Source organism: Rhinolophus hipposideros (genome assembly GCF_964194185.1).
Source record: "Rhinolophus hipposideros genome assembly, chromosome: 2".
Taxonomy (NCBI): domain Eukaryota; kingdom Metazoa; phylum Chordata; class Mammalia; order Chiroptera; family Rhinolophidae; genus Rhinolophus; species Rhinolophus hipposideros.
Genome location: NC_138048.1, coordinates 47,097,375 through 47,234,673, shown reverse-complemented (window position 1 = coordinate 47,234,673; position 137,299 = coordinate 47,097,375). Strand labels below are relative to the sequence as shown.

The 137,299-nt window shown below is 38.2% G+C and overlaps 2 protein-coding genes across 8 annotated transcripts; one reads left to right on the top strand and one right to left on the bottom strand.

Annotated features, from left to right (window-relative positions):
• Positions 1–61,735: 61,735 nt before the first annotated feature.
• On the bottom strand, positions 61,736–98,679 carry GTF2E1 (general transcription factor IIE subunit 1). 7 transcript variants are annotated; one of them, XM_081029192.1, is made up of 7 exons: positions 98,503–98,679; positions 96,823–96,861; positions 95,790–96,288; positions 93,431–93,908; positions 77,188–77,389; positions 71,444–71,685; positions 61,738–63,542 (listed from the first exon to the last, which is right to left on the bottom strand). In XM_081029192.1, the coding sequence occupies exons 4-7, from the start codon at positions 93,876–93,878 to the stop codon at positions 63,130–63,132; spliced, it is 1,305 nt and encodes a 434-aa protein (XP_080885318.1). In that variant the 5' UTR covers positions 93,879–93,908; positions 95,790–96,288; positions 96,823–96,861; positions 98,503–98,679; the 3' UTR covers positions 61,738–63,129. The 7 variants fall into 7 exon arrangements, with proteins under 7 accessions (XP_080885319.1, XP_080885318.1, XP_080885316.1 ...); XM_081029190.1 differs by having other exon boundaries at positions 96,796–96,861; positions 97,700–98,647; XM_081029188.1 differs by having other exon boundaries at positions 96,796–96,861; positions 98,503–98,586.
• On the top strand, positions 98,400–127,402 carry RABL3 (RAB, member of RAS oncogene family like 3). Its single transcript, XM_081029252.1, has 8 exons — positions 98,400–98,834; positions 104,650–104,741; positions 112,635–112,764; positions 116,364–116,478; positions 119,341–119,491; positions 123,384–123,455; positions 126,316–126,354; positions 126,942–127,402. Exons 1-8 carry the CDS (start codon positions 98,789–98,791, stop codon positions 127,005–127,007), a joined length of 711 nt encoding a protein of 236 aa, XP_080885378.1. The 5' UTR covers positions 98,400–98,788; the 3' UTR covers positions 127,008–127,402.
• The last annotated feature ends 9,897 nt before the right edge of the window (positions 127,403–137,299 follow it).

Below are 137,299 nucleotides of genomic sequence, written 5' to 3'. Positions count from 1 at the left end.
AACGGTCTCTGTCCTCACTTCCTGGCACAGAGCTCCTAAAACCTCTGTACTTTCCTAAGTGATAAGAATACTAGGAGCATTTCTTGTTTAAATATTTGATCTTTGACCCTGTCCTTTACACAGGGCTCCTAAAACCTTGGAAATTTTTAACTGATAAGAATACTAGGAGCATCTTTTATTCTAAAGAGGTGGCTCCCAGATGATCTCCTGGATGAGGGCTAGTCAACAGAAAGACCAAACCATGATTAGAAGCTTAGAATTTTCACCCTGGTTCACTCACTCCCCTATGCGTGCGCGCGCGCGCACACACACACACACACACACACACACACACACACACACACACACACACTTCTCCAGAGACAAGAGAGGGGCTGGAAATGGTGTTAATAATTGATCATGCCTACGTGAGGAAGCCTCCATAAAAATCCCAACAACATGGCTTTTGGGAGAGTTTCCAAGTTGGCAAACACACCCACCTATCTGGAGGGTGACACACCCAAACCACGAGGACAGAAGCTCCTTCACTTGGGACCCTCCCAGACGCCATCCTGCATATCTCATCATCTGGCTGTCCCTCTCTATCCTTTATCACATCCTTTAACAAACTGTTAAACGTGTTTCCTCAAGTGCTGTGAGCAGCTGTAGCAAATTAATCAAACCTGAGGAGGTTGTTGTGGGAACTTCTAATTTGTAGCCAAATTGGACAAAAGTTTGTGGGTAACCTGGGGACCTACTGTTTGCGATTGGCATCTAAAGTGGGGTAGGAGCAGTCTCGTTGGACTGAACCCTTAACCTGTGGGAGCTGACACTATCAACTGTTACACAGATAGTAGATAGTGTCAGAATTGAGTTCAATTGTAGGATACCTAGCTGGTGCTGCAGAGAATTGCTTGGTATACAGAAAAATCCCCATACACTTGGTGACTAGAAGTGTCAGAAGTCAAGTGTTCTGTGTGAGTAGTAAAGCAGACACACAACAGAAAAGCACAGGTGGAAACCTGAGTTTTTCCTTTGCATTCAAGGTCAAACCCTCCTCAGGGCTGCTCACACGCTAGTGAGGTAGGGCTATAAAGGCCCAGCCATTTCAGCTGAATGAAGGACAATTCTGACTAGCACGGCTCACTACAGAGCCCCTTTCTGGGTTAGCTGAGGCTTTGTCAGACCTGTATTGTGGTTTATCTTCTCCCTCTGCTCAACCCTGCTTCCTCCTCTTTCCTTTCACAAGTATTGATCTCTAACCTTGAACCCCAAACTATTTCAGTATCTGTTTCCAGGAAACCCAACCTGTGACAATACTAAACATGGCAGATTAGACATAACTTATCTTCCATATCTTAGTAACCCCACTAAAATGAAGGTAAAGTAATTTTGCTTATGTTTTTTAACTTGTTAGGTCAAAGAGAACAAGAAAAACTAACTTGGTGGATGAAGAAATAATAGTTGTCTTAGAAAAAACAAGGCAGCAGCAATAATCCTTGTAGTGTGAGATGCCAGTAAGAAGTTGGGTGATTTCTTCCATAGACCCTCTGAAAGCTCAGGATTTGGAAGGACGGGAGGCCCTGGAGACAGATGAAGGATAACGGGAAACTGAAAGCGATATGCCAAATGCTTACAGCTCCTAGGTCTCTTCCTTTATCCTTGCATGAGATTAGAGATTTATTTCCTGGAAAAATGGTGTAGGGAGACTCTGAATTTGGGGATACTAAGATAACCAGAAAAAGAGTGAGGGTTGGAGCTGAAAATAGGGGAAATAAATGAAAATCTGAATGTTGAATAGGAAGACTGCTCCCCTCCCCTCTGCTTCCTCCTATGAGCTCTCTTTACAAAAGTTGGAGTGTTGGCCCCAAACAAAAGATTGGGGATTTTTTTCTGTAGAAACTGAATGACTTCAGACAAAACATAACTACCCAATATTAGCATTTGGAGGTCTTCATTGAAAAAGCTATGTGATTGTTCTGTCACCCTAGATTGCTCCCCCACACAAAGCTTCCAGTTTCATAATTCCTCATTCTTTCATATGAATGGTCAGGCAAGATGACCAGACGTGAAGATAGCCTTCAATATGAACAATAGACCAAAATAAATAGAAAAAGAAGCATAAAAGAAACAGTGAAGATGCAGGGAAAAGAAAAAAATTTCTAAAAAAAGATTATTCATAACCTAACATCTTTGGGGGGAAAAAAAAGAAGTTATTGCACCTATGAAGCAAAAATGGGGAGGGAAGAACAAGTAGAGACTAAGAGGGAAATTTTGATAAATAAAAAATATAATAAAAATTAAAATGCAATAGAAAGCCTGGAAGACAAAGAAGTGGAAAGCTCTCAAATATAGAATAAATGACAAGATGGATAATAAAAGGGAAAGGATAAAAAAAAAGCCCTGGGAACCAAGATTTATAGAAAATAACAGCATAAAAGATAAGAGAAAATTCTGGGGGGAAAAATCATGACCAACGGATTGGACTTTTCAATATCAACACTGGAAGCACTAAGATACAGGAGAAATACCTTCAAAAGTTAAGATACAGGAGAAATGTCTTTAAAAGTCTAAGGGAAATTTTAACTTTGAATTCTATAGTAAGTCAAATTATCAGTCAATTACAAGAATAGACTAACAATACTTTTAGGTATTCAAGGACTCAAAATTGGGTCTTCCATGTATTCTTTTTTGGGACACTTCTGGGAGACATGTTCTACTAAAAACAACAGACTAAACTGAGAAATAAAATGATACAGAATTCAGAAAACACAAACTCCAACACAGGAGAACAATGAAAGACGACAGTAGAGCAACTGGTCCAGATTGGAGCAGGAGACAAGAGCAGAGAGAGGGTCTCAAGGATAAAAAAAGAACTGATAGGTTATCTGATGCATTTGACCATAAGGAAATAGTATTGTGAGATGTTTTCAAAAATCTATGGAGCATTTAGGAAGAATGAGCAATAGGTGTATAGAAAGCAAAGTCATTAAAAAATCAAAACAATTTCTTACTCAAAAAAAAAGCAAAAAGCTATATAAGAAAAAAACATAACCAGGGTGAATTACCTAGCTAGGTAGTAAATGGTATTTATATCATCGTCATAATCTAAACATTGAATATTAATTTATCTCCCAAAATTATGTAATTGTTGGGAGGATGGCGTGGAGAAAAGAGGTGGAGGAATATAAAAGATACATTTTCCCCTATAAAAATAAGATATCAATAGATAATGTTTAAAAATGATAAAACAATAAGTAATTAGGCATATCATTTTGAAGTACAAAAAAATGGAATAGATAGAAAAAAACTAAAAGAAATGGACCTGGTTACCTCTGAGGAGCAGTATCTGGAAATGAGGAAGGAGGCGTGGACAGCGAACTGCTAAATTTTGTTGTGTCTTATATTTGACCTTTAAAATTATCTGTACATGCTACTCTGACAAAAATAAAATTCAATTGACAAATAAAATCTATAAAGATTCCTAACTTCCTAGAATCGTCGAAGTAAAGTACTTGTTATTCAAGTTATGAAAAGGGAAAGAGCATGAGCTGCAAATTCAAACAGATATGTCACTTATTAGCTTTCTGACTTTGGTCAACTTTTTTAACCCTTTTATTATATCATCTAAAGCAGAATTAATAACACTTCATTGTAAGATTGTTGTGAAATTGAAATAAGATAGTGCATTATGACATCTAACACAGAGCCCAGCAAATAACCGAGGCTTGATAAATGTTAACCATTGTTATTATTACTCCGGTATTCAGGAACCTCCATTAATGCACCCTTCTTTTCCAATCTCCATTTTCTTTTCTCTCTATAACCTGATAGGGCTTTTCTTTTGCTTTAGCCACATCTCCTTTTTTCATACTTGTTATTGGCTTTGTACAAATCTCTATCTCCTACTAGAAAAATTCTCTCAAACCTTTTCTCTAAAATGCTATACGCATCATTTTCTTTGAAACTCGCTTCTTCTCAGTGCTACTTCAGGACTTCTAAATATGAAGAACCTATGTGTTTATGTGGCAACCTTATCTGAGGAGATTAGCTAGGGGTCCTAGGGGTCTTATTTTGAAGCTGCGATTGGATAGAAACCTAATTTTTCTTAACCTGGACTGTATGTTTATTTGGGGTACTTTGGGAATGAGTGTTGATGCAGATTATTGGTTCTAAGCCCACCAAATCACCACTTGACACTGTTTTCTCTTCTTCCAAAAGCTACCCCTATGTAACCCCACCTGTTTCCTTTATTCAGGGGTTCCTTGACTCCCTTCTACATGCCATCACATATACCATTGGGCATCTATGTAAAGGTTGCTTTTCTTAGGTGACCATCTTTTACCTTCCAAACCAATTGCAATGATAATTGAGGGCAGGTACAGCTTTCTAGTTGTTTTATAAACTATTATGACATCTGATGTGTAGCCTCCTCAAGAAATCCTGATGACTATGTTTTTTGCTTCTTACTGATGCATGGAGTGAGCTAGTCCATCCTATAGAGGAGAAAAAAAATAGGAATTTAGCTATCTCCTTGGAAGAAATCAATTTTCAAGAATCCAAGGAAAAACAATATGCCCTTCAAATAAGAAAATATGGCTAGGAATAGGAAGGAATGAAGCAATACAGGTATGGGGACAGCAGGGATTTGGCTGGAGACACTGCATGAATGACAGAAAGAATGTGTAATCAGCAAAATGGCCACAGCTCTCCTGCAAGAGAAGCTCAGGTACTGCAATAGTACTAGGGCTGGCAGCATCACCATCACTATTATTATTTAGATCCTTAAAATGTGCCCATCACTGAGCCCTGAGGCACATGTACAGAAACAAACACATGTTTCAATATTTACTCACGAGGGCCTAAATCCATGGTAGTACAGTTGTCGATCCTCCCACAGCCATCAGGCACATACTTGATTAAACAGATGGCCTTGTCAGAATTTTTTACTTGGGTAGGAGGGTGGAGGCATGTACAGCCAGAATTCTTGATTCAATATGTCTTCCTGAGTACATTCTCTTAACAGTCTACCTTAGAGTGCTATGTGGATGGGGGAGGGAAGATGATGGGGTGGGGCAGTGAGGGAAAATAAAAGCAGCAGCTATGGTGTAGCATTAAAAAAAATACAGAACGTAGAGACCAAAAATCGTTTCAAGAAGGTTTTTGCCACTAAATTGTTATGTGACTGTGCAAAAATATTTTTACCTCTCTTAGTCTCAGTTTCCTCATCTGTGAAATGGGGGTAATAATTTTTTCCTGCTTACTTTTCATACTTTTATAAGGATTAAGCAAGTTTTACTTGGGTTAAAATACTTTCTAAACTGTAAAACTTTATATCCTCATCTCATGATACCCTAGTATCTAAGATAACTCTAAAACCTTGTTTTATCCAAAGAAGAAAAATAAGTGCTTTCTTCTATTAAGACTTTGTATTAGGTTTAGGGTGGTGCAAAAGTAACTGCGGTTTTTGCAATTATTTTTAACCTTTTAAACCACAATAACTTTTGCACCAACCTATAAAACATATTTATTTACATAAAAAATATTTATTTTCTACGAAAAATTATTTAAATTTCCACAATTACTCAAGATTAAGGAGGGGAAAATAATTTATTTTGAAAAATTCAGAATGATATTTTAGATCAGTATATTTTTCAAAAGGAAATGGACACTGGGATTTATAGATGATGTAATACAGAATTGTACACCTGAAATCTATGTAATTTCACTAACAATTGTCACCCCAATAAATTAAAAAAAAAGGAAATGGGATATGGATAAAATTTTATGTAAGACAAAATTTTATTCCCATTTCAAAATTTTTATAACTAGGCCCTTTAAACTAGTAAAAGGTCTATATGTGAACATTTTCATCTATGTATTTATTTTTAAATCATCTCCCAGTTGAACTCAGAAATGAGAAGAACGAATAAAAACAGATAACGAGAGACTGAGTCATATTAGGAACGGCAGGAAACAGATTATGGAAGAAAAACTGAGGGGCAGAAAATATCCTTGTAGGCACACATTATTTAAAGAAGCTTTTGAGGGGGGTATTTATTCTACAATCTGTATTCCCGGTTGAATGATAATTACATCTAAAATTTCAAAACTGAAAAGAGTGTAATCCTCTTCTGTACCCTAAAACTGAAATGAAACCAGATTCTTAAAAATATGGTATCGTATACTAATGAGGGATGGCATTACTGGATTGCCTGGGCTCCCATTACCAACTCCTTGTGTAATGTTGAATGAGCTATTTCACCTCTGCCTCCTCACCTATAAACATAAGGAATTGCACATGATGATAATTAGAATTTCTTCTACCTAAAACTACAGATCATGCAGCTTCTTTTGATTTGTGAGAGTTTTCCAAAGTATTAGAAAAGAGTAACAATGTTACGTTAATGCTTCATTTCTGGATGAAAAATGGATTGTCCAGATGTTCCTGGGTTGGTATTCTGTAGACAAAGAGCCAATTGGGCTTTGTCATTTAGAAGTTATTATGTAGACACCCCAAGGACAGAAAAGGGCCATCAACAGGTCATCCTATATACACCAGTTATACTTGGGATCAAACTGTTTGGCTCTTGTCTTTTTACTCCGTGCATTAACTCACTCGCCCCAGCCAGGTCAGGTTTCAACCAGTCAAAAGAGTCTTGTTAGAAAGCAATTTTTAGTTTTATCTTCTGTAGACCACTGAAACTTTTGAGAATGGAAGCAATTCACTTACATAAATACTGTTTGAAATAGTATAAGATAAATTTTGGTCACGGTATTGAAAGAACAACAAAGTTTAGTGGTTTTTCTTGTATTAAGGAATAAATGGAGAACTTGAATCTAGTTTAAATATGTTTGATTTGAAAACTATAATCTTCTATTCTTTATTGAGTGTATTTCCCAATATTGAATAGTTATGACAAGAAAATAAGTAAAATTTTCAAAACAGTGTGCAAGTGGTGATTTATAAAATGCCTCACTGAAGATGGTGACTTCCTTTTCTTCTTTTTTATCCTTTCCTCCTCCTTTTTTCTTTTTTCTATCTACTTTCAGCCATGTATTCCTGACAAAGTCCCCAGACTGTGTAAAACTTGGGTACTCTGTGATGGACAGGCTGAGGAAAGATGGTAGCTATTAAAGAGAGAAAGTCTAGTAGCTCTGTCACCAGAAGAAAGGGATAAGGGCTGACAATATATGATGGGATTTCTTTTTGGTACAGCCACTTAGAAGCCAGTATGGAGATTCCTCAAGAACATTAAGAGTATAATTACCATATGACCCAGCAATCACTCTTCTGGGTATCTACCCCATAAATCTGAAAACATTTATCCATCAAGATACATGTACCCCTATGTTCATTGCAGCCTTATTCACAGTGGACAAGACATGGAAACATGATATATATATCACATCTTCTTTATCTAATCATCTATTGAAACAACTTTGGTTGTTTCCATGTATATATATGGTTGTTTCCATGTATATATGTATATATACATATATATACATAAAACACACACACACACACACACACACACACACACACACACATATATATAAAATGGTATATTACTTGGCCACGAGAAAAGGTGAAATACTGCCATTTGTGACAACGTGGATGGATCTTGAGATTATCACGCTAAGCAAAATAATCCAGACAGAAAAAGGCAAGAACCATATGACTTCACACATGTGAGTAAAATAAAACTGAAAACAACAAACAAACAAGACTAACAAAAACTCATAGATAGACACAGTCAACAGTTTAGTTGTTACCAGAGGGTAAGGGGGGAGGGGAGGAGTTAGAAGAGGGTACAGGGGGTCAAATATACGATGATGGAAGGAGAACTGACTCTGGGTGGTGAACACACAATGCAATATATAGATGATGTATTATATAATTGTACATTTGAAACCTATATAATTTTACTAACCAATGTCACCCCAATAAATTTAATAAAAATAAATAAATAAAAGTAAAAAGTTAAAAACAAAGGCTCTTACTACACAAAAAAAGATTTCTTTTTTTTTTTAATATCTTGTTTTCCTTGCTTTAAAAAAAAATGCTTTCTTTCATTCTCACTCTTTTCATTTGGGTCTAGCCATTCAAATTACTGCTCCTTGTTCCTCTGTTAAATTTTCAAGATACCAACCAAAAAAGATTGAAGCAGGGAGAAAAAAGAGTAACAGTTTGATAGTTGGGAAAATAGAGAATACTTAGTGTTAAGAATTATCTTTTTTAAAATTAATATATAACATATACTTATGGAAAAGTACAAATGTCATAAGTACACAGCTTGATGGATTTTCACCAACTGAACACAGCCACTTAACTAATATTCAGATCAAAAAACAGAAAGTTAGCACCTTCCAGAAACCCTAAATCCCAATGCCTCCTTTTAGTCCCTACTTTCCTCTTCCAGGGTAACTACTACTATTCTAATTGCTAACAGCATACATTTTCCTGTATTCATATTTTATATCATTTGATTCATATCATACATAATTTTTGTGTCTGTTTTTCTTTTGCTCAATATTACATTTGTGAAGTTTTTTCATATTGTTGTATAGTTTTAGACCTGAATTCTCCATGGCAAGATAGTATTGCATTTGTGTGAATATATCATGATTTATTTTTCTTTCTATTTTTATTGTATATTTGGGTAGTTTCCAGTGTGAGCCTCTAATAAATAATGCTTCCCTATGTATTCAAGTACATACTTTCTGGTGAGTATGTGTATGCCTTTCTATTGGGTATATCCTGGGAGTGGAATTGCTGAGTCATATGGGAGGCACATATTTAGCTTTAGTTCTATGAAACACTTTTGGAGTTCTACTGGTTTCACACTCCAGGGAAAGAACTTTGGTTTTTGCTGTGCACACAAAGAATTACTTTCCTCTTCCTCCCTTCTTTTAGTTACACTTACCCACATTCATATATGTGGTATTCTTTTACATGAAATTTATATGCTTTTCCCAGGTTTAAAAAAGTTGAATAGTCTAAGCCTAATAAAGCCTTCTTCTAAGAACAGAGCCTGAAAATGTTGTATAAAAACCTTTACTAGGCTCTTGTTTTCCCTTCTCACAACAATGACAGAAAATTGTTTTAATTTTCTTCAGTACTCTATTCAATGAGTTCTAACCATATATTTACCATTTCTAAAATCACGCAGAGTTCCATTCCCTAATCATACCAGGCTATATTTCTCTCCATTCACCTTTTAATTCACCTAAAGAGCTCCTTGCACCTGTTTTGTTTTGTTTTTTAACTGTACTGAAAGAAAAATAAGTGATCATCTTTCCGGTCATATACAGGAGCTACAGCAAATAATTTAAGGACTGAGAAAAAACAATAATCTTTAAAGGGACAATCTAAGAGACTATGAATGCCTTACATTGGCTTTTTAAACCATTTGAGCAATGAGGCATCATTAATCCTTTGTATGTTAATCCAGTAATTGATTATGTTTGACGGACTTAGGAGGGATTTCAGCAAAAACTAGGTCAAGGGAGTAACTGTGCTTGATTGCTAATTAGCCTTGAAGTCTATTTGGGTATTCTGGAATTATAGAACTCCACGGGAGTCTATTTCAACTCAATGTTCAGTCTATTTCAACTCAAAGTTTTGGGCCCCCACTGTCACTGTCACTGTCACTTTTGGTCGAGTTAATGCTGGCATATTTGTCTCCTACCAAAGTTAGATCCAATTCAAGCCTCTAGTCACCAGGTATTTATTGAATGCCTACAACATAGCATGCTGATATATATTTATTTAAATCAGCATGCTGCTGATTCAATTTTGGACTATCCAGACCCAGTTTCTATGTCCTTGTAGCCTAGTGAATAGATAAAAGTAAACAAACAAACAAACAAACAAACAAATAAATAAGAGATGAATAAATATATACTGATAAGCACAACTTGTAATTAGGCTAAGAAAAAAATAAACAGAATAAACTATTTAAGCATAATGGCAGAAGAAGGTGGAAATTTCTTAGGTAGGACCTCAGGGTCTCTGGAAGGTGATGTTTAAGCTAAGACATAAATGATGAGAAGGAACCAGCCATGTAAAGAACAGTGTGGGGAAGTGCACGTGCAAAGTAGAGGGAACAACATATGAAAAGAGGCCAGTCCAGTTGGGGAATAGTATATTCCCTCTAAATTTATTCTGAATCTATAATACAAAATTTAGAATTTTCAACTCTTTTAAACATTAGTAAGGACAGTCAGTTTGTTATAAGTAAATACTGTACGAAGATGAGAGGTGGCACCGATTGCTTAATGCTAAATACTTGTTTGGTAGCAGGTCCGTAGATTGGAACTGGAAAATGCGGATAGGGACAAGGAGTCCAAAAGAAGTGGCAGAGAATAATCATTTCCATGGCATACTCAAGCAGTTGACTAAGGCATAGTGTAAACACAGCCAAGGTCCAAAGTACTTGTCAGGAGCCAGAGCTGCAGGCAAGGGGAGCAAAGTCAAGTAATATTGGCAAGGTCAGCATTCTAAAACATCTGAAAGATTGCTGTCAAGCCAACAGAGTTTTCTGGCTCCTTGCCTCCTGGGAGGAAGCAAAATGATTTGTTGGATAGGTTGGAGGAGCCAAAGGACCAGAAGTAGGAAGTCAGTCAGAATACACAGGAAATGAGAGAGTCATAAGAAGGGGTATCGCATATTGGAAAGCAACCAAGGAGGAAGGTCTCCACACCAGAGAAACAGGGAGAAAAAAACAGATAGCAGGTGTGGGGAACCTAGAAGAAAGTAGGATTTTGATAACAGAGGAAAGAGATTTTAGACATCCATTGTATCATCTCTGAAGAAGGTAGCGGCAGTTGCAAAACACAGATCAGGATTTTAAGAACTTCAGTCTCTAGAACTTCCTTATGTTTATAATTTTTATTATAAACCACAGTAAAAACAGTGTTTTGCCAAAACGATTAGAAGGAGCACCCTTAAAACTAATACGGCCTGTGGGCCTCAAGAGGCTATGATACTGGGACACTAAGGAGTCTGTATCACACCCTGCAGCCAAGCAGGGAGGAAAACAGATCTCCACAGGTGGCAATAGCTGCATAAAACAGCAGGAGAACACAGAAAGGTGCTTTGGAAACCTTGGGGCAGGAAAAGGGTCCTTGTGAGTTTCCCTGTAATTTGGTGACCAGACATGAGGATGATTCCACTTGGACTCGTGTTGAGTCCCCTGAGCAGCCCAATTGGAAGTTCAGGGATGCAGGAATGTGGGTGAAAGGAGGCCTAGTTGGGCCAGGCAGATGCAGTGGTGACTGCCATCTTGTCTTTCGATGAGGTTGCTTACCTAGACCTGAGCTAGCGTAGACCCCCAAGAAGAAAGTCTTCAGAACCTTGCTACTTTAAGGTGTGATCCATGGACCAGTAGCACTGGCTTCACCTGGGATACCATCAGAAATTCAGAATCTCAGGCCCCAGTCCTGACCTACCAAATTAGAATCTGCATGACCTCCAGGTGATTCCAATGTACGAGTAATTTAAGGTTTGAAAAGCACTAGTTGAGTACATACCTGGAGTACCCAAAAGAGCATTACAGATTATATAAAGAGAAAATAGGAGGAAGGGGCTAATCTGTGGAATTGGAGGTAGACGATGTGCTACAGTTTGAACCAAAGCTAGACTTGGGAAAAATCTAACCAGCATTACTACAGGTGGCAGGATGGCACCTCTTGGTGAGAGAACAGAATTCTTTGTGGCCAGCAAAGCAAATAAGGGGGGGAGGGGAAGGAAAATCAGGCAGTTCTAAAGACCCTCTGAGAATTACGTCCCAAAGGCAATGTTCAGGCCTAGAGATAGGTGATTGGGAGATTAGCTAACCATGAAGAGCTAGAGATTATATTGATGAGAGGCTGTTACCAAACAAAAAGGAAGAGAGAGATGGAGAGTCCAAAGAAGGCAAATGGCAGCATTCCATCAAAGGAAGCTAGCCCAACTCATACCAAAAGATTTCCAAGTATACAGAACAAAGAGATCTGTTTGCTTGTCTTTGTTCCTCTGAACAGCAGTCCTGTGGAATATTCCCATGAAGCTAGGCACCATTTCATAAAAACAAGTTATGATGAAATCTTCCAGAAGTCAGAATGGTCCAGTATGGACAGCTGACTTCTCCCTGCTCGACCAGTCTCATGTCCTACTAGGCATCACTCCATACTTTATATAATAGCAATACTGAAATAGATTTAGATCCAGAATTTTCCATGTATCCTAGTGTGTAAAAGAGATGCCATATGGTAGCTGAGAGAAGACATGTGACACTTCTAAGGAGTCCTAAATTATTTCGGAGGCTTTTGAAAGGGCTGGATTTTTGCTGAGCTGGTTGGAGACAGAACTAGAGACAGTTTAGTTTCATGATGAATTTTGTATCCTGAATTTTACCCTTAAGCAAGGATAACTATGTAATCTGGATTTCACTGGTAATTATTGTATTTTTGTAACTGTTTAAATGACTACTAAAAGGTCACCTTTTCATCTTTGTGTCTACAGCACTCACTCAGCATTGCTCGTGACGCAGAGAAGTTACTCAGTTCATATCACTTGGAAAAATGAGTAAATGAAAGAATTGCCTTATCTCAGAAACTTGTACAACTTCCCTATAATAGGCAGGGGTCAGTCTTAAATTTGGTCCAAGACAGCAAATAAAACAAATAGTAAATCATTCCTGAAGTAGAGAATCTATCAGGCTGAGAGGAAGGAAGATTAAAAAAATCAGCCTTGACCTCACCTCATTAGTCCAAAATTTCCAGTTACTGCCAGACGTAGCTATTTTAATGACACCAAAACTTAAAAGGTCCAAAACTGTCCCCTTCAAAATATTGTATCTTCTTGATGTATGACATATTATCCTTAATGACATATGTATCCTCAATTTCCCCTTACTCACAATCTCAAATTTACTTTTCTTTGTTCCATGTATACATTCTGCTACAAAGTTCTGTGGTTTATTTTACTGAATGTCTTTCATATTCCTGTACAGGCCCTAATCACCTCACCTTCATATCATCACAGTACCTCCTGGCTGGAAGTTCTGCTCTCCAGTTCTTCCTGGCACAGCTTTCAAAATTTTTTTTGATCTTGTCATTCTCTTGCTTAAGAACAACAAATTTCTTCCAATTGCCTATTGACTTAAATATAAATAGGTAGACAGATGTGTATATATTATTTCCTCATCTGTTAGTATTCTTTATATGGCATAAGTCAAATTGATATCCTTACTATCTCCCCCTAAACTCTTGATCATTCTCATTTTTATTGATTTTTTTGTGATTTTTCTCTTTGTGTGTGTAGCTCTCAGCAACTCCCAAAAAATTCATGGCTAATTATTCAGTTAAAATCAGATTCAAGTTTCACTTCTATCCTCCTTGGTTAACCTAGGCCCCACCTTTGGTTAAGATGATCACCTTGATTTTCATTCCCATGTATAATACTATCATATAAATACATAAACATTATGTATATATAATTATTTTTACATATTAATATTATTTATTTTATCTTCTAAACTAATGTATGTAAAATTAAGGGACTTTATTACTTTAATGTTTCATCAGTGTAGAGTAGAACTAGATTAGTATTAATGATTTTAGAATAAATGAATAATTTTGCTTTGAAATATTAATACTGCCACTTATTTGTCTTCATGAATACATTACCTAATTAACTCATTTATAGACTCACTCATTTACTGACCAGCTACTTGTTGAATACCTTTTGTTCTGAGCCTTGGTGATCCCAAGATGAATAAGACAGAGTCACTACTCTCAAGGAGCTTACAGACCAGCAAGGGAGACCGAGAATAAATGAGATAATTGCAGTTATATCAGACACCTGGAATTGTGATCTGCTTTTTTTAGGACTTTCCCTTTCACAAAAGGCAGTTTTACCCTCCCCTTTCTTAACCAAGATGATTGATCCATCAGTAAGCAACTGACTCAGAAATATTTTACAATTTAATTGAAGCAATGATTCATCAAACAAGTGGGAAAAGGTTCTATTCACTTCAGTTAGTGTTTTATTTGGTGCCCAGCAAGACAACAGCAATTAGACTGACAAACTCACCAATAATGGTATTGGTCTTAAAGAAAAAAAAGAGTAGAAGAGCCTCTGGGACCTGAACAAGATTTACTCTCCATTGTTCTCAAAGACAAGTCCTCAGAATAAAAGAGCCCAAACTGAACTATTCTACACTGGACAGGCAGGGGACTTCTCAATAGCCTACTTATTGAGATGACCTAGATATATAATTTAACTTGGGATACCTAGGAATCATTTTTATTTTCAATAAATTCTGTCTTTTCCTCTTCCCTGGGGTCCTGTGGTAAGTGGCTCCGATCTTATTTTCAGTTATTGACTTCCTCATAATCTCACAGTCTTTGTTACTTCTCTTTTATGTTCTTCAGTGGAACCTGGTTTCTCTTAGTTCCCTACTGGAACATTTATTTTAGTAGCATCATGGTTGATGGCATTCTGATCCTGCAGGTTCAGAAACACATCTATTTGGTAAGATGAAGTGAAACAAAAAACATTGATAGTGACCTTGATAAATGAGAAATAGAACAACAAAACTGAATTCAATAAATAAAATTCAAGGTAGTTGATTTATAGAGAGAAGAACAAAAATGTAAATATAAGGTAGGGAGCAATACTGTGCAACTGTGTAGAGCTTTGCAGCTAATACAATGGTTTGGTGAAGGGAATAAGAAGAGATGAATTGCATTCAAACTTCTTAGAGTATACTTGAAAAATTTTAAGAGACCAGTGCTCATCAGTTGTTCTCCATGGAAAAGGCATTGCAATGCAAAGAAAAGAAAAGAAAATTAGCTTAGAATAACGCATACTTTGGGTTGTATATCATAAGGCTTTCTTTACTATCAAAGGGATGGAATACTGAAATGGGCTCCTAAGGGTGATTGCAGAATTTCTAGTACCTATATAAATATTTATTGCTACATATACATAACTGCCACAAATAAATAAGTATTTATTGCAATCTTTGGGGAATCATCATACAGAGAACAGAAATCTCCATGAAGATTTAGTTCTTTGCCTGCTTTAAGAAAGGTAGTTGAGCAATGTTTCAGCATTCTCCCTGGCTCCCGAATACTTTCAAAAAACATGATTCAGGGGAAATCAGGATTCTCGAAAGTGAATTGTTTAGAGTTATATTTATATGTTGAATTGGTCCCATGCTATACCATTATTTTCGGAAACAAAACAAAACAAGAAAACCCAAGTGGTTCTTGTATTTTACATAGGCCTTTCTCCTAATTTTAAGTTTGACTCTCCAAAGTTTGTTGACTCTGAGAATAGCTGTGGTTTGGAGAAATGTTCCTGTTTTATACTAGCATTACCCCCATTTACCATTTGTGGCAGCTAATAATTTCTGTCATCAAGTTCAGAATGAAGACTAAAGATAGAATTTACTCTAATTAGCATAATAATTAAATCAAAATGGACTGTCTTAAATTTCATTTCCTCCCTGCCCCTCCAAATTGTATCTTAATTATAGGCCTAAAGTATCCTGAGTTCTAGAAGTGTGAAGCCTATGATTGCATTCCTCCACCCAGAGACCACAGGGAGAAGACTTTTGAAGAACACGGTCAAAAGACATTCAGCAAAATGAGAGATGATTTACCTAGCAAGGCAAGACTGACAATTAGTCTAATAACAAAACCCCCATTTCAAGTTCTGGATATCAGCTGCCCAATAGAAATATAATGTGAACTACATGTATACTTTTGAATTTTCTGGTAGCTACATTTAAAAAGTAAAAACAAGCAAGTTAAATGTATTTTGGAAATTTCAGGTATACAAAACAATGTAATAGTTAGACATTTATACCCCTCACAAAGTGATAACCCCCCTCATCTACTACCCTTCTGACATTTTATGTAGCTGTTACAATTCCATTGACTCTATTACCTATGCTGTACTCCATATCCCGTGAGTGTATATATATATACATATATATATACATATATATATATATATATATATATATATATACACATTTAATTATACTTGACATTCAATACTATTTTACTTCAGCTTCAGATATGTAGTGCAGTGGTCAGGCATCTACACAGTCTGTGAAGTGATTTCCCTAGTAAGTCCAGTGCCCATCTGGCACCCTACATAATCTTTACAACATTATTGATTAGAAAGCACAAATTAATAGTCACAATATTGTTATGGGGATATGAAATACAGTTTGAGGAATATAATCAATAATGTAAAGTCAAATATATTTTTAAAATATATTTTATTTAACTCAACATACACGTATTATCATTTCAACATGCAATCAATGTAAAAACATTAATGGGATATTTTATATTCTTTGAAATCTGGTTTGTATTCTGTATATTACAGAATATCTCAATTTGGACTAGCCACATTTCAAGAGCTCATTAGCCATATATGTCTAGTGGTTTACTATGTTGGACAGAAAAGCTCTATGTATCTAACTTCAACTACAAGAAAAGGAAAGAACAAAGCAAGGAAAGGTTGTGCTATCTCTGTGGTATTTCCTCTAGGACTTCTCTAATTCTTCTCCCTTTACCACACAGGAAAAAATACACAAGAGAGTATTGGACAGGGTATTGACAAGTCTTTGCTTAAACACTATCTCAGTCCCACCTGACCACTCTATAAAATGTGTAACTCTTCCCCATTCCATACTTCCGATTCCGCCTTACATTATGCTCTTTATACCATAGGTCTACAACCTTTTAATATACTAGATTACTTATTATTGTGTTGTTTATTGTCCCCTATAGCATGTAAGAGAAGTGGGCAGGAATATGTGTCTGTTTAGGTCACTAAGGTAACCCAAGTAACTGGACCAGTCCCTCACGCGTAGTAGGTCCCCTAACAATAGCTGATGAATGTCGGAGGAACAAGCCAAACTTTAAAGCTTGGAAATTTACATTGGAGAACATTGGAGCCCAGAGAAGTAAACTGACTTCTTAGGTCAAACAAGCTGGTCAAGGGTGGAGCCAGGCCTAACACCTAATTTCTGAACAACTCATCTGAACCTTTTGATACTACTCCACGTGTAAAAAGAAAGGCAAAAACATAATTCAGTTATTATGTAATAAATAGAAATTATGGTATTGATAGTGCAATAAATACAGAAACTGCCAAAAAATGTGTACACATTTTAAGAAAGGAAAAAACTATACTAAAATTGTAATACTCAATATGTAGCGATAACAAAAGATGAATACAAATCATGCATATACATTTTTTCAAACCCCTGGTATGTGTTGGATTATGAGTTCCTAGGGGACAGAGACTGTTAATTTAGCTTTGAAACTTCCTCTCTATCCCCCATAATAGAAAAGAATATTTTACACACTGTAAGTGCTTAATTAATAAAAGAATGAGTGGTCAATGGTATCTGGTTTGTGGTATAATATGTGGTTTTCTTTTATTGGGAAGGCAGTGGAAAGAAGTTGCTGTGTTCACCACAGATTGAGCCATATTTTACAGATTAATTTGATTAGACATGTTAAAATGTCATTTGCCATAGCTGGGTTACAGGTTTCATCATGGCTTGGAGAGTTTGGAATGACATATCTTCTGCTGCTATTAAGTTACTAGCCTCTGGAACAAAAACACTAAAATCTAAGAAAATAGAAGATTTTTCCAGAGGCAGATTTTGACAACTATCTAGTTTCTAATTTTCCTTAAAGATCTGTCAGGGCCATGAGTGTTGCTAGTTTGAATCGAATTTGATGTTTATTCTGAGAATCTGGCTTTTCAGACTGAAATCATTGCAGTAATGACTAATTAATGAGGCTGACTAACTGAGCAACAAAAACTGCCCATTCGATTTACCTGCAATAAAACTTGGCTGTCACCATGATTATATTATATTAATGAGTTTTTATGTAATAAAATATAAACTCTCTTTTAATAATGTTCACAACGTCATTAATCCTTTGATATCCCTGGGAGAATGGAAAAAGAAATTGTTATTATACCTCCCTTCACTGGAGAAGGAAATGGAGATAGAGAAATAACAGCTGTTGGTCATTCAGCAAGCTAACAGCCAGATCACAATCCAGACCTCTGCATCCTGAGGACCCCTAAGAAAGACTTTGAATAAGATTGTAGTAATCTTTGATATCATTTGAACTAAAGATCATGTCCTCATTTAAAATCTACACTAGCCAGAACCCTGAGAAGTGCTATTTGCACAGGAAATCTAAAATCAAAGTTTACAGAAACATACTATTGGCATCCTAGTAGCTTGCTCAGCTTGAACGTATGCTATCTTATTCTTTTTTAGAATCAAAAAAAAAAAACAAAACACAAACAAACAAACAAAAGAAAACAGTGCTGGAACTTTGGGTGCAGCTTAAAGTACAAACCTAGAACAATTAGGAGCAATGCCCCTATGATTGAATTTGAATTTGAGAGTTTCAGTAACTTCAGGATAAACTGCGGTCATCCTACTATCATTAAGCATTTTAAGTTTCTTTTAAGGAACTACAGATACGAGGTAGAAAAGCTATTAAAATTGAGCCATATTTTACAGATTAATTTGACTATACATGTTAGAATGACATGTGCCAAAGCTGGGTTACAGGTTAAGGGAGATAGTCTTCAGGGATGAGTGCTATCCTGGGCTTTTATTGTCAGGCAGGTGCTACACAAATGTAATTTGAGTTTCCATCTATGAATTCCATTCTATCTGATTTCGAAACAAGCAGTTGTGGCTAAAGAAAGAAAGCACTGTCTTGAGGATCAGAAGAATAGGTATAAATCTAGCTCAATCACCTACAGTACAACCTCAGGAAAATCACTCAACGTCTTCTGAGCGTTGGATTTTTTCATTCAATAAAAAAACAGAAGGGAGAAAATTCTAGATGAAGGGAAACCTTCTGAACAGAGACCTGTAGGCAAAGGTGACACAAGACTCTGGGCTTGACTAGGGCAGAAACTACATACTGGGGGTGGGGGGGTAAGAGGTGGCATGGATAGAGTTAGATAAATAGGGCCAGAATAAGGATATGGGCTTAATTCAGTGGGACACTGGCAACCGAAGTAACATGACACAAGGATGTGTAAATGCTTGGCCAAGGGTGGAGGCAAAAGCAAAGTGCCTGGAATTGGGAAGCCCCGCCCCCCACTTTCAAGAAATGAGCTGCTGTAATTTGTATGTGAGGTGAGGAGATCTGAAGTAGCAATGGAATAGAGTGAATAGAGGGAAGAAAAACATAAGGCAGACAAGGAGCTCTCAAAGGAGAGAGGCATGCATGGTGAACTTCAGCAGTTCCCTTCTCTGATTAGAGTGTAGTTTTCATGGCTGGAGAGTCAGGCCTCAAGTGACAGTGCCCCAGGGCTCCCAATGATCACCTTCCACAAAACTCCTTACCAACTATAGAACAGAACCAAATATTAACAACTTTGTAGTTGGGTTGAATTTCTCAGAGGTAGATTAATTGATCATTCAGGCATTAGCTGGAAGTGATATAAAATGCCACCCAGAGATCTGGCTCCGTTTTTTTAAGCCAGAGTTTGTAAGAGTCTACCATTACTCTTCTCCTAGCCAGTTAAAATCAACCTTGGGACCAAAAAGTGTGGGTCAAAGTGTTCTTGCTTGGGTTGAGTCCATGGGCAGTTAGCATCAACTGGAACAAAGACGTCCACTTTGGAGTATCCCCCACCTTCGTGGCCACTTGACCTCAGCTCTGTATACCCGGACAGCTCTCTAATCAAGCAGCCCTGACATGAGGCCCCTTAAATTCAATGGTACCCGTGGTACCCATCGAGGCAGACACTACTAGAAAATCATCTGTTTGTTAGTATATGTTGATCCAGGTACAATGTCATCCACACTCAAAAAAAAAAAAAAGAAGATTCAAAAAAAAAAATGTAAGTCAAGGAATAGATAGGAATGTGTACAGAAAATAATTTGTAAGGGCTGAAAAGTGATACAAACTGTTAATAAGATGCCACAAAGCATTTAAATCTTCATCCGTCTTTATAAAGTCTTTCCACTTTATAGCAGAAAAGACAATTAGATGTGTAGTCTACTCAATCCTAATTTCTGTATTCAAGAAATTACTGGTTCCAAAAAAGGAGAGTTTTTCTACTTTCCTACAGCAATCAGCATGAGCACAAATGTATCTCTGTTAAAGCTAGGGGGAGAAAAAGGGAGGGAGAATATGATTACTGCCAGAACAAGCTCAACAGACAGGAACAGAAAAGAATTTTACTGGCAGAAATTAGAAATTGTTCTTTCTCACTCCACCAACACATAAGTAATAAACGCAGACCTACCTTCTGCTGCTTTTATACGCTTTGTTACAAAAATGATGCCTCAAGGGAAACAAGAAGAATCTGCCATTCAGTAAGACTGTACTGCCCCACCTAGCACACCTGAAACTGTGTTAAAATGTTTAATTTTTGCTCACGATATTCTTAATATAGACCCAATAGTCTAAGTTAGTTCATACATGAGGCTAAAACTTTCTGGCCAGATGCCTTTGCAAATCTTCCAGAAAAGATTGAAAAGTAGATGACGCAATCTTTAGAATTAATAAAAACTGTCACACACACGTTTCATGCATGAGACATCTAATGTTTCAAAGTGTATTAGACATGTGTAATGAGATGTTAAAATTAGACTGTCTGCCTTTGGACAAAGCCCCTAGGATAATGAACACCAACCACTCCCATATTTCAAAGTGAGTTGCTAGAGCCCCCAAGCAGGACTTGCTGTTTTATAACCAATAGTTGATCACCCATTTCCTGCCTAGACAAATAAGGTTGGCGATGCTTAAAGAGTTTTTCGTGTGCTTGCTTCAGCAGCACATATACTAAAAAACTGGAATGATATGGAGAAGATTAGCATGGCCCCTGAGCAAGGATGACACACAAATTCGTGAAGCATTCCATTAAAGAAAGAAAGAGAGAGAGAGAGAGAGAGAGAGAGAGAGAGAGAGAGAGAGAGAGAGAGAGAGAGAAAGAAAGAAAGAAAGAAAGAAAGAAAGAAAGAAAGAAAGAAAGAAAGAAAGAAAGAAAGAAAGAAAGAAAGAAAGAAAGAAAGAAAGAAAGAAAGAAAGAAAGAAAGATATAATAAAATTAAAAAAGAAAGAAGAAAGGGCCAGCCCCATGGCTCAGGTGGTTGGAGCACCACTCTTCTAACCCCAAGATCGCCAGTTCAATTCCCACATGGGCCAGTGAGCTGCGCCCTCTACAGCTAAGATTGTGAACAACAGCTCTCCCTGGAGCTGGGCTGCGGTGGGCTGCTGTGTGCTGCTGTGTGCTGCCGCGAGGGCCCAGCAGCCAGCGTGAGTGGCCAATCATTGAGAGCGGCTGACTGGCAACCGACTGCCTCAGCTGGGGAAGCGCAAGGCTCATAATACCAGCCTGGGCCAGGGAGCTGTGTCCTACACAACTAGACTGAGAACAACGGCTAGAACCAGAGTTGGGGGAGGAGGCAAAAGAAAGGGGGGAAAAGTTTTTGGAGGTTGAGAAAAGGATTTCTCCCAGAGGGAGTTGTGGAAGTAGGATGGCATCCTCCTCCCCCCTCTCCTCGTGTTCCCCTCCTCCTCGGGCCTACCTTGCACCAACCTGGAGCTCTGTATTGCTTCAAGCCCAATGAGAGGGGTGTCAAGAAAAACATTGGGGTTCAGTATGTTTCCAGGTTAACCATAAGGAATCTAAAGGGCTAGAGACTGCCTAAAGTAACCTGAGGCAGCAGAATAAAGCACTGCAGCTCATAGGTAACTACAGCTCCGCTGACAATAGAGCCGAGGTGCTTGTTGCATTAAGTCAGTTGTAGACAACACAGGTGAGAGGCTACTGACTTGGAACTGGTTGGAATAGTGTCCAGGAGGGCTTTCTGTGAGGGACAAGACAACCTTCAGCAGAAAGAGGCCCAGGAGTATCACTGGGTAGAAAAGGTACAGAGAGGTGCAGTGAGGGGTTGTCAGGAGCCAAGGCATGGGGCTACAGTTGAGTACCCATCAGGGAGATCTCTAAGGAGGCCACAAAAGCACCATTAGACAGTTTGCTTGCAACTACGCCTCAGCCAGAGGAAATTAAGACCACTACAGTGGTGCTGGCCTACACCTCTCCTGCCTCCTCGCATTTAAGTATTAAAGGAGCAGGAGTGAGCTTAGTGAGTGCTACGGAAGAAAACTCACCCTCACCTGCACAGTGAACTTCCAGTTGAAGCAGCTCCAAGTTACGGGGAAAAAGATTAACTTTGAATGAAGTTCAAAATATTTACTGTTACACTGGACTAGACATATTAATCACTGAACTAAGACTGTTTTAGGAAATCAAATGACCAAAGGAGACAAGATTTCATTATCTAATCATGACCATGTAAACTCTGTGGTCTACCCAAGACTTCATCTGGGAGCAGAGGAAGATGTAACTGCACAGAGGGCAGGAAGTGAAGGGAAAGTACCAAGTTGTTTTCTGATTGCACCCTACTCTTTCCTAGATGTCCACAGCTCCTGCTGAAAGGACAGACTCTAGAGAGCCATGTTTTGCCCTTTGTGACTCTATTTCACTCCCAATTCTTGTCCATAGTCGATTAGACAAGGGAAGGGTATCTGGCTGACCAAAGTCAGCCAAATAATGGCTCAGACAGATCCTGTGACATGCCCTTGAGCAAAAATATAAGGGCAGTTTCCTTTACAGTGGAATATAGGGGGGGGGGGAAAGAATGAATATACTTGATCATGGGAGTTGAAGTTAAATATCATTTGTTCATTCAACAAATATTTAGTGAGAGCACTACCATTGTTATAATAAAGAAAAAGAAATGTAAAGTCTCTGTTATCAAGTTGCTAACATTCTAGTGGGAAAGCAGGCAGAAAACCGTTCAAGAACTAAATGAATTAGATAATGACAGATTATTATCATTGCCATGAAGGAAGTAAATAGAATATTTGAGTAAGGAACGGCCAGGGGAAGGGGCCTACTCTAGATAAGGTGGTCTAGGAAGGGCTTGCTAAGGTCTGATATACAAACTCAGACCTGAAAAATTACATAGATTCAGATTTGTGAAGTCTGGGAAAGAGTGTTCCAAACATAGAGAAAAACAAATTCAAAGACCCTGAGGAAGGAAATTGCTCGGCATGCTCCCAGAACTGACAGACGGCCAGGGTAACTAGATCAGAGCGAGCAAGAGGGAAAGATGAGCTCAGAGAGGGAGACAGGAGCCAGACCATGCTGAGATTGGGAGGCCACGGTGAGCACAATGTGACCTAATGAGACAGAGTTTAGGCCAGTGTGGACTATGTGAAATATACCTTTAAAAAAGAACAGAGACTGCGCAGTAACTCTGAGCTATTTAGTAAAAATTATAGCTAACAAATATTCAGTTCTTTAACATCTGTTAATGTACTTACTACATTAGCGGTCAGAAAACATTTCCTAAAAATGGCTAGATAATAAATATTTGAAACTTTTGTAGACCATACAGTTTTGTCACAACTATTCAACTCTGCTGTTTTAGTGCAAAACCAGCCATAGACAATATGTAAATTAATTAGCATGGCTCTATATCAATAAAACTTTATTTAGGGACACTGAAATTTGAAAATCATATAATTTTCATATGTCAGGAAATATTCGTTTGATTTAAAAAATGTAAAAACCATTCTTAGCTCATGGGCCCTAAAAAACAAAATAATGGGCATGATTGTTCCACAAGTCATAGTTTGCTAAACACTATTCGACATGCTTTACTTGTGATTAACTCATATAATACTCTCAATAAACCCTATAAGATAGGTACTATTAATATACTTACCTCAGGGACCCGTTCAGTGGCTCAGGTGGTTGGAATACCATGCTCCTAACACTGAAGTCTCTGGTTCAATTCCCACATGGGGCAGTGAGCTGCGCCCTCTATAGCTAAGATTGTGAACAACAGCTCTTTCTGGAGCTGGGCTGCCGTGAGCAGCCGGCAGCCAGCAAGAGCCGCCATGAGTTGCTGTGAGCGGCTGACCAAGGACCAGAACCAGGCTCATAATACCAGCATGGGCCAGGGTGCTGTGTCCTACACAACTAGACTGAGAAACAACGGCTTGAACTGCAGTGGGGTGGGGGGAGGTGGAAGAAGAAGGCAAAAAATAAAAATAAAAAAATACTTCATTGAAGAGGAAAATGAGACAAAAGTTCTCACAACTAGAAATTGGCAGAATCAATATATAAACCAAGCAAATCTGGTTCTAGATTTCATGCTGTTAATTTTTCAGTCCTGCCTTATGCCAATAAGTGTTAATAGATGAAAGACTTAAATGTAAGACCTGAGATTTTAAAACTCCATAAAGAAAACATAAGTTGTAAGCTTTCTGACATTGGTCTTAACAATAATTTTTTGGATTTGACACCAAAAGTAAAGGGAATAAAAGCAAAAATAAACAAGTGGGACGACATCAAACTAAAAAGCTCCCGCACAGCACAGGAAACCATCAACAAAATGAAAGGATAATCTACAGAATGGGTTAAAATATTTGCAAACCACATATCCTATAAGAGTTTAATTTCCAAAATACATAAGAAACTCATACAACTCAATAGCAAAAAACAAGTAAACCAATTAAAAAATGGGCAAAGGACATAAATAGACAAATTTTGAAAGAAGACACACAGATGGAAAACAGGTACATGAAAAAGATGCTCAACAACATAAAACATCAGGGAAATGCAAAATAAAACCACAATGAGATATCACCTCATACATGTTAGGATGTCTATTACCAACGGAACAAGAGATATGAAATGCTGGTAAGAATTCAGAGAAAAGGGAACCCTTGTATATTGTCCGTGGAAATGTAAAATGGTACAGCCACTATGGAAAACAGTATGGAAGTTCCCCAAGAAATTAAAAATAGAACTACCATATGATCCAGCAATCCCACTTCTGGGTGTATATACAAAGAAAATGAAAACAGGATATCTGCATTTCCATGTTCATTGCAACATTATTCTCAGTTGTCATGATATGGAAACAACCTTCTAAGTGTCCATCAGTGAATGAATGGATAAAGAAAATGTGATACACACAAACACAAACACACACACAAACACACACACACACAATGGAACATTATTCAGACTTAAAAAAAAAAAAAACCCAAAAACCTCTTACCTGGAACAACATAGATGAAGCTGGAGGGCATTTTGCTAAGTGAAATAAGTCAGAGAAAGACAAATATCACAATATGTGAAATGTTTAAAAAGAAAAAGTCAAACTCATAGAAACAGGCAGTAGAGTGGAGGTTGCCAGAGGCTGGGGAATAGAGAAAATAGGGAGAGGTTGGCAAAAGATACAAACATTCAGGTATAAGATGAATAAGGTCTGAGGATCTAATATAGAACATGGTGAGTGTAGTTCATAATACTGTATTGTATAATTGAAATTTCCTCAGAGTGTTCTCATACACACACAAAATTAAATATGTGAGGTGATAGATGTGTTATTTAACTTGATTGTGGGAATCCTTTCATAATGTATACGTATATCAAATCATATGTACTTCAAATATAATACAATTCTATTTGTCAATTATTCTTCAATAGAACTGAAAGGGGATTAAAAATCACAAATCAGTAATCTAAACTTCCACCTTAAGAAACTAGAAAAACTCAATCTAAAGCAAGCAGACTGAGGAAATAATAAATATTAGAGAAGAAATAGTAACAGATGTTAACTAGACTTATTGTAGTGGTCATGTCATAATATACACAAATATCAAATCATTATGTCATACGCCTGAAACTAATATAATGTTATTTATCAATTATACCTCAATAAAAATAAATCAAATCAAAACAAAATCTAACTCAAAATGGATTAAAGACTTGAATGTAAGACCTGAAACCAAAATAGAACTAGAAGAAACATAGGGGGTCAGCTCCTTGACATTGGTCTTGGTGATGATTTTTCGGATTTCACACCAAAAGCAAAGGCAACAAAAGTAAAAGCAAACAAGTGGGATGACATCAAACTAAAGTGCTTTTGCCCAGCAAAGGAAACTATCAAGAAAATGAAAAGACTGCCTACTGAATGGGAGAAGATATTCGCCAATGAGACATCTGATAAGTGGTTAATTTCCAAAGTATATAAAGAACTCATACAACTCATTAGCAAAAAAAAAAAAAAAAAAAAAAAAAAAAAAAAAAAAGATTAAAAAGTGGGCAGAGGATCTGAATAGTTTTTTTTAATGTAAAAGAACAAATAAGTGAAATAGAGAATAGAAAATCAATAAAATTGCAAGTTGATTCTTTGAAGAAAATTCAACAAATTGATAAATCTTTTGTTAGACTAACCAAGAAAAAAAGAACATACAAATTACTAAAATCAGGAATAAAAGAGGAGACATTACTGATGACCTTACAAAAATAAAAAGGATTATAAAGGAATACTATAAACAATTCTATGCCAGTAAAATACATGATGTAGATGAAAATGGACAAATTCCTAGTAAGACACAAACTACTGAAATTGATTCAAGAAGAAATAGAAAATCTATATAACGAGTAAAGCAATTTAATTAGTAATCAATAAAATTCCCCCAAAAGAAAAGTCCAGTACCAATCCTTCAAAAATTCTTCCGAAAAATAGAAGAGGAAATACTTCCCAATTGCTTCTATGACACTTGGAGTAGTATCCTAATACCAAAATGAGACAAAGAAATGCCTCCAAAAAGAAAGCTACAGACTAATATTCCTTATGAATACAGACACAAAACTCAGCAAAACACCACGAAACAGAATCATACATCACAACCAAGGGGGATTCATCCCAGGAATGCATGAGAAGTTTTATATGAAAACTGATCGATGTAATAAACTATATTAATAGACTGAAGGACAAAAGCACATGAGGTAGCAGAGCATCATGGTTCAGAGCATGAGCCCTGGAACCACGATGTAGGTTTCTATACTAGCTTTACCACTAGCTGTATGTTCTAGGGCAAGTCAGAAACTTTTCTATGCCTCTTTTCCCCTAAGTTGTTTTGAGGATTAATAGAACATATAGGACTTAGGATAGTGCCTAATACATAGTAAGTGCTAGTCAAGTATTATCTGTTGTTAATTTACGATTTTCTAATTACTAAACTTGCTAAAGATCATGAAAATTATGGCTTACCTAACTCCAAGTTGGATTTGCTGCTATGCCACACGTATCTCAATTGACATTATCAATTTACCATTTTTAAATGCTGCAGAAATGCCATTGAGAATTAACAGATGCTTTCAGAGATTAAAATTAACTCATCAAAATGAGACGAAACTCTACCATAATCAAAATCTTGATATCCCTTACTTCAATCTACATGTCCCCCAATGTTTTCTTTCTCAGAAAATGACACCATTCAGTTTCTCGGGCCAAAAACAAATTTCGTCATCTTTGACTTCGTTTCCCCACACCTTGTATTCAATATTCAATGCACAGCAAACTCTTCAAAATTTACCCCGATCCTTTTATTTCCTCTCTCCCCAGCAGTACCGTGCTAGTCCAAGCTGTCATCATCTCTCTTCTAAATTAGTATATTAGCCTCCTGACTGGCTTCTCTTTCACTCCTGCTCCCATTCCCTAGTCTCCACACAACAGCCAGAGTGACACACATTGTAAATCCGATCTTGACTGTTTTCACCATGCCCTCCAGGGCCCTACCTAATCTGGTTCTGGGTAGCTCTCTGACCTACTGTCTATGAAGTTCCTCCTTGCTCTCAGCATTTCAGCCAATTTCTGTGTTGATCCTCTAACAAGACACGCACGTTCTTGCCATAGGGTCGTTGCACTTGCTGTTTCCTCTGTAGGAACATCCTTCCCTCGCATCTCCCTCTCTGAATTTATGCAGGTCAGTGCGCAAATTTTACCTCCTCCAAGCCTCCTCTGGCCATTCTATCTCAGAGGGCACTCTGCTACTCTCTGTCTTCTTATCCTGATTTATTTGTCTTCATAACATTTATTGCTACTTGACATTACGCATTTATCCTCAATTTATTGCCTGTCTCTTCCCACTGAATTTTGAACTCCATGGTTTTGTCTGTTTTGTTCACTGATGCTTTCTTGGTGCTGAGCGCAATACTGGACACATGATAAGTGATCAATAAACATTTGGTGAATAAATGAAGAGAAAGCCAATCAGGAGAACAAAAAGAGTAGTAGACAACATTATTTTGACAGCCATGTGTCTGTGAGAAAATTAGAGAAAGCAGCCAGTACCTAGAACTGCTTTGGCTCCCACCAGATTTTCAGGCTCAGTTACAGTCCAAATATATCCTTAGCAGAATCACCTCTAGTCCTCTTTTGTCTCTGTTACTTGCAATGGAAAGAACTTAACTAAACCTGAAACTGGTACCAGAAATGGGGTGTCGAGTAATAGACCCAAAGAAAGTGTGGCACTCCCTGTCTCTGGTGTGTCATCAAGCCGAGGAGCAATGGCATCTCCCCATCTTCGTAGGAGAAGGAGGAAGTGTATAGTTTGAAGAGGAAGGGCTAGAAAGATAAGCAGTGGGTTGGGATACCTTGGACCCGTAAAAGACAAATCTTTAAGGAATTTTGTGGCAACTTCTTAGGGCCTTTCTGAGGAATGGAAGTGAAGGATAGTGGTTTATTACTTTTCATCTTCTTAAGCAAAGCACAGCAGGATAGGAGCAATCTTTGTTTCCAGGTTGCCCAGCTAATGGCACATTGTAAAAACAGGGCCAGTGTCTAACTCTTTGCCTCTGTCCTGTGCATTACAAATCAATATGGGAGGGAACACCACACTGAGTGCAAAGAAGGAACAAACCAATTCTGGTGCTCAGTATTAGAGCACCAGGCAGAGGATTGTGCTGCAGGGTCTCCTCTCGCGGGGAGCTCCTAAGCATTGTGAGAAGCAGGCACTGTGATTGGTGACCAAAGGACACGCTCTTCTCCAAAGAATTGAGAGTGTAAGCTGATACCTATGGGATTCCCTGGTCCTGTCATATATCCTACCATCCTCAGGAAGCTGGCCTTCAAGTGCAAGCTTGGGGTGGGAGTGGGAGAGGAAGAGGCATTGCTGCAGATGGCAGATTGCTGGAGTGCGGTAAGCAATGGGTGAACTGTGGAGGATGTACACTTCAGCTCTCCTTAGAGGTACTGCCCTGTCAAGAACCCTGTTGCTATCAATTACCTGCTTACACAGGATAACCTTTGCCCTGTTGCTTTAACAGTGGTTGCTGAGAGAACAAAGCAGGCTCCAGATCCCAGGACTACGTAATGTACTAGTAAGTGTGTTTCAGTTGTCTCTTTTTGTTTGAATTCATAAGAAGCAATGAACGTTTACCAGCTATAGTACAAACTGCCAATAAATTCAAATAGACACCTGTGCTCTCTTCTGTTACATTTGATAATCATAAATATTCAGTGATTTAAATGTTAAAATGATTATTGCTTTTTGAAAAAAATAGTCATTTTGAAAACTACAATGAAGCTTATCTCAGTCTGTTTCAAAAAAATTCCTTATTTAAAATGTAAGGCATTTGAATGTATTCATAGGATTAGGTATGGCTGCAATAACAGTGACTGAAACAAATAGAAGTTTATTTCTTTATGAGGGAGAAGTAAGTTGGTCCAAGGCTAGTATGAGTATACATAATCCTCAGGCAGTGAGGCTCCTTCCAGCTCACTGTTTTCATATCCTCATGACAAAGTCCTTGCCGTCTGAAGTTTAGTCGTCGCTTCATTTTTCCATGTAGCATCATCTAGAAAAAAATGAAGAAGATGGGAAGAAGGAGAAGACACTCACTACTGCCTCTTGATATGGTTTCCTGGACGGTGTTGTGCAATATGTCTGTTTATGTCACATTAGCTAAAACTTAATCACCTGGTCATACTCAGCTACAAGGAGACGGAGAAATGTCTATGTTCTGGGGTGACTATATGCCTAGATAAATATTGGAGGTTATATTATTAAGGAAGGAGAGGAATTAATATTAAGTTTAACAACTAGCCATCTATGCCACGTTCAGGAAAGTGCTCTAGAAATTCTGTTTCCAGAGCAGCTTAGCCACAGTTGTTGCTAAGGATGAGAAGATTAATCCATGTAACTACAAAGATATGCCTGGCTAGAGGAAGAAAAAATAATGGAGGTGGAAATTTAGGTTAGGAAGTAGGGATAGAATGCATTTATTTTAAAATATAAAAAGAAAATTATTGATTAGAAAATGTGAATGAGGGGTTTGAAAGAAAGGCTGTGCTCTTAATGGATACAGCTCTTCAGGTTACATAAGTGAGATGGTAGCAGAGTTGAGAGTCATGTTAAACTGACGATTGAAACAGGGGTCAACAAAGGTCCCTAGGACCAAATCCAGGTCGCTGTTTTTGTAAATAAAGTTTTATTAGAACACCGCCACACTCATTATTTACATATTGCCTATGGCGGCTTTTCATGCTGCCATGGCAGAGTTAGGGAGTTGCAACAGAGCTAAAAATATTTGCTAACTAATAAAAACCACAATGAGATATCACCTCACCCCAGTCAGAATGGCTATCATCAACAAGACAAATAGCAACATGTCTTGGAGAGGCTGTGGAGAAAAAGGAACCCTCATACACTGTTGGTGGGAATGCAGACTGGTGCAGCCGCTATGGAAAGCAGTGTGGCGGTTCCTCAAAAAATTACAAATAGAATTACCATATGACCCAGCAATCCCTCTCCTGGGTATCTACCCAAAGAATCTGAAATCATTTATACATAAAGACACGTGTGCTCCAATGTTCATTGCAGCTTTGTTTACGGTGGCCAAGACATGGAAACAACCAAAATGTCCTTCAATAGATGAATGGATAAAGAAGTTGTGGTATATATACACAATGGAATACTATTCAGCATTAAGGAAAGATGATATAGGAACATTTGTGACAACATGGATGGATCTTGAGAATATAATGCTAAGCAAAGTAAGTCAGACAGAAAAAGCAGAGAACCCTATGATTTCACTGATATGTGGTATATAAACCAAAAACAAGATAAACAAATGAGAAACAAGAACTCATAGACACAGACAATAGTTTAGTGGTTACCAGAGGGTAAGGGGGGTGGGGGGAGGGAGATGAGGGTAAGGGGGTCAAATATATGGTGATGGAAGGAGAACTGACTCTGGGTGGTGAACACACAATGGGATTTATTGATGATGTAATACGGAATTGTACACCTGAAATTATGTAATTTCATTAACAATTGTCACCCCAATAAATAAATTTAAAAAAATAAAAAAATAAAATAAAAAATTAAAAAAAAAATATTTGCTAACTAAGCCTTTACAGATTAAGTTTGCCGACCTCTGGTTAAAACACCTGAGTAAGGTGGTCCAATCTCTGACTTTAATACTTGCTATGTTCTTAAAGCAATTTCACATTAAAAATAACAGTGGATTATAATAGATATGATCTAAGCTGTGATCACAAGGATGTAATAGCTGCAATATTATTGGGAAAGGGACAATATTGCTTTTCTTAAGTAATGCATTGTCAGTTGCCCTGGAGAAGTTCCTGTTTCTTGCTGTAGTTTGTTGGATTCTCCCTGTGTTCTGCACTCTCTTGTTTCCATAAGACCCTTTGCACGGCTATTCGAGCAATTGAATGTGGATGCTTTGATAGACGATGATAATATCCCCAACTGTCATCACACATATTCTTGCTGCTGTTGTTTTAATGCAAAAATGGAGATTTAATTTTCTTAAGCTAATAAGTTTATCTATTCAAATAAGCCAAATATCAATGCATAGAGCAAAGGAAAAGAAAATCATCGTTTGAATTCCACGTCACCTCCTCCATGAGGGTTTCTATGATCTGCTCGATGGAATTAATCTCAGCCTCCTCTGTCTTCTGGAGCATGCAGCTTGTAACTGTATTGAATCTGTCAAATGCCTTGTTTTGAGGTTGTCTGTGAACAAATCTATCACTTCCTCTTCTAGAATGTGAACTCCTTAGTGGTATAACTTTCTCATCTTGTTAGCTTGCGAATCCCCAGTGCCCAGAATAATACCTGACAACTAACACGCGCTCAGTAAATGTTGGTTGAGTTGAAATGTGAAAAGGGTGGACTATTAGCCTTCACCACATCTTTTCTCTCTCTTCTCCACTACAGAGGATGTCAGATGTGCCTCCAGTCCACATTGTTCTGGCCACTGTTTCTCTCTCTCCCTCTCTCTCTCCCTCTCTCTCTCTCTCTCTCTCTCTCTCTCTCTCTCTCTGTCTCTCTCTCTGTCTCTCTCTCTGTCTCTGTCTCTCTCTCTCTTCCTCTGTCTCCTTTCTCAGTTTATTTGCTCATTTATGGATCTACATAAATTATATATGTGTGAAAATATGTCTTTCACATTGAAATTCTCAAAATATGGATCTTCTTCTATCTGTAGAAATTCTCAGTCTGTGATACTTTTCTTCTCTGGACATCTTTTTCCCTCGCCCCCTTCTCCGTCCCTAAATTACATTCACCTTTATGTACTCTACCAAGCAGTGAAGCAGAAAAGAGACAAAGGGGTTTTCTTTTCCTGTATTCCCCACCTCTTGCTCCATTGATCCAAAACACTTGAATCTGTCTTGGCAAGAACTGACTCTGGTAAGAAATACAGCAGATTCCCTGCCCTGAGTTTTAAGCTTTATAATAGAGAAAGCATTCCCTCTTATGCCGCACTGTCATCAAAATATGGCCGTAGCCATCATATAGGACATATGATTCCTCCTTTTAAAAAATAAGCTTATGAAAAACTAATCATGATGAAAATGAATACTCCCATGAAGCCCTTTATGCCGTGGAATGGCTCTGTCTTTTTTCACAAGGGGTCCAAGACAAGAGTCAAAGAATGAGTTCCTTTGGCTCCAGCCCTGTGCTGTGGGCCCTTCTGCCTTTTACTAGTGCCGCTGCCAGGACTGTCTCTTAGTGTTCTAGCTTCCTAGGCATCCACCAGATGCAGCTGCCAAGCTGAAAGGAAAGAAGAATTGATTTCAGTTTCCAACTTGAGAATGTCCTCACAGCTCTGACCTTGAACAGGGCTGTTTCACTTTCTTGCCAATCATCTGTGTATAGCCAAAAGTTTTCTCTCAGCACTGTTTTGATGCATTTCCCCAGGATTGTTTTTTTCTTCACCTCTTCTCTGTGGCCTCTCATTTTGGCTGGCCCTGTGCCCTTACCCTCTCCAAACCCAGCAGGGCCTCCTTGCCAACCAGGATAATGATGGGCACTAAGAGAATTGCGGCACCAACTCCTGGAAGGCTGACAGGCACCAGGGAGGACCAGTGGCTGGGAGAGAACCAGGGCTACCTAATCCATCTATCCTCTGACCCTTATAAATAAGGAGAGATTGGTCTTAATATTGAGGTGGTGTGACCTATGGCAAGACCTATTTTTGCCTTGTTTTATTTATAAGATGAAAATAACACCAGGAAGGCACAAATATTCACACAGAGACAATGTCAGAGCAGTGGCAAGAACTCCTTGGAAGAAAGCAGTGAAGGCTTTAGGCTAGAACTATTAAAGATTTGAGGAAGTAGTGCAGAAGAACTCAAATTTGGTCGGGCTTTCCAACAATAAGATCCAAACTAGATTAGGTAACTGTCGTCAAGCAATTATACTGCTCTTTCCAGTGAGTGTATCTTATTTTCAGAGGTCAGAATTGTCTAGGGAATACTGATTTTTTCACGGTACTGCTATTCTAGGACCTCCTATTCACCTTCATGGCTCAATCCTCTCTACCTGGGCCACATCCCAGCAAAAAGCAGTTGTGCAGCTCTGTTTAGCCTTACTGCTAGGAAGCAAAATGAAGATCTTCAGTTTATTCTGCAGGGTGGAAGTCAGGGATGGAGAGACTCATGATCTGGTTCCAGTTTTACCTCTGTTACTTGGGTAAGATGCTTTATCTCTCTTGGCCTCAATTTCTTCCCCCTACAAAATAAATAGGCTACATCTTTCTCTAGGTTCCTTCCAGGCTCTGCTGCGATAATTCATTCTTAGCTGCATCAAAGGCATCACAATTCTGAAGGCAAAAGGGAAAAAATGCTTGGCTCTCAGATGCACTGCTTTCTTTTCGCAGCACAAATGAACTTTACAGAGGACATTGCCATAGGGCCTCAGACATGGTGGGAGGAGAATTGCGATCCAAGAAAGCTGTGCTCCGGTGTCCTGGGCATTGATTCATCTCAAGAACCCACAGAGTTGACTCATATTCTTCTACTGGCATCTATCTACAGAGGCAGCAAGAATCATCTACTTCAAGTATTATCTCTGCCCTCCACTGCCCATCAAGTTTACTACACATAGAGTGAGCACTTTTATGAGCCAGGCACTATTAGAAATACAAAATTAATTAGGTAAGACCCCTTTACAGATCAAGCTCACAATATTTGGTAGGAGCAAGGACCCAGGAAGGTAAAAACCCAAGGGGCCTAGTTGAAAAGTCATGTGATCCCTTTTTCACCTGCTCAAGAGGGAATTAAGTAGAGATTCAGAAGATCCTTAATATCAGACACACCTTGATTCAAATTTGGCAAGTGAATCTCACTCATTCAGTTTCCTCATCTTCAAAATGGCACAATAATAGTCTCTCTCTTCAAGGATTAATGAGATAATGCATGTAAAAGTTAACTTTCTTGCCACAAATAGTTTTTGAGGGCTTTTGTGTATTTTGGAAGGAAAATAAGGACATACTTTCAAGTGTAGAAGTAGCCCTTTTCCTCATGAATTTTTCAGTGTGCTGCAAACATTAGTTAGGTATTCCACAAATAACTATATAAGTACATAGCAATAAGTGCTATGTGTCACTTAGGTCCCCCAGGGAGCAGCTGTAACGACAGAATTAGAAGTCTAAGAGATTGATGGGGGTTAATGCCTGAGAAACTTTAAGGGCGAGGAAGCAGACTTTGGCAGGAAGAGCCTCGGTTTCAATGCAGATCCATCAAAGGCTCAGCCTGTTTAAGAGGGACTTAGGAACAGTGAGTGCCCGTTAGAGGGGTCCCGCAGTGCAGAGATGAGCACGCATAGGACTACCCACTGGGCAGTCGTTAGATTGGGGCTGCCTTGGCTAGAAAGCTAAGGTAGGTCCCGAAGGCACTGAAAGAAGGTATTCTGTCAACTGCCCCCTTCGCAGCTGGATAGCAAATTCCTGAAAAAAGATTCACTTGGTGCACCTCCATGGCTGTTCATGGCTGGCTATGAGAGGTTAATGCTGAACCTAAGCGAGGCTTCCCGGACAAAGTGTCATTTAAATGGAGATGTGAGAGACAGGGCAGTGTCAACCAGACCAAGAGGTAATTACCAGAATTAGTGAAGTATCACATTGTAAGGTATAAAAATGTCGAATCACTCTATTGTACATCTGAAACGAATATAACCAATATAAGGTTACATACCAACTATTCTTAATTAATTAATTAATTAAAAATTAATTAGAAAAACAAAAAGGGGCAAGCAGGAGCTATCCAGAATAAGAAAGAACATCTGTGAAGCACGGAGCCAGGAGAGGGCAGGACTTGGGTTAAGGGACGAAAAGAGAACACGACTTGAAGCTGAAGAGGCTGGAGCCAGATCAGGCAGGACTGAGTAGGTCATGTAAAGGATTTTGCTCTTTCGTCAGAGCAAAGAGAAGCTGGTGAAAGATTTTAAGAAGTGTGGAGGAGTCAGGAACGTGATCAGATTTGGATTTTTAAAAAGTTATTGTGGCTGCTATGTTGAGGATAGAATTAGCAGAACAAAACGAAATGCAAGGAGACCATGTAGGAAGTTCTTACACAATACCTCGTACATAGTAAGCCCTCCAAAAATTAGACCAATCACCATTATTATTAATAATTATGAGCCCTAATTACATAATCCGACTCTTGCTCTGAATTAAATCGAGACATTTTTGCATTTGCTTTAAGCTCTCTACCAATTACCTCCAGCTTATTCTTCATTCATCACAAATTATACTGTTTAATAACCTCATATTTCATTGCTCTGTCGGACATTCTGCTTCATTATATAAAAATCTTACTATTCCCGGAACACAACTTACACATTTCTGCTCCAAACCACCATTCAGGCCCATCTGAATGCCCTTTCCCACTCTCTGCCAAAAATTATCTTCCTCTTTTTCCAAACTCTGCTAAGACTTCCCAGCCCACTCCACCTAGCCCGATATTCTCTCCATCGTATTATCCTTCTGGCACTGACAGCTATGTAAGAATTGCAATGTGTTCTTTCGTGTTATTTTCCCCTCTTTTATACTCCTAGATACCAAGAACTTGAGGAGGTAATAGGCAGTTACAAAATAAAAATGTGGAAGGATAGCTTATCTTTCCAAGAAGCTTATCATTAAAAAAGAAAGAAAAGAACAGTTGGAAATAGTCAATGTAGTTTGCTTAAGCTAGAGAACAGAAGAAAATAGGAAATAAAAACTGCTAGAAAAGAAAAGAACAAATATAACATACCAGGAAAAAAATAGCTGATAATAAACAATAGAAACTAAAATGTATTTAGCACTTACCTTGTACTAGTTACTATTCAGAACTTCACATATATTATCTCCTTTAATTCTTATGTCACCTCTATGAGGTATGATTCTTGTCCCTATTTTCTAATGTTGAATGATGAATATCACCAAGTCCCCTGGTTCTAAAGAGAAAGAAAATTTTCTCTGGCAGCTAATTATTGAGCCTTATTGACGACATGGTGAAGAGGGGACAGGGTCACTGGAAAAAGCTGATAAAAGACAAATGGCTTCAGAAGGTGAAGTTGATTCCCAGAGGGAAAGACCAAGGTGTGAGAAGTAGAGGGAGGAGAGGCAGGTAAGAAGGAAATGAGATTTGGAAAGGAGAGAAGTTTACAAAATATTTTAAGGAAGCCTGGCATAACTCTTTTCCACCGTCTTAAGGAGATGGATACTTTAAGTGAAGAGCTTCATTGTCTTTTAGAATTTTCTGCCCCAGGTTTTCTTTCGTCTCCAATAATGTGCCGAGTCTGGCTGCTATGAGAGCTAGATAGTCTAGAGGGAGAGGTAAGGTCTCCAAGAACTTTAGAGGGATGCGAATTACAGAAATTAGCTTTAGACAGAGAACCACCTCTTTCTCTGGATCTAGAGGGTAAGATGAAGGCACGAGGATGGGAAGGGTTTTCTCTACATCACAGTGAAGGGACATCTTGGATGAGCAGTTTTGTGGGATGATGTCGGGGCTGTGTGCTGAGTATGAAAGCAGAGACTTGAGACAGAAGGCCTGGAATCCCCAAGTTCATCCAAGCGATCCTGAAGGCTCAGGTTGAGGGAGACTAAGGAGTAGAGGCTGCCGTGAGGCCACAGCTAAGGTGAAGAGCCTGAATTCCCCCAAACTGGGGCTAAATCCACACTCTTCTGCTTCCTCTTCTTTATCATTCTGCTCATTGACTTCCCCACCAACCCAGGAAACAGACTTATTTTCAAGTTTCTGGTGGCAGGACGAACCAGCAAAACTTTGCTTCAGGAAGAACTATTATAACAAAATAATTGTAATTAGTGTGATAGTGTAGGGAGAGAAGCTCCATTTCTTCTGCAGAAGTCAGGAACTTAGTTGCATTTGAAAAACAATCTCATGAGAGCAGTATATTAGATTATAAGATATTTTCCAGGAAAGTATTTCAGAAGAACCATGGCAGTCTCTTGCAGGTGTGCACACAGACACAGACACACACTTAATTTTCCAATTAAAAGTACATACGTACTTTTTCAATTAAAAAGCATTCAGAAAGTAAGATAAACTGATCATTAAATATTACTAAATTTAAAGAGGAAAAAGACTTGTGGAAGTTTAAAGAGAAAAGGACTGGGAGTTTGGAGGAACAGACATAAGGGAAAACTACGGCAAGGTTAATTGTGGAAATGATGCTATTTAAAAATAATTGCGTTAAAATCTTTCTAAGGGAATTAGCCCATTTCATTAACCTGGGTGATTGTAAAAGTAATTTTTTTCTTCAGGAATTTCAATTGGGTGGCTGCAACCAGTACACATGGGAATCCCCTTCTGGTGCTAGAATTGCAATAAGCATGTTCAATTCATCAACCCAGTCCAAACGGGTTCCATACAGCTACCATGCACCTAAAATCCTCCCCAAATGTCTTCCTCGTTTCCCTGTTCCTCTACCAAGTCTTTTTGCTCTTAGCTAAACCTCTTCACATGTTAGGCTACTTACTTTCATTCCCCCTTCCCTTACCTCCCAAAATACTTCCTAGTTTTCTCTCTTGGTTCAACAATCACAGAAAATAAAACTGTTTAGGATTGCAAACAATTTTCATGATCATCTTGTCCTATTCTGTCATCTTATTGGTAAGAAAACCAGGACAAAATAGGTGAATTTTCCCAAAGTTTGTGCAGCCAGTTAGAGGCAGGAGTGATGAAAGACCTAGAACACGGGCCGATCCCACAGGCCTCCTACTTTGCTACATGCTCTTTAGTAAATTCCCCGGCGCAGCTCTCTCCTCTTCTAATTTTCCCTCCTAGGGCCTTTGCCAGCTCATTATGGCTTACCCCATGACATGGAACTCAGTATGACAAACACACAGTATGTCTATACAAGGGCAATCACTAATGTTCTGGTTGGTTTCCTACACACATTTTGTGACCTTTTGGCCTATTTGGCACATTGGGCATATGTCTTACTTTAACTATGCTGGCCCAAATACCTTCCCTTGACAATGAGTCTTAAAATAGGAAAAATGAACTTAATAGAAAATCCTCTATTTTCTTTTTAAAAGAAAATTCAGAATAAAACAAATGCATAACAGGAAACTAGAAAAGTCATGATCTCATCACTTTAGCCACCACTGTAATCATATGATATACTTCCTCCAGGCTGTTCTCCTAGGCATTCCTTTTTAATATCATTGTTATCTGTCCTTAACCTGACTTAGCTCAAACCAAGTTTGGAAAACGCTGGCTATAAACTGTCTGTTTTGTTCTTCCTCAGAATCAGCGAAAACACATCCAGAGAACAATATATCTAGAGTCTCACCCATCACATCACTGGGAATTGGAAATCATTTTTATGTCATTTGGTGTGTGTGGGGGGGATTGTGACAGAGACTGCTGCTTGCCTATTTAAAACCCATAATTCCCTTTTACCTTACTAAGAGAACTCCAATTTTACTTAAGGCAACTCAGTGCCAAGCTTAAAAATGATATTTCTGTAGCCTCTCTTTTAATTAGGGTTGGTCATAGGAAACAGATTTGGTAAAAAAAAAAAAAAATGTAAGCAGAAAGCACAGGGTGGCATATGACAGGGAATGCCCTTTCAAGGGGACTGGCTGACTCAGTTGATGAGTGTATGTTTGCTCTCTCCCCTTCCTCCTACCTGTATGGCAGCTGTGATGGCTGGAGCTGCAGAAACCAACTGGGACCAGCAGGTAATCCTGAAGATGGAAATTACAGGTTACGTATGTTAGCATCAGAAAGAATAAGGCCAGGACACCAGCTCTGGACTAGCAACTTCCCAACTTCATGTTATTTAAGAGAAAAGTATATGTCCATCTTGTTTAAACCACACTTTTATTTGATATGTATGTATGTATGTATGTATGTATGTATGCATGTATGTATCTAACTTGAAGCTAAAAATTGCTGATACAGGAGCCAAACAACCCGGAATGTTTTCAGAGAGAGCTTCCTTAAATGCCCTCTTTGAATTCGCTAATGGTTCATTTAAGTCTTAATCTCTTGATGACCTGGGATCTCCCAGTCCTCTCTATACACCCCTACCTCCCACATTGGTGCCTTGGCAAGGCCAGAACCTCAGCCCTCGGACTCTTTGGACTTGACTCTCTGGACTCCCAGGGCTGGCCCCTTTTCCACTTACCTTTGCTGTATTTCCGGTTGAGTTCCCTGAAAAGGCCTGGCTTTGCCTGGGAAAATGCTATTCCTTTTAAACCCCACCCCCTCACTCCCATCCCCTCCTCAATTTAGTTTGTGTACCTGCTAGTGGTCATCCTGGCCAACTTTACACTAAATGCTAAGCAGAAGATTTACATGTAATATCTCTTTGTAGAACATCCTTTAAGATATGCTCAAATTTTATCGAAAATTTCCAGATTTAGTTTTTTCTCTTCTTAACAGACTTTATCAAACTGAGTAACTAGTTTCCCATAGTTCCAGCAAGGGGTAATCACGGCTGATTGGACCCAGCTGAAAATCTAACCATAGGTGGCTAATGAAAAAGTTTCTGGCTGTATGAAACATTTTCCCCAAAGGTTAGCCATAGAAATAAAGAGGCCCTTATTCCATTTCATTATTTTTACCCCTTAATCTTTCGCATTGAGTTATGATTCTGGCAACACACAGGACTTGCAATCTCTAGAGTCCAGATGTACTTAATGGATAAATGGTAACTTTCAAACCCATCTAAAATATCCAACTTGTGGATATAAATAAGCAAAAAAAGAGTAACTTATTAAATATCAATATTGGTGCATGGATATTAGTGGTAAGTAAAATTCTTCCTTAGGCTATCACTCAGCAACATTAGCTTGTGATTATAAATGAGTTTGGTCAAGATTTTCTTCTTGGATTTTGGTGCTATCCTTAACCCACACCCTCAGGGAAGCGATCTTCCTGGTCCAGATTCCCTACTAATAAAGCATTCACAGGACTACTGACTAATGTGATTTAAATTGGCTCATGTATCCTCCCACTTCAATAAGAGCCCGACTTGAGATAGGAAAATATGGAAGAGACCACCTTGGCTGTCCCTGAGAAGAATGGGTCAGAAGAGAATGACTTGGAAGGGGTAGAGGGCTAGATAAATGGCCCGAGTGCCACAGGCTCAGCTCTCAGAGCTTCATCATTGCTGTCAACAAATTCGGAGTTGGTATAAGAGACAGCATAAAGGTTGTCCATTGTGACAGGGGCAGTTCTAAAATTTGGGGCCGTCCCTCAATGGCTTCCCTCTCAGTCTTTAATAGGGACTGCTCAGAAAATCGAATCCAGAGATTAAGTCATTTTTCCCTTAGGGAATCTCATTCACCTTTCTATATCATGTAGAGCAATTCTGCACACACATACAAGAACATCCCAATTTCTATCTCCAAATTTTATCCCCACCACCTATCATGACTCTGCAAAACAGAGGGCATTCTGGCTACCAGGACCACCTCTGAGAATTATATACAACAGCAAAACATTACTTTCTCTTACACATAGATAAAGGACAAAATGAAAATAATTCAAAATCAGTTCAGGTGGTAGAACTATTGGTGAGTTTTTTCTTCTTTCTACTTTCAGTCTTCCCATGTTTTCTTGGATTATAATACATATTAATGAATGCTAACATTTCCTGAGCACTGACTCTGGGCCAGGCACCCTGCTTAAGCACATTACATATTTTATCTCACTTAATCCTCTTTACAAATCTATGGAATTACATAATAAGGAAACGAAAATAATTAAGTAACTTATCAGTGGGTAGCCTGCATCTGATTCCAGATCTATGTGACATTAAAGTCAGAACTCTTAGCTACTAAACTGTTACTTTTATAATGAAAAAAATATACATTTTTTAAAAAGATTATAAGAGATTGAAACTAGAAACATTAGTCATGGATTTATCTTAAGGAATTATACCGTTCTAAAAATGAGAGGGTACATAGTACGATGGTAATATATAGCATGGCGGTTAAGAGCCTGGATTCTGGAGCCAGAACTCAAGAGCTCCACTCCTCAGCCTCCTATCTCGCTAGCTCTGTGACCCAGAGCAATTTACGTAACTTTTCCATGCCATATTTTCTCCATTTATAAAATGAAGATAATAATAGCACTTACCACAGGGTTATTATGAAGATTAAATGAATTATATTATGAAATGCTTAAATAGTGCCTGGCACATAGTAAGCACCATGAAAGTATTTGTTGTTGTTATTTTATTCCAAGAGATTTTGAAGCCAGGCTTGTATTCTCCTGAAAAGAAATTTGGGCTATAATTCTCCTAAACTCCTGGATCAAGGATTTTAATAACGAGAAGGCCTGCCTTTCCTAGTGGGATAACTGTAAGGTAAGGGATAATAAGGTCATGGTGATCAATTGCTTTCAAGGCTGAATGGATGAAACTTGCAGGGAGAAGTTTCCTGGTATCATTTAACTGCCTTAGAGCAGAAACTTCCTATTCACTTTTTTTTCCCGTTGTGTAATAAATTTAATTATTATCAAAATCTGTTCATCATTTTTAAAAGTAGGGAAAAAGTGTCTAGTATTTACGAAATGAAACTCAAAAAAAGTACAATATATGGAATAATAAAAATGTTTCCACAGCATAAACAATAATTGCTTAATATATACTCAAAAAGCAAAGTGAGTCTTTCTGTTAATAAGCAAATGGATGAGTACAAGAACTTGAGTTTCACTGTGGGGAAAATTCCTAAGGTGCTCAGGTATTCCAAAGTGGTTGTCCATGCTCAGAAAGTCACAGGCCTTGAACCCTTATGTCTGGTCCTCCAGCTGATGTCAGTGGCTCTTTGATATGAAATCACAGGTGAAATCCAAGAAATGAATCCACTTGGGGAAAGACAGAAACAATGGTGGCTCTTTTGGTCTAGGAAGTATAAATCCAACAATGCTTCCTCATTTCTGACCTGACCCCCTGCCCAGTATAAAGGTTCTCCTCCGAGGTAGACTGGGCCATCGTACTTCTAGAATCCAGGAGCTCCCTCTTTCTAGCACACTGGCTCAGCTACTGAACTGAAACCTGCCTTCTTAACGTCTGCTCATTGGTCTAGCTCTATTTCTTGACAGGGAAGGACAAATTTATTCCACCTGTCACACAAGAGCCTTTGAAATATTTATAGACAATGATATGGTGTTCCTTTGGTTGACTATTTTCCTGCTTCAAGCTAAATGTAACCATTTCTATCAATTATCCTTTATTTACTGACTGTCACCATCCTATCTGCTTTGCTTTCGTTGGTCAATATCCCCCAAGAATTGTGGTAGGTACCATGGAACCCAGTATTGCAGTGTGGTCTGACCACAACCTACTGCAGACCCTGGCTGCCTGTGATCTCCACCTCACCTCCCTTCATGTAGTCAAAGATTGGGTAGGTGTTTTTTTTTCAGCAGATACATAATAGTGTTGGCAGTCCCCAGGTCTTTCATGTGAACAAATACTGTCCAGGTAGTCTCCTCCATCCTGAATAGCCGTTTTTCTTTTTTACCCTAAATATAGAATTCTGCAATCATTTCTGATATTTCATCTTATTGAGTTAGATAAGACACTGCAGACTGTCTAGACAATGTTGAATTTTGGGTTAGTTCTATAGCTATATTTTCCAGCTTTGTGTCACCTGTAGGTTAATTTAAAATGCCGTTCAACCTAGCAACACATTGCAAAAGTAAAGCAAACTTTTCTGACATTGTTGAAAGTACAGGCTTGGGTACACAATGCAGAATGACGTCTAAATTAGCTTGAGCATTTATAGACAGCCTTTTTCAATTCTCCCCAACCCACCTGCACTACACATAATACAAGAAAAACGAAGAAGACATTGAGGCTTCTTTAATGTGGGTAGTGAGCAAGGAAGAAAGGAGAAAGAAACAGTGACACCATCTGCATCTTCTTCCCTGTTCTGCTATCCGTGGTTCCAGGACTGGACATCTTGTGGTCTGATCCAGGTATCACCCCTTGGGACTGGAATAAGCTGCTGATGCGATTACAGCTCCTCACAGAACATGGATCAGCCTGGCTACCCAACTGCCCCGTCCAGGACGATCAGAGGCAGCAGCTTCGTATCAGGCATCATTTGAACAGGATGGAAGTGAAATGCAGCAGTCCCAATCTGTGCAAGACTCAGCCCTTCCATAGTTTTCTGTCTTCTTCCTGCTCCCTCTTCCCTTCACATCCAGGGGATCAGTACCAGACAGAAAAGTTTTCCCTCGTTGATTTATTTCCTCTTATTTAGACCCAGTAAGAGGAATTGGGGCCTAACTTGTATGAGCTTAATGTTAGGAAAACAAAGCTTATTAATAAAACTAAGGAAAAGAAACAATTTTATGGCCAGGACCTGCTGACCAGTGCAATGTTTTCTCAGACACAGTTGAAATGAAAACATACTCTCTGAACCTGAACATATTCGGTCTGACTTTGATAGCTCCCCTCTCAAAGGGAGTAATCGTGACAGACTGTAGGAAATTCCCTTACATGGGCTCCTTTTTCCTTATGTTCCAAGGTCAGATCACCTTAAATGGAATAGCCGTCAGAGTGAGACAGTAGAAGATAGGCCCATACGCAGCTGCTGGCCCTAGAATCAGGCCTGGATTTCACCAGTGGCTTCTCTATCCAACAGCCACGTGATTCTGGACAAGTGGCTTATCTCTTTGTTCCTCAGAGGTGGATAAATAAAAATATAGCTTATATGATTAGAATGAATCAAAAGTTTGTAAATTCGTTAGTGAGTGCAGTCCCTGGCATCTATAAAGTGTTCAATAAATATTAGTTATTTTAAAAGTCTTCTAAATGGGTATTTTAACACACACACTCATGCTGCCAAAAAAATTCTATACGCATTTTAAGAAAGAAAAAGAAACTGTATTAAAATTGTAATACTCAATATATACCGATAACAAAAGATGAGTACAAGTCATGTTTTTGGCACCCCTGGTATACGATCGCCTTTCTTTTTTCTAGTATTCATTTGCTATGCTTTGATCTGAAACAATGAAGAGACATGGTAACAGTTGTTACTCGGTTTTCAGAATCTTAGCATGTTAGACAACAAGTCTCTAGATTATTTTTGCAGGTGAAGAAATTGAGGCCCAGGGAGGAAAAGGGGCTTTCCAAGGTACACATTGAGTGAATGGCAGAGCCAGAACTGTAAACCAGGTATCCTGACTCCAAATTCTGTCTAGAATTAAGCTTTTTTTTCCAAAAAGGAATCAAAATTAGCTGTATATCCAAATGCATATTTAGATGATAGTATATTTTATATGTAGGAAAGTGATAGTCGTCATTGTGGAATACATGAAAAAGATATATATATATATATATATATATATATATATATGTACATATATATATAAACACATATATATAATCTTCTGTATAGAGAAATTTTAAGTATTATCTGTAAATACATATGCATAGAACAATTAATCTCATGCTCAAAATACCTGCTCCAAAACCCCTTGCTTACTAAGCAACAAGGGGAAAATGCAAAGAACCTAGAACCCGGAACTGAGTGGGTTTGGATTCAAATCCCACTTCTACCACTTTTAGCAAGTTAACACCTTTAAGCCTCAATTTCTTCATCCGGAAAATGGGGTTATTCCCCTAAGAGTAGGTTTTGGGATGCATAAGGCGTATCAAGCACGGGAGCAGAATGCCTAGTATACTGAGATGCCCATCACACATTGGCACCTCTCCTTAGATGATTCTCGATTCCCCTGATTTTGGTGCTCTGCTGGAAGCAAGCTGCTGCCAGATGCTAGTGAGATGGGAACCATGTTTGACAGGAAGGACAGCTGTTTTCTTTGCCATGAGTGAAATGGGGACATGTAATTTCCCTCAGAACCACTGGTGAGCGTAAGATTATTTCCTAGAGGACATCAGCTCAGGAAGTATGCCAAGACCCAGGGTTACTTACCACAGGGAAATTGTCTCTAGGTTGTTCAATGTCAGGTCTGGGTTTTATTGGCTGGCCTTAAAGCCCTCAGTGCATCAGGATTATATATCCTAATCCTCAAAGTCTATTATCGCCTAAAAGCAGCTTTTGCTTTTGGCACTTGGAGAGTTGATTGCCAGTATTCTCTTGGTAAGCTTCCTTATGCATTAGGTATTTATAAATATGAAAGGAAGGAAGGAAGGGAGAGAGGGAGGGAGGGAGGGAGGGAGGGGAGGAAAGTTGGTTCGAGGAAGCAAGTGATCAGCCCTTAAGAACTAGGAAATAATGTTTTGTGCTGAGAGTTAATCTCTACAATCAATCCATAATGGAGCAGATCAGAATATGCAAAGTCATCTTAAAGCAACACTATAAATTCAATACAGATTCAGCCAAATAAAACTTTTATATCAGTGGTTCCCAAACTTGGCTAATGATCAGTCACTTGGGATCCCTGTAAACATTCAAATTCCTAAACTCTTCCACAGACCCAATAGATTACAATTTCTAGTGGAGTCAAAAAGGTCTGTACGTAGAAACCTCGGTACGTCTGTGGCAATCAGCCCCACTCTGGCCATCAGATTGGCTTTGACACCCACAGTTCTACTGCAAGAGGTCTGAAAGGGCTTACCATGTATAAAGAACAACGAGTAGGTTAGAAGAGGGTTGGTCAGCAAAGGGAATGTGGGGAAAAGGGCACATTTGGCACGCTGGCTCATGCAGGCAGGATTCTGGAATTGGGTTCCCGGCCAGGGTGCCAGAACCATCTAGACCATGTGGAGGGCACCTTCTTGTTGAGAAGATAGCAGAGCTGCTAAGCAAACTGATGTCATTAAACACTTGAATTGTCCAACTCCCCTTGTCCAAGTTCCTTGCTCACTAAGTAAAGCTGATGATGTCTCTTCCCTCGCAACGGGCGGCCTCTACACAGAAAAGGGGGCAGATCAGGCCAAATGTTTTCCTCTGTAAATTAATCAACTGGCTTTCTGGATAGAGATCAGTCTCTTCTGAGTTAGTATGAGTCAGCAGCCCTGGGTCTGATCACCTTAGAGGCTCTGCCAAGATTGAGCTTCTGAGGCTGCAAAGCTGCGGGCCTGACCCTGGACCCCAGTGAATTCATCAGAGTAAAAGTGTCCCTCCCATCCAGGCCCAGAAAGCCAGCCAGTTAGCCTGTCTTGGGGAAGGGAGATGAGAAGGAGCCCATTTCCCAGGGAAACACACTACGGAAGACTTTCTTGATAATATTCGGTGCATGGACTCTGAAAAAGGGGTTTGGAACTTTCTAAGAACGTTTAAAATGCTTTTGCTATGGAATGGTAACAGTTACATTCGATTCAGAGGGGTAGTAGGTTGGGGGTGGGGGTTATCACTTTGTGAGGAGTGTAAACGCCTATTACATCGTGTTGTACACCTAAACCCAATAAAATAAAATAAAATAAAATGCTTTTTCTGTTCCCAAAGGACTTTCGTATATATTAGCTCATTTGATACTTGCACCAGCCTGGGAGGGAATGCAGGCATACATTACTGTTATTCTTGTTTCAGAGATGAGGAATCCGAGCATCAATGGCTCAGCTAGGACCAGAATCCACATCCTTTGACTCTTATACGTTATTCTTCTCAGTTTCCCTCTCCTTTAATAAAGAAAATACCCCCCAAACAAAACCCTAAAGGAGCAACAGAAATACCTGAATGGGCGAGAGTGGGACTGGGTTTTCCGCGTGTGTATGGAGGGGCAAGTTGACAGCAGCACAGAAAATAAATCAGACTAGTGATGATAAGAAAGCACGTCAAACTTTTTTCTTAACCAGGAGAAGTGAGAATTTATTCAATTCCATTTAATGGATTGCTTATTTATCGAGCACCTATTGGGTGCAAGGCCTGTGTGCTAAATGTCACTAAGGGGAGTAGAGCTTAGGCAAGAACACCTTTTTAACGTGCGTTTCGGTGTGGTGACGTGACCCGCAAATCTTTTTCCTTCTTTAATGGCAGCATCAAAGAGTGCAATCCACATCCGGCGTATTTAAAGAGAAAGGGCGATTACAGTAGTTGAGAAGTTGACTATGATTTAGGACTCTGGCAGCCAAGACCATCTGGAAATCAGGGCTCAATGACATCTCATCAGAGATGGATGTTTGTGCAAAATCCTTCTTGGGAAAATTAAAAAAGGATGCAGCTTCCTCGACACTGTTCCTTCTCTGTGTTTTATCTTAGGTCTTTAAGTCCTTGGTGACTTCACCAGGGACAGCTCCCAAAATAAATCCTGTTTTTCTTTTTTTAAATGCTTTTTACAATTGCATGAAAAAAAATCTATATTCCAGAGGTGCAAGAATTATGAAAGGGGCAAGTCCCTGGGCTCCTCTTTCTCCTGTTCTGACACACACTTCAGCGTGACCCACAGCTGGGACAAGGGACTCCAGGCAGATCTGTTAATTACCCCACAGACACTGCCCTTTGGCTTGCTTCAGCCCTCATGTTTTGCTAACTGGTTGATCCCGTTTTCTCTTTATAAATCTGTATGTTCTCCTGCGAGCACTCGGGAGTGGCAAAGGGAGAGAGCTGCCTGTTCCCCATCGAATCAGTTCATGTCTGGCTGGATCAGCCTCCCACCTCTCCGGCTGATTCATCAGGCTCAGTCTATTCAAACAGATGGGACTTCTATTTAGGTATTTTAATAACATGTATTTAAGATACCCTATTGAGAATCTGATCTGACAGAGATTTGATGAAGTGTTGATGTGCTGAGAAACCAGGCTCACCAGGAAAATAACTTCTTCCCAAACCAGGTAATTTGAATCAAATCAAACAAGTATAAACTGAGGGCTTAGTGTGTGCCAAGCCTTGAGTTAAGAAAGCAAGAAAAATACAATGCTTGGCAGGTGAGCCCTTGGAAGCTTCTTTCTCTGGGGAGAAATTATGCATGGATGGATTTTTGCAAATTTGAAAACATCTTTGACTGCCTGCTTTGTGCAAGGGTAGCAGCCACACCTCTTTCATAGCAAACTTACATCAAACAATTCAAGAGAAAATGGCTCTTCATTGTCTCATGATGAGAAAAACAAAAGATCTAACATTTACTGAGCACCTACATTGAATGCTCTTCAATGCACCAGGCTCATTCATTGTTTGTTATTGCCCAAGTCTGAGTGATTCCACTCTCCCGCTTTGCAGTGCTTTCCAAAATTGATCTCTCTTTTTTTAATGACCAAATCTGACCTTCTCCAAAAACCTTTTGCTCCCAACTCTTAGCCAATAATATATTTCCTTCATAGCCTTTACTGTTAATTACATATCTTTTGGAACTTCAATTTAGTATCAAACAGCTTATACTTTCTTGTATTGGTCTCTAATATTTCAGGTTGGTGAGACTTGGAATCATTATTAGTGTAAAGTCTGTAAGGGTAAAGCTCCATTTATATTTGTTCAGTTAATCAAGATTTGTTGAGCACCTACTTTGCACCAAATCACCATTTAAGTGGAACAAATGTAAATTTAAAAAGATTGCTGCTCTCAAGGAGCCCACACATATATTTGCTACTCTGAAATGGAATTAGAACCTCTTTCTGGAAAGCACTTAGCATAGTACCAGACACATATTTAAGTCTTCTATAAATGGACACTGTTATTAGTTATTATTTCTCTGAAACTGGATGGAAGAGTGGGAAATAGAGATAAGAACTGACAAAGGTAGTTACAACTGTTAGGTTACTTTTGGAGGTATATATCAGAAAACCCAACTCAAATGGCTTAAACAATCAAGGGGATTTATTGGCTTTTCCAACTGAAAAACTCCAAAGGTAGGATAATGATTGGTCATGATTCAATGAGAGCTTTGGCATTTCTTTGTCATTCTTTTGGTACTACTCTCCTCAGTGTTGGCTTTACCCTCAGGCTGGTAGCAGGATAACGGTAGTAAGTCCAGGCTTCACATTTACACATAACACCAGAGGAAGAAAGAAGCCATCTCTTCTGGTGGCTCTCTTAAAAGTGAGGAAACGTCTTTCCTCAAAGCCCAGCAAACCTCTCTTCTCATCTTAGGGTACCAACAGTCACAGGCCTTTATCTCAACCAGTTTTTTGACCACGGAATGCCATGGATTGTTTGGTTTAGGCTAGGTTCCTGACCTGGCACTGGTAACAGGTTGAGATTATAGCAGTAAGGATGGTCCGCTCACACTGCAGTAACAGCCAACTCCCATATCCCAGTGGCTTAACACAGCAAAATCTTCTTTCTTGCTCTCACTACATGACAGTGTCAGTCGGCAGGGGGAGCTCCATCATTATAGTCCTTCTGGGACCCAGGCTGAGGCAGGCTTTATATAGACACATGCTTTAGCAATCCCTGCAGCAGGGTGAAGGGGACCTGGTGAACCAGACTCTGGCTCTTAGAGGCTTCTGCTGGGAAATGACATTTTCACATTTCATTGGCCAAAGCAAGTCACATGGCCACACCTAACCTCAGCAAGCTAGGAAAGGCAATCCTTTCATGTATCTAGGAGGACCAGAATATTTATGAATGGCCCCAATTACTACTACCATTACCCTTGGCTCCATCAGGACCAACTGCACAGAGGACGAGAGCGTTAGCTCCTCCAGAAGCTCATGCACTTCCTTGGGAAGAGCATCCTTCAGCAATACTCAGGCACTATTAGAAGAGAGAAACAGATGCACAACAGGCAACTTTAATGTTTAGTACAGAAGTTGTATGAAGGCCAACTGATCTCACACATGAAAGAAAGGTCATGAACAGATTGGTAAAGGTTAAAGAGGAGAGAAGCAACCACTGTAGCCATCTAGCAGGAAGGGCCCAGAGGAGAATAAGCAGCAGGCCTAGCAGTGCATGAGTCAATACCTTTGGTGCTGCACACCCCCGCCCAGGCCATGGGAGCATGAAAAGCAGATTAGGAAGCTATGTGGGGACAATGAATGACTTGAGGGACTTTGTGGGAGGTCTTGGGACGTTAAAGTTGGAGAATTGAAAAAGTCAAGGGGTTCTCAAATAGGCCGTGGGGCCAAAGTCATAATATAACCCAGAACCAGTCATATTCTCAAACTAGGTAAGTCTTTGAGAAATATCCTATCACAGTAACAGAGAATTGTGGCAGGTGGTACAGACAGATGAAATGGCTTCCAAATGATGGGAAACGGAGGACAGCCAATCTAAAACAGATACCAAAACAAAAATAAGGCCTTCTGTCCCACTGGGCCTACAGGTGTTAGAGAGAGGAGGTCTCCATGGGAGACGGCAGAGTGGGTTTGCACTGGAGCCATGTTTCTACTCAGGGGAGGCAACACCGTATGAAAGAAATAAGTCTTCTAGGTGAGCAGTCAGGAAGCGTGGGCTTGTGTCCCAGCAGTGACTATAAATATGACACGGGCAAGTTATCATAAATCCCTTTTGGCTTGTTTCCTCAGCTGAAGAAAGTGGGTGATAATGCCTCCTCTACTGTCCTCAGAGCTTTTTGTGCCGATCAAGTGAGACAGGAAAACTCTAGGTAACTATGGAGCCCTACATAAGTGTATGTATGGGATCCAGCCAGCGATTTGGGTCAATGGGAAAAGTTGAGGAAGTTTCTGTTGTAGGTGAGACACTATCTTCAGCGAACTAGGGCCAAGAGGGAAAGACAGAGCAGAGATGAAGTGGGGGTATCAGCGGGCTGTAGGCTGATAGGCATGGCCTAAGTCAAGACTTTTCATTGCAGGGCATGGAAACCCAACTCAAATTGGCCTCAGAATGAAATGTATTCACTTTCATAACAGAAATAATTGCCACGGTAAAAACGGCTTCAAATGTGGCAGGATTCGGGTACTTAAGTGTTGTAGTTGGAAATCATTCTCTCTCCATGTCCAGGGTCTGCTCTCCTCTGTGTTGGTTTCACTTTCAAGCAGGCCATCCTCAAACAATGACAAAGCTTGTCCCCAGCGGCTCCCAGTTACACTGGTTAGTTTAGTTACTTAGTAAGTAAGAGTGTGTTGAGTAGAACTCTCTACTCCTTTTCTCATTCCAACCAAAATCCTGAATAAACTCTCAGGGTCCCGGCTGGATTATCTGGACCAGATAATCGCCATGACTGGCAACAACCTCAGCTGAACCACATGGATGGAGAGTCAGGGAGAACCGCAAACTATTGCGGAGCCAATGAAAACTACCCACGTCCTCCTTTCTAGGAAGTAGGCTTAAGGGGCTTGTTTCAGAAGTGATGATTGTGGAGAAGAGGATACAGAACGGAGAAGGGAAGAAAACCAAGGGAGAACTCAAAGGAGAGGTAGAGTAGCACTTAGTGGCGATGAGGCAAGTTTAAAAAGGGACTTACCAGGCACACTGGGGGATGGGGCGGTGGTATAACAAGACCAGTGCTGAAACAGACATCTGTCAGTCAAAACACAGTGCGGACATACTGAAAAATTCCCCAAGTGGCCCAATGCAATCCCTGAGAAATAGTGCAGTCGTTCAGGAGGCAAAAGCCACTGCCACAGGCTTTCAGTTAGTTTTTGGATTGGTACCTACGTGTTTCTGTCCCTAACTGTTGGGGGTGAGGGAGGGAGGGAAAAGACTGGGTCCGTTTTGAAGGCGCTACACTAATGCAGGAGAGAGGGACATTAACGTCCATACCACTGCCATAATTTCATAGTTTAATGAGTCTCAGTGGGAAAAATAACAAAGGAATTATCACTAAATTTACTGGAAGGTACAACCTGTCAAAGGGCTGTGACATGTGACAGACGCAGCAGGTAGAGCTCCTCCACCCACCCACTAAATATAAAGACCCACCCTTTCTTGCCTTTTCCCACCCTCCTACACACACATTATACCTGCACACAGGCACATAACAGCAGGAAAGGATTCTCTGGGAACATTGTCAGAATCATTCTTTAGGCCTCCCAGGTACGTCAGTTCCCTGAAATGAAAAGCTGCCAGTCTCTTGTTTTTGAAGCTGGTGGAATAGGGTTGATTATAGCCAATTTCATACTGAGCAAATATTTGTGAGAGGCAATTTAGTTCTGGAACCATCCTCTGGATCTTAACAACTGCCATCACCAGCACCCTTGATATTGGTACACTTCCAAGCATGTCCAAACAGAAGGGCCTCACCTCATGTTTAAGCAAAGGAAAACAGCCCACTCTGACCCTGGACTTACATGCTTGACTGTGTGACAGAAAATTGGAAAAAGATCACAGGCTCCTGGTTAGCTCTCTGGAAGGCCAGGAGCAATCCATGTTGTTGTGACTTAGAGTCTGAATCCCAGGAATGAATATAAAGGGCAATTCAGAGAAGCTAATGCCTTCAGGAAAAGAAATCCAGGACCACTGAGCTCTTCCCTCATATGCATGCCTCCTGTTACTCTGTCCTCTGACCAGGAAAAGCTCTCTGGTCACAAATGCTAGAGTTCTGGTATTCTCTGTTGATGCTCACAGACATCTTGGTAAAACGGCCCTGTCTACTCCCAAGAGAATGACAGTAATTACTGCACACAGTGCTGAGAGGTATTACTTTCAAAAGAAATAGCACAGAAACATATTTATCACATGATAAATTATCATTTCACTCCTAGGCATGTACTCCCAAAATTAAAGGCAGGTGCTCAAATACTTGTACAGGCAAGTTCATAGCAGCATTATTCACAGTAGCCAAAATGTGGAAACAATGTGTCCATCAAAAGCCAAATGGATAACAAATTGTGGTATAGACACACAACAGAATACTATTCTGCCATAAAAAGGAATGGAGTACTGGTACATGTTACAATGTGTATGAATCCCGAAAACATTATGCTAAGTTAAAGAAGCCAGACACAAATGGCCACATATTGTATGATTCCATTTATACAAAATATCTAGACTAGGTAAATCCATAGAAATCAGATTGGTGGTTGCCAAGGGTTGGGGAAAGGAGAGAATGGGGAGCAACTGCTTAATCGGTACTGTTTTCTTTGGGACCATGAAAATGTTTTGGAACTGGATGGAGATAGTGATTGCACAATTTTGTGAATGCACTGAATGCCACTGAACTGTTCACCTCAAAATGGTAATTTTATGTCACATGATTTCACAATTAAAAAACCTCCCCCTCCCAAAACAAGGAGGATACTGACTCAGCGGCCATATACCTTTGAGACAGGACAGGTAGCCTACAAAACTGACAGGGTACAACCAGAGATGCCTCACTGGTTACATAAGTAACAAATGACTGTATCCAGCACCTGCAACTAGAGAAAAACGAGAACCAGTTTCATCCAGCAAAGCTAACCTCTAAGAACAGGGACCTGACCGTTAGCTAATTTTAATGTCATCTGCATTGCATGACTCCCATCATGCATCTGACGCCATGACAGTTCCAGAAGAACCAAATAAGGAAGAAAAAGTGAGATATGGAGGATCCCGCTGCCCAGAGGGAGCGGATGAATGAACCACATCAGTGGATGTCACCAATTCCCTGCCCTGGGAGAGATAAACACCTCTGATCATGACTTCCTCCATGCGACTCGTACTCTGGGTTCACCTGTACTTTCCTCTCACGTGTGTACGTTTTTCTTCACTAAATCACTTTCCCTTTCCTGCATTTGTCTCACTCTTGAATTCCTTCTTGTGTGGGACAAGAACCCAGTCACCGCTGCTCTGGGTTGAGTCCTGTCTTGGATGTCCCCACAAGCTTCCGGGGAGACCTTTATGCCCTTACTCCCTCCCTTCTTTGTGTCTGAAGATATAGGTGAATCAGCCATTATATGACCATGAAGCAACAAATGTTTGACAAGAATAGCTGAGCATTAAAGACAAAAGGAATCTGGGTCTTTGATGTCATGAAATAAACTACCGTATAATCAATTTTGAGGAACTCCTAGTTGAGGAAATAGCACCATCTTTGTTCTTTACAAATTTCCTCTTTTAAAGAATGACCTTAACACAGCCTAAGTGAAGAAATTCACTTAGTAAGTGCTGGGTTAACTGTATTTGCTACATGTACTTCTGGTGAGGTAGTTCCACCAGTTGCTGGGAAAATGCCCTTCCGACACAGACCAGCACTCACCATCTGCAAACAGCCCAAACAGGAAGGTAATGAACACAAAATGGCATCACAAACATTAGGTACACAGTAATGACGGAAGCTGAAAGTAAGTCCTTTATGTAAAGGCCATAGTTTAGTCCTGGTCTGAATAAACACCACTGGTTATTCGTTCACTATGTATTGATGACTACCTACTGCTACATGCTAGGCACTGAGACAGAGATCTGAGCCCGGAAGACGACAACGAGCACGAAAGAGAAAGTCTCTGCTTTCATGGAGCTTATGGAGACACCGGCGATAAACACGGAAGCAGTTTCACATACACTATGTGAACATAATGCATACAGAGCAACACAGAGCGTCCAGCTCTCCTCTGATTTAGGGCGGGCTCTTAGCACGTCCATCTCTGGCCTGGCTTCGCAGGGGGCTCAGGAGTGACTGGCTCTGTCGCCATCACAACATCCTCTGGGGTTAAAAACTTCTCAGTCCCTTACCACTACTACTGACGTTCTCCCTCCGTTCCATCCTATTTCAAGAAACAAACGCAAAAACCCACCATAGCCCAACCGTTCCTACCCCGGAAAGGGGAAAAATTAAACCAGAAGCAAAATCCATTCTTGTCACAAGAACAAAGAGCCAACAAACAGAACAGTCTACCTTTCCCGTAGAGGCTGGGGGAGGCGGGTGGGCACAGCATTCAGATCAAAACCTTGTCCATGAGGAAAAATGCAAATCATCACTAAGTACAATACATGTAACTCTGGCACCTGAAGAAAATACCCTCGATTAGTGCTGTCCAATAGAAATATGATGCAAGCTGCAAATGTGAGCCATATATGCAATTTTAAATGTTCTAATAGCCACATAAAAAGAAATAAAAAGAAGCAGGTGAAATTACTTTCAGTAGTATATTTCCTCTAACCCAACATTTCTACAGAATTATCTTTTCAACACATAATCAATATAAAAGCTATTAAGATGTTTTACATTCTTTATGCTCATACCGAGTCTTCAAAAATTGGTATTTTACATTTATAGCACATCTCAGTTCGGACTAGATACATCTCAAGTACCCAAATACCACATGTGATTAGTGGCTACCTTACTGGGCAGCGCAACCCTACAGTTCATGACTCTTTCCCCTTCTTAATTCCCTTTTCCACGAGCATTCAAGCTAATGGCTCTCCAAAATTGAAGTTTCCTGCATTCTCATTGGCTGTGCCCAAGAAGCTATATTCTGGCAACCTCTACTGTTAGTCCTGGAGACACAGCCCTACGTACCATGAACCACAAGTGAAGATAATTAAATGATTAAGAGAATATACATATATTTGCAATTCAGGCAGAACAAAATGATCAGCCTTGATGGAGAAAGGGCTGTATTCACCTAGTGTCAATTCGTCCGTCCTTTCATCCACTCAACATAGACTGAGAGTCTACGATGTACCAGAATTAATTTGAGATGCTGGTATCCTGTCCTGAGGGAGCTTACAGTCTTTGGGGGGAAAGATGGATAGATAAAAACAAGAAATAAACAAGTTCATTTCAGATAGCAATTTTGCTGTAAAGGAAATAGGAAAATATCATAAATGGGAGAGATTTACTTTAGACAGGGCAGACAGAGAAGGCCTCTCTGTGGTGGCGTTTAAGCTGAGAATGAAATTAGAGACACAAGTGGAGAAGAATGTTTTATGCAGAGAATACGGTTAGGGCAGAGACCTAAGGCAGGACAAAGCTTGGCATATTTGCAAAACAGACAATGTCAAAGTGGTTAGAGAGTAGTTAACAAGGAAAAGAACAGTAGGAGATCTGGTCAAGTGGTAACCAGGGGCCAGACCACTTAGGGTTGGAAAAAAAGGGTAAGGAATTTAGATGTTATTCTAAGGGGGAGGGGGGGAACCCAATGAAGGGTTCTCAGGGGGTGGAGGATGTCATTGGGAGATGATCATCTGATTTACTTTTTTTTTAAAAAATCCTTCTTTGTGTGGGGAATGGTCAAAATCCCTGGGGGTGGGGGTTGTCTAGAAGCAGGCAGGCTAGTTGAAAGGCTGCCATAGCCGAGGTGAGCGTTGATGTGGCTTGGAGCAGGCTAGGCATAGTGAAAGCAATAAGAAATCAGATTTGGAATATATTTTAAATTTATCAGCAAGTCCTGTTAGCTCTACCTTCAAAATTAGATTATATAAATTAGATTGTATTTTGAGTCTGACAGGACTTGCTGATGAATTGGATGTGGGATGAAAAAAAGAAATCATAGCTTTTGGCTTGAAATGGTGGTGCCATTTACTGAGATGGGGAACTGAAACAGGAACAAAATCTGCCCCTCCTCCTGTGTTTCCAATCTTGATAAATGGAACCCGCCATTCAGTCAGAAACCTGAGCTTTATCCAAGGCACTTCCCTATCCAGTCACCAAATCCATGAATTCTACCTCTCCAAAGTTTCTCAAATCTGTCAGCTCCTCTCCATCCCCACCGACATGGACAATTTTTTAGACCAAATTATTCACCGTTAAATGGCCTTACTAATCTCCAGGTTTAAACTCCAACCCACTAACAATGCTGCAAATTGTCCCCCTGCTTAAAACTCTCCAACAGTTTTTGAAGGGCAATTTGGCAATATGTATCAAAGTTTAAAATGGACATGCCCTTTGACTGGCTCTCTTTATGATTTTATAGAATCATAAAAACTACTCAGAGAATGAAAATGTGAGGGTAATTCATGATAGCATTTTCACAGTGAAAAACCGGGCACTTACCTAAATGCCATTCAATAAGGAAATTATGACACAAACCATCACACAACTATACTGTAATATTCTACCTAGCCCTTACTTTAAAAATTGAAGCAGATCTAAATATATTAATATGGAAAGATCTTCACCTTTTTAAAGATACTTTAAAAGCAAATGGCAACATGCAGGTGACTGCATTTATTTAGAAAGCATCGCAATATACCTGTGGATGTGTGTGCGCGTCCTTTCTGAAGGCCTGGGCAAAGTCTGGGATTACACCCATTAAACGATTAACAACAGTTACCTCGGGATAGTGAGATGGGGATGGGCCAGGTGGGGAGTCTTCATTTTTTACTATATACACTTCATTGGATATATTTTTCAAAAATTAACACATTCATATAACAACCAAAAAACCTGTATGACCATTTTGTATGCCTTAACATGATTCAAGGCACTTTAGGACGGGGCACCAGCCTCTTTCCAGACTGCTTTCTCAGACTCATTTACACTCATTAGGCAATAATGTCCTTTTGTGTGATGGGAAACGTGGGTTGATTGTTGAAACAGGGTCGTGTGCTAGGCCTATCTGCTTTGCAACTGGACCAGGACAGGCAGGCTCTGGTACTCAGGACGGGAAGCTTTTTCTCAAGAGAACCTAAGATACTTGTTCCTTCCTCTGAGGACTCACCAGAATCAGTTCATGCCTTCAGCTCTTCAAAGAAGTAGTGAAAGTTCATGACTCTTTCCCCTTCTTAACCCTTTGGCCTTCCATGTTTTAAGGGCACCTGTACTTATTTTGTTCACAGTTTATTTTGCTTCTTTCATCATATAAAAAGCCAACAGAATAGACAGCAACTTTACCATAGTGACAGCTTCTTTCTGAAAATCTTCTTCCTTTTCCCAAGAGATTTTTAGATACTGTTAAAAAACAAAGTAATAGTAGCCCAGCTTGGCGAGAGATAACACATGTGAAATAGCTTCGGTGTAAACAAAATGCTAAACAAATACAAGGAGGAATTATACCAATTTCTAAATGCTAAAGATTTTTGTATTTGTTTTTGATTGTCATGTCTTAGTTACTTTTTTAAAACTCAGGAATAAAGAGCAAAAGGAAGTACATATGTTAAGTCTTTCTATTGTGGTCCTGGCTGGGAATCTTGCCATAAAGCCAACTGGTAGGGAAAAAAATGAACTGCTCTTTCCAATCTTATTCCCATTCAGTGTACCAAAAAAGAGTTATGAGAAATTCAATTATTTCCTCCTAAGTCATTCAGATGATTAGAAATGAAGTACCTTGGCAAGATAGGAAAAGAGAAACTTAATTAGCAATTGTTTATTCTATGGTTTGCTACATTCTAAATCCTAAACATGCCACCTACACTAGTCCCTCAACTAAAATATCCTTCACTTGATTTGAACTGCGTAGCACATCAGAGGACTTCTTTTTTTTGTTTGTTTTTTTCAGTTATTATTATCTGGCCTTTTTAGTTATTATTATCTGGCCTCATTTTAAAATGTATTACTTCCATAAATATCAGAGCAGAAGGGAATCATTGGCGATCCTACATAATCCTCTCATTATCGGCAGTGGAGAAACCGGCCCAGAAAGATCCCATTAGCTAACAGTGTCACAGCACAAGGGTCTAGCTAACTGGAGCTGGGGCTAGGATCTAGTCTCCTGACTTCTAGGCCATGGCAAATTGGATATTTTCTTTTAATCATTTAAACTTAATAGTCCTAAAGGTATTTTAGGAAAAAAGAGCATCTAAATAAAAAGGCTTCAACTTCAAGGACAGACAGAATGAAAGCAGTTTCTATCAGACACAAGGTTATGGATCACCCGGGGCCAGAGCTGTGCATATATCACCTTACTTATAACAAAGGAGGATGAACAAGACTTTTTCAGTGCCGTGGGCAGAGAAAAAAAGTTCTTTTAAAGCCACAGTTAACCTCCTACGTCGACTCCGAGAGGTGGGGAGATGGCTCCTTGGTGAGGGAACCATCGTGATAGGCCTCTCTGGATACGATAGGAGCTTTCAAGGCACTGTTGGGAATAGGAATCAAATAAAGAACGAAGTTATTTTCTCTAATACATTTGTAACTTTTCAAGGTCTTTAGAAAGGGTTGATGAAAAGAAGGAAAAAGGGGAGCTGAAATTTTAGTAAGACTTCAAGCCAGGATTCTACTCGAGATGTAACTTGTGAGAAAAGGTGAAGAGACTCCTGAAGAACAAGGACATATATGACCAACACTTAGGTACCTTGATTATGCAATCCTGCATAATATAGTACCCTGCCCGGTACTATAAAAACTTTGCTGAAGACCTGTTACACAGCCTTACATCAGGGGCTCTGTGGGAGCCAGTATAGGTGGTTCAGAAGAGCGGTGGAGAAGCAAGGAGGCAAGCAGGAGGGTATAAACCGCCAACACCTTCCGCACCCCACCCCACACAAAAAAAGAAATGATACTGAAGAAGTATTCCATGATGTCAGGATAAAAATGGTCTATTTAAATCTTGGAGGATAGTGGAAAGGTTGCGACACCTGGGTAGCAGAGACTTGAGCTATACTTAAATATAGCCAACCTCAGAGACGAGTTACTGACCATCCCTTATTATAGGCTGTGGGTGGTAACAACTCCAGCCATCCTGAGGCCAACGCACACTGTGACTACATATAGTGACCAACCTTGGATGTGAGTTTGACTTTCCTAGAGCTTCAAAGGCTGCTAATTGGCAGGGCTTCCAATTTGGGTCATTATATCACTGACTGGCTTTTCTCACCAAAATATTGAGCCAATCGACAGACATAAACCTGTCAAAGTAATTTCAAACTCTATTGAGTCATTAGATATGTTAGCAAAATATGTGGGCAATGTACAAAATTTTACCCATTAAGTTATACTTTCCTACCGTGTTTCCCCGAAAATAAGACCGGGCCTTTTATTAATTTTTGCTCCAAAAGATGCATTAGAGGGTATTTTCAAGGGATGTCTTATTTTTTCATGTACAACAATCTACATTTATTCAAATACAGCCATGTCATCTTCTTCTGGAACATTGTCATAATGTACTAAATGCGTTCGTCTGGTTGACGATCTAAACTGGGGCTTATTTTCGGGGTAGGTCTTATTTTTGGGGAAACAGGTATTAATTTTGAGTATGAATTCAGAGATGTTTATCTAAGGAAATGATAAATCCAGGATTTAAAAAAGGCGCACCTAAAAATCCTAGCTTTAACATGAAAAGCTTGCTTTTGTCTATTTCTTTAATTCTACCAGGTATTTTCTACATGAACTTCTTTAAACATTCATTTGATTGTGTTTCCAAAATGGGAATATCTTTTCTATTATAACACATAAGGCCACTGTAATTCTCAACTCTAATTATATATATCTTTGTATACATAAATCTACCTTACAGGTTATAAAGATCAAATGGGTCAATATATATAAAGCAGTTAGTGTCTAGACACATATATTAGCTACTTTTTTCTTTATACATACACACACGTAGAAAACTTAACATATTACAAATATATTTGCCTATCAATACATTCTTTGTAATGACTACATGGCTTCTTGGAAAAATAATTTAATTTCCAATTAATGCATATTTAATTTATCCATGCTTCTGTCTATCCTATTTCAAACACTGCTGCAATAAATACATCTATTCATGCTTCTGTCTTCACTTTTGATGTTTTTCCATAACATAAATTACACACACACACACACACACACACACAAACCCATGATAAAAGAACTAGGACTTTGAAGTATGCTCATACATATAGCAGAGGAAAAAATAAAGTCTGGAGACTGAGAAGGAATAGCCAATGAGGTAAGGAAAACCAGGACAGTGTAATGCCTAGGGTACTAAATGGAAATGTTTCAAGGAGAAAGAGGAAGTTGACAGCATTAAATACTGAAGAGCAGCCAAAGAAATTGAGGAATAAAACGCTGTTAGGTTGGACAATTAAGACTGGAGAAAGCTGTTTCAGTGTAGAAATAGGGCAAAACCCAGACTGCAAGAGGGAGATAAGAGAAATATGTAAAAAGTCTATGTGCTTCTTTAAGCGGTTGGTAGATAACGGGAAAGAAAAATACAACACTAGCTTTAGGAACTACAACATCAAGTTAGATTCAAGAAAAAAATAGCAAGAAGCATTTATTCATTGAAATAAAGAGCTGACAGTTTACCTACAACTATGTTTTAAAACTTAACATCTGACTACTATTTTATCTAAATGAACTTTGTTCTAGAACTATGAAAGTGTGAAAAACAATGTTTAAAAGTTGAATAGTCCACGTATACATTCTTCAAGCAACTCATTGCCAGAAAAAGTCTAGACCACATATAATTGCATCTATTATTTAAAATATGACTAATAAGAGAAAAAAGTCTGAAACTTTTTTAATGGGAAGAGTATTCATTTTAATTATGCTCCAAGATGTTACAGAGCTGGGAATTAACAATTTTCAGTCAGTATAAAACAGAGTTGTCAATATTCAGTCATTAATACAATCCCAGTAAATGAAACATCACTTCATACAAGGCTCAGATACTCTAAAAGCTATCTTAACTTCACACATGTACTGTAAAATGATAAATACTTAAACATTACAATGCAAGGGAAAATATTACAAAAAATACAACTGTTATAGATCCTTGTATGAAAGTTCCTTACTTTTAAAGTTCTGCCTTAGGGCATAATACCATGCTACATATCAGAACCAACAATAAACTATGTTCCTTGAGGTTACAATGATCAACAACATACTGGATAGCCTCTAAAATACCATGTCTGACAACAATCGAAAGAGACACAAAGGAGGCCTTCGGTGACATTGAGAGAAAAAGAGAGGAGTGACCAATTGTTATGTGCTGATTTCTGCTGGAATGGCCTCATTCAACAACGTAAAGCACTGTGCAGGGGAAAAAGAAGGGGACCAGTTTCACCTTTCTATAAAGGATTTCCAAATCAGCACAAACTCAGGCAATTCTAAAAGGCACTGTTTCCAACGCCTACCACTCTTCAATCTTTTACATGGACTCCTTGTCCTATGTTCGTTCGTGTTTTTTTCTAATTTCTTCATAAGGGTTTACCAAGGACCCTTTCTGTTTCCATCATCCAACACACAAACCAAAAGGCAGCAAGCAAAACAATAGGATCTACCTGTTAGATCAGTTCTAAAGACACAAGTTTGGGTTAGATGTTACGCAGGAGAGTAGGCATAGGCACGCCGCTTCCGCACACACTGCCAGCTCCCCTAACTCATTGACTCCATTCTCAATTGCGAGGCAATATGAAGTTTTAAGATTGTTTTTTCCCCTCATCAATCATGTGCTGTTGGCAAACTGCTTTGGTTGGCAGTAATACGAGGAATTGTTTGGAATGCTTGGTCAGAATAGATAAAATAATGTGATCGGTGAATTACTGTAACCCATCACACTGGGCTTCTGCAGGCAGACGTGAAGAATTTACCTTACAGACGTCCCTTGCTTATTTCAGAAGGGAAAAAAAATGCCTTAAGAAGGAAAGGAAAAAGATTCAACAAGAAAATGTTAATACTGTAGTAATAGCAAGAAAGGGAAGGCTTGCAGCCAACCTACCTTGCTGGGAAGTTTCTGGAATAAAAATCAAACTTTCTCTCCCATTATTTTTTGCACAAAATTAACAGTCACTTTACGTCAAAGAGGGGCAGAAAGCCACTTAAATACTTTTCTTCAAAGATCGGAAATTTCTTTTGGGAATGAGCATTAGAAAAAGGAGGAAAGAGTAGGGAAAGCTCACTCAAAGAGGTCCTCAAACATGCGTTGTCCCATTGCTATGTAAGCTTCCTTCTCCTCTGGTGTCATCTGTGCCACCAGCTCTGGTCGCTGGCTCACTTCGCTGTAGGAGAACGGACGACCAGCCACCATAACAATGGGGTCATCTGCTACTTCCTCAAACTCGTCATCCTCCTCATCCTCTTCCCGATGGTGCAGAGCCACAGCTGCTGGACGGGGCGGGGAGTCATCATCTGATTCACTGGTCTCACTCTCGGAGTCAGTGGTCACAGGCGCCGCCGCCCCCACCGAGCCTGCCATGGCAGAGGGGGTCTTCTTCTCGTGAATGAGCAGGGCTCGCATAACCTCCTCGTTATCATCCGGCCCTGTGCGGCCTTCCTCACGGTCTTGGAACGCATCTATATCTATACCACCTGGGATGAAAAACCCAGAAAGTCAACATCTTTAAATATAAAAGACATTCCCTTAGAACTAACAAAACATTTTAATATGTTATGTTTAAATATACGATAATAGTATAAAATAACACTGACTTCACTGACTCCAGTTTTGAGCTGCTGTGCAGAATATATTCAAAATGTTTCTCACAACGTAAGTAGCATCATGGTTAAGTATGTGGGTTTTAAGAGTACGATAGCCTGGGTTGAATCCTAATGTAAGCTGTACCATCTCGCTCAAGTTATTTAGCTCTCAACTTCAGTACCTTTTTCTGTAAAAGGGGATGATAAAGGCATCTACCTTCTAGGGCTCTGGGTGAGAGCATGTGAAATAATGTCTATAAAGCACAAAGTATAGCAGCTGGCATAATAGGAAATCAAAACATGGCTCCTCATTTTGCTCAGCGTAAAAGTGAGAGGCTTTACAATGGCCTATCAGGTCTTACATTACCTGGAACTCCTCCCACCCACCTGCTCTCTTTTCCTTTCCCTTGTTCATTCTGTTCCAGCCACAGTAGCTTCCATGGTATTTCTTGTCCACACCACACACAGTCCTACCTCAGGGCCTTTACTGCCTCTTCCCTCTGCCTGAGATATTTTTCTTCTAGCTATCTATACATCTAACTCCCTTATGTCTTTCATGTCTTTACTCAAATGTCACCTCCTAATTTACCTCCACCCCTATATTCCCAAAGCTCTATTTTTCCCCATCGCACTGATTTTCTAACATAATAACTTATATCTATTGTCTCTGTCACCCCCTTTCCCACCATGTAAGTTCTCCACAATAGATATTTATCTTTTTTATTCTGTGATAGAATAGAATAGAGCCTATCACCTACTAGACACTGAATAAATATTTGATGAATGAGTGAATAAAAGGCAGTTTTATCTTCCTGAAGCAAACTAAGCATACTTTGAACTCTTTATAAAAAGGAATCTAGGATCACGAATGAGCCATCTCTCATCACACATCATTCTGTGTACACATCTTGCCTGATATATTGAAGATGAAAAATTTAAGACAAACACTTGTATTCTGTATTCAGAAAATAATACCAAACATACTGCCATTTAAAATACATAACAGGATTAAAAATGTTATCTGGAACTGACTCCTTGATTCAAATTTGACTCGTAACACTTTTTAGCTGTGTGTTTTTAGCCAAGTTACTTAATTTCTCTCTGCTTCAACTTTCTCAAGTACAAAAAGGGGAAAAACACAATAGCATCTACCTCACTGGATTGCTGTGGGAATTAAGTGCATATCTGTGAAGAGCTTAGAGAAGGCCTGACCCTTCAAACAGTGCTGTTTATCATCATCATCATCAGAAGGCTCAGAAGTGGTCAATTCTGACTATGGATGAAATGAAAGCATCTTATCATTAACATATTACAATGGATTAGCTGAAACTCTGGACATTTTTAAATGTATAGAACTCCTAAGATGAGATATTGGGCAAATAAGAGAATGGGAACAGGAATTAAGAAGTTAAAATTTTAGGTCAAACAAAACAGGCTTTTGACAACCTGGAGGTAAAAATGAGAATTAAAATTAAATTTAAGTACTTTAAAACACTGCCAAAGGCTGAAGCTCCTCCCGAGGGCCCTTATTGCCAAAGCAGTAATTCAACAGAAAAAGACAAGAAATACAACCAAATCTCTAAGGCAATCATTGCTTCTTGAAAAAATTTCCAAATAGCTTAATATTACCAACATAGGATTCTGCTTTATGTTTAAAGTAAATATAAAATTACCGGGAAAGCAGTTTAGTTTTGTAAACTAAATGAAAAGATTTAGTATCTAAAAGATTTCTGATAAGCATCTTGAGAGATATGGGGAAAAAAGGAATTATTCTGTTATAAAGACAAAAAAATATATGGAGAAATGAGCAAATCTCTGGACGGTAAAGTTGAAACACTAGTTCTAGGAACAGTCTTATTTAATAGAGTTATAAATTACAAAGAAGATATATACTGGGAAATTGTCAAGTTCATTGATACTACTAATATTTTAGCAATATTTAGGAATATTCCTAAATGCCTAAAGCAATTCTGGGTGCTTAAAGGCCAAGCTGATAGCAAAAAATACATACGAAGAGGGTTGTATAAGTGAGCAGAAAAGTGATAGGTTACCTGGCAAGTGTAAGAAAATCTGCCTATGAAAAATAATCTAAAATATACTGAAAGAAGTGGCCCAAGCTATCAGATACAGGGCAGGACAGGGTAGTTCAAAAACTCCTGCATGTTTCTAAAGTTGTTGTTCTTAATATGCTTCCAGAACCAAGACAATAAACAGAGTGTCAGGTAAAAACCAGAAAGATATTGGAAATAAAACTCAAATCATTAATGATGAATCCATGCATGAACAGCATGTATTGTTCCAGTCAGTAGGTCTCAAGCAAAAAGTGTTATGATTGGTGATTGTGCAGAAAAAAGAGATTAAAATAAAACAAAAACTATAGGTGCAGGAGGCTTGGGGGAAGAAGACTATTTGTAAGGAGAGTAGAATCAAAAGAAATTAGAATCTGATACAGTAATGAGGACATGACTAAGTTCTATAAAACTCTGAAAGATATTAAAATGACTTGAAATCTGAAGAAAATTTAGGACAAATAAGACTCAATCCACACATTCACTGGATAGAGCCTATTCTACTATCATAAAACTTAACAAAGACAAATTTAGACATGACAGCATACTATCCTATTTTATATAAAAAGAAATATTAACAAAACTTAATTGGGTAGACTAGATGATTTATTTAAGGCCCTTGTGCTTCAAATTCTATCATTCTAGGAATTGTAAACATCGAATGTTAGGCTTATAAGCCTAATTGTTTATAATACTGGCTAACAATAGTTTTATTCAATTTTGTTTCTAAGTTCAAAGAAAAGAAGGTTTGGTTGCTTCAAGAACAGGCAAGAAGCCAAGTTGGGGAAATAAACCTATTAAATAGCTGACAGCTTAATTACTATATAATCTAGAACAATTTGAATCAAAATAACTAAACATCTTAGCCAAGCTGATCGGTGGGAAGAAGGGAGAGTGAAGTATGTTTGCCAAAAAAAACAAACTTTCTTTCTGATAGGAATTAAAACACCAAAGAGAATCACACTAGAGGTATCACCTGCTTTTATCATCATTACCCAGCTCCACACTACTTCTACGATTCTTAGCATACACAGTAAAGAAATGATAATTATAAGGGAAAAGAGGTCAGTAAAAAGGCTAAAAAACAAGTGGTTTTCAGTTACTAATTCTTCACCATCAAAAAACCAAACCCAGGTGACATGCTAATAATGATACTCAAAGGTATGTAGATTCGAATGCTGATGAAATCCAACCAGAGGTTCACACCCCCTTTCATCCCTGCTTCCTAGTTTCTGAGAAACCTTTGTCCAGTCTTAACCTCCCATTTTCTATGTACTCCTAAATCATCATCCCCCAAATCTGTAAGTCCAGTAACTTAAGACTAAAATTTAAAAAGCAAAATCTTGCAGTTCTGAAACTTATGATTATTAATCAATTCTTAACCCTTTAGTGCTCAAAGAGATTGCTAAAATCTTCTAGTATAAAGTCTCACCAATCTTCTTGAATGGTGACTATCCTTGATCTTTCACTCAGGTGGTATCTTTCTATAAATTTCGAGTAGCATAAATTCTTGGTATTTATGAGACAACATTAAAAAGTTTGGACTAGTGTATAGTTATAGCTCCCTATTCAAAGAAATAAAAATGCACATAAATTAGGGCAAAAAAAAAAAAAAAGAAGAGATGAATTTGGCCTTGAACACATAGCAGTTTTCCAAGAAATTGAGAAAAAGACATGGCAATTTCTTAAATCTACAAATGGAGATTTAGGAGGAGTTCAAGATGGCAGCATAGGAAGATCCTGACCATAGCTCCTCCCAGACACAACAAATCTACAACTACATATGGAATAATTTCCTCTGAAAAAAGACGTGAAAACTGGATGAACAAACCCTCTGCAAAAAGGATAAGAGAGCAGCATAAAGATGGGCAGGAGGCAGAGACATTGTCTGCTAAAAAAAAAAAAAAAAAAGACAAACCCAAGGTACAGAGATCAACACTTGGGAAGAATCCCCAAAATATACAACTTTTTCTCTGAGGAGTGAGGGGTTTGTGCTCCATATGAGGCACCTCAATCGTTAGATCCTGCGGAGAAGAGATGAACCCCCATAACCTGGCTTTGAAAACCAACAGGAATTATGTCCAGGAAATCCATAGAACTGTAGGGAACAGAGAACCTGCACTTAAAGGACTTGTGCGCAAACTCACCTGCCCTGAAAAACAGTGTAAAAACACCAGTTTGATAAGCACCTAAACCATATATGGAGAAAACCCACTTACTAATCTGAAAACTGGAGCGACAGAAAACTGTTGGGACATTCCCCAGGAATGGGGACACTGGTGGGCACCATTTCTATCATCCCATACTACCCTCGCTAATGTAGGAACTGGCAGGCGCCATTTTGGACGTCAGCACAGGTGGGCAGGCCCTGCTGAGAGCCCTGCTTCCCCTCAGGCCACGGCTGACGCATGTTACAGCCAGGCCATAGGCCTGCCTTCCACCATGGCAATTCAGAAGCAAGGACACACAGAAACTGTAAAAGGATGGCGTCACACAGTCCATGCAGGAAGCATGTGTCTGTCGAGATCTTGCCGCCAGGCGTATCCTGTTTGAATCAAATAAACTCTTATACAAATTTTTTAAAAAGATATTCCATGGAAATGGAAAGGAAAAGAAAGCTGGGGTAGCTATACTCAGATCAGACAAAACAGACTTTAAAACAAAGACTGTAATAAAAGACAAAGGGCACTACATAAGTGCCTTTATTCCAGGGATGCACAAGGAAAATTCAAATTTTGCAAATCAAAGTGACACACGAGATGGAAAAAAAAAAGAGGATAAAAAAAAATCACATGATCATCTCAATAGGTGCAGAAATTAACAATATTCAATACACATTTATGACAAAAACTCTCAACAAAGAGGGTAGACAGAACATACCTCAACATGACAAAGGCCATATATGATAAACTCACAGATAACATCATACTCAACAGTGAAAAGCTTAAAACGTTTCTTCTAAGATCAGGAACAAAACAAGGATACCCACTCTTAACACTTTTAGTCAATATAGAATTGGAAGTCCTAGCTACAGCAATTGGACAAGACAAAGAAAAAGAAGGCATTCAAATCAGAAAAAAAGAAGCAAAACTGTCATTATTGTAGATAACATGATAATATATAGAAAACACTAAGGACTCCATCAAAAAACCATTAAAACTAATAAATAAGTTCAGTAAATTTACAAGATACAAAATCAATGTAGTGAAACCTCTGGCATTTCTACATATTAATAATGAACTATCAGAAAGAGAAATTAAGAAAATAATTCCATATAGAACTGCATCAAAAAGAATAAAATACTTAGGAATAAATTTAACCAAGGAGGTAAAAGACTTGTACAATGAAAACTATAAGACACTCGTAAAATAAATTGAAGACGATACAAATAAATGGTAAGACAGTCTGTGCTTATGGATTGGAAGAATTAATATTGCTAAAATGTCCATACTACCCAAAGCAATCTACAGATTCAATGCAATCCTTATCAAAATTCCAATAGCATTTTTTCACAGAACTAGGACAAGTAATTCTAAAATTTGTATGAAACCACAAAAAATCCCAAATAGCCAAAGCAATCTTAAGAAAGAACAAAACTGGAGGTATCACACTCCCTGATTTCAAACTATACTACAAAGCTACAGTAATCAAAACAATATGGTATTAGCATAAAAACAGACATACAGATCAATTAAAGAGAATCCTGAAGCCCAGAAATAAACCCACACATATATGGACAATTAATTTATGTCAAAGGAGCCAAGAACATACAATGGAGAAAGCATTCTCTTTAAACAATGGTGTTGGGAAAACTGGACAGCCACATGCAAAAGAATGAAACTATTAATAGACTACTATTTACAGTATAAAAAAAATTAACTCAAAATAAGTTAAAGAATTGAACATACAACCAGAAACCACAAAATTCCTGGAACACATAGATGGTAATATCCTTGACATTGGTCATAGCAAAGTTTTCATTGACCTGACTCCAAATGCAAGGAAAACAAAAGCAAAATCAAATGGGACTACTTCCAAACTAAAAAGGTTCTACACAGCACATGAAACCATTATCAAAATGAAAAGGCAACCTATTGATTGGGAGAAGATATCAACAAATCATACATCTGAGAAGGGGTTAATATACAAAGAATTCATACAAGTCAACAACAACAAAAGAACATAAATGGGCAGAGGAATTGAACATATTCCCAAAGACATACAGATGGCCAACAGCCACATGAAAATATGTTCAACTTCTCTATTAGGAAGATGCAAATCAAAACCACAATGACATATCACTTCACACCTGCTAGAATGGCTATTATCAAAAAGACAAGAAACAACAAGTGTTGGAGAGGATGTGGAGAAAAGGGAACCCTGTACTCTGTAGGTGGAAAAGTACATTGATACAAACAGTATGGAAAACAGTAAGGAGACTCCTCAAAACAATAGAACTAGCATATGATCCAGCTATTGCACCCTGGGTATTTATCTAAAGAATACAAAAATATCAATTCAAAAAGACATATGCACCCCTATGTTCATTGCAGCACTATTTATAATAGTCAAGAAATGGAAATAACCTAAGTGTCCATCAATGGATGAATGGATAGAGATGTGGTACACTATATATATAATGGAATACTACTCAGCCATAAAAAAGGATGAAATCTTGCCATTTACGACAACATTGATGGACCAGGCAGGTATTATGCTAAGTTAAATCAGTCAGATGGAAATGACAAATACCATGTGATTTCACTCGTATGAGATACCTTAAAAAAAAAAAAAAAAAAAAAAAAAAAAGCACCGGCCCAGTGCCTCAGGCGGTTAGAGCTCCATGCTCCTAACTCAGAAGGCTGCCGGTTCGATTCCTATATGGGCGAGTGGGCTCTCAAACACAAGGTTGCCAGTTCAATTCCTTGAGTCCCGCTGGGGATGGTGGGCAGCGCCCCCTGCAACTAAGATTGAACACGGCACCTTGAGCTGAGCTGCCGCTGAGCTCCCGGATGGCTCATTTGGTTGGAGTACGTCCTCTCAACCACAAGGTTGCTGGTTCGACTCCTGCAAGGGATGGTGGGCTGTGTCCCCTGCAACTAGAAATGGCAACTGGACCTGGAGCTGAGCTGCACCCTCCACAACTAAGACTGAAAGGACAACAACTTGACTTGGAAAAAAGGCCTGGAAATACACACTATTCCCCAATAAAGTCCTGTTCCCCTTCCCCAATAAAATCTTTTTTAAAAAAAACAAAAAACAGGACAAACAAAACAAAAACAAACTCATAGAACAGAGATTGGCAGGTACTAGAGATGAAGGAGGTTGGGGGGGGTGGGCAAAATGGGTGAAGAGGGTCAACTGAATGAAGGACAGTAAGTAGATTTTTGGTGATGATTACTTTGTAGTGTATACAGATCTGGAATTATAATGTACACCTGAAACATATAATGTTATATTCCGATTTTACCTCAATTAAAATAAAGGGAGGGAGGGATTAAGGAAGAGAGGGAGGAAAATTTAAAAAGCTACTTGTTTTTTCAACTAAATTGAGGGCTAATACAAGTATATTGTTTGTTTTTAATGCTTACTTCCTGCTATAATGCAATTGTTTTGGAAAACAGAAATAGGTCACCAATAAAACTAAGAATTGCCTAGGCTATTTCTCACTAAGTTCATTTTCTACTAAACCCAAGACATATTCATTTTAATGACTTCTCTTACCTTCCTTCATCTCTTCAGAACTATATGCTCCTTGGACAGTGCTCTCTCTTAACCAAATAGGTCTCTCTTTGGCAGATTTCCCCTCCAGAGAGGCTCGATGAAGATCTTCTTGGTCGTCCATATTAATGACAACGTTCTGAGTATATAAGTCCTCATAGGAGGGACCTTTGCTGGCCCACGCTTCCCGATGGTGGCCCGCTGCCAGCCCAGCAGTTCCAGCAGTAGTTGCTGCACGGTCCTTGCTATATAAAAAGACAGAGGAAGACAGGAAGAAGAAAAATTAAAGTCTTGGTTAGAAAAGGAGGGCAGCAGGGGAGGTGGTTGCTGAAGTAGTAAATGCTATCTAGCAAACATGCTTTAACAATTCTGAGAAACCTCTTTTATACCTCTGAGTGAAAGTGACATGGGTTAGAAGAACACATTATATTTAAGTTCCTCAAGCACTGGATCACCTGGTGAATATAAATGACTGAGGTTTCACAGTTTAAGACATTTCAATAAATCTACTCAGGGAGAGGGGAGAACGGTACGGTGACAATCCACTTCAAGACACCAATCTGGCAAAAACCTCTCCCAGACACATCTTTCATGAGTATTTTGTTTAAAAACAAAACAAAACACAAATTAAACATTTTTTAAAACATTCTCTCAGCTCAACCCAGAATAATTCAAAGTAGTTCTGTGTGCTTTTTTCCTTTCGTGCGCTGAAAAGCTAGAAAAGTATTCTGCAAAGCCGGACCTCAACTTGGAATTAATATTCTTCCCCTGCTACTCACCAAATCTGCTAAGCACAGATTAGTCTCTATTCTACTGAGTTGTATCTTTCCATCTCTGCACCTATGTTGACTCTCTGTATCCATCCTTCAACCATTATTTCTACCCTGTAGTCACCATGATCTAATTCTCAGTCGATTTTGTTTTGCTTTTTACCTTTACTACCTATGATCTTCTTAGCCTGTTCCAGGCCTCATCATTTCTTCCCTTTCTTTAGTCACTTATTTTCATCTCTCTGAGTTAAAGTTTTCTGTCTTTCTGCTGCTCCCTGTTTTATCTGCTTGTTTCACTTTCAATCTGTTCCACATCCTTTTGACTATACCTGATTTCTCTGTGTGTCCAGGCTCACATCTTGTCTTTCTCTGCCTGCTACTGATGCTTTCTCTGCATCAACTTCTATGCAAGACTCTCTCGCCCTCTCTGTTGAGACAGCTAATGTTTTATCCCATAAACTGTCTTCATGTTTCACAAGCCTCCTGCTCTGTACCTTTCCCTATATCTTTGCCTGTATTCCTTTCAGTGTCCACCGACTGACTGTTCTGGCCCCGTATTTCCCCTTTACGTCTCTCCCATTTTTCTCTAAATCTTTTCCATGGATCCTGGACTGCTGTCTTCGATGGAGCCCTGTCTCATTTTGAGCCTAACCAATACTGCTTCATTTGTCTTTATGTCCTGTACCACTTTTTCTCTCATGAGCCATTCCCTATTTTTCCTTTTCTTTGGTCCTACTTCATGTCTGCTTACTCCATTGCTCTTCAATTCTTCTTCGCAGGCCTACTTATACGTACTTGAGCTTTCTGCCTCATGCTAGTTGAAGTTTCTCTGATATGTACCATTATCTGATTGGCCCATTACATTTCTCCCTAAGAACACTGTTTCTGACCATCCTCTGGAGGTAACCCTGGGCATATCCCATCTTCCTATTCCCCTCTGCATATCTACAGGCCCACTGCCACTTTGGCTACACAAAAATGCGCTCTCCAGTTGTCCATTCCATGCTGATCCAGTCATTTAATCCACGCCTGCCAGCTACAGCCTCTAGCTGTACTCAGGGTTGCCTGCAAACCACTCTTTCCCATGGCTTTTGAACCAGTTATGTACTCTCGCATTATGAGTCTAGGCTTACGAGGTGCCTCTCTGTCCCCAGTCCATTTGTCTTGCTATACTTTAGTCTCACGCTACTGTTGCAAATTAACTGGTTTCTCTCTACCTTTTCTTCCTGCATTCCTCTCGTGTTACTTTTTGCAGTATTTACTAGGCTTGTCTCAATTGAATCCTTATCTGTCCGTGTCATTCTTTTTCTTTCTTCTACCTGTTCCATGATGTCTTCTAAAAGGCTATGTCACTGCCTTCACTATTACCCGACTCTGCTTACTCTGGTGTAAACTGCCTTTCTGCATTTTGGTCTTCTCCAAGCATTCACCTTTCTTTCTCTTCTCTCATGGCCTGATCTGTGTGTACAGACTGATGTGCTCACCCGACATCCTGAGTGTCTCCTCTGTCACCCAGCTGTCTGTGACGACTCCTCTGAATGTCTCTTCCAGCCTCAGCCGACATCCTTGCTGTCCTGAGCCTGCTCTGCGTGCCCGTCTACCCCCAAATGTGTCTCCCTGAGCTAGTCACATGCCTTTCCTGTCTGTCTCCAAGCACTCGATGTTTCTCTAGCTCTGACCTGGCCACCTACACCCGTCCTTATCTGCCTCTCCTCCGTCTCCAATGATTCACTCACTCTTTCTGAAGCTACTGTTTCTCTCCATATATAATCTTGAAGACATCGTTTTCATCTCTGCCCTATGGTTAGCATGAACTCTGAAGGCTATCTTCTGAAAGTCAGCAGTTAATCAGTATTTGAGCAGAGAACAAGAAAAGTAGAGGGGGAAAAAAACAGAACAATCAAAATAATGTTAGCACAAGACTGCTTTTTGTTTTTAGTACTCCGTTACAGAAACTCAAGACGGGTTTTATTCCAGTTTGAGGCAGGAGAGATTTGACCACAAGTCAAACAAATTTTAAAATTTGGAAGAATTTTTTTAAAAGATATTTTTAACCATGGGGAGTTGACTACACAGATTTTATTTCTACCTTCATCACAGATACAGACAAATCTAAATCATCAGCAAATGTGACACTAAAAATCTCGACAAGAGATACATAGGTTCATTTTCTGCTTATTTAAATTTCTGCTATGGAAAAAATGTACGCATTTTACTTAAAGATGACAAAAATGACAATTCAGTTTTGAATCTTTTTACATTATTTAAGAAATTTTAGAACTTTTAAAAGACATAACTCTTAGGAATGAGGGAGGAATATTATTTCAAACTAAATTTTTAAAGACCTTTAAGGTTGAGTGTTAAATAAGAGATGATGGAAAAGGAGAGGCTACGGGCAAGGAATTCCATTTAAGAAAGACAAGTAAACTTTAAGTATCATTGATGGATTGACTTGCTGAAAGGCTGCAACTGTCTATCAGCTCTTGGGTTAAAGCTTCTAGTTCCACAGAGGCAGCCTCTGATTATACCGATTTAGTATAAGCTAGAATTTAATTGGTTACAGACCAGTAACCAAACTAACAATGATCCTACTTATTAAAAAAAAAAATCATCAATGAATTCCTATCATCTCTGAGCTCCCATGCCACTGTATTGTAGTTTTTTCTGGTACTTGGGTTGGGGCAGAATGGCTATTACAGAACAGTTATGCTCTGACACAGATCCTATAATACAGAAAGGCTAAACCAATACCACTTGCAGGATGTCATAGCCAGGCAATAGAGTTTGTCAAATGCTTGGTGAAGCCATCTCAGCCAGGGTAACACCTTATCACCTCACCCCAACAATCCTTCTCCTGACCACATGGAAACAACTGTACTCTGTTCTGGCTGGCAGCTCCAGGTACCCCATTCTAGCTCTGCCTGTCTCCACTTCCCCGTTTCTTCCCTAGTGGCCAGGCTATTTGGAAAGCCTCTTCGCTGATCAGGTTATTTCCTCTGTTTCCTGGTTCTTCTTCATCCCTAGAGTTACCATCATTCCTAACAGTCACTTGATGCAGTGAGTTGTTACTGGGCCTCTGGTGGTGCTGAACCACTCAGACTTGTCTCTGGCATGGAGGGAGGGATATTTAAATAAAGATCTGGAACGGGAGGCAGACGGTGGTAGGTGGGGAGCATTAGAGACAGGAAGCCAGTGGTGGTGAATGAATGCTATTGTCGGGGGGAAGCACCTTGATAAACAGGAAAAAAACTATAGTTAGAAGAGGAAACAGAAAAACAAGTCTCAAGTAGTATTATATTGTGTAGAAAGCAATCAAGAGAGAATGCTGAAGCATACTTCAATTTGAAATAGCCCACAGACTTAGAAAATTATGTACTTGTAAAATCAATTTCCCTCATAGGCTTCTATGTTAAGAGTTCCAGTATTATTTAAGGGAACAGGAAAAAGGTATAAAAAATAAATTCTTGATAAGAGACCAAATGACCAGTAACAAAAATTTAAGGCTATCTGTGATAAGGATAATATTGGTTGCCTAACAACTGTGGCTCCTTTTCTTATTGATTTTATTCAAATACTGATGGCTATTTGCTCCAAAGAACTCTGGGACTTTCCCCAGCCCTAGGAGGTAAACCTTAACTGGTCTAAGCACCAATCATGTGATCTCATATCCTTTGCCAGATGCTAGTTAAGAAATAAGCATATAAAGCAATTCTGGCCAGTAAGACACTGAGGGATAAAGTAGATGAAGGTCCCTCTCAGAAAGACTTCTTCAATCTTAAAATAGGACACAAAGAAGAGACGGTCCCTTTTTTCTGCATTTGGACATTTTCATCTCTTTCTGATACCTAGAAAGACATGGCCTCCTTAGGCTAGGTGACCTCATGGTCTCAAGAGGACAACTAACAGGCTGAGTTCAGCAGAGTTATAAACATGAAACAAATCTAGATTCTTGAGGGTGTAAGTGAGCTGTGAAATTAATCTTGAACTGTACTCCTCGGGACTTATGGTCACGCGAGAGAGGCTTTTCTTACGCTCAAGCTATTTCTGGTTTGGTCCACAGTTGTCACAAATAAAGGCATCCTAACCGACCCACAGAGCTAGACTAAAAAACTCCTAATACCTTGTATGAATACCAAACTTTCTGTACAATAGGATTATTTTTAACCACCCAAAAGGAACTCAATTTGTTCAGGAAGGACTGCCCAGTACTGGCTTTTCTAGAGTATCTATTCCAGAGGGTACAAAATCCTAAGAGAGCTCCTTGAAACTCTACAGTTACAACTTGGACTTTGGGTTCTGTGGAAGGGTGTAAACTCGAAGCTCTTAGCTCGACCCTAGGAGGAAAAAGCGCTACAGTAGGAGAACACTTCTCATTTATGCTTCTCAAAACAGAATATAATCCACTTTTCACAGGATGGCAAAACTAAGGCTGCCTCTGCAATTCAAATATTAGGGTACACTCATAAAAACAGAGAGCCAGAGTTAAGAAGTATTGAACCATAGGTAACACCCACTTCCCTTCCCTTTCAAGGAAGTTGCATTGAAAACTAAGGCAGGCAAGAAATGTGTAGTTAAAATGTTTCAAACACACAAATGTGAAAGCTGTATTCCATAAAGAACTTCAGCCTTCAGAACTTGGCTAGGAAAATTCAAATATCCCCAAGAGGCAAAACCAATTTAGGATCAGCTAACAATTGGCTGAGTTGCAGCAGGCCTAAGCAGAGTGAGCACTTGAAGTCAAACCTGACTATTTAAAGGTTTTCGCCTAAGGCCCACACGGCTCTGAGTTCAGTACTAACAAACCTCATCACAGGTACGAGCTCAGAAAACAAGCGTGGCAGAGCTGGAATCTATGCAACCTTAGTCTTTAGTCTCTTGGTAAGTTAGTGACCCACCCACATTCCCCAAAGCACAGACAATGTACACAAGGGCAAGGTCAAAAGTGTTCTCGAGGACGAGCACGGGGCCCAAATTCACCTTTGTTTCAGGGCTGGTATTTCTGTGGGTTCTGGCTCAAGTATTTCATACGCCAAGTTCACATCCTCCGTCTCCCGAAGCAAAGCATAAATGGGCTCAATTTGTTCATTAAACCTTGCCAAAAGTGTGCGTGCATCTTTTTTGGGCATTGCTGATTCATCTTCTTCTACCTCTGTACTGCAAAACGTACAGCGGAAAGTTCCTACAGAGAAAACAAAAGTCTCAGGTCAGGGAAGAGAACCTCTCCAGACTAGCCTTTAATGAACTGTTTATATCTCCACTCCACTGACGTGTTAGTATTAAAACTTTCAAATATACAGAAAAGTTACAAGAGTCTTAGAGTGAACATCCACATGCCCAACATCAAGGGTCTATAGTCATTTTGTTATTTTGATTTATCACATATCATTTTTTGATCACATATCACATATCATTATGTTACCTGCCTGCAGCATAGCAAACATTTTTTAATCATATCTCTAACAAATTTATGCTACTTATTTTAACTTAAAACCAAATGTTGTACACCTTACCAGCGTAACACGTACCCTTTCCCCAAAGCCTTCTTTATGCCCATTATACATTTGAGTCCACATTATTTGGGAAAGCCAAATAAATACCTGAAACCAAGTCTCTAGCCATCCTATACATTATCACAAGGCTATTTCTTCAAACTTACTAACCACTTATATGTAAATAAATTTAACCAATCATTTCCAAAACCAAAGTTCAAGAAGCCTTTATCGTTCTTATTTCTATATTTCTCTCATTGAACTTGTAACTAACTTGTAGTAATTCCATAGAAGCATCTAAGATTTTCCACTTCTGCTGTCATTTCACTAATCTACGCCACCATTATTTAGGCTGAAAAGCTTCCTAAATCCTCCTTTAGACCTCTAGGTTCTCCCTGTAATTCCAAGTTCCCCATGCCACCATTTTTGTCATCTCATCTCCCTGCTGTAAAGTCTACCTGGTAGCTGGATTTCTAAAGTCCACAATATTAAATCTAAATTTCTCATCCTAACATTCAAGCTCTTGTATAATTTGGCCCCAAAACATTACAACCCAACCACAGTTCTTTACCTGTCACATAAATTGAAACATTTCAGACAATATATTAGACTTTAATATTTATTATATTGGTACAGTGCTTTCTGTTTCTAAAATGTTTCCACATATACCTTTGACCCTTATACCAATCCTACAAAGCAATGTCAGAACTGAAACTCTGAGGATTTTTGTGATTTATTCAGGCACAAAGCCAATAAAAGTAATAACAGCAGCTATTGTACACTGAGTGCTTACCAAGGACCAAGGATCACCAGCCTTCTGAGGTTGATAAAATTATTGCCCATTTCAATCTGTAAAATACAGAGGTTCTAGGAGGTTATGTAACTTGCTCAAGGTGATACAACTACTATTTGTGGGGAGGAGGCAGGACTCAAACCCAAACTATTTTGCTGAAACCCACACTCTTCTTTGTGTCTTTTTTTTAAATTTATTGAGGTGACAATTGTTAGTAAAATTACATAGATTTCAGGTGTACAATTCTGTATTACATCATTTATAAATCCCATTGTGTGTTCACCACCCAGAGTCAGTTATCTTTCCATCACCATATATTTGATCCCCTTTACCGTCATCTCCCACCCCCCACCTCCCTTACCCCTGGTAAACACTAAACTATTGTCTGTGTCTATGAGTTTTTTGAAACCCACACTCTTAACTATTACCGTCTACACAACTAGCCCCACTCGGATCTCCACTTTGGTACTTATTCCCAGTACCAGTTATATACAGCTTTCATTTTTAACCCAAATTACCTGAGGGATTAAGAGACCATACAAGCACTTAGTGCCTGGCACATAGTAAGTATGCAAACATTTAGCTTTAAAAAGCTCTATATGTGACTGATACATAACCCCACCTACTAGCCCCCCTCCCCTGGTAAGGAATAAACAAACTAGGCATTTCTGTCTCAACATCACACTAGATCCTACTAAGATATTTCAGTAGAATAAGTTCCTTTACTGCTTCTCACACATAAATAGCCAATACCATGTAAATTCTTTGTTCATATATGCTCTTCGTCATCCATCTTCCTGCTGTCCAAATGGTACCTAATCTTTTACATGTAGTCCAAGTAAGTGAGAAAGAGAGAGAAAAACAGCCTCTCACAGCTAGAAAATGCATCATTCGTAACTAGGCTGATGTATTTCTGCCAAACAGAATTGCACAGATCACCATCATCAGATGAGGTCCTCTGTGACCATGACGGAAGTGATATAAAACCAAGCCGGTCTGAGTCTGAGTCCAGACAAAAGCAAGGCCTGTACAACCACAGAAAACATGCCAGCTCACTTGGATGACTGCTTCTTTACCAATTACAGTTTCAGCCTCACTCTGTTCCATCTCCTAGGTAAGATTTATTAAGACACCCAATCATAGAAATATCCCCACTTCTTGACAACACCCAATCCAGAACAAACCCCTACCACTTCCCTGAATCCTCCCCAAAATTACCTAAAAAAAGCCCAAATGCTCTCTCTGTCCAGCATGGTCTTACTGTGACACCCCACGGTCCCATATGGTGTGTGACTTCCCTTGCTGCAGAGAGCATCAATCAACCCAACTTAGTTTACCCATGGGAGTGTTACTGATGGTCTTTGACTAATGAGTATGAACATAAAGATTCCAGCTTAACCAACTGGACAAGCATACTAGATACCAAAACAAAGAGAAGAAGAAGTTCTTTCTTCTTTGTGCTGAAAAACACATAAAGTTACTTTAAATATGTGAATCCATGTTGCCCACTGGTCATCAAAATGGGTATGTGAGAAGCCAACTTACTGTAACTGCCTAAAGCTCAAGAAATTTAGACTAGAAATTCGGATATGAGAATCAACAACATATGGATGGTACTTAGAGCCATAAAGTAGATCAGAGTATCCAGACAGATTAAGGAGAGTGAAAAGCATAGGCGGTCAGGCTATAAACCCAAGGAAAGAGGAATCCTTAAGACACAAATGGTAGAACCAGAGGGCTAGGATAGTACTTCAAGGGAGACATGGTATGGTGTTAATTTTTCCAGGTCAACAAGAATTGAAAACTGGTTTTTATATTTAGTAACAAAGGATAATCAGTAACCCTGCATGGCTAGAGAGGTTTTAGTTGGTATGCTATCTTAGATTATTCTCTATTTTAGGCTGTCTCAGCCTCTTCTCTTCAACAGAAATATAAAGAATATAATCCATGTGGGAGTTAAACAGATATATGAAAAAATGTTTCACTTCTCTAGCTATTAGGGAAATGCAAATCAAAACCAAAATGAGACACCACCTCACACCTGTTAGAGTGGCTATTATCAATAAGACAAGTAATAACAATTGTTGAATAGATTGTAGAGAAAAATGGAACCCTCATATACTGCTAGTGGGAATGTAAATTGGTACAGCCGCTATGGAAAACAGTATGGAGGTTCCTCAAAAAATTAAGAATAGAATTACCATATGACCCAGCAATCCCTCTTCTGGGTATCTACCCAAAAAATCTGAAGACATTTATCTGTAAAAATACATGTACCCCTATGTTCATTGTAGCATTATTCACAGTGGCCAAGACACGGAAACAACGAAAGTGTCCTTCAATAGATAATCAGATAAAAAAGATGTGGTACATGTACACAATGGAATACTAATCAGCCATAAGAAAAGATGAAATACTGCCATTTGCGACAATATGGATGGATCTTGAGATTATCATGCTAAGTGAAGTCAGACAGAAAACATCAAGAACCATATGACTTCACTCATGTGTTGGATATAAAACTGAAAGCAACAAACGAACGAGACAAAGAAACAAAAATTCATAGACAAAGACAACAGTTTAGTGGTTCAATAGGTCTGGAGTGGGGCCCAGGAATGTAAATTTTAAAAGTTCCATGAGGAATTCTAATACATACCCCTGGTGGAGAGCTGCTGTTAAGTAATTGATATAATAAATATCCCAACTCTTTTTGTAACTGGATCACTTTGCACTAAGTAGTGTGCACAGAATATGCTCAAGCATGAAAGAAGAAACTGGAATTGAAACTCACAGTTCTGTGCCATCTTTCCCTTCTCACACATAAGACCACGTGTGAGACAGGCAAAAATCGGAAACAGCAAATACCAAGCCACAGAAAGAACATGCAGGCCAGATCTAAAAATGTGGCAGCAGGGAGAAAATGAAGGCCACAAAGATTCTTTAGGTAAAGCCTGACAAATGATGGGATTAAGGGAAAAAGAAGAGCTCAATGATAACACATTTGTTTGATCATCTACATTAATAAACCACGAAAGAACTAAGAAATCTACTTTACAAATACTCCCATGTCTCGTGTCAATAGTATTATCCAAATCTAACATATGAGGGAATAAAGATTCAGAGAGGGTGAATTTACTGGGTCATAACTTAAAACCAAAATCACTAAGCCTGGATTCAAATACAAATCTTTCTGACTCGAAAGACTAAATTCATAGTACCATCCTGAATTACACATCACTTTCCCAACCTCTTATCATTCCTGCCAGATACAATTTAGCAAACTTTCCCCATGTATATACATAGGCTCTAGCTTCTTAAACTATGGAGCAGAAGGAGAGAGGATTTGTAACACTTATTTAACAAACATTATGTGCCTATCACGTACCTGGCATTTACTCAGCTGAGTCCTAAGATTGCCAGAGGATCAAAATATATCCAGTTGTAGGTAACTAACAGGTGTTAAAAGTAGGGAGAAAAAAAGATCTTTCACAAATAGATATTTTGAAATATTTTAGGGTTGTCTATTCAGTAACAATATATGAACGTCCCATTCTATGACTCAGGACTCTTCCATTAAAGATAAGTATCACTCCAAAATGAGAAAATAAATGAAACCCTCCTTAGTTTAAAAACAGGAAAATGCTTTGGGAATTTATCATAATCGAGGAAAAGAGCAGAAAATATGAGTCAAATTGAGGATTTTTCCTTCTTCATTCTGGTATATATAATGAATAGGTCATCAGCTAATATCCAGAACTCACTGTCAAAAGGTTTGTCAGAGGTATTAGTTGCAACTGGACTATTTCCTATCATAAATAAGTACATAAGTAAATAAGCAAGCCCAATTCCTTTGCTAAGGCACAGGTGCTGCAGTGGGAGTCACACTGTCACACTGCAGTTAGGTCATCAAAGCTGGCCCAGGAAACAGGGAGAATGTCTGCGGCTGCAGAGCGCTCCTCCAGCACAGAGGCAATGACGTCCCACGGACTTCCCACCATCCTGCCTTCCTAAGTTGATCCAATCGTCCTCTGAGTTGCTTTTGTGGAGCTCACAGGCTAGTGGCGAGTAGTCAAGACAAAACGTAACATCGGATGTTGATATGTATAATAAAGAAAAACAAAGCAAGGGAAAGGGATAAAAAAAAAGGAGGATGAGAGAAAGGGGTATTGCTCTCTTATGCACAGGAAACTCAGGGAAGGCCTCTCCGATATAGCAATGAGTGAGCAAAGATTTAAAAGACCAGGCATATGGACATTTGGCCGAGAGGAAAGGAAACAGCATGTGAAAAGGCAAGAAAAGTGAAGGCACACCTGGCGCATGCAGGACACAAATAAGATGGTCAGTGTGGCTGTTGTGAGTGAACATGGAAGAGAGTGGTATAAATAAAGTCTCTAAATTGGGGGGAAAAGGGGGAAGGAGATGGGTGGGTAGATAAAAGACCCTATAAGTTCTGCTAGGGTCTTTGACGTTTTCTGAGTGAGGAGAGAAACCTTTGGAGGGTTTTGAACAGAACAGTGACTAACCTGAGGTGCTTTTAAGAAGGGTCACTGGCTACTGTGACAATCCGGAAGAGCAACAAGAGTGAAAGCAAGGAGACTAGCTAAGAGAGTGGTGCAGAATCTCCTCAAGAGACAATGGCTTAGATAACTTTTCTGGACAATCCTATGAAGAAACTTTGAATAAACTCACCCTCACTAAAAAAGCTTCCAGGAAAAATAAACTAAAACAAAAGACGATTAACAGTTTTAAGTTAAAACCAAGTAACGAGGACCAGATTTCCCAGCATTTTAGTGAGATAAAGAAGCAACTACAAAACTTCAAGACATATCACTAACACATGCATTTAATTTTATCATACTGTAAAAATCCAACCACCATATATACCTTAGGAAGCATATATAGACATTGTTTCCCCTCCCACTGAATATTTTATGGATTATGTATATATGAAGAAAGGGAGTGAACTAGGGAACTCGGGAAATTAAGACTGCCAAAGAATTGTAAATATTATTCTCCACTATGCCACAATGTGTTTCTGAAAATGGAAAAGTTAAATGGAGCATATTTTCTATATGAACACTACTAAAACCATGAGTTTCAATTCTTAACCAGGACTTTCAAATTAACCAAAAGTGACTAATACCATCTCCTAAGGGCAGTGATAAAACAACCCCAAGCCTCTTTATACTGTTAAAATGTCAACTACTCTCCAAATCAAAGGGTGTTATGAAATTAGAGTTGAGAGAAATCATATATGGTATAGAATATACTGAGCTTATCCTTTAACACATGCCAAGAAAGGCCTAGATGATTAAAGGATTTGCCCAATGTAACAGTTACTACCATAGCCCAAGACTAGAAGTCAGGGCCCTGGAATCCAAATCACTGCCACTTCACTGTCTTATACCACTGCTTTAAAAAAAAAAAAAAGAAGAAAAAAGAAAGAAAAAACCTCCTGAAAATGACATGTCGACTGACTACGCAAAAGGACCCAATAAATAAATGCTCTAAAAAATCCAACAAAACTGTCAGAAGTTGACAAAGCATTAATAACCATAAGCTATTAGAACAACAAACAAAATATTTTGTCTTGTTCTTTTGTTGTTTTTAGTTTATATACCACATATCAGTGAAATCATAGGGTTCTCTGCTTTTTCTGTCTGACTTATTTTGCTTAGAATTATACTCTCAAGATCCATCCATGTTGTCACAAATGTTCCTATATCATCTTTTCTTACTGCCGAATAGTATTCCATTGTGTATATATACCACAACTTCTTTATCCATTCATCTATAGAAGGACATTTTGGTTGTTTCCATGTCTTGGCCACCGTAAACAAAGCTGCAACGAACATTGGAGCACACGTGTCTTTATGTATAAATGTTTTCAGATTTTTTGGGTAGATACCCAGGAGAGGGATTGCTGGGTCATATGGTAATTCTATTCGTAATTTTATGAGGAACCTCCACACTGCCTTCCATAACGGCTACACCAGTCTGCATTCCCACCAACAGTGTATGAGGAGAACAACAAAATATTTAATTAAGAAATCACTTTGCCTTCTTAGATTTCAAAAGGGTTTTGGGTTGGGGGAGGAGTTCAGTGGGGTTGGGAATGTGAGGTAAAAGGCCAGGAAGAATAACCACAAAACCTAATAGTTAACACATTCGAAAGCCGGTGAGAGTGGGAGAGCATAGAGAGGAAAAACTAGGTTTGCCGTTTTAGTCTACATATTTTTCTACTATCTGAGTCCTTAAATTTACATTTATATATTACATATTTTAGAAGAAAACAGATGATATTTTGAATCCTCCAAAAGCACTCAACTCCCTCTTAACCAATATGCAGAAGTTATTCTTTGAAAGCATTATCAAGTTATAACTTCTATAACTCAAAATGTTCGGGGCATACATATTAAAATGCTAGTCTCAAACTGTCACCTTTACTCTGTCTAATTTCCAAACTTTATTTCATAAAGCAAATTTCTTCAGTTTAATTGGGCAAGGAAAATGTATGGAAAAAAGAATTGCTATCATAAAATAATAAGAGACATGACAGGAACACAGTTATGTATTTCCTATAATTATTTTACCTACAATAAAAGGGAATTTGAAAAATCATCCTTTAACAACTCACAGCAGAACACATAACACTGTCAAATACTGATTTGTATGCAAAAGAAAAAGGTAAGCAGGATGCATTTTTAAATTTGGAAGATGTCAAATGTATTAATGATGTACATAATAAAACCCCACACCACAAACATCAATTTATTAATGAAATTGGCTTAAATGGATACATCTAGATTTGGTCGAAATCACGCATCACTCCTAGATTCTGTAACTCATTATAAAATGGAAAAATGTACTATGCCTGGGAGGGAAAACAAAATATTGAAGTATGGCACTTGGGTGCATACTAAAGCATACAATAAATTCTATAAATTGGGCCTTAACCAAATTCATTTCAACATGCAGGGAGCAGGCAAAAAGTCTGTGGTTCTAATAGACTATTTGAAAGACAATAATCAATAGAATATTGTATGATTGTATGTAAGCATTGAAACTAAAAAGCAACTCTTCACAAATAAATTAGCTCCTAAGTAATCAGCACCAAAATACAAAAAAGATAAAACACAAATGATTTATTTTAAAAGCACTCAAATCTTCAAGATCAAACTCAGCAAAATTTTTTTAAAACTCAGACTGAGGGGGGAGGAGAGAGGGAGAAAGATAAAAGAGGGAAGACACTTGCTCCTTACTATCTTCCCACACTTGTTTTTATTTTTTTTTAATTTGTTCTAATAATCATCCCCTCTAACCCCCCCCACCCCCAAAAAAAAAACCCCACATCTCTGAGCTTTCCAGTATAATTTTCTAATGAATCCATCCTGAGCAAGATTCCAAATCAGCAACTGAGCAAAACAATCCTAGAAAGATTTCTTTTCGTATTTGTTTTTAGCCTTTCAGGAATTGAAAACACTGCTTTTATAAGACACCTCCTGTCCTAAGTGGAAAGAGACGAAGACAGGAGAAAGTAGCGTGCTCTTTGAAGGTAAACATTAAGTCTTCAAAAAGTCTCACAAATGTGGGACTTTAATAGTTTGAAAATGTTAGGTTAAGGGAATTGAAGAGGAATTTTCATCAGGAAACATGTCTGTCTATAAACCAAAAGGCTTTGCCTGCAGTCACAAAGCAAGAAGGGACTCATGACTTAACTCCAAATTTACAAATAAATATCCCAAGTAGATATGGAGCTTACCTGAATATTCCTAGTGACTCAAAACTAACCACTGACAGAGTTACAACAATTTCCATTGTTGGCTATTTTTAAGATTTATATGAGACTTATTTTATTTAACAGTTAGTGATTAAAGGTTTCTTTTACACTAATTCTAAAATCTGTCTGTGTCTTTTTCATGGAGCCACACAAAACAAGCTGAATCTCCCTGAAAGCTATCATGTTCTTCCCTAATATTCAACCTAAACAAAATATCCTAAACATTTAAATAAGCTTTAGATTTATGTATTGCTTTGTAAGATCCTCCTAACCTTAAAGCACAACATAGGCATGTATACATGTAATCACACCCATCCTTTGATGAGATGAACTACATAATCTCTAAATTCTTATTTCTAAGATTTTATTACATATACACTTACATGATTCCTTTTTTAAATTTCACTTATTTCGAAGTTTAAAAATGGGATTCGCAGGTAGTTCTATTTTTAATTTTTTGAGGAATCTCCATATTGTTTTCCATAGTGGCTGTACCAATTTGCAATCCCACCAACAGCATACAAGGGTTCCCTTTTCTCCACATCCTCGCCAACACTTGTTTGTTGATTTATTGATGATGGCCATTCTGACAGGTGTAAGGCGATATCTCACTGTGGTTTTAATTTGCATTTCTCTGATGATTGGTGATGTTGAGCATCTTTTCATATATCTATTATTGGCCATCAGTATGTCCTCGTTGGAGAAATGTCTATTGAGATCTTCTGCCCATTTTTTAATTGGAATGTTTGGTTTTTCGGTATTGCATTGTGTGAGTTCTTTATAAATTTTAGATATTAACCCCTCATCAAATGTATCATTGGTCAATATCTTCTCCCGTTCAAGAGGCTGTCTTTTTGTTGATGCTTTCCTTTGCTGTGCAAAAACTTTTCAGTTTGAGGCAGTCCCATTTGTTTACTTTTTCTTTTGTTTCCTTTGCCCAAGGAGATAGATCAGAAAAAAAATGTCATTAAGAGCAATGTTAGAGAATTTCTTTTGAGTTTATGGTTTTGAGTTTTACATTTAATCCATTTTGAATTTATCCTCATTTATGGTGTAAGAAGTGGTCTAGTTTCCTTTTTTCCATATTATCTTCCAGTTTTCCCAACACCATTTATTAACTAGACTGTCTTTACCCCAACGTATATTCTTGACTCCTTTGTCATAAATGACCATCTAGGTGCGGGTTTATTTCTGGGCTCTCTAATCTGTTCCATTGACCTATGTGTCTGTTTTTATGCCAGGACCATGTTGTTTTGATTACTATAGTCTTATAGTATACTTTGATAACAGGTAGTGTGATACATCCAATTTTATTCTTCCTTCTCAAGATTGCTGTGACTATTTGGGGTCTTTTGTGGTTCCATATAAATTTTAAGATTTTTTCGTTCTAGTTCTGTGAAAAATGCCATTTGGTATTTTGATAGGGATTGCACTGAATCTACTGATTGATTTGGGTAGTGAGGACATTTTAATGATGTTAATTCTTCCTATCCATGCACATGGTATATACTTCCATTTATTTGTATTTTCTTCAATTTCTTTCTTCAGTGTCTTTATAGGTTTCTGAGTACAGGTCTTTTACCACCTCGGTTAAATTTATTTCTAGGTTTTTTATTTTTTTGGATGCAATTGCAAATGGGATTGTTTTCTTCATTTCTCTTTCTGATAAATATACTCATATGCACTCCTATGTACACTGCAGCATTACATACAATAGCCAAGATATGGGAGCAACCCAAATGCCCACCAACAGATGATTGGATAAAACAGATGTAATACATATATACAATGGAATATTACTTGGCCAGTAAAATGCATGAAATCTCAGACATGAAGAATGAAATATTACCATTTGCAATGACATGGATGGAAAATATTATGCTAAATGAAATAAGTCAGATGGAGAAAGACAGATACCATATGATCTCACTTATATGTGGAATCTAAAGAAAAGAATAAACAAACAAAACAGAAACAGACTCAGAGATATAGGGGGGAAAAAGAGGGTTGCTAGGTGAGGCTGGGGGAGAAGGTAAAGAGGTTAGAAAGTACAAATTAGTAATCATAATATAGCCACGGGGATATGAAATACAGTTTGGGGAATATAATCAACAATGTTGTAAAGATTTTATAAGGGGTCAGATGGGCACTTGGCTTTTTAGGGAGACTACTTCATGGACTGTGTAGATGCCTGATCACTGCCCTGTACACCTGAGGCTGAAGTTGAAATATATGAAATGTCAATTAAAATTTAAAAAAAAAATATATATGTATGTGTATATATATATATGTACATGTATATGTACATATATATGTATACATATATATGGTCACGGGATGTAGTGTACAGCACAGGAAATAGAGTTAATGGAATTGTAACAAGGGGTTATCACTTTGTGAGGGGTGTAAATGTCTGTTACATTGTTTAGTACACCTGAAACTAATATGCAATATTGAATGTCAGCTGTACCCACAACTAAAAAATATATACACACATATTTATGTATATATTTTTTAAGTCAATAAAAAATGGGATTCCCAGGTCTCTAGGTGAATTCAGTAATAGAAATGCCCAAGCTATTTATGATTCAAACACCTAACCATTTTATCCCACCCACAATAAACAACAATGCCATATATGCCTTTATAGAAGCTGTAAAACTATATTCTTTTACCCAATATTCCCACTGCTGAGAATTGAGAAAAAGAATAAAACACTAGATACACAAAAGTATTCGAAGCATTATATTTATATTAGCAATAAAAAAATAAAATCAAAGTGCTGAAAAGGAGTAGAAAGGAAAATGGAGCAGGGAGAAATCACAACTATTAAAACATTTTTTGAACAGCAGATAGAAACAGGAGAGTTTGGTACATTAAGGAACCAAGAGATCACAAACTATTTTTGGCTATAATTTTAATTACAGGTAATATGCAAAAGGCTAATGGTTTTGTAGGTAACTTTTTATCTTCAAAATTATCTGGCATTATGGCTGCATAATTTTTTAATTAAAAATGGAAAATATAAAGCTATTTCCACATCATCTAGGTTTAACATCGAAAAGAAGAATATGATCTCTGAAACATGTTGCTAAATTTAACTTACAAGTGCCACTACCTAAATCACCCATGGTTGAGATTGCTAAAGTAGAAAATACTAAGTGTATTTCTGTGGTCAGAAAGCTTGCTAAATCTAAAAACTTGCATTTATGAACCACAAGATGCTTTTTTGCTGATGTGAGGAATTTCAGTCATGTTGTCTTCATTTTGGTTACATAAAAGCCCCATATTTCAGGAAGTAAAACAACTAGTTTTGCCTGGTTAAGTTTCTGAAACCAGGGTCTACTGGGCAAAGGCTATGTTCTTCTAGTTTAATGAAATAAAGTGTCTATACATAGTGTAATGGAAAAATTGCAGTCTCTTTCCCTTTCTATGCAGGGAAAAACCCAGTTGTTCCCTACTGTGTGTTTCTTCCCTGTGTGTCTTCTTTACTTTGTCACACACAATACTTCACTTCTGACATTTCTGGTCACCAAATGAGTTGGAGGTTTAACCCCACACCAAGCAATTCTCTGGAATACCACCAGCTGGGTGTCCCACCATTCAACTCAATTCTGACACTGCCTACCTAGGGACAGCATCGGATTCCACAGGTTAAGGGCTCAGTCCCTCCCCCGCCCCCACTTCAGAGGCCACTCGAAAGCCCAGGTTATTGCCTGTGCTTCTGACCAACTGGCTATAGATCAAAATTTCCAATGACCCCCTCCTTGGGTTCAGTTAATTCGCTAAAGCAGTTTACAGAACTCAGGGAAACACTTACTGGTGTTTAACAGTTTATTAAAGGATACAAATGAATATCCAGATGAAAGAGCTGTGTAGAGCAGGCCTGTGGGACGGGGCACAGAGCTTCCATGCCCTCTCCAGGTGGGCCACATTCGCAGCACTCCCATGTGTCCACCAACTCGCTAGTTCTCCAAACCTTTGTTGTACTGTTGGGATTTTATGGAGGCTTCATCAAGTAGACATAATGGGTAATTAACTCCATTTTCAGCCCTCTCCCTTCTCAAGAATGAGGGACAGGGCTGAAAATTCCGAGCTTCTAATCATGACTTGGTCTTTCCAGAAACCAGCCCTCATCCAGGAGCCCACCCAGAGTTGCCTCATTAGAACACAAGACATTCCTATCACCCAGGAAATTATATGGGTTTCAGGAGCCCTGAGTCAGGAACTGGGGTCAAAGACCAAACAGAATAAAAGAAAAGACAAATTTTCTATTATTTCACACGTACAAGCATCAAACATTTGGAGAGTTCAACCTAACAACACTAAAGGCAAAATCTAAATGGAAAGTATAAAGACAACCTACAGAGAACCTACAATCTTTAGAGAAAAGGGAGATGTAATAGGGAAAAGCTGCAAATTGAAGTAGGAGGGTCACTGGCTTATGCGTGAATTAACATTGGTAAAACAACTCTTGCTGGACTCAGAGTTTCCAGAATGTCCAGATGTTCACCAAGGAGTCACTACCTCTTGTCCAGCAGCAGAGAGCTGCCCATACACTTAAGAACTTCTTAATTAGGGAAGCAGTAAAGTCTAGAAGGTTTCAACTCTAATTCCTGAATATATCCTCACTGATAGTCTAAACCACAGTTCAACCTAAGTAACTGTTGATGTGGGAATGGAGATAGAAGCCCATCAGATACTCCAATCATTTGGTCAGAAACATTATCAATCTCCAACAGCAAACAGGAAATGGAAAAGCTTTGTACAGAACTGGGCTTAGAATGAAAACTATAATCTATGAATTTAAACAGAACGTAACTATTAGAGCAATTTGCCTCCTCCACCTCCTCTGAAATGTTTATTTCCCACCTTCTTCAAATGAGTAGAAGGGAATGAATACTGAGTAAAAGAGGAAGGGAGCAGAGAGAAAAAGACCAAGGTTCCTAAAGGTAATGTACAGACCAAGAGAGGGTGTCAAGTTGCTCACAGTGAAAAACAAAATAAAACTCTAGAATTGACCATCAGACTGGTTCCTAATATCACCTGGTCAACACATTCTATCCTTAGAGGAAAGTCCAAATGAAAAGCCAAATTATAACCAAAGACAAGGGACCTTTCAGAATGAGGTCCCCAATGATTAAGAATTTTCAATCATGAGACCTCAGGCTTCACTGTAGGGACATAACTGCCAAATAAATTGTTTATTAGTGTTGGCTGACGAGGGCACCCTCCCCTGAGTGACACCAAGGTAAAGTGACTTATTCTTGCTCTCCTGAACCCCTTCTTTTCACCTTCATTCCGACCACAACCTTCATATTAAAAATAGTCTTTGTTTAGCCTGGCCACAAAACACCTGTTTCGGTTTTAGCTCTCTTTTATAAAATGTGTTCAGGCCCCCACCCCATCTCAACTCCTTGATTCAAATAACCTTGACTACATTTGGGCACCAGACCATCTCTTCCACAGGCCACTCGTCGATTACAATTAGCTTCATTCAGACACTAACCCTAGGTGAAACTCAAAGAGCATCATGGATCAATCTTCTAAATACTGATACAGTAGTGGAATAACTGCCTTTTAGAAAATGTCATCAAATTAAATAAGAATCAAATGATGAAGAAACGTAGTAGAAGCATATTACTTTAGATTACACTAAAGCACCTTCCACTGCAGTCAAGAGTGATGAAGACGACCCATGTAATACCAACATGAAGAGAATCACAAAACCAGAATCCAGAACTCCTTTAGGAAATCTATTCGAGTAAATAGCAAAAGACTTCTTTCCTAGTCTACTTTGAAAGAGGAAAGTTGTAGCACACTAAAGCAATTCTTATACTCAAGATGGTTAAGATTTTCTTACAATCAAGATCCCTCTTCGTTAAGTCCTTTCAAGGTTAATAGTTACATTCAGACAAACTAAACATTTAACTCAAACAGGAATTCTCTAAATGACTTTTTATCCAAAATGACTGCTTCTCAGTAAACAAAGAAAAAAAGTCAGCTATCCCTTGCTCTTTTTATTAATAATCTTAATTTATATTGGGATTACTTCTCGTTTTCAAAATTAATTTTAAAATTATTTAAAATGTACAATACATAACATACAAAAATTAAACGTACACAAATCTGTAATTTTTTAACAATAAAACAGTTTGTGTATAAGTTTAAATTACATTTTTCAGATAGTTTTTTTAAAGGCAGATCTATGAAATAAAAAAAGTAACCTATACTCCTGAATTCATCCATAACAAAGGGACAATCTAACATAACAGTATTGACTCTTTCTATAGATTTTTACTTCTAGAAAATAATACAAAATTGATCCACTGAGTAATTAGCAAACTAGACAGTCTCTTTGCCAGTTTACAAATGACAAGACAAAATAACTATGCAACCCACCACTTTCAAGTTTCTCACGTTAATGCTAGACATATTGCATTTTTAGAAAATGCATGTTTTGTACATTCTGTGTTGAAAAGAAAGATCCTTAAAACTAAAGTATTTAAAATGAAGCAAATTACATATCTCATTGACAATTCTCTTTCACTAATGAATGACTAAGAGACTAAGTATCTACTTGTTAACATGGAAAGGGTGCCCCTCTTATTTCATCTGGCTAACTCTCATCTTTTAGGTCTCAGCTGTTGCTTCTTCCAGAGGCCTTTCCCAAATCCAGATTAGATGCCCTAGTTGTGTACTCCTGATAGCACTTCACACTTACACTAACGAAGCACTTAAATATACTGTATTTAACTGTCTGCTAGTGATGGGCACAAGTAGGTGCTCAAATATTTGTTGAATGAAGGAATCAAAAGTAAAGTTGTCAGAATAGCCTCAAAGTGATGGAGACCCTTCAGATTAGGCCGCAGCTGTAAATAAGGGGTGGAGGTGGGAGCAGAAGTGGGAGAGCTATGGGTAGAATACATCCCCTTGTGAAGGAGAAAGGCTTTGCAAGAGCTTCTAAAAGTAGTATGACAGTGAAACAGGAGAGTAAGACTAAGAAAGACTATATGTTGACTCACACCAATCTATTCACTTTTATAACGATACACATAATTGTTTTAAAAATTAGATGAATCAGTTTAAGAAAAAGGATACATATTTTATATTCAAAAGTTACTTAAAATAACAACTGATAAAGTGGAAAACTCTCACCTGTCACAGGCTCAAAGAGCTGATTAGCTTCTAAGTCTGTAAAAGTACTACTACAGACAGGACATTTGAAGGAAGCCCGGTTGGTGGAATCTCTCTCATCAGTTTCAATCCTCCTTCTCATGTGGTCCAGTTTGTATTTTACGACATTAACAAGAGTTCGATAATTGATAAAATAATAGTTATGGCGAGTGGTTTTCCCATCCGCAGCAGTCTCTACCCTCATTCTGCATTTGATGAACTTGTCTCCCTTTAAATTATTCAAAACTGATCGAAGTTGTTTCCGATCAAACTTGAGCAGCTCCAGCATATCCTCCTCTTTCACACAAGGGTTCCGGATCAAGATGTCCAAGGCCAAAGCGTGTTCAATGCCATAAAACCCCCGGATCACATACTTGGCCAACCTCTTCAACGCTGCAGGGACCTCGGTGAGGACATCTGGGTCTGCCATCTTTAGCAGCAAACTTCAACTTTAAATGTACTGAATTCAGAAAAAAAGAGAAGATTATCTAGGCATAATAAGGTCATAGCAATCATTTTAAATCTAGAATAATCAACCCATTAGGTAGCTACCACTATTCTTGGAGTGCCACAAACGTACTCAGAACACTGCTTTAAAACACTTATACTGCCTAAGCATTTAACAGAGTACAAGATTTTCCTCTAAAGGACATAAAAGATTACACCTAAAAAGATTGACATATTTCTTAAATGATCTACATTCATGATCTACAGTGTGCTTGATTCCATAAATTAACTTATTATTTATATCAATGATACATTGTACCAAGCACACTTTATTTCAGAAAGACACACAAAAAGAGCTAAATGAAGTCTCACTATTCTTAATGCTATAGATCTTTAGGAATGCTGGAAACCACCTCACCTCCCCCGGCTCCCCCCCCCACCCCCCCCCCCCACTGCCAAGAAATCTAGCAGTTAGCATATCCTTAGAGTGTCTTTATTTCTTGAGTAAATTTTTTCTACCAAGATAGATTCTAGAATGTTTTACATAGTCATGCTCTCACAATAAAATCACAATAAAATAATAAACACATAAGTAATCACCAGTTGGGGGATTTAGCAAAATTACTGTTATAAATATGAAAGAAACTAAAAACTAACACTTCGATCCAGACAGCTTTATCAACTTTGCAAAGTTAAATCTGATGACCAATTAAATAAACACCATACAGTCCTTAAAAAGAAAAAAAAAAAAGCCCAAGATGTCCTTAAATACTGGACCCCTTGCAGTAAAAAGCAACTGCAACTATACCCAATTTTTATGCCATGACCCAGAAAGCTGACGTTTAGAAGCCCAAAATGGCAGGGGCTAGACTTTCCTGTGATTGTTAAAAAGCCTGGGCTTTGGAATTCAGAGTTAGACAGTCTGTGTTTTAGTAGCTGTATGATCCTGAACAAATCCCTTAAACCACCCCAAGCCATACTTTACGCTCTGTGAATTCAGGATAATAACAACTATTTCGATGAAGTTGTTGTGATGAATAAATGAGAACGTAAGAGGTGTACTTGTTAGTAAGGATAGCTTCCATATCAATGTCATATGTCCCAAACTAAAAATGGTCAGGCTATCCACACAGACAATATCAAATGAAATTCCCTATACCATAGGGAAATTTTAAGAGACATTCCATTGAACTATTTCAATAGGGAATCTCACTGTTATTAAAACTAGTTTCCACTGAAGCTTTTATTGAAAATCAGTGGTTATCAACCCTATCAGATTGAATACCTCTTTTTATAAGAAATATTTTTATAATCACAGTACTATATTAAAAAATATTCCCAAATATCAAATCTATACACATAGTATTTGGGGAGGAAAAATATAATGTCCTACCTGTAATAAAGAACAAATAAAAGGGAAAGTCAGTTATAATAAAATATGTATTTCATATTGTAAATACCGAGGCATGACTATATACACGAGATACAGTAGCACCAAATCTATGGTCCCAGAGCCTTCCTGTTGTCCCAAGGCTCAAGGATAACCAGCAAGTACCTGGGTTCAACACCAAAGTAGTATCATAGCATACTATCAGATGCATTTTGTTCTCCTTTCCAATTTGGTCTAGACATCGTGCATGAATCCGGTTTTGGCTTGTTTGTTTGTTTTTTACATGCTCAACAATTGGCGGCACACAACATATGGCTTCAGAAATACCCAACAGACCAACGAATGGCAGACAAACGTCAAAATAACCTATTTTTCCAGTATTATTTCCTACTATTGCATTCCCCTCCCTGACCTCCCATTGCATACACTCCATCTTCCGGAACCAATGGTTCGTAACCCTGGCTGTTAAGTATTATCATCTGGGGAGAATTTAAAAGTACTCACCTGGGCCCCATTCCCAGAGATTCTGTTTCAGCTGGTCTGGGAGGGTCAGATTAGGCATCATCTTATTTTAAAAGCTGTTTAGGTGACTCAACTAGAAAAAGTCCCGACCCCTGCTCCAGACAAATCTGGTACCTGACTATAGCATGTCCTGCCAATGTACACAGCGCATGGGGATAACCCTGCGCCATTTACTCAGCCTGTTTCCTTTGCCTGAAACACCTTAGGGAGTCCTGAAGATTTGAGCCAGGGAGTGATGTGAGGTTCCTGCAGTCCAATAGTTTTGGATTTTGAATCCCAGTTCCATTTCTTAGCCAGCCTGTGGCCCTGGAAAATCCTCAGTCTCAGTTTCCTCATATATAAAAAGCGATTAACAGTGCCTTCCTCATAGAATTGATGTGTGGATTAAATGACATAATTCATGTATGTCATTGCTGCTTGCTGCTTTCAAGGCTGACATCATAAGAGTTCCATTAAGTACTGGCATTCATAATAAGAGCCCCTACGCAGAAAAGTGACAATAATATGAGAAATGGCCTGAAGTAAGTGAAGATGGAGGCATTAAGGAAGTATTAGGAGCTGTTGTAATCAAACCTGAGCTAAGAAAGATAGCAAAAAAATTTCAAGAATGAAACTTATTACAGAAACAAAATAAAAATGAGGATCTAGTAACATACTGGAAATGGAGTAAGAGGGAAAGAAAATTTTAAATATTTGTTTTTTAATAATAGTTTTATTGTGGTTAACTACACATAAAATTTACCAATGAACCATTTTAAGTATACAGTTCAGTGGTATTATACATTCATATTATTGTATAACTATCACCACCATCCATCTCCATATATTTCATCTTATAAAAGTGAAACACTATACCCATCAAACAATATTTTATTAAACAATAACACATAGCTATTTGTTTTAAGCCAGTGTAACTAGGAAAACTACTACTATGGAAAATTGGTTAATGCCTGAATAGGAACAGGTTTGGAAGAAATGAGGGATTCACTTTTAGTTGCCGACTTTGAGGAAATACCGTAGAATGGTCCTGTGAAGATGTCCATCCAGCAGGTAGCTGCACAAATGAAATCGAAGCTCAGGAAAACAGCCATCTTGTTCAAAATCTCTACATTGTAAAATCTTCCTCCCTGACAATGCCTTCTCTTCCATCACTTGTATTTCCCCACATATGCTAACCCTCCTACTCAATCTCTGGATTCCTTAAATTACTTAGGTCAGAGGTCTCTAACTGGCAGCCTCTGCTATACTGTCTGACCCAAAGACTGTTGAAAATTTTCTGAATTAGTCGTCAACATTTTAAAATAGTGGGATCTCACATAAATCTCAATTTTCAGCTCCTCTTGAAAATTGGAAATATCTGAGGAAAAGTGAGACCATGTTCCCACATGGAAACGGTAACCTGCAGCTGAAAAGCAGCTGTCACTTTTAAGCAAAGAAAGAGCTTGGCTGGCCTCTAGAAATTTTTAAGTGTGCGACCTCTTAGGGCAAGCCTTTTTTCCGTCTTTAGCCTCAGAGGCTCAGTCGCCTCCCAGTCTTACCTACCTCCCTACCCAGCACAGACCCCCAAAGACAAGTTGCTTGTTTTTAAAGCATAGATATTCTAATCATACAATCACTGAAGAACTACTGTGTACCAGGCACAGTTGCAGAAATAAAATTTAAATGAATGCATTCTCTGCACCGTCTACCCTTGTCAGCCTCATCTCAATTCCACGTGCCACACACGCCTTCCCCACTTCCGGCCTTTACACATGCTGTTGTCTCTGCTTAAACTTTCTTCTCCTAATAATCCTCCAGAGCTCAAGTGACAGTTCCTCAAAGAGACCTTCCCAGATACCCCTTAGTAGCTTAGTATTAACCCCTTTCACAAGTTCCCATAGCTCTTTCCCAACCTTCTTCGTTGCAGTGAATAACCTTGTAATTCTCCGATTACTTCTGACACCAGGAACTCAATCTTGTTCACCACTGACTCTCCAGCATCCAGCACAGCTAGTCAAATACTTCCATAAAACTTTCAACAGATGTCCTAAGCACGCGTTCTTCCATCATGCCCACCCGGACAGCTTCCCCCCAATTTACGTCCTCCACTGCTGCTTCCAGAGTTAGAAAAAGACAAGCTATCGGAAACCCTCTTCTTAAACTTGAAACGGTTTTAAGCAGCAGGGAACAGGATCAAATTCGCAATTTTAAGAGATTATGCTGACTGCAGAGTGTGAAATAAAAGGAGAAAGGCTAGGATGCGGGGTAGGTCCAGTTAGATTTTTCTCAGTATACCGCTACTCCAGTTGTGGAATAACTTGGATCCTACCCATGTCAATGGTTTTCTCAGTCACCATGTCGCATGGCACTGTCCACGCCTTCAAACACACAGCTGCGTGCATACCACCGCGCACGCGGGACCCCGCGGCCCTCCACGAGCCGGGTTCCGTACCGTGCACTCCTCCCCACTGCGAGACCCCAAGTTTCCTCGGACTCTGCCCGCCGAGTCCAGGGGCCACACTCGGCGCCGCCAAGCCCGTCCTACCCGAGGTCGCACACGGGACGCTCCGGGGTCAACGGTTCTTTGGAGGACCCAGTCAAGAGAATAGCTAAGGGGAGGAGGGTGGCTAAGGGCCAGGAGCGAAGAGGAAGAGAAACCCTGAAATGCGACTCCGGGCCAGGGAACCGAGAACAAGGAACAGGGAACGAGGTTTACCAAAGCGAATCCTCGAACACTCCCACTACAGCTTCCCTCAGCGCCTCAACTACCGGCTTACACGTGTCACGCCACTCGAGCGACAAAGAAAACGCGTTATTCCTGCGACCAGCTTTGGAAACCACCCGCTACTTTTAACCAGGCCGGCCAATCAGCACAGTGAAGCCTTCAATCAAGACGGTCACTCTCTGATTGGTCAATGAAATTGAGGGCTCGGCCCTCCATGCCCAGCTCTGATTGGCCTACAACCCGGAACTGGTGTTAACCCCAGGGAGGCAATGGCAAGATGGCGTCCCTGGATCGGGTGAAAGTCCTGGTGTTGGGAGACTCAGGTGAGCTGCTTAACCCACCTCTGGGGCTCCCGATACTTTTGAAATATCCGATAACTACTACTCCCCCTCCCCCCCGCCCCGCAAACTAACTGACTCCGATCCGGGGCTGAAATCCCTCCCAAGGCGTAATGACTACACTTCCCAGAGGACTTTGCTCTGTTTCACGAAGCGGTGGCGTCGCGCGGATGGGGGTCGTGGAGTCCCGGCCCTTCTCGGCCTTCGCCTCTTTCCACGTCAATCTCCTGGGCGATCGTAGCCCAGTGTATATTGTCAGTTCCTTTTATTTAAAAGATATGCAGACATTGAGCATTGTATTGGGCGCCGGGCTAAGACAGAAGTTAGGACTGTGCCTTCAAGAGTTTGTTTATTAAGGAAGTCAAACGTGCACTTCAAAAAAAATGACTCTTCTGAGTGCTTTGCATATATTAACTCACTTAATCCCGAGATCAGCCCTATTACACCATTTCACAGATGAGAAAAAGTGAAGCAGAGAGAGATATAAATGACAGAACCGGTTTGAACCCAGAGTCCACGTACTTAAACACGAAACTATATTATGAAATGAAATATCGACTGGTAGTCCTGTTTTACTCTCCCCTGGGCTTCTTGATTTCTTTGTTCTCTCTGATATTAATTGAAAACCTGTTAACGTGCTAGATTGTAAGAAATAGAGAAATTAAGATAAGGGCCATATTATGTATTAGCTAGAACTTAATGCTGAGCCCAGTTTTGTCCTAAGGTTAAAATTCTTTTGACACCTTGGACATTTGAGAACTAGAATTGAATTCTGCATTTCCTCTTCTCAACTTACTATCTTTTCTCACCATAGCCTCCACTCCTATGCTCCTTAAGAACTTGGAGTAAATGCTAACCTTTCAGTTCATAGATGTGCTTTTCTGGAGTTGACCTTTGAAAGTGTGTTGTGAGCAAAGACATTGTGCCAGGTGCTTAGAGATGGAGAGCACTTACCCCAGAGCTTGAAAACTACCTTTACGGCACTGAAGAACATTGTCTGATTGAGGAGGAGGTTGAGAACATTTTCACATTGCCCAAAGATTATTTACATTACAAAATATTTTACAGAGAGCTTTATTTAAACTTCTCTTTAAGTTGCATTATGAAATTCTATGAATAAAATCCAGTTCTCTCGCTTAAAGTGGTGCTGAAGTTAATTTAATAAAATCACTCAGTTTTACAGTTGAAGAAAGTAATGGTGCAGATGTCTAAAGGGATTCGGTAAGAATATCACCAAGTAGGACTTAGAACTGGAATACAGAGCTAACACATCATATATTGAAGTGGATGTTCTCTCTTTTTTATAATTCCCTTTTCTATTGCCTCTAATAATCCTTTCATGTTACATATTATTGGAACTAGTCGATTTTTTTTTTCCCAAAAACTTATGTAGTTACTACATAGCCGGCACTGTATTAGGTGCTGGGGTTCTAACTGTGGAATCAATGTGTTACATACGAGGGTTGAATTGACTGCTGCATTAAATGTGGAAAAGTGATCAGGCAATTAATAAGCTTTTTTTCATTATAATTTAGTTGTAAAAGAGAAGACACAGCCATATCCATCAGAAAGTGATTGATCTTGTCACACAGTCACTAATGTTAGATTATGTGTGCAAAGTCAATTGCCTTTTTATCGGTTCCCTTTTAACAGTGATTTGCTATCTGACAGGTTAGAACATACTTTTTACACTTTGTCTGCCTTTGTATTCAAACTTCAAAGTTTACTTTTGAATAAAGACTTATTTCCCTCATGAAATCTTACAAGGATTTCACAAATACATAAAAGAATGACTTGGGATTTAGAGATTTGTCTTGTATCCCATAGAGATATTTGATAATTCAGTAAGGAATCCTGAAAGTCTCACTAAAATGTACGTACCAACTTCTCTTTGTTGCTTCAGACATAATGGATGAGCTTAGTACATTACCAACAACTATATTTGGAGTTGGTATTTATGTAATTATATTGGGCCTTTTACCCCCTAGCAAATCAATGCATTTTTAAATCTATTATAATTTAGTTCTAATGGTGAAAATAGAATCAGAACCTCCCACAATTCTTAAAGAAATGGATAGTTAACCATTATTTCTGTTACTTCAATTTTTCTTACTGTTTAGAGTTCATCCAGTGTTAACTAACTCTTACCACTCAAAGCAGTTAATTCATGGAGAGTTATACAATGTTACTGCATGCAGATGCTTACTCTGACACAGTTAAGCTTAACTGGAAGCTGAAGCCTTGCACCAGGCTGATAACTAAATGCCTGGATATATACCTCCAATATACGTAAACAAACTTACATTCAAACACAGAAGTCAACAATATGCCCTAAAGATCACAGAGATAATGCAATAAGTACAGAGACAAAGCTATGTTTGTGTACACAAAAATCTTAAACGTCTGTTTGCAAAAAATAAATAAATAAATAAAAAATAAAAGGGAAACCTGGGGAAATATTAGGTTGGTGCAAAAGTAATTGCAGTTTAAAAGGTTAAAAATAATTGCAAAAACCGCAATTACTTTTGCACCAACCCAATTACATGAGACAGCTAATACATAAAGAGGCCATGTAAATGGATAACACTAAAACCCAGTAGATAAGTAGATAGATAATTCATAAGAAAAGAAAGACAACTGATTAGCAAAGATGATCATAATGTATATCTTTACCAAGGGGTAAAGAAATGCAGACTAAAGCAAGATGTCACTTTTTTTCCTCATCAAATTAATAAAGATGAAAAAAGAAAATAGATGATATTGTTGAGATGCAATAAGACCTTACTGTTTATAGAGTTCATCCAGTGATGCAGGCTTATGTGTATGGCTGATGGCAGAGTAACCAGATGAAAGTTGTCAGTATATATCAAGAACTTTAAATGATTATTTCCTTTTACTTATTAATTTCACTTCTGGGAAGGTATACTAAGGAAATAATTTTAATTTTAAACAAGTTTAAACAGAAATGTTTTCTTAGCATAGTGAACATTTCGGAACCCCTTAAGTATTGAATAAGGAGGGAAGGGTTAAATAAATTGTTATGTCTGAACTACATTGTAGACATTTAACATGTTTAAGAAGATTCTGTAATAACATGGAAAATTTTACTCACTAAATAAATACTAATTAAGGCCCTGTTCTGAGTACTAGAAATTAAAAAAAAAAAAAGATGAGTAAAACCCAGTGCCAATCCTCAAGAAAATTAAAACTAAACAGAGTGAATGAAACCTATAAACAAACTAGTGTAATAATCTATTTTAAGTGTTCTATAGAAAAATGTAGAAGGTACAGTGGAGACCCTGAGGATGGTGGATGATGTGCTTAGTTCTACCTGTGTGGAGTCAGAAAAGATTTTATAACTAGAATGATGCTGAGTCTTGACAGATTAATTCACCAGGCCAATGGAGGAGAAATGGAGGGGGGGGATGGGTAGAATATTCCAGACAGAACCAGCTGTGAAAACAAAAGCTTATGTTTTATTATTTTTTTAAGTGCACTGTATATGTTCACAATAACAACCTGCTTACAGAAAAACCCTGCTTATGAATAACTATGGATAGTGCCAGGTGAGTACTAGGCTAGTCAGGGAAATCATTTCTTCAATTATATAAATGTCTAACCACTATGCTGTACACCTGAAATTAATATAAAATAATATTGAATGTCAACTGTAATTGAAAAATTTTTAAAGTGGGGGAAAAGGAGAAGGAGAATAAGAGGTCCAGATTTTCAGGTATAAAACAAATAAGTCATGGGGATGTAATGTACAGCATGAGGAATATAGTCAATAATATCGTGATAGCTTAGTACAGTGTCAGATGGTTGCTGGATTTATCAGAGTGATTACTTCATTGGGCGTATAAGTGTTGTATAACTGGTGTACACCTGAAACTAATATAATATTGTATGTTAGCTATATTTTTAATAAAAATATTTTTAAAAACAAATCAAATAATATAAACAGGGAAAAAAGAAAAACCGTGCTTATGGAATTAAGTAAACCTGCATGTTGACAATAGTGCTCGTCAGGTGATTTTTCCCTTTTTTAAAAACACTTTCTAGATTGTCTGTAAATGTAACTTTATAATAAAAAATAAACATAAATGATAAGGAGGAGAGTTCTCTTTTTCCAAAGGGTAAAGCTAGGCCATGTGGTTGGCTTCCTTTTAAAAATCACTGTCTGAGGGAATTGGGGTATCTAAATATGGAATTCTGGAATGGTGAGTCCTGGTCAGTGACTTCGTTCAAGCACAGTCTCAAAGACCATCTGACAAGGTGCTATGGAAAGGTTCTCTCAACTTACAAATGGCAAATAGACATATGAAAAAATGCTCAATATCACTAATCATCAGAGAAATGCAAATAAAAACCACAATGAGCTATCATCTCACCCCAGTCAGAATGGCTATCATCAACAAGACAAATAGCAACAAGTGTTGGAGAGGCTGTGGAGAAAAAGGAACCCTCATACACTGTTGGTGGGAATGCAGACTGGTGCAACCGCTATGGAAGGCAGTGTGGAGGTTCCTCAAAAAATTACGAATAGAATTACCATATGACCCAGCAATCCCTCTCCTGGGTATCTACCCAAAGAATTTGAAATCATTTATACATAAAGACATGTGTGCTCCAATGTTCATTGCAGCTTTGTTTACGGTGGCCAAGACATGGAAACAACCAAAATGTCCTTCGATAGATGAATGGATAAAGAAGTTGTGGTATATATACACAATGGAATACTATTCGACGTTAAGGAAAGATGATATAGGAACATTTGTGACAACATGGATGAATCTTGAGAGTATAATGCTAAGCGAAATAAGTCAGACAGAAAAAGCAGAGAACCCTATGATTTCACTGATATGTGGTATATAAACCAAAAACAAGACAAACAAATGAGAAACAAAAACTCATAGACACAGACAATAGTTTAGTGGTTACCAGAGGGTAAGGGGGGTGGGGGGAGGGAGATGAGGGTAAGGGGGATCAAATATATGGTGATGGAAGGAGAACTGACTCTGGATGGTGAACACACAGTGGGATTTATAGATGATGTAATACAGAATTGTACACCTGAAATTATGTAATTTCATTAACAATTGTCACCCCAATAAATAAATTTAAAAAAAAAAGGTTCTCTCCACTGGTGTCAAGATAGAGGATGACCTCTGAAATTTGTTAATATGCTACATTTCTAAAATAGGCAAAATAGATGAAATTGTTCAAAAGGAAAGGGATTCATGCATAAGAAATTGTCTTAGACCAGTAGTTCTCAAAGGGAAGCCCCTGGACCAGTCGCACCAGCACGACCAGGGAGTGTTAGAAGTGCAACATCAGACCTGCTGAATCAGAAACTAGGGGCAGGACCAAGCATTCTGGTTTTAACAAGCCCTCCATGATTGTGATGCACAGTTCTTTTTTTTAAGAAAGGGTTTATTTTTTTTTTTACATTTTTTTTTTTTGCCTTTGTGTGTGTGTGTGTGTGTGTGTGTGTGTGTGTGTTGAGAGCCCACTGGCCCATGTGGGAATCGAACCGGCAGCCTTCGGAGTTAGGAGCATGGAGCTCTAACCACCTGAGCCACCGGGCCGGCCCGTGATGCACAGTTCTTGAGAACCATTTTCCTTGACCATCTATTTATTAATAAAGCTTATTAAATGGTTGGTATGGTGCGACACCTTTTAAACAACCATGTTTTACATACCGTTATGGCTTATTTTCAGTCATACTTTTGCCATAATAGATTTCAGCATGTCTTTTGTATCAGTACATTGTTTTTGTTTTTTGTTTTCTCTTTTACAGGTGTTGGAAAATCTTCACTAGTTCATCTTCTGTGCCAAAATCAAGTGCTGGGAAATCCATCGTGGACTGTGGGCTGCTCAGTAGATGTCAGAGTATGTTTCCTATATTTAAGTTTTTTAGTAATCATGTTAAAGATAACTCATTTAAATTATATAATCAAATTACAGTACTGTGGTCAAGACTAATTAATGATATTATAATAGCTGGGCTTTATTAATCACCTACTCTGTGCTACGCATTATGCCAAATGCTTTACCTGTCTTTGCTTGTTTGATCTTTTTTAAATGGTGAGATATAGCTGCAGAAACTAAGGCATACAGAAGTAAAGTGACTTGACCAAATTCACTCAGTGCGTAACAAGCAGAGTCAAGATTTGATCCCCATTAGTCTGATTCCAGAGACGTCAGTTTTAATTACGATGCTATATAGCTAGAGTTCACTTTACCTGCTCCATAAATAATTCTGCCTAAGCCTTTGTCACTAAGACATCCAACTTTTGCCTAGAAATTTATTACAAAGGCAAAAGCTTCTGGAGCCTTATGTCTACGTGCTCTGTTCTACCTCATATTTAGTAAACAGGTGCAGTTTCCACTGATTTCCCAGATATCTTCCCAGATATTGCTAGTGTTTGCTAATTCCAGCTAGTCCTGTCCAAGTGTCTCTTCTGCTGGCATACCTCTCTCCATTGAGTTAAGAAATAAATAGGGAAGGACTGGTGGTTGGCTAGATTGACCGTCATTTTTCTTCAGTTCTTTGAAGCTATTGTTCCACAGCCTGCGACTTATATTGCTGCTAATTAGAAATCTTCTGTCAGCCTAGCACTCACTTGCTCGCTCTCTCTGTCAGTCCTTCCCTCTCTGAAATTCTAGCTCTCTGATCTTGTCTCTTTCTCTTCTCTCTCACTCTTGATTTGTTCACCTTTTTCTCTTTGTCTTCTTCTTTGCATCTTCAAGAAACAGAAAATAAGTCTGTGTCCTACTTTGTAATTTCTCTAACTTGATGTTCCATAAATGAAAGTATCTATATACATCTAAATAACACAAATTCCAGTACTCCTGATAAGAAACCTAGAGGCCTATTACTATGTTTCCCCGAAAACAAGACCTAGCTGGACTATCAGGTCTAATGCATTTTTTGGAGCAAAAATTACTATAAGACCCGGTCTTATTTTACTATAAAATTACTATAATTTTACTTATTTTACTATAAGACCCAATCTTACATAATATAGTATAATATAAGACCGGGTCTTATAGTGATTTTTGCTCTAAAAGATGCATTAGCGCTGATGGTGTTTCTAGGTCTTATTTTCGGGGAAACACGGTAACAAGTACTCCATCTTTGCAAACAGGTGGTTTAGAGACTGATTTGGCCTCGGTGCAAAAAGCGTCTTTTGAGGAACTATTTCCAAATGTCAGTAACTATGTTAAATGAAATTGTTCGTGTATCGAGTTTGCAAGAAAATTCTTCAAGTCAGTTTCCTTCAAATACATCAGAAATATTATGTATCATTAGGGCATCACCAGGAACTAGACAAATGAAAAGTAAAGGTGTTATTGTAAAGAAGAAGAAATATTCTCTTCCTAAAGATAGTCTTCAACATATTGAGTATGAATGCAGAACCTACTTTTTGAAAGATATAAAACATGTTTTTATTATAAATTCTTTATGTATACAGGAAGTTCAGTTATAAAGTGTATTCTGAGAGTTCTTGGACAAAGGGGAAATAGTAAAATGAAAAGTTTGGTCAGGTTTCAGAACTGGATTAGAATAATTTTTTGCAAGTCCAAAAAAAAAAAAACCCTTCTGTCAGCCTAATAATTATTACTTTTTTTTTAAGTAACAAAATTTATGATTACACTGCTGTTAGAACCCAACTTTATTGTTTTTTTTCCCCCTTTCTTCCGCCTCCCCCCACCCACTCCAGTTCAAGCCGTTGTTTCTCAGTCTAGTTGTGTAGGACACAGCTCCCTGGCCCACGCTGGTATTATCAGCCTTGTGCTGAGCCACCGAGCCATCCAACTTTACTGTTAAAACCATTTTTTTATTTACAGAGTATATATAAATTTCATCAAAAAGATACATTCCTTCATTTAATCAAGGTAAATGGCCTCATTAAACAAAAATAAAGACTAAACATCACATATATTTAAACAGAAATACAGCTTCATTAGAAGTTTATGAATATAGACAAAAATGTTACATGAACGAGGCTATTTTTTTAATTTTCAAGGTAATTTCTTCTCTCCAATTGCTTTTAAGATTTTTTTTTAATCTTTAATGTTCTGTAGTTTTGCTAACCTATGTCTAGATATGGATTAGTTTTTAGTCATCCTATGCAGAAGTTGTGCTTCTCATGTCTGTTTTCATTTTTCAAAATTTTTAGCCATTATCTATTTGTCTTCTTTCATTCTCACTATCCTCTCCTTTTGAACTTCTATGAGATTTTTGTCCCCTGTGCCTTTTAATTGCACTTTTATGTTTTCTTTATTTCTCTTTGGTGTATTCTGGATGATGTACTCTGAGCTACCTTACAGTTAACTAAGTCTAATCTTTTTAATATATCCACTCAGTTTTTCATTTCAGTTAATTCTAATTTTTAGGTGTTCTGATTCTTTTTCAAATGTCAAAAATTTTCAAAATATCCGATCTTTCATTATAGTTTTACTTCTTTTTGTTTTTACCTTTTTCTATTTATTTTATTTATTTGTTGATTTATTTTTAAGGAGGGCTCAGCTCACAGTGGCCCATGCAGGGATCGAACCGGCAACATTGGTGATATTAGTACCACACTCTAACCAACGGAGCTAACTGGCCACCCCCTCTATTTACTTTTTAATCATTTTAAACATACTGTTTAAATATACTATTTTATGGTTTCTTTTTTGGATTCTATTTTTTTTCTGGGTGAGTGGTAGATATCCTACCTGGTGTATATGTTGATTCTACCTCATGAAAGTGTATCCTTTTGTATGGTTTGTAATGCTTTGAAGATGCACTTCAGCAGGATTGTTTTTCCTCTTTGTGGAAGTCCTGTATGCTGTGCCTTTTCATTTCTGTTGCTGCCAGAGCCCTAGGGATTTCAGTGGTCCTTGTAATTTCTCAGCTAGGCGTTTCCATGCCATCTAGCTCATGTAAATACCCCTAATACTCGATTGTAGCATGGACCTGTGGTTTCCTTTTTTTGTGGACCTTTTATCTATTGTCTACCACTCCTACCTGAGGTCTCTAATGGAAAGTTTTTTCTGCTTTCCTGAGCCAGAGGATAGAGTTTTTCCTACACTTTTTCACTGAATGGACAGCTTATCAAGGGTCCAGATTTCATGAAGGGAACTACAGTCTGTTCCTTGTCACTCACCCACATATAAAAGCTGGAAAACATATCTCTATTCCTGGATGGGCAATAAATCTGCAGACCAGCCCCTGAAGCTAAATCTGAATCTATATGGTGTCCAGAGTGAATCCAGAAGCTAAACATTAATGAATGCCAACTATAATTTTATATATATAATGTGATGGTTCAGTGTGAGGTCGGAGGGATAGTGGATGGGGGGAGGGGGGTTCACAGTATGAGGGATATAAATGATGAACGTCTAAGTATTACCTTGTTTTGTACACCTGAAACTAATAAATAAATTAATTAATTTAAAAAAAAAAAATCTGAATCTAGGTCAGTTCCCACTTCTCACTCTGGTTTTAAGTTCTTCATTTCTAGCTTCTGGGGATTTCCCATTCTTTCTTTGGAGCTTGTCCTCTATTTTTTAAAAAATATCTTTACGGCATTTCTATGCATTTCAAGTCAGAGGGGACCCATTTGTCATTTCAGCCTACCAAATTCTTAGATATGGAAGAAAAACAAATTCTAGGTAATGAGTTCAATGGCAACTTTATTACGTTTGGGGGACCCAATAGCAAGTTCTGCACAGAATTTCCCTTTGGATTTTTCTAGCTCCCTTTCTGTGAGACTCCATATTAGAAAGAAACTTATATTTAAACTCCTACTACTTGGGTCAATCCCCATATTGCATTTTGCTTCTTAAAGAGTGACCTTAGACTAATAAATCACTTTACTTCTCTGAGCCTTGGTATATCATCTACAAAGCAGAGGTAAGTAATGCCTGCTTTATCTAGCCTGCAGGTTTGTAGGAAGGATCAGAGAAGCTTGAGATGTGAATTTAAAGTATAGTGCTTTACAATTTAGAGTTGAACTTCAATTTTCTCCGCCTGTCCCCCTGTCCTGCCCCTTTCATCCCCATCCAGCGTTCTGTCTGCTCATTTGCATGTAATTTACCTTTTGGCTTTTTTTCTTCTTATTATTGAATTGGCTAAATCACCAGCATAATATTGAATAGAAGTGATACAGTGGGTTTTCTTGTCTCATTCCTAATCTCAGGAAATTTTCAGTGTAATACCCTTAAGTATGGTGCTTTTTTGTAAGATTTTTTTGTAGATCTGCTTTATCAAATTAAAGAAGTTCCCCTCTATTCTTATTTTGATGGAAATTTGTATCATGAAGTGATGTTGAATTTTATCAGTTGCTTTTTCATGATAATCATAATGTTCCATCTTTCTTTTGTTACCGTGGTAAATTATGTTGATCGATTTTTAAGTGTTAAACCAACTTTGCATTCTTAGAATAAATCCAACTTGGTCTTGATATATTGGACTTTTCATATTTCACTAGATTCAGTTTGCTAATATTTTTTCAAATATTTGCATCTAAATTTATGAGAAATATTGCCCTATCGTTTTCCTTTCTTATAATCTCCTTGTGAAGTTTTGGTATCAGGATTATGCTAGCCTGATAAAATGAGTTGGGAATTGTTATTTGTGTATCTATTCTCTGGAAGAGTTTATTTAAGATTGGTGTTATTTCTTTCTTTAAATATTTGACAGAATTCACAGGTGAAACCATCTGGGGCTGAAATTCTCTTTGTGGGAAGTTTTTAAATAACATTAAAGAAAATATGAAAATGACTATATTCTTCTTGTGTCAATTTTGGTAACTTGTGTTTTGGAAAGAATTTGTCCACTTCACAAAAGTTGTCAAAAAATTTGTTTTCACATCCTCTGTTGTCTTTCAACATATGTAGGATCTTTAGTAATATTAGTTTTCTCATATAGCTGTTCTCTATTTTCTTGTTCAGTCTTTCCAGAGGTCTATCAAGAACCAGTTTTTTGCTTTGTTCATTTTCTCTGTTATATACTTTTTTTCTAACTTCTTGAAATGAGTAGTTGTTTCATTGATTTTTTTTTTCAGGCTTCTTTTTAGAGCTCTAAGTCTCTAAATTTTTAATTAGGCACAGCTTTAGGTACACCTCTGAAATTTTTTCATAATCATTCAGTTTAAAATAATTTCCATTATTTAAATTATCTAAAGTTAAATAAATTGTTCCTCAGTTGAACAGCCACATTTCAACTGCTCAGTAGTCACATGTTGCTAGTGATTACTATATTGGACATTTTCATCATCACAGTAAGTTCTGTGTGACAGCACTGATATAGAAAATTAGTATTATAGCAGCTCAAGAGAGAAAACGAGGTGCTTGTGAAGAGTGGAAAATCTATACTGGGCATTAATGATTGAATGGTGGCCTGGGCAATGGATGAATTGACTATTCCCCCATGAAGGGGGACATATATTATAGGTGAAAGAGAAGGAAATGGTAATAAATTCAGTTCTGGACATGATGAAGGGCCATATCTGAGTTATTCAATGGAGTCTGTCCAGAAGAATTTGAAAATGAGGTACTGAAGCTCGAGAGAATTTTGAGTTGGAATCATCTGTAGAGATAATCCGGAACCATGAGAGCTGATGAGGTTTTCAGGAAAAGAAAACTCAGAAACAGAAGAGCTGATGAAGAACTTTGGGGTACATTTGGAGAGTTGAAGGTGAAAGAGGGGTCAGAGAAAGTCTGATCGAAAGTAGGAGGGTAGCCAAGATGATGATATATATAAGAGCAAAGAGATGAGAATTTCATGAAGGAGGGATTGATTTTTCGTATGAAATACTATAGAGATATAAGGACTGAGAGAGGGGGAAAAATTGAATTTGGTGATGATGAAGTCAGTGCTGACCTTTGAAAATGCAATGGAATGTTAGTGGCAGAAACCAGATAATGTGAGTAGGCAGAAATGAAATAGAGACAAAGGTTTAAATCAATGAAAGTTTAGAGGTTAAATAAAGGAGTGAATGGGTACAGAATAGAAGGGTAAAGGTGGAGGATTTAAAAAAATAATAGTAATGAGCCTGGCTAAAGGCGAAACAAGATTGCTGGAAAGGTAGAAGCAATTAGGAGTAACCTCTATACTATGCAATCATTAATTTGTTCATTCAATACATACCTACTGGGTATCAGACACTGGATATACTTTTAAGGCAAAAGCAGCAGGATTTGCTGACATATACATAGTATGAAAGGAGTTAAGGATCACTGTTAAGTTTTTGGCCCTTCAAAGGCCAAACTGGAAAGACAGAATTGCCTTTTCCTTTTTGAGACAAGGAAAACTGGAAGAATAGGTTTGAGAGGAAGAGTAGGAAATTATTTTCAGATGTGAAATTTGAGATACCTGTTAGATATCCAAATTGTAGTCTGGTGGATACTGGTAGTCTGAAGTTCAAGGAAATGGTCCAGGATAGCTATAAATTTGGAATTCAACAACATAAGGATGACATTTAAAATCGTAAGATTATCTGAAATTGCCAGGAGAGCAAGTGTTAACAGAGAAGAAAAGAGATCCAAGAACTAACCTTAGGACACTCCAACAACTAGAGGTTAGAGAGATAAGGACAACCCAAATGAAGACTGAAAAGGATTAGCCAATGTGGTGGGAAGAAAACCAGGAGAGTGTGATACCCTGGAAGCTAAGTGAAGAAAGTATTGCAAAGCAGAGGAGTGATTAGTTGTGTCAAATAGTAGAATAAGACGAAAACCGTTTACTTTTCACTGGATTTAGCCAAGTAGAGGCCATTGGTGACCTTGATAAAGAATAATTCAGTGGGGTAATTGGGGCAAAAGTGTGACAGGAATTAGTTCAAAGGAGAATGTAAGGAAAAGAATTAGCGACAGTTGAGAATAGACAACTCTTTTGAGGGCTTTTGCTGTAAAAAGGAACAGAGAAGTAGCATGGTCTCTGGAGGAGGTATGTGAGATCAAGAGGAGGTTATTTTTTTCTAAGATGGGAAAAATTATGGCATGTTTTATACTGGTGGGAATTATCCAACTGAGAGGGGAAAAGTGATGATAAAAAGGAGAGAAGAGAGAGGAACTACATCTTTGATAAGAAAGAGAAGATGGGACTTCACGCACAAGAGGCAGGATTTGGCCTTAGGGACACAGGCGCCTGTCTATAATAGCTGGAGGGAAACTAGATTATATGGACATAGATGCAGGGAGGTGGACAGATTTGGGAAGAATGGATTGTAGAAGTTCTCTACTGATTTCCTCTGTCGTGGGAAGCAAGGTTACTGGCTATGTTTGAGGATAGGACGAGATATTGGAAATTTGAAAAAGGAGAAAATATGAAATAGTTATCTAAGAGAGAAAAAGAGGAAATGGATTATGGAACTGATTGAAGGACAACTCCTAAGATACAGTTGAATGTGAAATGAATCCAGTCAGGTTAAATGTGTGTTTTTCTGACCTTCATATTCAGCTAGCTAGGTTATAGACATGGGATCAGGAAAAAGGCGGATATAATCAGGATTGAAATTGTGTCAAGTGAATACAATGTGAGAGAGGGGTAAAAGAGTGACTAAAATAACAAATCATGGAATTTATGCTTAGTTAGGAAGGGAGGAATTGGAAGTGGAATCGGGAGCTGTGAAAAGTACTGGGATCAATTAACAACAATAGGGTCTTACGGAGTCAAAGATGATTAGACTTGGAGTGTTGGAGGTGGTGATCAGAAAGTCAGAGGGTGAGATGCTGATGTGCAGTAGCCGATGCTTTAAACTGATATTTTGATATGGATTGATTTGGTAGGTTCATGACTACAAAGAAGGAACCCCAGAAGAGAAGACCTACTATATAGAATTATGGGATGTTGGAGGCTCTGTGGGCAGTGCCAGCAGTGTGAAAAGCACAAGAGCAGTATTCTACAACTCTATAAATGGTAAAGCCTTGTTTATTTCTACCAGTTATTAGTGATCTAAGAGTACAGATCATTTGATATGGAATGATGTGAAATGCTGTGGGACTCATCTTAATTTAAGAAAGATCTAATTACTCACAACTCTTAATTTAAACCTGCGTATTACATTCTAGTCTGTGTTTCTGGATTCTAACCATATAGTTCAAAACATTGAAATAAAGTTGCATTTGGGAGACTTGACATAAAGCATGGAACTTTTTCAAAACACTGTCCACTGGGAGTGCCATTTCTCCCATCAGTTGAGTAAATACAATAGAACTATTTTGAGTAAATACAATAGAATTAGGAATCCCATAGTCTAAGCCAGATGTCACAAAGATAACAGATTTCTTTCATCTGCCCCTTAGACAGAGTCTTATATAATACATTATAAAGAGCTGCCCAACGGTGTTTTTAGGGGTGCAGAAATTTCATCCAGTTATGGATATTCAAATACCTGAAGGAGATTTCCAGATGGAGGCATGTATTAGAGGACGTAATTACAAGTCAGACATGCCTATTCTGTCAAGAGACTGACTAAACCCCTGACACTTGTGATTTACATGTAGAGTTTATCTTCTCTTTTTTAACCTTTTTTTCACAATAGTGAAATGTAATTTCAATTGATGTACCAAAAGATTTAGCATCTCACCCCTTCCCTCTTGGTATATGCTTAGCTATTCATAGGACCTCATTTATACTATGCTTAGATTTCATTAAATATTAGATAAGTATTGCAATTATTTAGTACCTTCTTCATTGCTTATGTTCTTCTTTCAATATCTTATCTTCTCATATCACAAGCTGTTATAGACACTATAAAGAGAAGCAGAGAAGGTTCTTGCCATTGGATACATACTATAGAATACAGTGACTTATATTAGTTCAGACCTGTGTCCCACTAAGCTCAGAATTCTATCTGAAAGTGTCCCAATCTAATTGAAGCAACATAACATTCATAAATGAAACAAAACACGGTTGATATTAATACAAGACATTGTCATGCAAGAAAGTACATGATAACTGCATATATTAATAGAATGTATATAAATGAGAAAAACAGTAAGATAAGACTGATATAATGTTATGCGGCTTCTTAAAGAAAAGGAGAGAAAGAAAAGAAGCCTGGTTTAGACTTAGAATCAAGTGATTATATCAGCCAAATGACTTATCAAAGTTTATATAAATCTGATCTGGTAAAGAGAATTTTGCATATGTAACACTTGAACTTTTGTTTAGATCTTTTTGAGAAAGAATTAAGAGCAAAATATAAAGATAAAGATTAAATTATAAATAATAATAAAGTTAAAGACCATTCAAATCTTAGAAACTTTATGGAATTCTGAGTCATAAATGCATTAAGTACTAAAGAAGAAATCCATCTAAATCCATTTACTTATCTTTTCTATACTTATTAATTGGTGATTTGTCTCTTCCTTGAATATTACTGAAATAATTGCATATATTCTGTGTTAGTGTTACAGATAAGACTGAGGTATATTTCTGTTTCTTTAAGTTTAAAAAATCCCTGTTATATAAACAGTTTTCTATATTGTTTTCATCCTAACTCTGGAACATTTCTCTTGGTAGAAGTACTCAAGGTTCTTTACTCATCTACCTGGGAAACAGCATAAGGATCACTCCATTCAAATGCACAGTCTTTATTCTTAGCAATAACTTTTCTTCCCTCAGTAACCTACCTTCTTTCCACTGTGATGAACTAGGCTGGTTCCTATGAAGGAAACCTATAAAGTGTCTTTACCTCTCTCTTAAGATTAGAACATATTCTGATCAATTATCACCTGCCTTCTTTCCTCTGGGCCCCACCGTGCCCCTCCTAGCTCATAGTCTACAAAAGCAAGAACACTCAGCCCAAATGAAAGAGGGAGAATAAGGAAAAGAGTGTTGTAATGTCCTTAAAAGTTCAAAAGTCTTAAATAGAGATCCTCAAAAATAAACTCCTCCCAACCCATCTAATAGCTCATCTAGATCTTTGTAATCTTTTCACTCTCCCAACCAAAAGTTTCACCCATAGTTTTGTGATCTTTATACTTGATATAGGGAGAGGAGAAAATATCTGCCACTCCGCTGCCCTAAAGTGAGACTTCATTCTGCGTTTCTTCAGTCGTTTACTGTCGGATTACCTGAGTTCAAATTCTGGCTACTCTGTTTACCATGTGACCTTTGGCAAACTACTCAACCTCTCTGAGCCTCAGTTTCCACATTTGTAGAATGATGGTACTTCTTACCTCAGGACTGTTCTGAAAATCAAATTAGATAGCACATGTACAGTACATACGTGCACCCAGTACTCTGAGCATATAAGTGATAAATAAATGTTAGCTATATTCTTTAATGGTAGCTTTTGAAAAACTTATCCTCTATCATCTGTCCTTGATGCCTAATAGAATACCTCATTGAGGAAGGTAGAATGAGTGCCGTTGGATATGGGGGCAATTGTCAGATCTCTATGTATTCCAGATGCTGGGAGAGACACAGATTTATCTGTGCCAGCTTGAACAAGTCAACTGTAATGTGTACAAGCACCTTTGTTGCACAAATGTTTATTACAAACTAGAGGAGCCAAGTAATTCTAACTCTTCTGGCCTTTTTCAAATTGACTTTTCTTACATCTTGAAGATGGAGGAATCATCAGTTTTATGTCTTCTTTTCACAGTAGAATCTGAGTAATATACAAAAAGGTTGGGAGTTTGAAAGTCTAGTCTTTTGACCACAAGATACTAAATTCCACTAGACATTAAAGCTTTTCCTGTTTTTTGCCTATTTCTTATTGTAATAATTACCTGCTTTACCTTTCTTTCTAGGATCTTAACTGATTCTGTTTAATTGTATTTCTGAGCCTCATTACATTATTTTTCTCAATCTCAAAAGTCCATCTATTTTCTACTATGCATATTTCTCCACTATCTCTTCCTACCCCCTCTAGTGGCATATATATTTTGCTCTTTTAACTAAATCAAAGAACTAAAAAATTAGATGTTTGAGTGGATTAGGCAGACCCAGGTGATCTACAGGAAAACATTTTGTCAGCTAAAGAATAGCAATTGTATCAAATTAAGTCAATACTCTTTTAACACATTTTATCACTTAATTTTTTAGTGAGTATAAGCATTATGTGTATATGTGATATTTATGACAGTACTATGTGTGCACAGTGCAAAAACAAACTTTTTGAATGCATGGGATTTCTTATATATTTGAAGTAGTTTTGATTCTTTTTTTTTTTTTTTTGATGGGGTGGTTCTGCAATTAGGACCAGGCAGAATTAGACACACATTAAGTGTTGAATGAAGAAAAAAAGAAAAGACATTCTAAAAGTTTAATGACACTTTGTCAGCCCTTAAAGAACATAAAAAAAAAAAGTTAGACTGGCAAAGAAAATTTGGTAGTTCATTTGTAAACAATTATTTGTAAGAGAGGAAATTTTAAAATAATTGTGTCTGTTTGTTAGTCATACTAGAATGCTAGGTTCCTGAAGCAACATATTTACTAAGCCCAGTTTGCCAATTCTGAAACAAAAATTGTTACCGTATTGACATTATTTTCTCTGATTATTTTAGGTATTATTTTAGTACACGACTTAACAAATAAGAAGTCATCCCAAAACTTGTATCGTTGGTCATTGGAAGCTCTCAACAGGGATTTGGTTCCAACTGGAGTCTTGGTAACAAATGGGTAAGCCCAGATTACTTCACAATTGGTTTGAAATGTTATGGCAATCACAGAAATGTACCCTCCAAAAGAACACTTTGTAAGATGTTTGATTTGCAAATATTTTCTCCTGTTCTGTAGATTGCATTTTCATTCTCCTAACAGTGTCTTTTACAAAGCAATAGTTTTTCATTTGGATAAAGCCTAATTTCTCATTTTTTTTCCTTTGATGTATTATACTTTGGGTTTCATGTCTAAGCACTCTTTGCCTAATTCCAGAACATGCAGGTTTTTTCCTTTGTTTCTTCTAGAAGTTTTATAGTTTTAGGTTTACTTTTAGATCTGTGATCCTTTTTGAGTTAGTTATAATGTTGTGAGGTCTGGGTTGAGGGTAACTTTCGCATATGAATGTACAATTGTTCCAACACCATTTGTTGACAAGATTGTCCTTTCCCGGTTGAACTCCTTTAACTCCTTTGCCAAAAATCATTTGATCACATTTATATGGGTCTATTTCTAGACTCCCTAATTCTGTTCCAATGATCTGTGTACTTGTCCCTTCACCAATATTACTCTGTTTTGATTATCATAACATTATAGTAAGTCTTAAAATTAGGCAGTATGATTCTTTCTACTTTATTCCTTTCCAAAATTGTGCAGCTATTCTAGTTCATTTAAAATTAAAATCAGCTTGTCTATATCGACAAAAAAAATCTGCTTGGATTTTGATTGGAATTGAATTAAACCTATAGATCAAATTGGGGAGAATTTTTGTTGTGTCTTTCCATTTACTTATTTTTTTCAGTTACAGTTGACTATTTTTGAAGCAAATCCTAGACATCATTATCATTTCATCCACATATACAGTGCTTCATTGTGTAACTTTAAAACTTAAGAACTTTATGCACATAACCAAAATATAATTGTCACTCTTTAAATGTAACAGTACTTCTTTAATATCAAATATTATTTTAATTTCCCCAAATGTCATAAATGTTGGTTTATTCAAAACAGTATCTAAATAAGGTCCATTTGTATTTGCTTTCTTAAGTTTCTTTTTATTTTAACTTTTCATTCATTCATTCATTCATTTTTACTTTCTAACAGTTTATGTGTGAAAAAAGATGGCTTGTTTGTCCTATAGAGTTTCCTGTATTCTGGATTTTGCTCATTGTATGCCTGTGGTGTCTGTTAAATTTGTTTCTCTGAATCCTAAATCCTCTGTAAAGTGGTAGTTAAATATAGTGGTCTGAAAAATGCAAGTTTTTTGTTTTTGCCAAAATTAAATTGGATATACAATTAAATGAAAGAGAGAAAAAAAATGAAAGCTAAAAAGAGAAATAAGAGACCAAATTATATGTATATGGCAACATACATATATATGTTATGTTACATACGTAATACATACATATGTTAATGTATACTGCATGTGTGCAACATGTTATATTACATGAGTAATACATATACAAGTGACAGAAATATATGATTATCAAAGATGCTGTTTGATAAACTACATACAAAAATTTGTATGTGAGCCAGAGATAGTATAGGAAAAGGAAATAGTCCTAAAGGAGGATACTCTCAACACTTTATTCTCTAATAAAGCAAATTTCAGTTTTGGAACACTTCTCCTGAATCAGGATTGATGTTGGTAATAGGAATCAAAGGCCTCGAACTAAAACTATTACTGGCTTTGATGCAATAAATAGAATAATAATATTTTTATGATATGGGAGGTTACATTGTTCAAAACAATTGTGTTCCAAGGCTGAATAGTAACTGAGGCTCCCTGCAAGATTACTGTGAAGGGCAAAAAGATTTGATAATTTTGAATACACACACTCCCCAATTTTGATTATTCAAAGAAAAAGAAATGTCAAAGGAAGAAAAAAAATCTGCGTTCAAGTGGGTTGTATTGATTGGATTATGCAATATTGACTTATTGTCATAAGGTGTTGTCAACCAGGTTTTGCTGACTGTTGTAAATGGAGCTTGTAACATGTCAGAAATACAAATCTTTTATTTCTCTTATGTGACTAGAATTTAAATTAATTCAACAACATTGGGCACTACGTTGCATTTAGTAATAGAAGGAATAGCACTGTATCCTATGAGTAGAAATAGAAAAATAGAATTATAATAGCCAGTGACCCAAGGCCACTATCCCTAAGGGATTTATATTGCTTGTCCTCTGTCTCCCATAGCACTCGTGTCAGGACAAATAACCATTTGGTGCTTAATTCTTTCCTCCTACTATTCATTTTGCATTTCACCTGTTTCCTTCACTTTCCATGTGTTGAATCCATCTTTCCCTAGGCTATAGCATCACCTCTGGTCGATTTATTCTGGCCTTCAACATCCTTATTTCCTATTTTCTGAAACAATCTAGTTTTCTTTATTCATAGACAGAAATATCTATGGTAGGTATAGAGCTTATGCATATCCCTGACGGTACCCAAAAGCTTGTTATTTCCCCCTCTGGCACAAGGCTTGAGAACCATGCTAGGTTTCTGAGTTTTCTCCCCACTGAGGTTTGAATCTACTCTACATCTACACAGAAAAATTCCCGAGCCTTAGAAGACAGAGCTTTGGGAGAAGTCAAGTCAACCTTCCATGGTATACCTGGTGGGCACTCAGTTATTCAAGTAATCTATAAAGACTCATGGGAACAAATTTTGATGAATGACAGAATGCTATAGATGGTGAAAATAGATTGATAAATAAACAAGTAGATGGAAGAAATTAGGAGAAAAGTAGATTTATAGGTGATGGGGGAGCAAGTATCAGTGTATTATCAGTAAAATAGAATTAAACCATTTGCATTTAAATATTACACATCTACCTCAGAAAGGTAAATTCTATTCATCTCTTCATTATTTATCACAGGGATTATGACCAGGAACAATTTGCTGATAACCAAATCCCGCTGTTGGTAATTGGGACTAAACTGGACCAGATTCATGAAACCAAGCGCCATGAAGTGTTAACTAGGACCGCCTTCCTGGCTGAGGATTTCAATGCAGAAGAGATTAATTTGGTGCGTATTTTCACTACTGCATGTTTGTGTTATTATCAGATGAAAGCAAAACTGCAGACTTCACAAGTCATAAAAGAAGCTTTGTACTTGAAATCAGGCTATTTGGGTTTTAGTACAAAATGTAAAAATTGGAATCAGCATACATTAGACTGTCAGATGGGCACAGTCATTTCAGCCTCCTTGTATGCTGATCTGTTGGAATGTTCAAACTTTGTTCTATGAATAATGTAAATCATGGGCTTTTTCTTGAAAAGCGTTTTATAAATCAGACCAAAATCAAAATAATTAAATAAAAGGTGACAAAGAAAGGTTACTGATACTGTACCTTGATTATTCTTGCTTTAGATAAGTCTCTTAGCTTCTTAAACTATACAATTTGCCTTAAAGGCCAAACAAATAGACAAGTGAGAAAATTACAAACTGTAAACGAAGAGTGCTTCTTAAGTATTAGTGTATGTAAACTGATGGGAATACAGAGGATTGAATCCCTTCCTGAGATATTTAGCTCAGTCAGAACTCGGCGCTGAAAAGGTGGGGAAAAGTCCTTGTATAAACCAGTTAGCGTTGCCCAGAGAAGGATCCTGGCCAGCAGCTTCAGTCATGGTAGGATCGCCGCAGCACACACAGTGCACTGGCATTCAGACACGTGGCGGTAGTGGTGGCTGCTTAATACTAATGGCTGCCACTTACTGAGCATTTCTGTGCCGAGCACTGTTTCAGTGCTCTACGTATTTTATCTCACATGCATCATCGTCACCTCATCCCTATAAGGTAGGTACTGTTATTATCCCTATTTTAAAAATGAAGACGAGAAGCAGCGAGACGTAGCTAGGCCAAGGTTACACCGGTCAAAGCAGGCCCTCTCACTTCCCAGCCTGCACTGTACAGTTAAGCCTATTTTCCACTTAATTATCCTTCAGTTAACATTTAGAATCTTGGAGCTGAAAGAACTCTAGAAATCACCTAGATTAACAGTTACCCAAATCTGACTGCATATTCATATTGCTAGCAGTGCCTGTGAAAGTTTTTTAATAACTTCCCCCCAGCAGGAGCTTTTTATTCATAAGGTCTGGCTGGAGGAAGAGGACTCTCATTTTAACAAATGACTCAGGTGATTCTGATGCCCTTACTCTGTGATTCAACGTTTGTGGTGGCCACTGCTTGGTTCGACCCCACCTCTACCCGCTTCACTGAGTCAGTTTCTGTTTGCCATTCCATTGTTTTTTACATTCTCCTTTGCAGTGGAGATGCCTTGTTTTTCTCAGCCGCCATCGTGGACTACTATTCAGCGGAAATGCCCCAGGTAGTGAGCACAGGCCCATGATATTCCAGAGGATGTCTGCTACTTAGGATATATAGTAACGTTCTTGTTGAACAAGTGCTAAAGTTACTTCATTTGAACATTATTTCCAAAGGGAAATTTACCATTAAATGTAGTTGCTTTGTTCCAGTAATTACTTTTAATGTGCTTTGGAATGTATCTGGGTCTAGTGGCTAGATACTATATGTTTTTCCTACTTTACTTGCAAAGGCCAGGCCAGTTGCTAAGATGGAGAGGTACTCGAGTGGTGGGACTTTGGCACACAGAGTCTCCACAATACACTTTGGGCCTCGTATCAGTTTATGGCTTCAAGAACATAGCAGAAACAACAAGACGGTCTTGAGTATGCAGAGAATTAAAAATGAGGAAGAAAATTGGATAAGAGTTTCTAAAAGAGATAGCAGTCAGAAAGACTCAGCAAGTTAAATATAAAGCCTCAAATTAAAAACTAATATTAATAGTATTAGTACTAGCCTCTTTGGTTATTGTATGAATTTACCTAAAACTATAGAAAAGTAAGAATATAACATCAATGTATACATCAAAAGTGAAATCAGTTACCTTGTGCCTGAAAAAAAGGCAAAATGTTTAAATTATAGATAGGAAGAACATTACTTATTTTTTTAAATTCTGTTAGGCTAATTGTATCTAATGCAAATTTTTCTCTGTTATGTGCTTACTTCAAAGCAATCATATTGAAGCATCTTCCCTGGTTATTATTCCTTTCTTAAGCTTAGACAGGCTATTTAGAGCTATTAATTTTCAGGCTTTGCCCTCAGCCATGATCAATAACAGATGATGGCTCTTTAAAATTCAGCTTTAAAATTCTTATCCTAAAATTACAGGGTTTCTCTAGCCTGGTCAACCTGAAATTGTAGAGCCTTAGAATTTAGATTTGTAGAGGTTCTGTTTGTTTGTTTGCTGCTTGATTTCGTTTTTGTGTTTAGTACATTAGCTGTATTTGTAATCATCTGTGAAGTCTTTTGACATTCTGATAATTATGTAATCAATGTACCTTTTGTAAAATGTATTTCATACAGGGTCATCTAAGGTTTGTGTTTTATATGCCCCAATTGCTGTATTAATGTGTTTAAACATTATTTCTAATACAATAGTTTGCATGATGGTGTTTCAATCTATTTAATCCATATATGGAATTATCTTTTATGTTAAGTGCTTTATGTCCAAAAATTAAGTCTGATAGCATTTTCTTGGAATGAAGAAAGAAGAGAACTAATATTTCAGTACCTGCTATGTGCCAAACATGCATTATCTCATTTAATTTTCACAAAAATCCTATTGGGATAAGTCTTGTTATCCTCATTTCATAAATGAGCTCCACTTTAAAGATTTAGTAACCTAACCAATGTCACACAATCTAGAAATCTTGGGACACATATTCAGATTCAGTGTTTACTGGCTTCAAAGACCTCTGATTTTTCTAGTATTCAGTTGTCTTTGAAAGTCTGTTGTGGTCTCTTTTTTTTGTGGTTTTGGAAAATGTTTTATAGTTTTCTGGTCAAAAATTTAAAATGTGAGCCTTGAAATGTTGTATATGGATAAAAAATAGGTGACTGTTACAAAATTCATTGGAAAGGAATCACGTAGGCTTAGAGATTGCAAAACAGAATAAATGCAACACCAGTAATTTCCCAAGGGACACACACAACTGAAAGACAAATATCTTTCTTGCAAAGGAGCCTACATGATATCCTCATAGTTTGGTCTTAAGTGGCATTTGAGGTAAAAATCAAAGTATTCCATCTCTTGAGATGGCAAGTCAATGACAAGCAAAGGCAACACAACACTAGAACTCCAGTAGAAGGATAATAAGCCTTTTAAAGTCTTTCCTAGTCGTTAGAATGATTTAATATTCCAGATTATTTTATCTCTTCTGAACCCCATTTTTTTCCTATTTTTAAAAATCCTTTTTAATAGTAACATGTCTATTATTCATTACTGGTATTTAATTATTATTAAATAATAATACTTAGTGATATTTAATAATAATAAACTTAGTGTTTATTATCAAATAAATATCCATTGTCTGTTAATTGCCTTTAGGGCCTACCACGGGATGTATTACCTTGTACTCAGTGAATGAGAAATCCCTGGCAACTTCTGTTTGTTCTTTGCTCCTCTGAATTCCTTATTTTCATGCTTCCTACTGTCTGTATGAACAGCATAGAATTTAATTAGTTTAGTACTGGTGAGTAACTAGTACTAAAATGTGAAGTTGACTGTTTTTAATGGCTCTATTTCTGCTTTTCAGGGTAAATATAAGTAGCTCATCTTGTTAGTATCTTGGTTTTATTAGTAAGATATTAGCAGTCCTGTCTTCCTTTATGCATTATTTCATGACGAATACATTGGTTCAGTGTCCTATAAAATTGCTTACATCACAAAAAGTGGCCTTATCTCCCTTTAACACTTTCCTCTTTGCTTTGTGTATCATAATTTTAAAATTACATGAATATTTTACTATAGAAATGTACAACAGGAATAGTAATAACTAACAAAGAGCTTATGTTTCCTAACTTTTAATTGTGGACCTTATGTTTTATCTTCTAGGATTGCACAAATCCACGGTACTTAGCTGCAGGTTCTTCCAATGCTGTCAAGCTCAGTAGGTTTTTTGATAAGGTAATGGCTACAATTAAGCTATTTTTAAACTTAATTTACATATTATGAGAGTTTAAATTCTTTGTAGAATGCTCTGTCCTTTTATTCCTTAGTCCTGAACTTCACAGGCTGAATAATATTTGTTTTGATCTCTCTTATCTGTTGGTATAATTGCTCAAGGTCTGCTGACGTATTTATTCTATCACCAGTGTTCTCTAAGCAAAGGATGAAAGCTACTGGATTTAAATGGGGTTTTTTAAAAGATAACCTAATTCTCCTCCTTAAAACAATTTATGTTTCCCTATTTTCTAGCTCTTTTTGTGCCCCCTAACTCCTACAAAAGACAGTGAACTGAGGAGAGGGCTTTGTACTTAAAGCCCTGAGTTCTTTTTTTCTCTCCCAGCTATTAATATTTTCCATAATAAATGTTACTATTACTTTTAAGGTTATGTCATCTTCTTGACTCCCTATTGTTTCCCTGTCAGAAACCTTTGCATTTCCATTTCTGACTCTTCCTCACATCATCTTATTGCCCTGAACTGGAATGAAAATGTAGAATGACTCAGCATACTGGGAAACTAGAGCACTGTTTGTCTTTCCTTCACGGGCCACACAACTGCATTGCACATAGTGTTGACCAAGTTTAAGTTGTTTGCCCAATGCTGACATTGTAGTAAAGAAAAATACGATGTATTTCTGTATTATTGAAAAAGATTAATTTCTGTATTATATTTCCTTTTAAGTATAATCTCCCAAGAAAAACATTTCTCTCCTCATAGCTCTTTATGAATCATTTTTCTTTTAGCAATTTAGGGATTTAATAATTTGGCCTTTCATCCAATGTCAGTATAAGGTGAGCCCCACACCTCTCCCTATTTAATATTAGATCACCGGAAAATTTTTGTTTCATTGCAGAACTTTCCAGCCGGCATGTGGAAAATAGGGTACAGGTGTGCCGAGATACTGATTCCCTCATTTCTTAGAGCAGCCAGAGCCCCGGGGGCTGGGTGATTGGCAGCCTCTTTCATTTACCCATGGGCCATATAAATATTAGTATTTTCTAAATGGGATGCACTGCAAGGAACCACATTTTCCATCCACATTGTTTTCAAATTTAAAATGTAAGAACTTCCATTTGGTTTAGATCCCTGGCTTCCATCTGATACAAAATTCTATCCCCTGAGAGCAACAACTTGTAGATCTTTGTTTTACCTGGAAAGATCCTATAGTACATCACTGTTTGAATTTTTAAATAATTTGTTAGTTTTGAAATTAAAATGTTAAATGTAATAAGTTATATTCTAGAGAAACAATGGGTTATAGACTAGTGTGACCCAAGTTGTCAGGCAAGGTTTCATTTAAAAAAAAGAAAAAGAAAAAAGATCAGAGGGAACTTGGTTGGCTTTAAGAAGAGAGCAAGATTTGGTAAGAGGACAACATTGCAAGTTGAAGTTAGGGAATTTTATGAGCAAAAGCAGAAAAGTAACTTCTCTCTTTTTGCCTAAATCACTACAAAGGGTATGTGGATTAGAAGCCTGAGAAGTGGTTGCCTGAGGTGGTTGCCTGAAACCAAGGATTTGGCAGCTACATTTCACCCAGTTTTCTATACTTCGTATCTGTGAGAATGTAATGTAGGTTTCTTTTCCAAAAGGGAATCTGACTCCTTCTCCACAGCCCCTTAGCAGGTAGTAATTCCTCCCCACTCTAGAATGATAGAATTTTCCTATCCTGCCCTGAAGAGAGGAAGGAGAACAGGTCCCTTAGTTTCTGTGGGAGTATTTTAAGATGTATATTAATCATGGACAAGCTTTTCCACCACTGAGACCCTAGAATGCCACCTTACCCTGGGTCTCTTGTTATAAAAGTGACCCAGCCATAGTCTCAAAAATAGAAAAAATGTCGATGATTTGGCTGTCAGGCCAGTGAAAGCAGACTGGCACAGGCCTGGAGGGAGGTGCTCAGCGCTTAGTCAGAGGAATTCTTATTTTCTCAATTCTAGATTCCAGCGCCTTAGAGTTAATCTCCAGCTAAACTGTATTCTTATCTGATTAACTTTTCTTCATTACAACAGTTCTGTGTAAAGAAAACAATACTGCCTCGCAACCATTGCATTTTCTCAAGTATTAGACCAGAATTCATTATTTTTTAAAAATGTTTTCCATTATCTGAAAACATGGAGCTGTTAAATTCACTATATTGGGGCACATAGTTTGACGACTTCTTTTCAATAGTAGTGACGCATTTGTGCAGACACGGCCACTGCTTTCCTTTGTTTCTCCTGTTGACCAAATACAGACAGTTCTGAAACTACTGAATTAAGGGTGCCTGCAGATCTAAGTCCATAAAAAAAGCTAATTGACTGCTTTTGATGTTGTGTCATCTGTCTCTACTGAAGCCCTACTGAATTTATCACGGTATTTACTAGAAGGACGTGGTGGTTCATTGTGTACACAGACTTCTCTCAAGGATTAGCTTAGCTGTACTCTATTGTATTGTAGTAAGCAGAGGCTTTGCTTTTGTCTCATGGATTCTTTTTGGTACTGTTTGGGGCTGACTGCTAGGAAACTTAGAGCCAAATTTCCTGCCATACACTAGGAATTGCATGGAATCTTATGTTATCCTCTGATTATTTAGTCATTTTTGTTCCTTTATTTTTTTCATCTATCATTAATGTTTTCTGGAATGAGGCAGGCTCTTATGGAAATACTCCCACAATCCTGATCTAATTAGCACCAGATTCAACTCACTGTATTAGATGTCTATAGTTATTGAAAACACTTTTAATTTGTATACATGCTTTTTAGTCCCATTCATGGTCTTAGCGGTTATCCACTTTTTCCCAGTATGTGTGCTAAACCTTTATAATCTTTGTTTCTCACAGGTTATAGAGAAGAGATACTTTTCAAGAGATGGTAATCAGGTCAGTAACTATCTTTTCTTGATAAAATGGGTTCTTAAATCTGGAGAGAGGTGATTTCTAAATTTATTTTCAGAAGTGGTTAAAAAAGGGGGGAGGGTAAGTCCCTTTGTAGGGACAAACAACTGATTTTCTACTGTTAAATACAAAAGAAAATCAGATCAAGGGAAAAATAAAGATCCAAGAGACAATAACAAAAACATCCAGGGATAAGGTTACATTATAAAATAAAAGAGGAAAATCATTTGCTTGAAAATCCAAAGTCTATCACAATGCAAATAATTTATATAAAAGTCCAGTGGTGAATATTATGAGGTTCACCTTCACCCTCTCTGATTTAGATGACAGTGTCACCAATTTGTTAGCAAATGTTTTCCATTTTGGTAGAATTTATTTTTATTATCTAATCTGTTAATTTAATTATCTAATCTATTTTATTATCTAATCTGCTGTGGTTTTCTGAGTAAAACCACAGAATGGTGGTTAAGGAACAATAGACTGACATTTTAAAGCAAAAAAAAATGTAAAGGCTACTAGCATTTGAACTCTGCCTATTTAAGATTTAATATGATTATCTTTCTTACCTACAGATTCCAGGTTTTCCTGATCGAAAAAGGTTTGGGGGAGGAACATTAAAGAGCTTTCATTATGACTGAATTACACTCATTCTTCGGAAGAGTGAGCAAGCAGTGGCAGTTTTCCACGGCTTTCTTCTTGCTGTGTCAATTATTAATGTCTCAGTCTTTTAACGAAATCATCTTAAAATGCCACCCTTTAGCCTCACCCTTTAATGGAAAACGGAAAGGAAGCGACAGTGTGGGAGATCCAAACTTTGTCCCCATTCTCGCTGTTCCTCACCTTTCTGTCCCTGTTTATAGATTATGTGAAAGGCTTGTGGAAATATGAGATGTTGTCAGAAGGATGCAGTGAGTGAGCAGTGACAGAGTGAGGCACAGAAAATTTACTCTTGCCCAGAACTAGAGGACTTTTATGGGTCTGTAATTTTCCCACACTCCTTGCTGAAGTCTTGATTAAATACTTCAAAAATTTATCTCTATTGTTGTACTTTCTTAAGGGGAAAGGTATGTTAACTAGCTCGCAGTTGTCCACCCCAAAACAATCTGTCTTTTCACAAAAGCAAAATGGTGTTATTTAATTGTCTCCACCCTCAACACACACACACGGATGCCTAATAATAGCAACCCTTGCTCCCTCTTCTCTCCTTTGCAAATGGTTCAGTGGCAGAAGAGGCAGACTAATGGCTAGAGTTAAATATAAATAGATTAATAATACATAGAGAACAGCGGTACCAGAAAAGAAGAATTCTGCAAGAAATTGACAGCTCACTAAATCCTTCACTGTTTAGGGTACAGCTGTCTGCACTTGTACTGTTTTCTGTTTGGAAATAGGTAGGGTGACATCTAAGAGCTGCACAAGGGCAATAGGATAGATTTACAGCCTCTTCAGATTTTATTCTTTTGAAGGAAAAGTCAATTCCTGAAATGTCTCTTAACTGTAGTCTGTAAACTAAGAATATTATGCTTTGTGTCAACAGTGTATTTATGGAGAGAAGTAAAAAGTTCCACAGCAACACATTTACATGAATTATGGACTAGGATTCTTGGATTTCATAATCCAAAATTTTTGAGGGGTGGTGGTGGTGTGTGTGTATGCATAATGGTTCACCATGACTTTGTTTACCCATCTTTTTTGCTTATTTAATTATCTCCACCTGGTTCTTCTGTAATATATAAACCTATTTCCCAAAAACTGTAATTTGCTGCCTTATTCAACAACACCCTTTCACCTGTATTCTGTCTCTGGCTCTGCTGCAGGTCTCTGCACTCCTGATATTGTTCCATATTAAAATATAATAATAATAAATACACAGTTTCAGCTTCTCATTTTAAAATTAGGGAAAAAACACTAAATTCCCTTTCTATTCCATTTTAATTAAATTTCAGAAGTACTTTGGAAATCAAGGTATGCTGAAAGAGGATGTTAAAATAAGACTGTTAGAGAATGCTTTTAGAAACGCTGTCTTGGGAATTTGGAAAAGGATGTGAAAAGCACTTTTCATCAGCTAGAATATTCTGCAGTCTTTCTTCGCATCCTCCCCCACAAGACTTAGTCCTGATTTCTTTTTTTGACATAAAAGAGAGCTATGCAAATCAGGATCTGTATGTAGAATTTGGCACAAGTGTGTTGTAACAGAGGCTGTGCAGTTAGGAAGTAGAAACTTAATGTATAACAAAGACCTAAACCAACTTCAGCTCTTTGTAGTCCTCTTTTAAAAACTAAGTCAATAACTCTTTCCTTCCCCCCCACCCATTTCTTTTCCTTAATTAAAAAAAAATCTATCCCAATTTCTTTATTCCTTATTAGAAAAAAAGAAAGTAACCCTGATGGCTTCAGGGTCAACCTTGAAAATGTAACATTACTCTTTAACTGCATTTCTTCTTGTCAGGTGTGACTCCCTGAATTATAGTTTTCTGAAAAAAAAAATTAATAATCTAAGGTAAGTTTGTTGCAAGTATTAGAAGCAACAAAATAAGGCTGTTTGCCAAAATGAATGTTATTAGCCAGAATTCTTCAAAAAGAATGTTTTGAAGCGTAATTTTTACTAAGACTTCCTGAAACCTGCTTCTCAAAATTGCTTTTAGATAATAAGTATAAATACCAAAATACTTTTCTAAAATATGTCAATTAAATCTTTAATTTTCTTACTTTCTTGATAGAACAAATTGTTAGCAATAAAGATTTTTTTTTCCTGTTGTGATTTAAATGTCTACCGATGTTCTTTCTCATTGTGGAGACAACTAGATGTGAAGACATTTGGCCAGTCGTCTGTCCCTCAGGTTGTAAGACCCTCAGTTGGTCTCTTCACCTTGGTGCTCTAAGAAGAGCTGCTCCCAAAAGGGTTAATCCATATCAGCTTTGTCTCAGGTTCTCAGACGCCCCTGAAATTGAGACATCAATGATATAATCCAAGTCCCTTTGACCCTGCTGTTTTTCTGTCCATTCTGAAAATGAACTGCATTGAGCTGATGTGCTCCGCCATCACACTGAAATGAAGAGCTCCTAATTGCTGCCATAATCAGAGCTTTTGACTCTTCATTTCTATAGTATATACTGTAGCACCCAACCTAGGCAGGGCCTTCTATGAGTATTTAATAAATATTGGTTTAATTTAAAATTTTAAAGCACAGGTACCATCTATTTTAAGAAGATTGAAGATCTGACAGAATGTCTGCATTGATTTAATATCTGTTAAAATTTAAAGGAGGAGACTGTTTTGGGGAAAGGAGCATAGGGAAATAAAAAATTCATTCCTAAGACTGAGTTAAATTACTGTGGTAGGAGAGGCAGGGTTCCAGGAAATCCAGCCCTGAGAGAACCCTCAAATATTCCACAGTCTGCCTGATGCAGAATTGGAGCTGAGCCTGCTGGGGCTGCTCCATAGAGTAAGAGGATCTGATTTCCAGTTATAATTAACCAGCACCTCCATTTAAGGACTTGAAGCAATGGGTTTCAAACTCAAAAATGCACAAAATCCTCTGAAGTGCCTTTTTTTAAATGCAGATTCCAGGACTTATCTGCCCCCCCCCCCAATTCTATATATATGGGATGGATAGGGCCAGGATTTTGTACAGTTGACCCTTGAACAACACAGGTTTGAACTGGGCAGGTCCACTTATACACAGATTTTTTTCAGTCAACAGTACCACATTTGTTTTCTCAGCAGGCTAACCGCTAAGCTTTACCAGGTTATCAATAGGTAGTGGTGAAGTATGAAACCCCAAATTCCAACAAATCTTGCTCAGTACCGTCAAATACATCAGGTAATCTATCAGTTCCATCTCTTTCTTGCAGCCATCTGTCCTGGCATACTCCATCTACTAAATCCATTCTGGAGTGATCGCCCTGTAAGCCTGTCACACTCTCCTTCAAATTACCCTGTAACAGTCCCCAGCTTCCTGAATCTCATGTTTTCCACTTTCTTGCTGTGGATCAGTGGTCTTCCAACTGAGATGAGTTCAAATATCCCCTCAAAGAGGTACATGGCACAGAGAGTTTTACAGGAGTCAATTTCCAGATCAATTCTCATCTATAAGTTAAAATTGAAATGCTTGTGAATGCAGCTTAAAGCTAGTTCTTATTTTCTACTTCTGCTTTCACAATCACCGTTTTCCCACTACAGAAAAGGAACATCTTACTAGTAGTACAATAGAAATATGGTATATTTCCCCAGGGTGTAAATGTCTTCAGGATACCAACAAAAGAACAATTCTAAATACTAGTTTTATTTAAGGACTCTTCCACATCTCCCAATTATTTTTTTTAAAAAAGAAATTCCTTAGAAATGCTCCTAAGGAAAAGTTCCTGAAAACAAAGCAAAGAGAGCTTATCCAAGGTTGGAGAGATCTAAGATGGCAGTGTAGATAAACACTGTGCCTATGTCCTTCCCTGAACACATTAAAGTTACAACTAAATTATGGAACAATCTACCTGGAGAGAGCCATTTGAAGTCTAGCTGAACAGAAGTCCTATAACTAAAAATATAAAGAAGCCACATCAAGACAGGAAGGGCGGAGATGTGGAACAGGCCCCAACCTCCCTATGTGGTTGAGAATCAGGAGGGATATCTTGGCCACGGAGGCTCCACCCAGAGGAGTGAGGGACTCTAGCCACCTACACCAGGGTCCCTAGACCTGAGTACTGGTGCCGGGAAGAGGAGGCCCCAAAACATCTGGCTGTGAAAAACGCTATTCCAACCATTTGGGTGGGATGGAAGGATGTGGGAAACCCAGGCATCCTCTTAAACAGCCTGCACAGACTCACTCGTTCGCTGGCAGACACTCACCTTCGGCTTCAGTGGAAGGATGGTGACACGGGATGGGGGGGCGTGGCCTCAGAGACATACGGGGGCAGACTGAGGTGTGTGGCTTAGGGGGAGGATCAGAGGACAGTGGGCACTTTCCCGGTGAAGAGTCTCCTCCCATGTAGCTGGTAGGCGGGCACCATCTTTAAGATGTTGAGCCCGCCCCACCATGGCCTAATCTGAATCTGATTGGCCTGGCCAGCTCAGCTGCTCTGCCCTGCTGACTCAGCTGGGATCCCACCCCACCCAATATGCATACTGCCAGAGACATTTTCTCGAGGAGCAGCCAGCCCCACTCACTTTGCAGTCTCTCTTGGAAAACTATTGAAGTCCATGGGCCCAAGCAGTCAGCGATTGGCCTTGGTGTGCTCTGAAACTTTTGCTGAGTCACTCCAGGCTCAGCACTGGCACCAAACCATAGTGTACATTAACTTGATGACCACAACTCTTCCCAGTCTAGTGAATCCCTGAGACCCTGCCTCAATCAACTAGCATACTGCATGAGGCTTTATCAGTGGATGAACTTTAAGGGAGCTGGCAGGTGGCAGCAGTCCTCTGGCTGTCCTGGCTTTTTGTGGCATTACCCCAGGCCTGGTTACTTGGTGGTAGCTATCCTCAGTTTGCAGATTGTTTTCTCCCATGCACCTCCAGGTTTAGCATAGGCAGCAACTGAGGTGGTTTTGTAGCTCCTACCAGGTGGCCCCTGGTAAGTAACAGGTAGTGGCTGACTTGGGCCTGCATTAGAGCCCCTCACAAGAGGTCCCAGAACCAATATATTTGGAGGTTGGCTTCAGAGCACAGCAGAGCACCACCCAATTAGCCCCACAAGTGGCACAAAGGGTGTTCTTAACAGGCACCAGAGCCCACTGGGGCAATTCCCACTCAGTGGGGTAAACCTCCCACACAGCAGCCCATAAGCTGTGGATGTGGCCAAACCCCACAGCCAGTCACCTGAGGGTCAATCCCACTCTGATGTGCCAATAGCAATCAAGGCTCAACTATCACAGGAGAACACACACAACCCACACAGGGATACTCCTGGCTCAAGTGACCAGGGAGACTATGCCACTAGGCCCCACAGGGCACCTACTGCATAAGGCCACCCAGTCAAGACTGGAAGACATAGCAGATCTATCTAATACATAGAAACAAACACAGAGAGGCAGACTAAATGAAGAAACAAAGAAATGCATCCCAAATGAAAGAAAAATTTTTTAAAAATTGAAAGGTAAACAAAATGGAGGTAAGCAGAGACAAAGTTAAAACAATGGTTATAAGGATGCTCAAGGAACTTAGTGAGAATTTCAGTGAGATAGCCAGCATAAAAAAGGACATAGAAACCATAAAAAAAGAACCAGTCAGAAATGAAGAATACAATAACTGAAATGAAGAATGCACTAGAAGGAATCACCAGCAGACTAGATGAAGCAGAGGATTGAATCAGCAATTTGGATGACAATGTGGTGTAAAACATCCAATTGGAACAGCAAAAAGAGAAAAGAATAAAAAAAAAAAATGAAGATAGTTTAAAGAAACCTCAGGGACAAAATCAAGTGTAACAACATTCATATCATAGGAGTACCAGAAGGAGAAGGAAAAAACGAGATTGAGAACCTATTTAAAGAAATAATGACTGAAAACTTTCCTAACCTGGCAAAGGAAATAGACATACAAGTCTAGAAAGCACAGAGTCCCACACAGGATGAACCCAAACAGGCCCACACCAAGACACATTATAATGAAAATGGCAAAGGTTAAAGACAAAAAAACAATTTTAAAAGCAGCAAGAGAAAGGCCCCTAGTAACTTAAAAAGAATCTCCCATAAGACTATCAGGTGATTTCTCAACAGAAATTTTTCAGGACAGCAGGAAGTGGCACAAAATATTCAACGTGATGAAAAACCAGGACCTACAACCAAGACTACTTTACCCAGCAAGACTATTATTTAAAATCAAAGGACAGATAAAGAGCTTCCAAGACAAGAAAAGTTAAAGAAGTTCATCACCACCAAACCAGTATTAAAAGGAAAGTTAGAGGGACTTAAGACAGAAAAAAAAATTATCAAAATTATGAATAATAAAATGGCAACAGCTACATACATATCAACAATTACTTTTAATGTAAATGAATTAACTGCTTCCAATCAAAAGATATAGGAGGGCTGAATGGATAAGAAAACAAAACCCTTACATAATGCTGCCTACAAGAGAATCTCTTCAGATTGAAAAATACACACAGACAGAAAGGGATGGAAAAGATATTTTATGAAATTGAAAATTTTTAAAAAAAGAAGCTGGGGTAGTGATACTTATACCAGACAAAATAGACTTTAAAACAAAGTCTGTAACAGAGACAATGAAGGACCCAGCAAGGAATTTCAATACCTTGAAATTCCACTTCAAGGTATTTATCCAAAGAAACACAAAACGCTAGTTCGAGGGGACATGTGCATCCATATGTTCATTGCAGTATTATTTACAATGGCCAAGATGTGGAGGCAGCCTGTGTGTCCATCAGTGGAAGAATGGATAAAGAGTAGGTGGTACATACATGTATACAATGGAATATTGCTCGGCCATGGAAAGGAATGGGTTCTTGCCACCTGAGGGGGCATGGATGGACCTGGAGGGTGTTGTGCTCAACGGAGTATCCAACAGAGAAAGACAGATGCAATGTGATTTCGCTTATATGTGACATCTAAAGAACAAAATTAACAAACAAAACTGAAACAAATTCATAGATACATACTACATTTTGATGGTTGCCAGATGGGAGGGGTTGAGGGTATGGGTGAAAGAATGGGAAGGGATTAAGAAGTACAAATTGGTTATTACAAAGTAGTTATGGGGATGTAGAGTATAGTCAATAATATTGTAATAACGGTGTATTGTGTCAGATGGGTACTAGATTTGTTGGGGTGATAGATAGGAGGGGGTTGAGGGACAGGGTGAAAAAGGTGAAGGGAATTAAAAGTACAAATTGGTAGTCACAAAATAGTTATGGGGATATAAAGTAAAGCATGGGAATATAGTCAATAATGTGGTAATAACTATGTATAGTGCCAGGTGGATACTAGATCAGACAGGGGGATCATTTTCTAAATTATACAACTGTCTAACCACTATACTGTACACCTGAAATTAATATAAAATAATACTGACTGTCAACTGTAATTGAAAAATTTAAAAAGGGGAGGACAGAGGAAGGGGAATAAGAGGTCCAAATTTTCAGCTATAAAATAAGTCATGGGGATGTAATGTACAGTACAGGAAATATACTGAATAATACTGTGATAGCATAGTATGGTGTCAGATGGTTGCTGGATTTATCATGGTGATTACTTCTTTAGGTATATAAATGGTGAATAACTATGGTGTACTCCTGAAACTAGTATAATATTTTATGTTAGGTATATTTTTAATAAAAATCTTTTTTAAAAATAACAAGAAATAGCCAAGGCTGTGACACTTTGTTTTTGGCAAGGCTTCTTGCTTGGTCTGTCGAAATATCAAAATAACATTTTTATCAAAAATAATTATACAGTCAAAGGTGTATACAATTATAAATTTTACTTTCCTTTTCTAAATAAATGAGTTAGACAAAGCACTCAGTATGAAAGGGTAACATTTAAAGTCAATGATTCCAATAGCTGGGTAATGAAGTCTTTTCCAATCAGGTTTCCAATTATTTCCTCGCAACAAAATTTGAAAAGAACCTAATTGAGTTGTTGAATAGGTCATCAAAAATAATGTTTAATAATGTTACTAGAGAACATCATGTATTTATGTATTTATATGTATTTAATAAATACCTTACGTATTTAATAAACACTGTATTTGTTGGTATTCACTTCAGAAGGAGAAGTGAGTGATACCATAGCAAAATTCCTTCCATGCATATCTACTATTTCTGTGAGCAAATTTTCTTAATGCTTATGTCTATAAAATTTAAAAATAAGATTAAATGATGCTGAATCCTGTCTCATTCTAGGAATAAAAATTAAAAATAAGAATTATTAATTCATGGATATATGAGTTAATGGGGGAAGAGAGCCACCTCATTAAAAGAAACATTTTCAGAAAGACTTTACCTTTTATATTTAATAATTATTCATCGAAATATATAGTATTTACAGGCCACCATCCTAGAGAAGGATTCTCCAATCTCCTGTCTGGAGGGTAAAAACTTGCTGATAGCATTCTGGAATTCTGGAAGTTTATTGGGAGAAGGGGCTGGAGTTTTCATCATAAGTTCTTGCCACTTGGTTTTGGTCCTGCTCCCCATTCCCTGGTGTTTGTAAGTCTGAAACTTCTCCGACTTTTCTTCCAGAGCTGTGGAGAGTAAACCTATCTTGTGCTAGAATTTGGGGGACACAGATTACCAGTGTCTCCAATTCCTGGTCCTTTACAAATTCTTCACCTCACATGTTCCCTATGTCAGCTCACTGAATCCATCCCCCTCTGCCTAGTTTTCAGCACCTCTGTTCTTTTTGCTCACCACGTTGATCTTGTGATTCTTTTCTGGTCCAGTATATGTTTGCCCTGCCCCTACACACAACCTGCTCCTTCCACTGGGTATCTTTTTGAATGCTACAAGACATACGCAGGCCAGAAGATCCCCCTATTCCACTGCTTCAAATGTTTGCCAAAACTCTCCTCTTCCCAGAAGCATTCCCTCACCAGACCCCTCCACTCTGCCATTTCAGTCACACTGCCCTAAACACAGTTCTTTGAAGGCTCTGCATTTCCCCTTCTCTGTCCTCTCACACATTCTTCCTTCTACTCAGTGCCCTATCCAACTCTTATTTTGTGTGACTTGGCTCAGGCATCATCTCCTTTGGGAGGACTTCCCTGCCCTGCTAGCCAGGGCGAGGTGGCCCCAACCTCTCCCAAAGCACCCTGGGCTCTTCCTGTCACAGCATGTCTGGCCCTCTGCTGTAATGGCCCGTTCTGGGGTCAGTCTTCTCCAGTACGCTGCCCACCTAGAGAACAGGACTGGATCTTAGTCATCTTTCTGTCCCCACATCTCACAGGCTCTGGCAGGTAGCCAGTCCTCAATAATTGTAAAAGAAATGAGTGTGTGATTACATTAGTAAAATTGAAAGCCAGTCTGAACTATCTGTCCCTGAGCTTTATGCTTTTCTCACATCATCTGCGTGTATACAGCACAGTGCTTGGCACATAGTAGTAACAAAGCAAATACTTGTTTAATCGAATCATTGTTATAAAAACAAAAACAGACAAGAAATAGGTTACCAACTTAGAAGAAATCCCTAAAGTCTGGTAATAGGTTTATTCAATATAAATATTTTCAAGCCCTCAAAGTAATTTTCATCCAGTCAAGGATCTGTTACCACTCTCTTACTCTTTAGGAAATCTCTCACATCCTAGGGAGAACTGAAACATCTCTTAAATCTACCTTCAAAGCTGATTCAATGAGAAGAGCATAGGAAGTTATTGCCAAATAAAGTAGTAAAACTTTTCCGTTGTCTTTTATTGGCGCCCATTTTTCTTTCTAACCACCAATGACTAACTTTCAGGATCAGTAGAAATTCAAAGTACTCATAAACTCAGTTGCAAGAAACACTTTTCTTGAATTCACTTTTGACATTTCTTCCATTTACTTTTGTGCCTGCATACTGCAGGAAATATAAAAACGTAGCCTCAGTAAAGCTAAGGTCTACATCCCACTTCCTTCTACTTTTGCATATAAATTCCAGGGAAGCTTATATAATACCACACTGTCATCTATCTATGCTGACATGTGCTGAGATGTCCTACAAGCTGCATGGTCTACAGATATCAGTCCCCACAGTTTGCTGCCAAGCTGTCACTTGTTTCTATCGACTTGGCCCCTTTGGTGTGGCCCTCTCTGTGCTAACACCTTGTATACAAGCAGATCATTCTGCTGTGACTGCCAGATGCCAGAGCGTGGGGACCTCCTCTGGAGGTTGCTTAGACCCATTTATCAAAAGCAGAGGGTCTAAACTGGCAGCCCACAGCCATTTCAAACCTGCATGCATGGTTTTTGACGTCATTGTATCAGTTATCTATCATTACTTAATA

Coding starts and splice junctions, on each gene's coding strand:
- RABL3 (XM_081029252.1), top strand. CDS start 98,789: ATGGCGTCCCTGGATCGGGTGAAAGTCCTGGTGTTGGGAGACTCAG. Junction 98,835..104,649: donor CCTGGTGTTGGGAGACTCAG/GTGAGCTGCTTA, acceptor TCTCTTTTACAG/GTGTTGGAAAATCTTCACTA. Junction 104,742..112,634: donor GCTGCTCAGTAGATGTCAGA/GTATGTTTCCTA, acceptor TTGATTTGGTAG/GTTCATGACTACAAAGAAGG.
- GTF2E1 (XM_081029192.1), bottom strand. CDS start 93,878: ATGGCAGACCCAGATGTCCTCACCGAGGTCCCTGCAGCGTTGAAGAGG. Junction 77,390..93,430: donor GCTCTTTGAGCCTGTGACAG/GTGAGAGTTTTC, acceptor TTTTCTCTGTAG/GAACTTTCCGCTGTACGTTT. Junction 71,686..77,187: donor ATACCAGCCCTGAAACAAAG/GTGAATTTGGGC, acceptor CTTTTTATATAG/CAAGGACCGTGCAGCAACTA.